A 144179-nucleotide genomic window follows, 5' to 3' on the forward strand; every position below is an offset into this window, starting at 1 on the left:
GAGAGAGGGCAAGAGAGAGGGAGAGAGAGAGGGTGAGAGAGAGAGAGAGGGTGAGAGAGAGAGAGAGAGAAAGAGGGCGAGAGAGAGAGAGGGTGAGAGAGAGAGAGAGAGAGAGAAAAAGAGGGTGAGGGTGAGAGAGAGAGAGAGGGCGAGAGAGAGAGAGAGAAAGAGGGCGAGAGAGAGAGAGAGGGGGCGAGAGAGAGAGAGGGGGCGAGAGAGAGAGAGAGGGAGAGAGAGAGAGTGAACGAGGGCGAGAGAGAGAGGGCAAGAGAGAGGGAGAGAGAGAGGGTGAGAGAGAGAGAGAGAGAGAGGGTGAGAGAGAGAGAGAGAGAGAGAGAGAGAGAAAGAGGGCGAGAGAGAGAGAGAGGGTGAGAGAGAGAGAGAGAGAAAAAGAGGGTGAGAGAGAGAGAGAGAGAAAAAGAGGGTGAGAGAGAGAGAGAGGGCGAGAGAGAGAGAGAGAGAGAAAGAGGGCGAGAGAGAGAGAGAGGGTGAGAGAGAGAGAGAGAGAGAGAGAGAGAAAGAGGGCGAGAGAGAGAGAGAGAGAGAGAGAGAGAGAGAAAAAGAGGGCGAGAGAGAGAGAGAGAGAGAGAGGGCGAGAGAGAGAGAGAGAGAGAGAGAGAGAGAAAAAGAGGGCGAGAGAGAGAGAGAGGGCGAGAGAGAGAGGGCGAGAGAGAGAGAGAGAGAGAGAGAGAGAGAGAGAGAGAGCTCGAGAGAGAGAGAGAGAGCGAGCGAGAGAGAGCGAGAGGAGGAGTGAAAGAGTGGTGTTTATCAGCCTTTCTCTGTCTGGGTCACTGTGTCACTCATTTAGCATGACACTCATCAACCCTGTCAACAACCCTCACAAACCCTCTGGGTGAAGTCTGCACTGAAAAGAGAGAAAAAAGGCCAAAAAAGCAGAAGCATTTTTTTGTTGCTCCCACGAGGCTGCAGTTTCACTTGTGACAGAAAACAGTAGTGCATGAACACAGTTTCTATTTCTGTCTCCGTTGTCTCCCTCTCTCTCCTCTTTTCTGTATTTCTTTTTATTTATTTGAAATTCTGTTTTTTTTTGTTTCTCTTATTTTTATTCTTTTTCTCTCTATTCTCCTTGTTTCTCCTAGTTTCTCTCTATTTCTTTGCTTCTCTTTGTTATTGTGTTTCTCTTGCTCTCTAGGTTTATCTTCCTAGTTCCACCACACACTCTTTCTTTCTCTCTATTCCTCTCTCTGCCCTTGTTTATCTTTGCTGTTTGTATGATCTCAGTTTGTGCGCTCTCTGGTTTGTAACTGACTCAGAGTGAGAGAGGTGACCATACCACAGGTCACTCACCCCTTTTCACAGAAGAACAACTTACAATTATATAACACATCCCGCCTAAGCCCTGTTGAAACTACTAATCCAGTATGAATCTGCAGTGTGTGTAGTTTTATGGTCTGACAGTAATAATTGTGGAGTGATTTTAATCCAGTATGAATCTGCAGTGTGTGTAGTTTTACGGTCTGACAGTAATAATTGTGGAGTGATTTTAATCCAGTATGAATCTGCAGTGTATGTAGTTTTACAGTCTGACTGTAATAATTGTGGAGTGATTTTAATCCAGTATGAATCTGCAGTGTGTAGTTTTACAGTCTGACTGTAATAATTGTGGAGTGATTTTAATCCAGTATGAATCTGCAGTCCCTCCCATCGACCCACCACCAATGGGAGGGGCAGTAGTAGGGGTTCGGTGCGTTGTGGATCGGGCAGTGTCCGAAGGCGTGGGCCTTGGCGTTCTGATCCTCGGTTGCTGAAACTGGCTTTTGGAACTTGGAACGTTACCTCACTGGCGGGGAAGGAGCCTGAGTTGGTGCGCAAGGTTGAGAGATACCGGCTAGATATAGTCGGGCTCACCTCAACACACAGCTTGGGCTCTGGGTCCAATCTCCTTGAGAGGGGCTGGACTTTATTCTTTTCTGGAGTTGCCCATGGTGATAGGCGGCGGGCAGGTGTGGGCTTTCTCATAGCCCCTCGACTCGGTGCCTGTATGTTGGGGTTTTCTCCGGTGGACGAGAGGGTAGCTTCCCTATGCCTTCGGGTTGGGGAACGGGTCCTGACTGTTGTCTGTGCTTATGCACCGAACAGCAGTTCAGAGTACCCAGCCTTCTTAGAGTCCTTGGGAAGGGTGCTTGAAAGTGCTCCTCCTGGAGACTCTATTGTCCTACTGGGGGACTTCAACGCTCACGTGGGCAATGACAGTGAGACCTGGAGGGGTGTGATTGGGAGGAATGGCCTCTCTGATCTGAACCCGAGTGGTGTTCAGTTTTTGGACTTCTGCGCAAACCACAGTTTGTCCATCACGAACACCATGTTTGAACACAAGGATGTCCATAAGTGCACATGGCACCAGGACACCCTAGGCCGCAGTTCAATGATTGACTTTGTAGTCGTGTCATCGGACTTGCGGCCATGTGTTTTGGACACTCGGGTAAAGAGAGGAGCTGAGCTGTCAACTGATCACCACCTGGTGGTGAGTTGGATCAGGTGGTGGGGGAAGATGCCTTTCAGACCAGGCAAGCCCAAACGTATAGTGAGGGTTTGCTGGGAACGTCTAGTAGAAGAACCTGTCAGATTGATCTTCAACTCACACCTCCGTCAGAACTTTGACCAGATATCGGGGGAGGTGGGGGACATTGACTCAGAATGGGCCATGTTCCGTTCCTCCATTTCTGAAGCGGCTGACTGAAGCTGTGGCCGTAAGGTAGTTGGTGCCTGTCGGTGCGGTAATCCTCGAACCCGGTGGTGGACACCCCAGGTGAGAGATGCCGTCAAGCTGAAGAAGAAGTCCTACCGGGCATGGTTGGCCTGTGGGACACCAGAGGCAGCTGGCAGGTATCAACAGGCCAAGCGATCTGCGGCTTCAGTTGTTGCCAAGGCAAAAACCTGTGTATGGGAGGAGTTTGGTGAGGCCTTGGAAAGTGACTTTAAGTCGGCTCCGAAAAGATTCTGGCAAACCGTCAGGCGACTCAGAAGGGGAAAGCAGTGTGCCACTAGCACTGTATATAGTGGAGATGGTGTGCTGCTGACTTCGCCTGAAGACGTCATTGGGCGGTGGAAGGAATACTTTGAGGACCTTCTCAATCCCACCGACACGTTCTCCAGTGAGGAGGCTGAGACTGGGGACATGGGAATAGGCTTGTCCATTACTGAGGCCGAAGTCGCTTAGGTAGTTAAGAAGCTCCTTGGTGGCAAGGCTCCAGGGGTGGATGAGATCCGCCCTGAGTTCCTCAAGGCTCTGGATGTTGTGGGGCTGTCTTGGCTGACACGCCTTTTCAACATTGCGTGGACATCGGGGGTGGTGCCACTGGATTGGCAGACTGGGGTGGTGGTGCCTCTTTTTAAAAAAGGGGACCGGAGGGTGTGTTCCAACTACAGGGGAATCACACTCCTCAGCCTCCCTGGCAAGGTCTATGCAGGGGTACCGGAGAAGAGAGTCCGGCTTATAGTCGAACCTTGGATCCAGGAGGAACAGTGCGGGTTCCGCCCTGGTCGTGGAACACTGGACCAACTCTTCACCCTCTCCAGGATTCTGGAGGGTTCATGGGAGTTTGCCCAACCAGTCCACATGTGCTTTGTGGATCTGGAGAAGGCATTCGACTGTGTTCCCCGGGGTATTCTGTGGGAGGTGCTTCGGGAGTACGGGGTACATGGCTCTTTGCTACGAGCCATTCAGGCCCTGTACAAACAAAGCTGGAGTTTGGTTCGCATAGCCGGCAGTAAGTCAGACTCGTTTCCAGTGAGAGTTGGACTCCGTTAGGGCTGCCCTTTGTCACCGATTCTATTCATAATTTTTATGGATAGAATTTCTAGGCGCAGTCAAGGGATGGAGGGTGTCCGGTTTGGTGACCTCAGGGTCATATCGCTGCTGTTTGCAGATGATGTGGTCCTATTGGGGACATCAGGCCGCGAACTTCAGCTTTCGCTGGATCGGTTTGCAGCCGAGTGTGAAGCGGCTGGGATGAGAATCAGTACCTCTAAATCCGAGACCATGGTTCTCAGGCGGAAAAGGGTGGAGAGCCCTCTCTGGGTCGGGGATAGGCTCTTGCCTCAAGTGGAGGAGTTCAAGTATCTCGGGGTCTTGTTCACGAGTGATGGTACAAGGGAGCGGGAGATTGACAGGCGGATTGGTGCTGGGTCAGCAGTGATGCGGGCTCTTTACCGGTCTGTTGTGGTAAAGAAAGAGCTGAGCCATAAGGCAAGGCTCTCGATTTACCGGTCGATCTACGTTCCCACCCTCACCTATGGTCATGAGCTTTGGGTAATGACCGAAAGAATAAGATCGCGAATACAAGCGGCCGAAATGAGTTTCCTCCGCAGGGTGTCTGGACTCTCCCTTAGAGATAGGGTGAGAAGTTCAGTCATCCGGGAGGGACTCGGAGTAGAGTCGCTGCTTCTTCACGTCGAGAGGAGCCAGCTGAGGTGGTTCGGGCATCTGGTTAGGATGCCTCCTGGACGCCTCCCTCGGGAGGTGTCACAGGCGAGTCCACCTGGGAGGAGACCCCGGGGAAGACCCAGGACACGCTGGCGCGACTATATCGCCCAGCTGGCCTGGGAGCGCCTCGGAATCCCCCTTGGAGAGCTGGTGGAAGTGGCTGGGGAAAGGGAGGTCTGGGCTTCATTGCTTAGGATGCTGCCCCCGCGACCCGAACCCCGGAGAAGCGGAAGATAATGGATGGATGGATGGATGGATGAATCTGCAGTGTGTAGTTTTACAGTCTGACTGTAATAATTGTGGAGTGATTTTAATCCAGTATGAATCTGCAGCGTGTGTAGTTTTACAGTCTGACTGTAATAATTGTGGAGTGATTTTAATCCAGTATGAATCTGCAGTGTGTGTAGTTTTACAGTCTGACTGTAATAATTGTGGAGTGATTTTAATCCAGTATGAATCTGCAGTGTGTAGTTTTACAGTCTGACGGTAATAATTGTGGAGTGATTTTAATCCAGTATGAATCTGCAGTGTGTGTAGTTTTACAGTCTGACTGTAATAATTGTGGAGTGATTTTAATCCAGTATGAATCTGCAGTGTGTAGTTTTACAGTCTGACGGTAATAATTGTGGAGTGATTTTAATCCAGTATGAATCTGCAGTGTGTAGTTTTACAGTCTGACGGTAATAATTGTGGAGTGATTTTAATCCAGTATGAATCTGCAGTGTGTGTAGTTTTACAGTCTGACTGTAATAATTGTGGAGTGATTTTAATCCAGTATGAATCTGCAGTGTGTGTAGTTTTACAGTCTGACGGTAATAATTGTGGAGTGATTTTAATCCAGTATGAATCTGCAATGTGTGTAGTTTTATTTTTATTTATTCATTTATTTTTTTTTGTATTAAACCTGCCAACACCCCCCTCCTCGGAGGACTAATTTTTCTTTATTACTTGTATAGGACATTTGTTTTAGTATATGCTGCCATCGTGTAGACGGAGGACAAAAATTTGCCAATATACAAGCAAACAAAAATTACAAGGGGCAAGAAAGGAGGGAAAAAATGGTAGAAATTGGGAGAGAAAAATAAATAAATAAAAAAGAAATAAAGAAACATACAGAACATGTAACACAAAAACAAGAAAAAAAGAAAACGCACATCCACATATACATACACACATTTCCACACACTCGTACATCCACACATACAGACGCCCACCCTGTGTGCCATATCTCAATTCGGACTTATTAATAAAAAGCCAGAAGCACGATGTCAGAATTTCCACAGACCTGATCAACAGGTTCAGAAGCTACAACAGGAAGGTTTCTCTTACAGCTGTGGAGAGATAAGAAACAACAACATCAACGCCAACTATGATAATATTATAACAATTACATATATATATATATATAACAATATAACAATATAACAATAATATAAGAATTGCTGATGCTGTAAAATTGCATCAGCACATCATAATATGCTGATCTGAAGGTGGTGATTCAGCTGCCTACATTTTGGAGTATTAGAATCATTTATAACATCACTTATAATAAAAATACAGTTTTGTCTTAAATTTGGCCTAATTTTAAACAATACACTTAAAAAGGTGTAATGATTTTATTGTCTGTATTCCATTACTATATATATATATATATATATATATAAATATATATATATATATATATATATATATATATATATATATATATATATATATGCATAGATACTTCCTCTAATTATGTTTGTGAATCCAATGTATTCATAAAAATAACCACAATAAATTCAACTCAACAATAATTAAAGTATATATACAGTTTCATGATGCATACCTTAAAGGGGAGTTTCATCAATGTTTCAAATTTTCGATATAATTAAAGATGTAGACTCATTCAGAGTGGCTTGATTTAAGTGATTTTAGTCAGAACTGTTCACAGTGATGGCGATAGGAACCACACGGCCACCTCTAAAAGCTCCTCACAGAAAATGATTGCATTAAATTACATTAAATGGTTATGAATACACTGCCTGATGTCTGAGATATTATTTTATAATAGGCTTGAGAAGGTTTTGGCCTAAAATGCATTGCTATATTTTATCATGCATGGCTGAGAGGTACAAAACAGTCCATAAAGTAAACATATTTTTTCAGATTTACCACAATTTTACTGCAATCAACATTGCATATAAAAGCTTGTGTAGGTTCACTGGTCGTTTTGGATAGTGAATAAAATGGCTATACTTGTGTTGTGGTCATTGAGACTCCTGGTTCCTATCACCACCACTGTAAAGACGTCTGTATGTTTCTCTAGAGCGGAGTATTTCAGATCAAACCGCTCAGAATGTCTTTGTTTACATCTCAGCTATTTAATTTTGAGAAATTTTGAAAAATGGACGGAGTTCCCCTTTAACTGCATTGAACCATGAGATGTGCACTCCTAATAAAGAGTTGTTTATTGTGATAATACTTTGCAGATTGTTAAAATGATGTATTATGAAGAGCTTTTAAACAGTCCTGTGAAGTGACCATTGTGGAATTAGCACCTGTAGTGGTCAGTAGAGAAGCATTCGACCACACAGTGCCCAGTTAAGGTTTTCTATTCCACCTTAAAATGGTGCAGCAGTTACACTCTGGCTCTTATTTGAACAAGAAGCTGACAACTTCATCCGTTCCAGCTAAAGGCGATACAGCAGAGAGCGTCTCGTACAAACTGGCCCAGGCTGATTTTCTGAAGCTTTCTGTAATCTCACTTCTTCTCAGGAAGACCTCTTTCTGCACTATGTCATATCATTAGTCAGCTGACCCAGGCTGATCACCACTGAACTGCTTCCTTAGTCAGATCACAAGACGCTGGTCCTTTTCAGGCAGGGCACTTGCATATTACAGTCTCAGCCTATCGAAGAGGCCGTGCTGTGTTTATAGAGCTTCACACCATCCAAACTTTCACTTCCTTCCTCTGTCTGTGCAGCCAGTGCGAGTAATAGAGAATGCAGGTCAATCTCTGTCACATCTTACACAAATAGAAAACCACCTCAACAGAAATGATGACCGATTATCTAAAGATACCGTCACTCACAGCAGCGTTTCACTTTATCTGAGATACTAAACACACCTGCCCTCCCTCACTCTGAGACATGGTGGTAGCGCCCCCTGCTGCGCATTTCACCAACCACGTCTGCGCCTTCCGGGTTACCTTTGGCACAGAAACTCGGTTGTTTGAACTTCTTCAGTGACTTCACTCAGTAAAGATGAAGAGTGTAGTACATTTCTAACAAGACACTGACTATTTAATGATTTTAATGAATTTTATTTAATGAGTTAACACAGGTTTCATTTTTAAACTGGGTGGCGTCACTCATGTTTATTTATGTCTTCATTTTGCCAAAAGCAGGCAACATTTTCCATCCAGGGTACCACTTTAAAATACAACTACCTTTATAAAGGGTGTATAAATAGTCAACCATTAATAAATAATGGTTGTTAGTTAATTAATCATTGATAAGTAGTTATAGCACAGTAATAAGAAGGGCAAACATGAGCTGTTACATCTGATGAATGTGAACATGTGATGAAGCTGACAGGCTGAATGCTGACTGATGAAGACAAAGTAAGATCAATAAACGTCAGCAAATGTAGTTTGACAGTAGAAATGAATCTGTTAGCCGAACGACAGGCCACTGTTGCCCTTTTTATTCTTGTGTTGTAAATGCTTATTAATGGTTTTATTCTCTTTAAGACCTAATGAATAACCATTAAGAAACTAATTTTAAGCTATCATGAACCATTTATAAGGGTAGTCTTATTTTAAAGTGGTACCCCATCCAGTGACATATACAATGGCCTCAAAAGGAACTGGACACCGCTTAGCCATAACTTGATTGACGTTACTTAGGTTACTTTATAAAATGTTCATCTTTTTATGTGATTTTTAAAAATATTTTATTATATTTTGTGGCGTGCTACATGTGTGCCCATAGAAGTCAGGTGTAGAGGTTTTGTTGGCTACTAACTTCTGCCTCCTGGGCATTGCAGGGCTGCCTGAGAGTAACATCAGAGGCTGCTGAGAAAGCCTCAAGATGGTTCTGGATTAAGAGGGGCACAGGCCGAGATTTGCTCAGCCCTGGTCGGATCGCCTTGGGGAAGGTGTCTGATAGTTGAAATTCAAACATGCAGTGACCCCAGGTACCATCACTGATGATGGGCATCGCATAGATACACTAAAAAAGCTGTTAAAAGCTGTTATTGTTATTTATCACTTTTCAGGTCTTCAAAGTTTTAAGAGTATTTATATTCATGCTATTTAAGACTAAGTTTCTGTTGTGAGTTTAAAACCTTGACATTTGACAACTGACAGTCATTAAAAGGCCTTAAAACTATTCTTGGGATCGGAGACTACATGTTTGTGTCGGTCAGGGCCTCGTGGAAATGATACTCAGATTTGAATCAGGTCAGTGTAGACACTTCCATTTAATCACTAGTAAACTTCAGTGAAGTTCTTAAAGCTACACTGAGTAAGTTGTGGGGATTTGGAGACCTCTCTGGTGGAAATGTGTAATTACGCGCAACATGCCAAAGAACATTTCGTAATGTGGGTTGTGCTTCGGGCCCCTTCCCCGAGTGGATGAAAATGATGATTGCAAATCAAAAGCGTATTCAGAGAGATCTCAAAGAGGAGCTGGTTTTCTCAGTGGTGTCACTGAGCTAGTCTTCACTGGCCGGATTGTGAGCTCAGAAGTGTACAAAGATATTTTCAATGCAAACTTGCAGAATAAACTGTTCGATCCAAAAGCGTCAGAAACTCACCAGCTGCTTTTTGAGACACTTTCTGCTTTTTTGAACACAGTCTTGGAATGTTTTGTTTAAAATAAGTGACACTTGGTTTGATATTTTGGTTCGTAACTTACTGAACTTCACAATTGTCTGAATACACGGTCAGCTACGTGGTTGGATAGTGTAGCAGGTAACACCTCTGCCTTCTACACTGTAGACTGGGGTTCAATCCCCTGTTTGGACAAGCACCCTACACTATACCAATAAGAGTCCTTGGGCCAGACTCCTAACACTCCTTGCGCCTACCTGTGTAAACTGAACAAACTGTAAGTCCCTCTGGATAAGAGCGTCAGCCAAGTGCCATAAATGTAAATGTAATACTTTTGGGGCCAGAACTCCCCAAAATATGTATTTGTGAGGCTTAAATATTAGTTTTCTTCTTCATTCCCTCTCCTCTCCTTTTTTTCTTCCTTTTTTGGAAACAATTGCTAGATATTTGGGCTATGGTGGGGGGATGGTTGTGGTGGGTTTGTGGGATTGGTGGATTTGTGTTTTCTGAGTTTGCTGTTGTATTGTTTTAAATGATTTAAAATGTAAAAATAAAATATAAAAAAATGGTGGTAATAATAATAATAATAATAATAATAATAATAATAATGATGATGATCATTTTATTCATAGAGCACATTTTATGCATGTAGCTGTTCAGTGCACTGTGCAATAAGCACTAAGTCTAGAAAATAAAAGGAGAAACGCACAGGCTAAAACATACTAATGAGAAGAATATTATATATATATATATATATATATATATATATATATATATATATATATATATATATATATATATATATATAATTATATAATTGTGTTTTTCTGTGTACTTCTGTATAAAAGTTAATCTATTGTGTTAAAAACCAAAAGAATTCCAGATTGTATAACTTAAGCCATTGAAACGAATGCACAGATATCATTACTGTTTGTTTCTTGAGATGTGGTGTTATTGTATGACAGAAAAGGCTGATCTCATTGTTAACAGACTGCTTGGTTGACATGTCTTCAGTGTGATTGACTCGTCTTTATATCAGGACCTCTCAGTGCAGTGAGGGTCATGTTAAAGGTTCTTGCACAAAGGCTTTAAATCACTTTATGCTGCATTTGAAAAAAAAAAATCAGTGAGACTGCGGCCACTGACCACAATCTACTTCTACTTTTCCACTAAAGCACATTTTCATCATTTGGCGTGTAGCAGAATCTGGCAGCAGTGTGTGTTTAACTTGCCCTGTGTATGTGTGTGTAGGATCTGGTGGACTGGAGGAAGCCTCTGGCCTGGCAGGTGGGTCATCTGGGGGAGAAATATGACGCATGGGTCCATCAGCCCGTGGACCGACCGATCCGACTGTTCGAGAGCGACTTCTTTGAGGCTAACACCAAAACTGCATGGTGTGTACACATACAGTGGTCTGTGTTCAGATGCAGAGGCTGTTAGAGTGACAGAGGAGATATGTGGTTGAATGTGGTGCATGTCATGACATTATAAAGCCCATTTACGGACTACAAGGATATTTGTTCCTGTATTTTAAAGTGATGCACTGAAATGAAAATTCCAGATCGAAACTGAAATTCAAGACGCACCCGGCTAAAAACCTACAGCAAAATCTGAAAGCACAAACATACTAAAACTACAAACTACAAGGTTATAAATTTGTACATGTTTACTATAAAAAGGTCTGCTTTAAAAAGGACAAAGCTGAATTGGCAATAAGTAAAAGTAGTTAAGAAAAATGAAAAAAACAAACGTTCTAAAGTTATTATGTAGGATACAGTATGTGCTACAAAATCTGATGACCTTGACAACAGAGAACGTATGGTAATTTAACCCTTGTGTGGTGTTCAGGCCTGTGAGATCCGTTTTCAAGGTGTACCGAAAGAAAAAATGATGTGATTTATTATTATTTCAACCTCAGATTCTTGGTCTTTGCTCATTTTCTGTGAAGAACATATAAAATAACCCATTTTCAGGGCCTTCACTCTGTTCACCCCCCACACATTTATATTGCACATGTGGTGTTGGGCTGAACCCACAGGGAGTAAAAGTGTGGAGATGCTGTCTACTTCACTCTGTTTTCCACCTACATGGCCTGCTGTTAGTGTGTGTGTGTGTGTATGTGAGGGTGGACAGCATGTACAGGCTGCTGACTGGCTACAGCTGCTAAAGGAGAACCCTACACTGGACACTTGTGATATTTTAAACATCTGTTGTTTTTACATAAACTGATATGGCTGTATTTATTCAGTGAAACCAATAATGCAGTGGGTCCACCAGACCACTGAGTACCACGCACATCAAGACCAAACAAGGGTTAAGGAAATGAATGCTGCTATTTTTTAGCTATACTTTTATTCTGTTTCTATTGTTTTGCTCTATTCTGTGTATTGAGTGAGATGTTATGTTTTCCAGTGGTATCTAACCTGTAGAAGTTCTTGAGCGTTATACCCTCTCGAGGTACTTGAGATGTGCAAAGAACAAGTAACTCATTGAACGTTCCTCATATAAACTGTTAAAAGCTCCACCCAAAAAAAATTTTCACTGTTGATCTGCTGCTGCTCCAACTGTTTGAACATGACTGTGTGAGTGGCACAGCAAAGTAAAATGAGCCAACAGCATTTAATCACTTTAATCAGATTATACTTCTCATTTCATTCTCGTTCAAATGTTTTGTTAAGGTTTAGATTTTTACACTTTGTCTTATTTAATCATTAGTTTTTTTCCTGACAAAATTGCTGACTAAACACTTTAGACCATTTTCAGCCAAAATGCTTTGATGGCCTAAATTGAAGTGTGTCACTAATTTAGCCCTTTTTGGAGCTGGATTAGTTAACTGACAAGATTAGACACAAGTGCTTAATCCTGTGGAAAACCATTACTTTTAGAGCTCTTTCAAGATTTTAATCCCTTTAATCCCTCACCAACATTTAACAGTGAAATAAGAGTATTTCTACAGTACTTATTGTTTAAATATAATAACTATGATGATTGTTCTAAATAAAAATGAATTACCGATTACAGAGAGGCATATTATAGTTCAAAAATAATCAGGCCTTCCCTGATAGTTCCCATCTGGCTTCATGCCAAACAGTTTGGCCAATCAAATCCCACATTATACAATCTTCTATGAGAAAACTAATCCAGCTCCAGTGGTGCCTTTGAGTTTTATGAGTTGGTTTTATTTATTTTAACTTCCCTCTCTGTCTTTCTTTGTGTGTTTTTTTGTGTTTGTGTGTGTGTGTGTGTGTGTGTGTGTGTGTGTGTGTGTGTGTGTGTGTGTGTGTGTGTAGGTACATGGTTCCTGCTGTGTGGATGCCGCTGGTTATTTATCTGAGCTGGTACTGCTACAGCTTGTTGGCACAAGGAAGCACCAGACTGTTTATAGCATCAGGTGCATTTACATTTACATTTACAGCATTTAGCAGACGCTCTTATCCAGATCAACTTACAAAAAGTGCTTCGTCTATCTAGAGAAAGTGTTTCTAGAGAAAGTGTCTTTGCTAGTTACCAATAGGTTAGAGAGAGAAGGCCAGTCCTGAGCTCAAATACTGCTAGAAACAAAAACCCACAAGCATCAAATATTGTGTATTTGACTGCGTGCATGTTACGCTACACGCTGTAGGAATCAGTATTACGTTTGTCCCAAGTCAAATATTGAACCACACGTGTGCATGCCGGCTGATGTCTGCCGCAAAGGGGACGACCGTGCCTGTTTGAAAGAGCTGATTGTACTCTGTGGCATATTAGTTATCTGTATAGTGGGACTGGCTTATTTGTTTTTAAATGAATAAATTAATCAATATAAAGTCATAGCAGGTGATCATTGCGGCTTCTGTAGCATAATAATGTTAATGTTGTTTTATTAAAGGCCACGTCCTAAAGCTGTGTTCCCTGTGTTGTGTCCAGATTACTCCATCCTGATCCATAAGTACAGCTTCCCCTTCATCTTCCTGGTGGGAGTGTTCATGTGGTCCTTTGTGGAGTACTGCATCCACCGTTTCCTCTTCCACATGCGTCCTCCCGCACACAACTATTACCTGATCACTCTGCACTTCCTGCTGCACGGACAGCACCACAAGGTGAGAGTTCTGCAAATTCAATCAGTGAGATGTTAACAGTCATTCAGAGGGATTTGGTGTGAAATGGTTCGTTGTAAAGAAATGAGGTGGTGATCGCAACCAGGGCTCTCAATGTGTGCAACACAAATATAGCCATTTTATTTACTGTCCAAAACAACCAGTGAACCTACTATTCGACTATTTAGCCTTAAAGCCCCCTGCATGTGCCATTCCCATGAAAATAAATGTAGGTCAAAATATCAAAACTGTTGGAAAACAATGCCTCAGACATGGTTCATAACCATTTAGTGTAATAACTTTATGAGAGGACGTTTGTAGAAGCATTAGAACACTTCAGACGTCTGGTTCCCATCACCACCACTGTAAAGAATTCCTATTTGGTACCATTCTCTAGAACCGAGCATTTCACATCAAGCCACTCTGAATGACTTTACATCTTAACCATTTAATTATGCAGAAATTAGAAATGAAAAAAATAAGTGAAGTTCCCCTTTAAGGCTCAGCTGTCTGAAACATTCAGACCGTAGACTTCAAACAATAATGTCTGTATTGAAGGAAATGCTTATGGAATGCGATTTTGATCCAAATGAAATTGACCTTGAAGAATCAGCAATGTGAAACAGAATTTGTTGTTTTTATCTGTGTTGAAATCTGCAAAATAATCAACAAAATTCTCTCTCTCTCTCTCTCTCTCTCTCTCTCTCTGTGTCTCTCTCTCTCTCTCTATCTCTGTGTCTCTCTGTCTCTGTCTCTCTCTCTCTGTGTCTCTCTCTCTCTCTCTCTCTCTCTCTCTGTGTCTCTCTGTCTCTCTCTCTCGCTCTGTGTCTCTTTTTCTCTGTCTCTCTCTCTCTCTGTGTCTCTGTCTCTCTCTCTGTGTCTCTGTCTCTCTCTCTCTCTCTCTCTGTCTCTCTCTCTCTGTGTCTGTGTGTCTCTGTCTCTCTCTCTCTCTCTCTCTCTCTGTCTCTCTCTCTCTCTCTCTCTCTCTCTCTGTGTGTCTGTCTCTGTCTCTCTGTCTCTCTCTCTCTCTCTGTGTCTCTCTCTCTCTCTCTCTGTGTCTCTCTCTCTCTCTCTCTCTCAGTCCCCTTTCGATGGCTCTCGTCTGGTTTTCCCTCCAGGCATCGCCTCCATCGTGATAGGAGCATTTTACCTGATTCTGAAGCAGCTGCTGCCGGAGGGTCTGGGTTTGTCTCTGTTTGTCGGGGGTCTGTGTGGGTATGTGATTTATGACATGATCCACTACTACCTCCACTACGGCTCCCCTCGCAAGGGCTCCTACCTGTACGGCCTCAAGGCCTACCACGTCAAACACCACTTCGAGCACCAAAGAGCAGGTATGTACTAAACTCTCTCTACTTAGTAATTCTGTGTAGATTTTGTCAGTTTGGGTTTCCAGTGCAGTCTTTCCTCCATAAGTGGTCTTAAAGCAGTAGTTTGATAAATTTACAACAGATTTACAAAATGTTCCCACTTACCTCAAATGTAGCTGACCAGCCAAGACAGCCGGGACACGTCTGAAACTTTCCTCAAACCATGTTGATTTGTTAAAGGGAATTTTTTTTGCATTAGTAAATGGATAAGATGTAAACAAAGTGATTCAGAGTGGTTTGATGTGAAATGCTCTGTTCTAGAGAAATTTACCCACTCAAATGTTTACAATAGCAGTGATAGGAACCAGGCATCTGAAGAGTCTAATGTGTATTACTGGATAGTAAATAAATGGCTGTATTTGTGTTGTAAACATGGCAACCCCTGGTTCCTGTCACCACCACTGTTAAGAAAAGTGAGGTGGTATGTTTCTCTGAATTGCACCATTTCACATTAAACCACTCTGAATGACTTTGTTTGATTGAATTTTAAAAACCAAATTTAAAAAGTGATGGTATTCCCCTTTAAGTCAACCCTAATACACTTGCTTGTGTGGTTTCTGACACTGTAAGGTACACTGTTAGCCATAAACATGGACAAAATTCAGGCTTCAAGACTGTGACGTAATGTTGTTCATGTTTATTGTTACATGCAACAGTGTGTCATAAACAGATTACATTAAAAATATCTTGAGCTGATCGACTACAATTGGGGTAAAGGAGGATAAAACTGTGGAAATTAGACACCTCCCACCGCACCACCTATCATATTCACCTAATGTCTTTATTGTTTCCCCCTTTTTCTGGTGCACTTTATTCACTAATGCTGTTTCTTTGCTCTCTCCAGGTTTTGGGATCACCACCACGTTCTGGGATTATCCCTTCAACACAGTTATCCCAAAGCAGACGTTTTGAAGCCCCGCCTTTTTTCACCAGTGTCTAAGCCCCGCCCCCAACCCCCCGCTGCACCACCGCTCCGGCTTTTACTCAGTGAGGGAGACCTCCCAGCGCCAGAAACGTCCCAAAATACTTATCATCATCATCATCATCGCTCATCTGCCAATATAGGAGAGGCATTTGAATATTGGAATTTATCTGCATATTTATATCTAATGAATCATGTTCTTTTAATAATGTTGGATAAAGTCTTTGTTAGAGGCATGGGAAGCCCCCTTCCAAACATCATGTACATAAAGGAAGAGCGATATAGGCAAGTGTGAGAGGGTGCGTGGATGTGAGGAGACAGGAAAGCAAGAAAGTGAGTGAGTGAGCGAGTTTTAGATGTAATTGTGAGCTAAAGCGAAGAAGAAGAGAGGAGGTGGGACCCTCCTGTGTCCGTTCAGTGGTCACCAAGGCCGCTGTCAGTGTAGAAGTGTACTCAGGAATGCCCCACTAATGCCCCAACACGACCTCACCATGCTTATATAAGGCTTGTCAGTGTTGCTGCTGTCAGAACCCAAAGTCTTCTGTCTTCTCCTGTCGGTTAGACTGCTGCTCCTCTAACGGACGACACTGACAAACTTTTGTTCTTGCATCATCTTTTCCTGCCATTTCTGTCAATTATTCTCAGAAACTTTAAGGAATACTCCTCCAGCGTTTTTCAACCTATTGTCTATCAGCTGCACCTGTCGCATGTGGTCAGTTAGAATTGACAATAGTTTTAATAAATTAACAGTGTTTTGTGGATTGGCAGACTTTCAGATTGACTGTACAATAAAGATGCAGCACTTTTGAGCTGCCATCGTCATGAAAAATACTATATAAATAACATAAATACCAAAAAAATGCTGGGGTACTCCTTTAAATTCATCAAAGCAAAATCACACTCTCTCTCTTTGTATTTCTCTGGGGAGTCTTTGTTTTTTGGTCTGTTAATGGACACCAATGTCCCTTCCATCCCTTTTTTACTTCATTTTGTAAGATAATGCCAACTTGTCCCAGCAATAGAACAATAGTCCTAGCCGGGGTGCAGCCACAGCCATTTGACTCCTTGCGTAACCCGTCATTAAAATATATTAGTGAGATGTTAAGCAGTGTTGCTTAAATAGAGATTAAAGGAGCGAAACAATGGCCCCCGGGCCTCCGAAACCGGGAAATGCAGGTGTGTTGTCATGGCGACAGAATCCGAACCCTCGAGGGCGTGACGCCGGGTGTTTGGGACTCTCCTTTTGGGAAGGTGTGGTTGCCTGGTTACCGTAGTTACCAGTTGGCGATTCGGGGTCACATAGGGCCGCGATGTTGTAGGCGTTGCCATGGCGACCCCATCCTGGGTTGACGATGATGGGTAGTGTCTGACCAGGCCATGGAGGAGAGCCCATGTAGTGCCATCAGCTGATCTCTCATCGGTTCACAATGGTGTCGGTTCATCCACCTCGTCCAGTGCTGTCTCTCTCTCTCTGTCTCAGGCTTTATTAATTAGTAAATGTGTTCTATGTCTTTTTTTATGTTTGTCTTTCTGGAGTCTAGTCCCTTTATTTTTAACATTTTTTTGAAGCAGAAGTCACTACATGTAAGAACTTGCCAATCTGGTCAAAAGGAAACTGAGGCCTCTTATACTAACTGCTGAATAAACCCATTTATTCCCATGGCATAATAAAAAAGTGATGCATTGGATTCACCTGATTAAAATGTGTGAATGACCTCAGCACAATTATTACATATAAATAAGAAAAAATGCAAAATTGTGTTTTGAGAAATTGATTCAATACATATTTAACTAAAAATGATTCAATGCATCATTTTATGAGGCCACAGTAATATTTAATATGTGCCTTAGAGCGCACTCCCTACCTCCCTGCTCCTTCCTACACTCGAATCATGTGACCGGTCAGTGGGATGCATCAATTAGGAGATGTATATGTCACGCCGAGGTTTTTGAACGTTGGGTCAGGCTTACAAATAAAGCATATAATCCAAAAAATCAAACATTTAGCAAAGTGTGACTGCGATAAGAAAGTAACATGATGTCCTTCCACCTCCTCCTTGGCCTGCGTCCCGCTGACCGGAGATTTCTTCCAGTTTTTGATTAAAGTACAAACAGTAAATATATTTACATTTGTTTACCTGTAAGCAAAGTTTTAAGATTTAATTCAGAGAAACAAAATCTTTAAAGGAAATAAAAAGCTAAAAAAAGATGCCTCTTATAAATATGAAAATCTGTTTACTACTATATATTTTTATGTTGCAATACATTTCTATGCAAATGCAAGTGCACTTGTAAATAAATGTGTGTATATTTCTGATGAAGGCTTCGTGTGTTTTACTGTGTGTTTCTCCAAAACACTTCAGTAGAGGGAATTAGCATTAGCATTTTTTCCAGTGCTGCTTGAAGCCCGTATAAACATTAGCTGTTGTTTGTGGTTTTGTTTTGAATTGATTATAACTTTGGCTTCAACGCACCACCATCCCTAGTCTAGAGTATTAATGGGATCATAAAGTGCATCTCAGCCCTTAGGACACTGCATTGGAGTGGACAGGCCAGGAGAGAGGAGCTAATCTCTGGCGCCCCCTAAAGGCTTCTGCTGGACACTGAGGTCACTGGTCATCTGCATTGAGCTGCCAGGTTATTAGCTCTGTTAATTAGCTCTGCTACACATGGAAAAAAAAGGGTTTTATTTTTTTTTCTTATTAAAAATGGTATTATTAATACAAATATTACATTTCTGTTGTATTTTGCATTTACTTTCCATTTTGGTGGGAAAGTGCGACAGAATTGCAGTCTGTAATACATGCATACACTGTGAGTAAACCTTTACATTGCCAAAGGACACATCCACATTCATCATCCAAGCATGGAAAAACACATGCAAAAATGTTTTTGAGCATATAGAAAGTATAAAAATAATCTTATCGATACAAACATCTGCTTGGAAGGTAAATGATGTGAAAATGAGAGAAAAGCTGAGGGAGTTGCCATAAAGCAACAATTTCATTCATCATTTTGAAATTAACACACGTTGTAACACGTTGTTGAGTACAAATAGTGAATTTTGCACAAATCTTAAGTTGCCAGGCCTCCCCATTAAAAAAATATTAAGAAGCATAACGTTTCACATAAAGGCCTCAGGAAAAAAGGCACTGTTACTGGGGCCGTTCCCCTCTTGTCTCTGGGGTGGGACCCTCAAGGGTTCATCTCAGTGCATTTAGTCTTTGAACAAAATTGTACCACAATCCATTGAAATGATATTTTCTAAACTGTACTGAATCCATACCCCCAGTCTCGCCTCCAGGCTGTTCTGTTTCAGAACATTAGGATAAGGAAAGTTATGAATATGTATTTTTCACCGGGAAAAATTAAAGGTTCTCAACTGGACCTTAACACCACTACTGCAACTTTGAGGGAACACTTACATTGTTTGTACCTTGATCAATGAAAAATGTACCTGCACAGAACTAACAGTGAAGAATGTGTTGAATGTGTTGTGGACCTATACAGCACCAAAAGGATTGTTCAATTGTAACAATATAAGAACCCTACCTGGTGCTATATAGAACCATTTTCTGAATGGGGTTCTGTGTAGAACCATATGTAACACATTCTCCATCAATCTGAAGAAGCATTTCACCATGCAGAGAAACATTTAAGCATGAAATGGCTCTGTAAAGAACTCATAGTTCGAATAAATGCCTTTACTACGCTGTACTAGCTGAAAGTTCTGTGAAGGTACATTTTTTGTTCCTCAAGGTACAAACAAAGTAAATGTTCCCTCAAAGGTACAACAGGTGTTTTAAGGTCCGTTTGCCTGCCCTAAATACGTTTTTCCCAGGTGAAAAGTACATATTTTATATGTTGATAACCGAATGTTTTAAAACAGAACAGTAAAGTAAAAGTCCTGGAGGCGAGACAGGGTGTGTGGAGTCAGTACAGCTTTGAACAGATCATTTAAATGGATTATAGTACAGTTAGGTTCCCTGACTAAAGGTATTGAGACGTACCTTTGGGGGTACCACCACAGTGACAGTTTACTACCTTTATTTCTGAGAGCTTTCGTCACTCTGGAGAACTACTTAACCATGGTAAAATTGTTCTTCAGTTTGACGGGGAATGGTTCCACATAGAACCAAACATGTTAACTGGTCAAGCTTGTAACAGTAGAAGAACCCTTGCTGGTGCTATATAGAACCACTGTCAAAGAGGTTCCATATACAACACATTCTCATTCAGTCTAAACGTCCATTTAAACATACAAAGTACCATTTGAGCGTGAAAACATTCTACAAAGAACTTATGGTTCTAAATAGAACCATTACTAAAGATCCCCTTAAGAACCATCTTTTTGACTGCATAAGTTTAAACTGGCTCTGGTTAGCTTAGCCGCTTAATTGCCTGCTGCACTGCTGCCCCCACGCACGCGCAGTCACACTCAAATTTTAAATTTAAAATTTAACGGAAAATTAACGGCTGCTGGAACCGGTGGTTAGCAGAGGAGCTACTCCTGAGTGAAAAACGGCTGTATATCTCATGCTTTCCTAATAGTTAGTCTCACTTTTAGTGCCTTGAGTCGTGTTAAACGTGACGTGTCGTCAATTGTAAGTCTGATAAATAAAAATGAGCGAGTGTAGCTCATATTTATTCATCTTAACCCCGAGTCAGTCAGGTTAGCTGGCTAGACTAACGTTAGCTCGCTAACACTGAGGTAAATTAAAGCTAAACGGTAAGTCGTTTTTTTTTTTATTTGTGTGTATGAAGCAGGGTGGTGTAATAGCAAGGTTATACCAAGTAATTCCCCAAAATGTTTAATTGTGGCTTAATGAAGTGTAGTTAGACTGTAGAGTAACATTTATGATAAAAATGTAAGTTGGGCTGCCTTTTCAGTAACAGATATGTTAAGATATCTAGCAAGCTTCTTAGGTTAAGCAACATCCATGGGTTCATAAACCAGCTGGATCTCTCTGTACCTCGAGGTAGGTAGGGTTAGTTCACTTGGACGAAACCTAAACAGAAGTGCATGAAACTACCTTAACCACATACATTTGAATAACGTTTGCTGCATGCGGATCAAGCGCTGAGCGGACTAAAGTTAGATCTTTGATGAGATAACCCAACATGGTGTCTCGATTCAGTGTCTCTGTGAAGACTGTAATCTGTAAATATGCTTAAATGTATTAATGCTTAAATGTATGGGAGCTTAAATGTATGAGAGCTTAATGTATGTATTTAATGCTTAAATGTATGGGAGCATTAAACATTCTAGAAGTACACTCTAGAAAAGGGAATGGTTTATTTAGAACCATGACGTCTGTAGTTATAGAGCAGTTTCATGCTGAAAGTTCTTAGCATGGTGAAATTGTCCTTCACATTGATGGAGAATGTGTTTTGTATGGTTCTGTGTAGCACCAAAGAGGGTTCTTCTGTTGTTATGATGTCAAGCTTAACAATAGAAGAACCCTTGTTGGTGCTATATAGAATAATTTTCAGAAAGGTCCTCTACTGAACCGAATACAACACAAACTCAATCAATCTGAAGACCTGTTTAGATATCATCTAATCAATCTGTTTAGATATCATGGTTCTGGGAATCACTGTTGAGATAATAAGTTAATGAACAGTAAATCCATTATCTGTAATAAAATCTGCATGTGTGGTTGTAATCTAAGTTTCTTGAGTCCTTTTGAAAAAGCCAAAATTACAATTAGGAATCCTAACTTACATCTTTGCAATGTTCATGTTGCTATTACAAATCACAATTTACTCATTTACAGCTTGCACATCACTTTTATTAATCACTGATTGGCAGAGCACATGATTATAATGCATGGTTTTTGACAGAAATAGCTAATTTTTTTGCTGGATGTATACAGCCTTGTTTGGTCTGTCGGGAGTTTTTCGTCGCAAATTAGAGATTCAGCCAATCATTGCATGACTTTTGCATTAAACGTGTCAATCATTGAAAAATCTTTTCACAATTATGGCATTTATTGTCCGTTATTTTGCTTTGGAGCCATAGATAATGCAAAGTTCATGTTTGGCAACAAATATTTCAGTTAAAACAAGGCAAAGTACTGGCAAAGGGTTGTGCAACATTTTCATGGACCAAAAACTAAGTTTTATTGCAGCCTGCCACAGCCCTTAAAATAAAGTGCTGCCACAAAGTTTGAGAAAAAGCTGCTGCAAAACAAAACGTTTTAGTCCGCAACAATCACAAAAAACCAAAACAAAACAAATTTATTGAGGAGAATGGACGGCCTTAAAATGAGAGATCCTTGGAAGAGAGCAAGGCAGTATTGTACATTTCTGTTCACTGTTATGAATGTTTATTTTTTAATAATATCTCACCCTTACATAGGACATCTGCTGACCTAAAATGCAACAACCATATCCAGCTCTACAGTGGAAATTCTGGCTGCACCAGTCAGCAATATGATGAAGGTTCGTACAGGAGCTTGAGTGTGAAGATGAGTGACTCAGCTGTAGCCTGGTCATTGACATCCGAAGAAACAGAATCCTGTTCAGTGTTGATGGAGCAGCAGTGGAAACTTCTGGCTTGTTTTAGCTTCCTGGCACTTCAGGCCTCTGAGAAATTGACCCAAAACACAAACACCAGCAGCATCCTGAAAAAAAGGCATCACTCTGAAGTGTGTGAAGAGCCATCATACACCAGTGAACGCATGCAAACTGTCCTGTTCGTCAGGTGCTGCATTGAAAGACTGTCCACCAGATTTAAGAGCAGTTTATGACCCCTAACGGTATAGTAAACACATATTAACCCTCATTACACACCCACATTCAGCAGCAAGCAGACTGTTCAGTAACATATCACTGGACTAATGCTGTTGTGCTTCACCTTTTCTACATTATTAATGTAAATGTTCATTTTTATCCTATAGTTATTATTTTGTCCATTGTTCATTATTTTATTGTGATTAAAATTATATATTGATATATATGAAATTATATATTGATATATATGAATACAAATATTAATTCAGAGAAGCCACAATACAATTACACTAAAATAAACACAGAATTTAATTATAATTACATTCTAATTTATCGCTACATTTAATGTAATGTATTAGTATACTATATTAATTTTATTTTATCATCCTTATAGAAATCAGGTAAAAGTTATAAAATGATCAATTGGGCTAAATTATATTTTAATTGTGTTGTATTTTATTATTATAGATTGTCGTATGTGAATTTGAGTGTCTGCTGTACTACTGTTTATTAGTTCACAGCTGCATAAATAAGCTCCCAGATGTTCCTATTAAAATGGCTTATAAAGAGCTGCTGCTGTGTTTTGCGGCGAAGTGGCAGGCAGTAGGACCCAGCAGGAGTTCTGTGGCCAGGACGCTGTCAGCAGAAAAAAAAATGAAAAAATGAAGCTGGCGCTCCCCACCCTTCAGCCAGGGAGGAGAAAACGCAGTGCATTCCTGCTGTGGGCCCTGCTGCCGTCTGCTTCCGCACGGAGATTGAGGGGAAAAGTGTGTTTATGTGTTTTTTGTGTGTGTGTTACGTGAGCGTAGGTGTGCAGTATTGTGTGTGTGTTTGTGAGGAGCTGATCTCATCCTTTGCTTTCAGAAAACAGTGGAGGAGGAGTAGTGTGGTCATCCAAAACACGAGCAAAACTCCAACAGGCGTGCACAGTCCCAGTAGGTAGAGTGCTGTTTCTCTCTCTTTCTTCTCTCTCTCTCTTTCTCTCTGTGTTATCGTCTTCCTGATTTCTTTTCGCCTTCGCTGAGGGTGATAAATGTGTTCTGTTGTGGGTGGTAAACATCTTCTGTAAACACTCACACAGACCATGCCCACCAACGAAACTCATAAAAGACCAGAAATGTGATACACTCCCACTAACGTGTGTTCTACAGAAGCTCTACTGTTTCTCATTCCTCCCTGATCTCCACGTTCCCTATTAAGTGTTATGTAAACTGATCTGAGAATCTCTCTTCAAACGCAAATGCTGCTCTGGGACAGTCTTGTTTTTCCACCCTTTCTCGCTTTGTAGACACATTTGCTTCTTTACACACACTAGAGGTAACGCTGAGTTTACTTAACCCATTCGTGCATGTACAGGAATTTTCACATCTTCTTTGTCAGAGTGGTTCTTAGAGATTCACTGAGCACAGGACTACTTCCTCATCGTAGTCCTTGGTCTTAAATGGGTTCATTCTAATATATACATCATTCAAAATGAATGCAGTGTACTCACCGGTCACTTCATTAGGTGCATATTCCTTGTGTCTGCACTCACTAAAAGTGGTGGTCCACTTACCATATAGGTTTGTAGTTCTACAATTACAGATTCTGTTTTTCTGCATAATTTGTTATCCCCTAAAACACACACACCCACCCACACCCAACCATATCAGTGCCATTCTGTGCTGAGAATCCATGCTATATATACATATCTACATATAATATGTTTAGTATTTTTGATAAGCATGGCTAATATTCAGTGTTATATAGAACTAAAACCTGGCCTGTCAGTAGTAGCATGTCCTAAATTAGGCTAAATCAATCAATTAGGCTAAATAAATTTATTTTTATGTTGCCAAAAATCCAGAAAGGCTAAGAAAAAACAAACAAATCAGTTGTAGATACAGTTAATAAAAAATACAATAAAGGAATAAGGATTACGGGTGATTTAAAAAAAAGGTTCAGAAAAAGTCAAATAAACTGTATCACATTGTAAAAAATGATTCAGTGTTATAACTTAAGAGTAATTAATCTCATTGCCTTTAACTTTTGAGTTCATTGAACTATAAATAAAAAGTTAACAGAATGAAAAACAGATTATTGCTTTTGTACAATGTAAAACAAAATATTTACATGATTCTATTATTATTGTTTTATTATTTTATCATTTATTATTATAATTTTTTCGAGCACTTTTCATACCAGTAGCAGGTTAAAGTGCTTTACAAAAAAGCCTTAATCTTCTCTTATTTCCTCTTTATTTATGCTGGCCTTCCACAGGGAGACCATGTCGTCTCCAAAGCCACAGGAGGGCATCTGTGGCCTGGCACAGGCGGTGGGGCCTGAGTCTTGGTCTAAGGTTAGCTGCCCCTGCTGCATTTCAGCCCAGGTAGAGCCACTGGTTCTGATCCAGCTGGCTGACAATGTCCAGCCCAACACCAAGCAGTGGCTCATGGCCATGATCTCAGCAAATCAGAAGTCTGGAGGTGAGAAGAATCTACAGCTGCAAAATAATAGGCATAATGTTCAGCTCAGCAATACTGACAGCAAAATCACTAGCAGTACTAATATTATATATAACATTGCATAATATCTGTTTCTTTGTTAACTGGTGCATGTAATAGGTAGATTAAAGTAATATTTTGGTGAAAACTAAATTTATACAATTTTACAGTTACCCTAAAGGTTGTCCACGAGCTGTGGCATGTTTGTAGGTGTAGTGTACGTCTGTTTGTAGGTCTCTGTGTGTTAAGTTATTGTCTTTAATTTTGCACTGGAGCTGCAAAGCTAAGGGAAGTTTAACCTGCTCCAGTTAGCTTTATCAGGGACACTCATGTTCCACCATTGGCATCAGCCAAACTGCATGTCTAATTATCATAGTCTTGCCTCACATGGTGTAGAGTTGTTAAGTAATCTCAAATAGACTTGCATATGTGTTTTCTGACATAGTGTAATCTGAAAAGTTTACAGACAAAATTCAAGCTTCAGGATGGCTGCTGCTACTGTTTTTACCTGTGCAGCCTACTTCCATAGACTCTTTAAACTCTTCCCTATTTGTGCTAGCGTGAGGAAGACATCACACATGTCTGTAAATCATTGGCTAGGAATGTCTGCCAAATGCCATAAATTAAAAGTGTAAAGTAACAGTGTAACAGTGTCACAGTTTAATACAGCGATATCACAAGCTATCACTCTGTACTTAGTTATGTTATGTATAAGTCTATTGTTCATAACCCTGAAATGCCTAATGTCTGGATCATATGCTGTTATTCTTTATCCCCCATAGTGACCATGACCTGGTGGCTGCTTCAGACTTTTATTACATGTTTCTGTAACTTCTGAAAATTAATTTACACTGAAAAAGATGTAACAATTTATATATAGTTATACTTATTACATTATATAATAGCAGTCTCTTGTCAGAGTTACATAATGTAGTTGAATTTTAGATGGTCTATCAGATAGGAAATGGAAGCTAATTGACATTTGTGCTTGTTAGGAGCAGGATTGTTGGCCCACCCTGGTGAGGATGCCTCTTGGGGCCGTATTGTGGTGGCGGCCCCTCGCTGCACCCTACTGAAGGCCACAGAGGACCTGGGTCTCTGCAAGGCTGATAAAGACGGAAACATGATCACTTTCTCCTTTAATGACCTTGACAACTTCAGCAGTGTTGGTGAGGAGGCTTATTTCGTGTTTAACTCACTTGTACGTTGTTGATTTGTATACAGCAGAACATAAGTGAATACTGTAGATGTTTATGTCGCACTGTAGATGTTAATGACGTCCATTGTTGAGCTGGCTTATGTTGCGTTTCTTCAGTTTTCCATTGTTTTGCAAATTTATGATATTAAATTTGCTACTTCCCATGTATGTGATATTGTTTCAGCATTTTTAGAAAAAAATGAAGTAAATAAGTTATTTAACTGGCTTTGATAACAAAGTTACTCTAATAAATATACTTTTCATTGTGGGGTGCAGTGATGGATTTTTAAACCTGGGGATTTTGTTATGCAGCAAAGCTGATAAGACTGAAAGGGGTGGAGCTGCTGCTAACTGTATTCTCTCTGCAGTGCTGTGATGGCCAGAATGGAGATGTTGGCACTGATACAGCAAACAGCCACAATAACTGGGCTTATACCACAACACGTGTTTTAGAATACAAATGATATCCACAGCATGTGGTGTAGATCAGTAAATAGAGAACTTCACTATGGGGTCAGAATGTTGATGGCAAATTCCCAGCTAATGGCTGGTTCCATGAGTTCGATTTAGTCATATAATTCCTAGATGCTCCCAAGGCTATACAAGAGTAGATTTGGATAAAAACATGACAAATAAGCCTTTCTGAGTAATGGTGCTAAGCCTGGTTTGGTCTGTTAACTTTTGTCCTAATGAATGCAGATATATTGAGCCGACAGTTTCTAAATGGGCGTATTATGTTTACTGCATATAATGAGATATCTAGTATATGTATGCATGTGTCTAGGGAAAAAGAACTCATAAATTAGGTTTACAGTATGAGACGTTTCCACTCCAGTAAACCAGCGTCATGTTCTGTTTATATTGTAAAACGTGGCTATTTGTGTGTTCTGTTTGTAGATGACATGCAGAAGTTTCTGACTCTGGCACAGCGACAGTACATAGTTAAATATCAGCTGGAGTCCATGAGAGCCGTGAGGGACCAACGCATCCCTGGAATAGCGGGAGACAAGGGCGTCCTCAAATCCAGACAGAACATCTGTGAGTTACAGTGTGTGTATGTGTGTTACAGCAGAAACAGAGAGCCAAGTGAGGCAAAGTATAGTATGGTCAGTATTGTCAGTATACTCCATATATCTATAGACACTAAGCTGCAAAAACAGCAAATTAATTCATTGCTTTTGTTATGTTATGATGAAAAATCAGACCACCTACCTAAATCCACCTATTCAGCTATATACATGTTATATACATGCTATTCAGGTCATATACATGTCATATACATATATCAGTCTTAAAGGCATAGTGACAGAAGAAGCCTGTTTAATACTAAGGGAAAAGAGGTAGAAATGATCACTGCTTTTGATACATAAATGACATAAGTAGACTTCTAGAGTAAACAAGTTAAATGCAAATAAATGATGGAAAACTGAATTCGCCTTACTGTTTGAATAGTACACTGTAGTATGTTCACTCTTGACTTTTTAAATGAGGCACAGTATAGAGCAGCCAATCAGAGCAGTTCCCTCAAGTATTTACAATTAGTAACAAATAACCTGTCATCAACTTTTCTCTCTCTATTTGTGTTTTTCTTTCTCCTGTCTATGTTCATCGTTAATTACTTTGGCAAAAATATGACTTCATGCCAGTAAATCCTTGCAGAATTGTAGCTTAGAAAAAGAGACAGGGTGTGTGTATATGTAACCGCTGTGAGTGGCCAGCAGGCATCGCTCTCTTCCTCCCTCTCTGTCTCTCTCTTTCTGAATTGCTTAGTCATCCTCTTTGAACCTAACATGCTGATCTCCCTTTCTGAGATTCAACTTAATATGGCTTTTTGAGCATGAACTGTAATTAACAACCATTCAAAAAGCAGCATATTTGTGTGTATTTTGTATGGTCAAGCTCAAACACTTGCACATCTTAATACTTCCCCTCTCTCTCTTTTCTCTCTTTCATTCTCACCTTTTCTCTATGCTGTAGTTCAAAAGCTGCAGAAAGTTAGGGTAATCTTGGATGTTTTCCCCCTACGTGATGAGAAGAAGCTACAAGCTCTTGGACGAGAGTGGTACTCTCAGAAACGCCTGTGGGGACAGCCTTTAGGTACACACTCTCATACACACACAGACAACCACAAGAGGTGAGTTATGTATAAATGCTATACATGCAAAGTCACGCCTTTCAGTGAACACTGCCGTTTTTAATGAACGTGTTTTTAGTTTTGTGAAAGAGGGGTTTAAGTGCCAGTAGAGAATTCAGAGAGAGGACAGCAACAGCACAGCAGCAGTTCACATTCATTATTTGGCCATCCCACAGCTGTGGCATTTTATTTTTGTGGGCCTGTCAGAACTTTGATCATGTTACTGAGTCCTGTTTTGTGAGCAGTGAAGTTGGCTTCATTTGCATATTTTCACTTCTTTATTTAGTAGCTTTTGAATGATGCAAAAACTTTGCTATGCATAAATGATCATTACATAACTTTCATATAGTTTTTGTTGATGTTCATGCTAATATATATGAACTATCATAACTGCTGGGAGAACTTTGCAACTGTCTACAAATTACTTAAGTGATTATAATTGGGGTCTCAATGTGCCTCTGTGGAGCCAGTATAACACAAAATGATGAGCAGTGTTTTTAGAATGGCCTTTGAAATGGCTTCGCTGAACTGATCTCACATTTTTCTCCACTCATGAGTTTTCGTGTCTGGAATACACTCTCATGCTCCACATTTACACACATTTAGTCAACACTTTGGCTCACATATTTAAACCCGCACACACACACAAATTTATATACCCACTGCACGCACACACATGCAAATACTGACAGAAAAACACACCTACACACACAAGGACATACACATTCTCTTCATAACATGAAAAGCAGCCATTAATGGACACCCCTCTTTTTCTGCTTATTCAAATCAGTCTGCATCTGAACACCCACTTCAGTTTAACGCCACTGGGCCAGTTTATGACACATTATGAATACTTTATGGAATTGTTAAATGAAAAACTTTATAGGATCATTTGATTGCAGCAAGAGTTCTCAGCATTTCAGGGTCACATGCTGTTGAATTAGATTGGATTGTCCTGCATTATACCAGTGTACTTTGACTTTGTATTTTTTACTGCCTGTCCTTCTCGCAGTTAGCTTCACTTCATATTTATATCAAATTGATATCATGCCTTCATTGTAGACTTGAATCAGTCAGATGAAATCCTCTTTTTACCCTTAGAAGTCTAGAGATATTCTTGTCATTTTGCCTAAAATTCAGTTACATTACACAATTATTTATATGTAATTATATAATTACATAATTAGTGACATTTTTAGTAATGAATATAATTACCTAATGAATTATAGTTATACATTAACAGATAAATAGTGAAATAAGGTGAATTAGCTAATTTTAGCTGTCAGGGTGTGGGGTGACTTCCATTGTGAGCTACAAGAGAGCTATAAACAAAATGTAAGGAGAGACATATAAACCTTTGCAGGAGGGCCTGGGATGCTCTCTTGCTGTCTTTTTAATTACCTATGCAAAAGATGACTGCTGCTTCTACTTTTTAAATCTGTGCAACATAGATTTGTCCACTTTTAAAACGGGTATCGGACCATGTCAGGACCACATAAGCCAGTTTGTGTGATTGCTTAGGTCTCTCTCTTTCTCTCCTCCTCAGACTCCATTCATACTTACTTCGGCGGCTCCGTCGCATTTTACTTCAGCTTCTTAGACTTCTACACGTGGGCTTTAGTTCCTCCTGCAGTTCTTGGCCTCTTCGTCACTTTCTTCCTCCCCAAATGGGGGTCTACTGATGGGAATAAAGGTGACCCCTTTGTTCCTGAGGCTATACCTCAATCTCCAGAAGCGGACAGTGACCAGCCGGTCAGTGGCCTGATGGTGCAGGCTATTTTCAGCATGATCTGGTCCACCGTGTTCATGGAGCTGTGGAAGCGACGCAGTGCAGCTCTCTCATACCGCTGGGGGTCCATTACACTGACTGAACGTTTCCAGGTAGATGTGGGCAATAAGATGATATGATTATCTGATGATATTACTCCCCCCACCCTTAAAGGTTTGCTGGAGATTGTGGGAGAAATCGAGTTGGTTGAATTTTACCATTAATATATGTATTAATGGACTAATTCCATAGTTACACAGGAGACACTTCTGAGAAGACATGGACCATTACCGGCCGAATGTTATTATGGTAAAGACGAATAGGCAAGAAATCTGTTTGGATTTAAAATATTCACAAGTGGAAAAAAAGAAAAAGTTGTGAAAGAGGATAATCCATTCTATCATACATCACATATTTTCTGCTCCCAGCAAAGCTTTCTGAAAAAGAATACCCCTCCCCCAAACACAACGCAGCAGCAGTTCATGGTCATTTGCTTGATCAGTCAATATTATCTATTTCTCTGACCCAACCAAATTACATCTGCAACATTTTCTAGAAGATATCTGAAATAGGAAATTATTTGTCCTGCTTGTCCATGTCACCACAAAATACAGAAGTAACTTTTGATCTTGTTTATTACTGCATACATTTTTTTTAGAAAAATGTAATGAACTATTTAGGGCTGGATAACATTAACTAACATTACCAGAACATTATGTAATATAGCCTGATGAATCACGTAGAGGGCTGAAAGGATAGTAACATTGTTGTAGTTCTTTTAAACAAATAAACAAAAAGCTACTTCTAAAGTAACTGTTTTTATTTTAGACGCTGCTCTGTATATTAACAAGACTGGCTGTCATGTTTGTCATTGTATTATGAAATTTAAAAACCTCATGAAATTATTGATCCCAGGGCAGCATTTACTCTCAGAGCACCTGTTCACACCTTGCATCAACATGTGTTTTTGGTGATTGGATCATGTTCAGATTACACTTGACCCTAATTAAAGCCTGGCATAAACACCTACAGGCCGTATTGTGAACGGATCATATCAACCCCTTCAGATCCACATTCGGAGGTGGTCGGAGACATCTTGACCACATTTAACACATTTAAACACAGCGTGCTTTTGTTATCTGTGCAGTTACGTGAGGTGAATTCTGCTGAGTGCTGGCTAGGGCGGTGAGTGTATAATTAAGCTCCCCAAACCAAGAGCCCTCTTCCACTCTGAGCTGATGAAAGTGTCTAAACCAAGCTTGTCGATTGTATCATAAAATGGAAAAAAGTAAACAAAAGTAAGGTGTACCATTTTTTACACAGGAGTAAAATCAGATCACATCTGGTCACAGTGGTGGAGTCATTTTAATGAAAAGTTTAAAAGGAATCCAGCCAAAGTGCATCCAGATAACGATCTGAACACAAAACATGTGAATGCAAGGTGTAAATAGGCTCCAAATGACATTAAGAATGTTGTAAAAAGCATTGAATTGAATTTATAGACACTTGCAGATACAATGATGCTGCTACTAGTCTTTCTTAGTTTTTTTAAAGGCTCTCAAGTCTTTGACAGTTAAGAAGTCTCTGCATAGTTATTATAATTTAAGTCTGTTGTATAAAACAATGATTACTTGTTGACTTGTCAAAATAATAAATGACTGATGTATTAGTGACTGCCTTAATTATGCGTTAAGATCGTGACCATACTAAGAGCATAACTGGTCCTGCTTAATTGGATGCCGTGCTGTATAATGTGTTAATAACATACATTGTGATTGTAGTGTTTGATAGTTATTGTGTACTGTGAACATGTCTTGTCATTAATATCATCACCATATTCCCCATTTCCATATTCAGGAGCCACGACCAGGTTTCCAGGGTGATCTAGGGATCAACCCTGTGACAGGCCGGTTGGAGCCCCTCTTTCCGGACTGGAAGAGGCAAGTGAGGGTGGGGCTGGTGTCGCTGCCAGTTGTACTGCTGTTCCTGGGCCTGGTAGTGCTCGGCATGCTGGGATTTTACTACTGTGAGGCAGTGATGAGCAGCTTCCATAAGGCCTCTGGCTCAATCATCACAGCGATACTGTCGTATCTGCCTTCCATTATTCACATCGTCTACACCAACATGCTGGGGAACATCTACAGGAATGTAGCACAGCGACTAACAGATTGGGGTGAGAGAGAGAGAAAGATCCTGTTGTTCACTCATTGCAGGCAAAATCTGACTTGCAGTTGCAATACTCTAGACAGTTCACTAAAAGGACTCGGTCTCAAAGTGCACTTTATAGTGCCAATCAATTTAGTTCAATACTACCTAGTATCTCTTTCTGTGTTGAATACCAAGTGTTGATATCTAATTAGTCGTCTTAATATCTGTGAGCCAATAAGCATGCTTGTTCCAAAATCTAGACTGCTTTTTTTAGCTGTTTAGGCTACAAGCACGTTATTAATGCCAGTGCATTCTGATTAAGTGGAATCGTTTTATTTGATTGTAAGAGGGAGTAAGGGAACAACAGAGAGAAAGGAAGAGACAAATTAATTCCCTAATAGGCCTTAATTTTTGTTATTTTGACAATGCATTGTTAATACTGTAATTATATATAGCCATACAAGCCATGTAGCTGTGCCTCTGTGATAGACAGACAGACAGACAGACAGATCGATCGAGGAGTCGAGAAGCAGAATTCCAAAACAGAGCAAAGGAGTAAGGCAGAAATCAAGGTCCTAAACGTATTACAGGTTATACACGAAAGGGAGATAACAAACATGTGGTAAAGGCTCGGTTTGTACAACAAGGTGACGATACTTCACAAAGTGTGGTTACAAAACAGGATGATTATATACAAGGAGAAGTGTGCATTATTACAAGAAATACAGCATTGAGTGGATCAGGTAGAGTCTGGAGTCATGTGATGAAGTGAGGGATTCTGGGGGCTGTAGTCTGAGACAGCTGCGTTGGCTGGAGTAAGGTGTGACAGATATATGGTAAAGCTCATTGATACCAGTAATGCTCATTGAATAGAGTGATCTGAACTGATAGACAGATAGAGACAGTAGAGGGTTTGGGTTCGATAAAAACTAGAGACTTGATTTGCTGTTGATTGGATAATTAGAGAGTCAGTGGCCAGTACTTTAGGCTGACAGCAGGGATAGTATGGCCAGAAGCGCCCCAGGAAAACAGAATGTTTTGTGTTTCTCATCTACATCCTCTCTTTCCCTCATTTCTCAGAGAACCATAGAGAGGAATCATCCTACCAGAATCATCACACCCTTAAAGTTCTAGTGGTGAGTTCTGTTGCCCACATTCATTTGTTTTGTCCTCTGTCTTTTCTGTTCTTCTATCCTTTCTGTGCTCCTCTCAGAATTCGCTCTTACTCTCTTGCGGTTCTCAGTGTCAAATAATTTTCTTTTTAGACAGACCAGATTGTTTCTGTGGTTATAAATAAAGACAAAATAATAAAGGAGATCATAGCATAAATGATTTTCTGTGGTAATTAATCATCAGCTAAAACCTCATAATTGCTACAGGTCATACTTTTAAAGTGACCTCCTCAGTCAGTAGTGCAGTATCATTGAAAATGAACAAATAAGAATAAGTGAACTAACTTTTCTTCTTCCTAACGTCCTGTTGAACATTTTCACCCCTACAAAATATATGGCACATTTGGATAATATTCCAGATAGAAAGAGAGGATTTGCAAGTGAAAGGCCTCTAAGCTATTTCAGCTACTGAGATGCTTCCCCTTATCTTGTCTGTGATCCTGTGATGTGTTTCTTCTCTCTCGCGCTCTCTCTCTTTCTCTCTCTCTCAGGTCTGTTAAGTGTAGTATATATAACCACAGCAGGTGTTATGCTCTTAAAGCATCAGGTGTACTTGTAATGCTGAAAAGTGCAAATCCCAAAGCAGCGTTAAGCATATGTTGAGCCATTTACAGAGCAAAATGAATTCATTTCTCTTTTTCTTTTTCTCCCCTGTAGTTCACCTTTTTCAATAACTTTGCTGTGCTGTTCCACATCGCCTTCTTCAAACAGGACCTGAACCTCCTACGCAAGGTAAGATGAGCCAAGTGCTTTGCATGCATATGACACATTTCCCTATGTGCATAACATTAACCCTTTAAAGCAATGGTTTGAATGGTTTGCACAGTATTATGTATAACAGGCACAATGTTGTCTTTTTCCAGAGAGCAAAGGGCTTTTTTATCAATAACGTTTTATCAATAATGTTTTATAGTGCATATTATAGTTCAACCTAAAAGTGCATTTTGAATGTTTGCCACAGTTGTAGTCATTAAACATAGATTTTGCTAATGTTTCATGTCCAGCATTGTGAATGTATTTATCATTCGTCAGTTTAATATTCATATATAATAGTTATTATTTGATAGCAAGCAAAATGGTTGAAGTGCAGTACTAGACCACTGCTTCATAATGACAGAACTTAATGATTATTGATATTACTCATTTATATAATCTATATACACGCATAATGAAATCCATGATTAGGGGTGTATACAGTTTCTTTCACCTCACAACAGTTGGTCCCAGTTCTGTAGGGCATGACTGTGTACATCATGAGATCTCAAATTTGACCTGGATTTGATTTGATTATTTTGGTGCAATTCAGAATCAATTATAAACATACTGAATTACTGAAAATTGATTGCTTATAACATTCAAAGTCAGTGCACTTGACTCTCCGCCTGGCGCATCGCAATTCACTGATGCTGTGAGAGTTTCAGCACTGCATTTTGTAATATTGTGTTTGTAATAAGATGTTAAAATTTGAAATCCCAATATTATTGATTTGTATATTCTATGCATATTTCTTTATTATGCCCCCTCATACACAGAGGCTGTCGTCGCTGCTGATTCTCTCTCAGGCAGTAAATCAGTTCACAGAAGTTTTCGTGCCATATATTGTGGATCGTTTCTACGGCTCAGCAGAGAAGGAGCTGAAGGAGGATGACCCAGAGGCTGATCATCTCCAGGCCGAGGGCAGCCTGCCCCCATTTCCTGTGAGCTCGTCACGTACACTGAGACCAGCCATGATTAGGGGTGTAGATCTCTTACCTCTGACGATGATTAGATACAGTTCTTTAGGGCATGACTGTACATCATGAAATCTCAAATTTAACCATGATTTGATGGGATTATTTTGGTACAACTCAGAATTATTAAAAAATATACTGAATTGCTTATAATTAATTGCTTATAATATTCCAAAATTCATGCTCGTGATTCTCCACCTGGTCCATCACAATTCACTAAAGCTGTGAGAGTGTCAGCACTGGATTTTGTAATATTGTAATTGTACTAAGATGTTTAAATTGGTCTCTGCCATTCTTTCCTTTATTTATTTTTCTTTGACCTCTGTCAATCTGTGTGTATGTGTGTATATTCAGGGTCTGTTTGCCGAGTATATCGAGCTGTTGGTGCAGTTTGGTTACCTGAGTTTGTTCTCATGTGTGTATCCGCTCACTGCTGTGCTGCTGCTTCTGAATAACATCACTGAGATCCGTGGAGATGCCTATAAAATCTGCCGCCTGTTCAGAAAGCCCTTCTCACCTCCTGAGAGTGGTATGGGGGTGTGGCAGGTGAGATGGGAAGGGGCCATATGTGTTCTTATATAACTTACAAGGTTGGACACTAGAAAAATCTACCCATGGATCCAGCAAAGGCTGCATACGTGTGAATACTTGATGACTCACCCTTTGTTCACATTAGCAGACAATAGAGCAATAGACAGGTAGTCATTTCTAAGTACATAGGTGAATTATAGCTGCGGGTTAGCAACAAGTGACAAGCAAAACAGTAACAGCATGACAAGCTAGTGAGATTTTTAAATGTGGTAAAGCCACAGTCTAAAAGATTGGCTCTTACAAATTCTAAGGACCCAATCGCAGAGACAATGGTCTGAGGTCCCCATCTCTGTTCTCTGAACTTTTTTGCTCCTACTGGAATTTTTTTTACATTTTCTTGTCAGTAGCTGGCCAGTGTACACTCCTACAAGTGACAACAAGGGCAGCCTCAAACAAGCCCTCAGTGGTTGCCAGTTAAAGTGTGCCACCAGAGGTGAGCTGCTGAGGCACAAGAGGGTCGTTTGAGAGAATCACTCCATTTACTTCTCAGAATTAAATGCACCCATCAGCCGATTTAGATTCCCATCAGGGCCCTGTTGTCTTCTAGAGGGAATAGACTTACTGTCTTTTGATCCACAGGCCTATCATTCACTTTTTAGCTTCACAATAAAGCTTAATGCTTTCCTATGTCCGTAAATAAAGCTATGAGAAAGACTGTATCGTAATGTTTGGCGTAGAAGCTCATTATAATACAATAATAGTAATAATAATAATAATACTTACTGCAAGGAGTAACTGATTTCGTTAAAATATGTTTGATGTCATGTTTTAAGCATGAAAAATTTTAATAATATACTGTGGTGCTGAATGGCAGATAATATTTTGTTAGCTTAAAACTCTGGTTGTTTACACCCCACACTGGGGATTTACATCATTATGGTGCCTGCACAGTGTCACACGTTACTGCTGTCCACTGTGCGAGAAGCCGGTCAGAAAGTGACACAACTAACTTCACCTGGTCCCTGCTGGAAACAGTTTCTATATGTTGTCAGTGGAACTCACCCACAAGTGACAAACATTACCAAAACAGGCGACATTAGCGACTTGTCATTTCCTGATGTGAACATATGGTTAATCTGTCTTTATATAGACTGTATAAAAATAATTAGGTCTATTGGTTGAATGATTTTAGTTTTGTTGGTTAGGCTAGTTAATCTTGATTGTGTGGCTCTGCATAAGTTCAGGACAGCTGTGTAGTCCTTCCACAGTTAAATCCAGCTGTAGCTAAGTGTGTGTATGTAAATTTTGCAGGCAGCTTTTGAGGTGTTGGGGTTTGTATCTGTTGTGTCAAACTGCTGGTTGCTGCTCCTGGCCCCTCGAGTTCAAGCCCTTACTGATGATGCTGGGCTCAGTCCAGCTACTGTGGTCATCTGCGCTGTTATGGTGGAGGTTAGAGCTCTCACGTGCATGCACACTCAAATTCACATATGCACACAACCATACACACATACACGGCACCCACAAGCAGCACCAGTGAAGTCATTACAGTCTATCATTGTTGTTTGCCAAAGGAGTTGAAAACTGTGACATTGTCCAAACACCTACATGACTTGGCAGGTCTACTGAGTTACACATAATGTGTGTATATATATATTATATATGTATATATATAATATATTCCGTGTGTATATATATATATATTCCATAATAGAGCATTTACAGCACCTACAATCCTTCATTATTCATTAACCACCAGAGAATTCAGATTAGAAAAATGCATTTCATTCAGTGAGGATTAAGATTATTAGTTGAAGTCATGCTATGCCATTAATAATGAGTAAAAAAGAGTGGGGATGAGTTAATTAATGTTGACGGCAGTAATGTTGATTGTTAATGTTAATGCCATGCCAGTGTTTTAACTTGTAAATGTGTTTGGCTTTCTCAGCATGTTCTGATCCTTCTGAAACTCATTTTGGCCTTTATGATTCCTGATGAACCGGACTGGGTCAGAATAAAGAGGGAACAGATTGAATATTGCTCCATGAAAGCTGTCAGCCAAAAGGTAAGCATTACCATGCTAATAATAACGTGTAGTGCTCATGTCACCAGTTTATATCTTCTATGAGTCTTTTCTATGGCTGATTAAGCTTTAGTTGAATGTCCTCTAAAGCCATCGTGTACGAACAAAGCCTGATATTCTCAGACTGTATGAAAATGCTCAGTCCATGCTACATGAAACGCAGCCTATACCAACAGCTCTGTCTACACACAATAATCAAACAAGAGAAAAAAGTTAAAAATAATACTGTGCACTGAAGCTAAAAACAGGTGATAATGTACATAAGTAGGCCAGCGCGGTGTCTCTACAGGCTGTTTTAGACAATTTAAAAATCAATGTTTTAACATTTATACCTCACAGCTTCTATTAGTCAAAACGAGTAAAGTCAGCATATATGTCTCAGGTTTGCTAGCCTCTTTGTCTCCACCCACGTTGAAGAAGTGGTTGTGGTTGTGTTTGTGCGTGTTTAAAAATGACAACAGTGTCAGCAACACTTGTCTGTGTGAGCACAACTTCATTCACTACCAAGCTTAGTTGTATGTTCATTAGAATGACAGTGTACACTTGACTTAAGTCACACAGTATCCGGTGGCATCAAATTCTGTCGGTGTGTTTTTATAAGGACGAACACAAGTAAATGAGCACAATTTCCCTGCTATCTTTCAGTACTGTCTACTTGACAATTATAAATGCTATAGGATTATTAGGTTCATTAGGTAGATTCAAGGTTAAGGTGTGTGTTATGACTAGAATTAGGGAAGGGTCAGCTGAGTTAATGGTTGGTTGGTCCATCTACAGACGATCTACAGTTAACAGTAAATAAAGTATTGCTAGAATGCCAACTTTTTCCCAGGACTGCTTGTTGGTGGCCTCCTGAAACTATTCATAGTCATGTACCAACACACTTAAAACTAAAACTTGTGTTTTAGAAAAGAATGTGTCCTGTTTATATGGATGCCTGGTTTTATGACTAATCGGACTGTATGTGAATAAATGTTCTCTTTTACAGTTTTATGCTTTTGTAGGGCTTTAAATTATTAATTTGTATAGGTTAAGTGAAATTTAGTTTAAAATATTTTTAAAATAAATATTTTAAGATAATATAAGTGTGAAATCCCTGCTACAAAAAAAATGCATTTACGTAAATTTATTCCGTTTCCATTCATTTCAGTTAGATTCATGATGGATTATGCATGATGTATTTCGTTCAAGTTTCAACATTAATTACATTTTATAATGGATTTAAAGCTTAACATTTATAAAGTGTACAGTATGTTTTTGTTAGAAGCTATTTGTTAGAAGCTGCAACGATGACTAAAAGTCAATCTGCATTTTTCTTCTAGAAAGTGGAAAAAACCAGTGTCTCTGAGCTTTGTCCCGCGAAATCCTGATTCCAGTTGTATGGAGAATGAGAATACAAACACAGAGGTGGTCGTGTTACTTGCCTGCGAAGCCATCGCATTCAACCACAGTTTACTTAGCTTGCTGTTGCACCACAAGGTGCAGCGTTTCAAAGGGTAGTGCCAATGGCCATAAGGCAGTATGGATCAACCTAAGAAATTGGACTCGATGTCTCCCTCTGGAGGATTACTGTGGTATAAGATTTACGAGATCAGGGGATCTTATTATTTATATTTAAGAAACTGAGCAAATACACTTCCTGACCACTTTATTAGGAACTCCTCTTTTGTAGCTCCACCTTGCAAAAAATCAACAAAAGATCATCAGTCCTGTGGTTAGAAACTAATGATGGTAGGTGGAGCTCATGAAGTGGTTGTTCAGTGAGTGGAAGATGTACAAGGTAAGGGTGTCTAATAGAGTGAGTTGGGAAGTGTAAACTAAGCTGGATACATGAGTTGGTGAGCTAAAAATACAGTGCAATTAAGGAAACCTGTGCTTACCATACTGCAGCATTTGCTTATATGAAGTTAGCTCATTAATGCATAAATCTTTGCATACGTCCACATCTTTGTTCAGCTGTGGTATTTTAACTTTCTTTTTCATTTTAAACCAAACTTGACTTTTATGAGGAAATGGTACATATGTAATAGGTAATTACACTGAACAATGAAGGCTTTTACCACCCAAGGGAAGACAAATTGCATCACTTATATGCTGTGCATTTATCAAGTATGACGAGTGTTTATATTCAACATTTCAAGATTTTATTGTACTGTATCTTCTAGCAACCAAAAAGTTTTGCTAACAGTAGTATCTGCCTTACGAAGCCTCAGTTAACATTATGCAGTTGTCTAGCATGTGTGATTCGTTGCCTTCACTAAATTATACATGCAATGCTGAAGGGTGCTTTAGAGTGCAGCTATTATAAGAAATGAAATCACACCAGGGTTGCAATGAGTCACTGTGCTATACAGCATTGTACTGATGATAAATAAAACCAAACACTTTTACAGCTTGGTTCGCCTGGTATGTTGTCAAAAAACACAATACACAAACATTCATTTGGTTTAATCCATTTTAATAAATAAATACAAAAATAAATTAATCTCATTGAGACAGAGTCATAGATTTAATAAGGGTCAATGGGACTATAGACATGTCCAGCTGTCATTCTCCCATGTGGAGTGGTTGCAACTGGTCAGTAAACAGGAGACTCAAGCTAAATGAGAAAATGAAAAATAAGAAAAGTGAGGGGTGAGTAAAGAATGGTGATCATGACTTGTACAGTCTTTCTGCTTGTTGTTTTTCATGTACAGTCAGATATTTGCAGCAGACCTACAGTCATAAAGCATCTACTGAGTTGTAGTACAGGATCAGGGTCACTCTTTAAACACATGGTTGGTTAGTGTAGTGGGTAACACCTTTGCCTTCTACACTGTAGACTGGGGTTCAATCCCCGACCAGGGCAAACACCCTACACTATACCAATAAGGGTCCTTGGGCAAGACTCCTAACACCACCTTGGCCTACCTGTGTAAAATGATCAAATTGTAAGTCGCTCCGAATAAGAGCATCAGAAAAATGCCGTAAAACATGATCATCTTTGGAAATTGAATAAAACATTACCCTTTGTTAAAAACAAAATGTTTGTTAGGATTTCTTTTTAAAGGAAATGTAAGTGAAAAAATGCTCTCTATGATGCACTCAACAATCAAGGTGGCTGATAGACAAATAACCATTGAATAACCACTTTTGGTTCCTTAAACAACTTGTCAATTGACAGTTTTGAAAGAATAATTTTTTTCGTAAATTAAATGTGAAGAACATTTTTTTAAAGCTTGAAGAACCTCCACTTTTAAAGCTAGCTATGGTGTTTTGAAAGTTTTGAGCACCAAGATGAAGATCTTAAATGCTTTACCTTTGGAGCACTTTTCTGTAACTTTTTAAGAGTGCAGATAGAGGGAAACCTGATCCTGAAGCACAACTCTTAGTCTTAAACATTACATGGCTGATGTCGCTGGTCAAGCTAAATATTTGTCCCGATCTTGGACGTGAACATTTATGGTTTGTTCATATAAATGAGCATTTACAGTGTATATTGTTAAGAGAATCTGAACCTTTCAGTTGCTGTTGGACATATTCAGTATTGACCCCTTACTGCAAGTTCTCCTCAAAGCACCTAGTACATTGTAGCATATTTGACTGCGCTGTTCATAGGCTGCTTCTGGGCCAGCTTATCTGTGGTTTATATGAAAGGCTATCAGTGTGCCACGAATGTGATCTGTTTGCACCTGTGTTTCAGCTGTGCCATATCAAATAGTAAACTCACAAGACTGATTTGATCACGCGTGAAAGGAATCTATATCCCTCATACTTCAGGAAAACGTAACCAGCCACGTACACGTCACTGAGAGTACCAGAGGACCAATAGCCACCACTAGTAAAGCTACCTGGACAATGTGGATTTGGGCTATTTAGAGGAATACTTGTGGCTGACATTGACCTACTGACCTGGTGGTTTTAGGCTCACGCAATATAGCAATTATCCACGACCAAAACACTGCTGTATTAAGAGAAAACTTGCACTAAGCTTAGCCTCATTAATTTAACACACAAAGTTCTGCAACTGTCAGACAAAATTAAGCTTTTGTGTATCTAAACATCTTTTCCACAATCTCACTTTCCTTTAGGGGAATGTTTTGTTCTCCCTTCACTGTAAGACAGCTCATGACAAGGAGGGGAAGAGCTTGTTTCATCAAACGGTATGTTAGGTCAAAACACCATGTCATGTTAATAGCATATACACACATAACACATGCTGAAAAGAATATATACACACTGTACATGACCAGACGTGTCCAAGAGCTTATACCAAGAGACTGCCTGTTCAACAGTCAAGATGCACCCAAACAATAAAATCAAGATTTATGTTCAAGATTATACAACCTAGCTGTCTCAGTCTCTCAAGTAGGTCCTCTTATGTAACAATACAATAAAATAAAATTCAAAATAAAAACAATGAATGATATGAAGTCTTGTCACCATGTTTCCAACATACCCTTAATAAGGCTCTGATATGATAAAAATCCCAAGAATATAAGTACTTAAAAAAAAAAATCCCCAAAAAAACATAGCTTCAGGAAGACCAGTCTTCTCCTGTCAGGTAATGTCCTTTTCACAGAAAGTCTCTCTATAACCTCTGTTCAAGTCCTTTTCCTTGGAAAAATGTATCACAGATATAATTCCAAGCCTTTCCCTGGTCAACCCAGCTAGTGTGGTGCTAATGCTACTCTAAGCTGTGCTAATGTAGCATGCTCCCATACAGCAAAATGCTTGGCCTACCTCTCATGCATCCTGGCCCCACTAAAACCCCACCAACACTGGCCAGTGGAACAGGCACAGTTGCCATAGGGCCAGTGGCATGCACCTTCACAAAGATCCTGCACTGAAGTATGTTCTCCGCAAACTGAACCAGACTTTCCTAAAGGTTTCCCAGCACCACCCTGATTGTTACTTGGTCTCTAATACATAGTTAAAAGGTAATTGTGATGCTGTGAAGTTTTAGGAAATCTAGCGCAGTTCCATACTTCCTCGCCAGATCCTTTAGAAAAAGCTTTGTCTGGGTTTTTTAGCACTATTAAAGAAATAGTTCAGCCATCCCATTCTACAGTATACATTATACTCATAGTGATAAACTAGTATCTCAGTTCACAGTGTGTTGATTTCGCCGTGCTACCGATTCTAGTCAAGTTGGCTTATGCAAAAATGTAATATATTCAAAACGTATTCTATTCATATTTTGGAATATATTAAAACATATCGCAGTATTTTCCTTTTTCCATGGGAGCCTTTGATCAAACTATTTCTTTAACGTCTGCACTACATGTGCCATCTTTTTAGGTGAAGCTCTGCTCTTACAGTGTAAAACAACAAGCGATTGTATTAAACAGGGGGCTCTTACTCTGGCAAGACATACTCTAATTCTAATAAAGGTCACTGAGATAGCACACAACACAGCAAGTGGCATCAGAAGATACAGGTGTTTATATACACAGCAGCGCTGGGGGATTAACCACCACACAGCAAAGCAGCAGGGAATGCTGGGTCAGGGGTGGGGCGAGCTACGGGTGTATATCAAGTAGATTGGGCGCTTTCTGTGTGTAGCCAGGGCATCTCTGAGGTCACAGTAAGAGAGGAGGACACATGCCGTGTCTTTAAAAAACTACTGGTGGTTCAGAGGGGAGGACGAATGAGAAGAACTTGATCCACAAGCTGATTTGATGCTGGCGAAGGTTTGGACGGCTTTCACACCATTTGGGAATGGGCCGATTTGGGAAAGGGTGAGGTTTTCAAATTCCCTCTCATTCTCTCTTTCAGAATGTCTGTTTCTATAGCACGTGACAACAGTTATACTGAGCAAAGGGAAGCAGTTTTTCTTTGGAGGTGGGTTGAATGTTGAAGGACAGGGCTTTCTCGCAGAGTGGGAACTGCAACAGGCGGTCTCGCAGGTTGACGTTCTTGTTTTTGATGTCTGTGCCAGCTTCCCTGGATACTCGCTGGCCTCGCTGAGGTTTGGTCTGGGTCTCCTCCATCTTCTCACCCTCCCCACCCGTCCTGCGCATCTCCACCCCATCTGGACCCAGGTCCACACAGTGGTTCTTGGGTAGGGATCTTGGTGAGCTACAAGGGGCAGAGATCACACCTTTGTCCAGCAGCTTTGGCTTTGAAGGGGTGTTGTTGTTATCCTCTAGAGTGTCCTTGGAGGGCTCACGCTGACCCAAGCAACATTGCACGGCGCCAAGGCTAGGTGCTAGTACGTCTAACTTCTGAAGATTCTGGTCATTGTCAGCTCCAGCTCTGTCTGAAACCTTGCTAAGCTGGTCAGTAGCATTCCCCCAGTCTTCCTTCTTTTTCTTTGTTGGCTCACTTTGGTTAGTGTCCTCAGTCTCTGGCTTCTCCTCGTCTTCTCTGGGCGGTTTGCTGGTGTTCTCCACTCTGTGCTGCTCTGTGGCTTTGCTGATGCTAGTTGCTAAATCTTGGGAGGTCTTTTCTGTGCCACTTTCCGCATCCTCCTCTTGACGCTCCCCCTCTTCTGCCAGGATTCCACACTTCCCCCTTATTTTCAGCCGCCGCAGGCCCCCATGGGTCTTTAATTCCAGACAATCTCTGTGAGATTGTGAGGATGGTTCTGCTGACACTACTAAGTTGGGTTTGCTAGGTTGCAGAGCAAGTGGAACTTCGCCATGCCCTTCTTCTTCCTCTTCTTCTTCCTCACAGATTTGTTGTAGGGCTCCAAGGCTTTTCACAGCTGGCGCTGGGTCTGGAGCTACAGACCGGAGGCTGAGTCCCACAGAGGGGCTTGGACTGCCAAAATCGGCAAATGAGCCATCCTGGCGGGTGGATTTGGGAGCCAGCAGGTCCCCAGACTCACACACTCCACGACGAGGGAACCCTGGAGACAGGGAGCCTAGCACAGTCACAGGAGCCAAAGTAGCACCTCTAAGAGGATCTGCCTGCGGGCTCCGGCCTTCCACCAGGTCCAGTGGCTCAGATAAGGGCCTCCTGTTGTGGGGAAAAACAAAAACCAAGTTCAAATCATGTAGAACTCAAAATGCTTTACTTTTAGAACATTTTATATAACTTTCTTTTAAATGTAGACAGAGAGAAACCTGATCCTTAAGCACAAATCTTAATTTAAAACACTATATGGCTGAATAGCATCTTACCACGTCAAACTAAATGTTTGTCCAGACCTTGGGCATGAATGTTTATGAGCTAATCATAAGTATGAGCATCTACAGTGTATCTTGGTAACAGTCTAAACCTTTCAGTTGCTGTTTGTGGACAGCCAGATCTCTGCAAGTTCAACACATCTCACATCCATCAACTTAATGGAATAGTTTAGTGATGGATTTAAAGAATTTCTCCATTTTCTTAAGATAAAAAAAAGACACAAGCATACATTTTAGGCTTCTACTGTTGTTTAAAGCTATGTGATGTATGCTTGTTCATGTTTACAGATACAGTGCAGAACTATATAAGCAAGTCAATATGAGATTGCATAACAATTCGACACAGACAAGGTGTCCACATAATTTTGGCCATATAGTGTACACTAAACACCAGTGTAAATTAATGAAGCAGACTTTAGACACCAAACATGTTTCGGCTGATCCGTGTCGGGGGGGGAACTGTGAACTTGGTTTGTCACCAAAATATTCCTTCGATTTTCACGCCTTTATGAAGATGGCTTGTTATCACTGCATAACTTTGTCTCATGTAGTAATGTGCTGTGATGGTGAAATGTAAAATGCTGAAGTGAAACAGGGAACTGCAAATGAAGCTAAAAGCATATGTGTTTGTGTTTGGCTCTCACTGGGCGTGTCTTTGCTCCGGAGTGAGGCCGTTCTGCTCCTGCTTGTCTCGTAGGATGCGTTCTCCCAGCAGGTAGTACGTGGCTGTGATGTGGTTATATCTGTCAGCCTCCAGCGCTCTGACACACACGAAGAAACCATTACACACATGAAGCACAAACGCAGCCGCCGTTCGGTTATTTCTTCACTTAATATATAAAGAAATACGAAACAAAGTGAGGCTGAATAAATAAGTGCTAGAAGCTATTATTAGCCAGAGTTTTATGTGTTAAAATAAATTGAAATGTTCAAAGGCGTTACTGAAAAGTGCTTAGAAACAGAAGCCTTATTTTATGCATATCGCATAGTCGGAGCAAAAACCTCGTATCTCCATTTTTAAGTTTTTTTTGTCAATTTTCAGTTTTTGACATAAATTGAAAATGCCTGTTAACCTTGACATTGTCTGTAAATTTCATGATGAATGGACCGAAAGAAATGTCCCAAAAGTACTTGGGAAAAAAGTCTGGTTCCATTGACTTACATTAAAAGTAAATTATGTTTTTTCCTTCTCCTGGAAAGTTACCATTTTGGAGATACGAGATTTTGTTCCAACAGCAGCGATAAATATTTTAAAAATTTTCAATAATCAATATTTTCAATATTTTATTTAAAATATACATAACATTTTGATTTATTTAATTTATCACATATTTATACATTTTATTGGCAACTTTTAAGGCATTTTAACTTTATCCCTTAAACTCTGGGCTTATTCGGTTATTAAACAAGTCTTATTATATGATAACTATTATGACTTCAGTAACATCTATAAAGTATTCAGTAACTATGAATTCAAGATATATTCATTTCATATATCACAGAACATCCTTTAGTATATTTAACTTCTATATCTCTATATCATTAATCACGCTCACTCTTGGATGGTGTCTCTGTCGGCGATGTTGCCGCTGGTCATGGCCTGCAGGATCAGTTCGTGTTCGTGGGGGGACAGGCTGCGATGGGAGGTCAGTGGGGCTGCGCTGTGGCCGGAGGGCGAGGGGTCAACACCTTGCAGCCATGGGTGGGCTTCAATATCAACCAGACTCGCCCGCTTAGAGGGGTCCCTCTGCAACATCCTAGAGATAAGACTGAGAAAGAGAGAGAAAGTTTCATTTTTTTCTACAATAATGATTATTAATATTAGGCATTCCTTCCATTGATTTGGCAACAGATGTTACAGTTTGTGCTCATAAGGCATGTTAAACCTTAATCTGTGAGAGAGAGAGAGAGAGAGAGAGAGAGAGAAGACAAAGAAAGCTGAGGAGAAGGAAAAAAAAGTGGGAAAGTGGTAGGGAAGGACAAAGAGATGGAAAGAGGGCAGAAATTAGAAGATTGCAAGAAGAGGTAGGGAGAGAGTGAAATAGTGAGAAAAAGGGGTCATAAAGTAATGGATAGACGAGAGAAAGAAGAGAAAGGGATGTAGACAGAGAAAGAGGGCAAACAAGACGGAGCGAATGTTATTTCTACTTATCAGAGCAGAACGAGTAAATCATAAATGAAAAAAAAAATCCCATCTTCTCAAAAATGCTTTCTCTCTCTCTTCCCCTCCCTCCTCCTCCCTTCCGTGTCTCTTCCATTTCATTTCTCCCCCTCAGTCACTTTTTCACGCTTTCTCCGTCTCTCTCTCTCGCTGTGCTGATAAATATCCACAGCCTGGTTGACAGCTAGATGCTGCTATTTGCATATGCGCATCTGGCTGTGATAAGAGAACCAATGAAACAAAAGTGCTTATCTCACTACTCATTAATATTCATGAGCACCTGCACCGCACAGTGAAGCGAATGGAAGGAACGTGAAAGGCTGAGTGCAGTGCATTTACATGTACTGCACCACAATCATTTATTTACTCCGTTTGAGTGCTTTATTACATTGCGGCACTAGCTTGCCCAACACTGGCATGCAAACAGCACGGCCAGCAGAGGGGGCCAAACCACTCTTGCTTCTTCTCGCGTAACTGTATGCATGTGTGCAGTGGACCTAGTGGCTAATCTAGTATAATTAGACCAGATGTTCCCTTCCCCTCGCCTGTCCTAAATTTGGGGCCACGCTCTGGGCCTTTTCCCCCTCTGATAGCCAATTAGTACTCATCTGAACTCAGCTAGGCTTTCTGGCAGGAAAATACACATCGCACTTCACCAGTGGCTCTTTCGTGTAGAGTCTCTCACACTTTGATTTGGGACGTTGCAACATCTACCACAACAATGCAAACACAAAAATAGAACCAGGTTTGTTCTATTTTGTTCTATTTGGACTTAGAAGCATCTACCTTAGAGCTGTACAGTAGATTTGTGTGCATGCACAATATATCTGCCTTCCTCTTATCCTGTTCACATGCAGATTGCTTTGGTTGAATGGCCAGTTTCTGACCACAGGGCCGCTGTTTTTATTTGGCTGGTGGTTCATTCATGATTGTGTGGTGCTGGTACGAGTGTGTCCAACACAGCGGTGTTGCAGGAGTTTTTACGCATGTCGGTGTCACCGCTAGGTTGAGAGTGGACCACCACCAAAAAAATCCGCTGATGAAGGACTAGATAATGACTAACACAAACTGTGCATCAACAGAGATGAGCTACACTCTAACTGTTCACCAGCAAGGTGGAGCTACAAGGGAGGGGTTTCTAATAAAGGGGCCAGGGTTAGAATACAGCTTGGCCACTAAGGTGTTCTGAACAGCCCTGTATCATCCACTATATTGCACGGTAAATATGAATATAGTACATATGTCACTTTTAATTGGTAGTAAAGTTCTGCTATTTACTACTATTTACCCAAAGAATAATCATAGGCAGGTGTTCGTATGTTATGGATTGCAGTATTCTCAAGTGTAACGTTACGGGACGGCGGGGAGGCGGACCCAAGCGCAGAACGGAATACGCAGTTGCTGTTGCCACTAATGAGGCGCCCGGACTGAGGTTTGAACCGTTGCTGTTATGGTCGACGGTCTGCGGCGCTATTAGAGTGTGCGAATGGCGATGGTCAAGGCACCTTGAGGAAGGAGGGAAAAGGAGCAGAAGTGAAGGACAAACAAAGGGGACGCCACGGATGGCACGCTCAAACAAAGGCTGAGTAGAAAGGTGAAACAAACAAAGACGCTGCCAACATAATTATGACGGTTGGCAGACTTTCCTTTCCTTTTTGCTCCTTTAGCAAACTCCTTTGGTGTGGCTTGGATTTTTGTGTGTTTTTTTGTTGTGACTAATTTGGGGGCAATTACTCCCTTTTTGTTTTTTTTTGAGGCAAGTTCTTTTCTCGGCCCTCCTTTATTTTTCTTTTTGGTTTTGGGGCAGTTTCTTTTCTTTTCTTTTCCTTTTCTTTCCTAAGACTAAGTATCATACTGGTCACCCCTCTACAAAGGTGTGACAAACATTGGCGTTTGCCAGCACCTTCTATACGGGGGCTTAAAGGTGCGTCAAGTTAGTCTAATTGATCGACGGCACCTCGCCGCCATCACCCTCTACCGGCAGCAGGCGGTGCATGCTGGACCCTTACATAACGTGCTTATTCTGGAAATTCATTTACTTTAAAGAGATGAAAACAAAGAAAAAAGAGGAAGGAGGGAGAGAGAGAGAGAGAGAGAGAGAGAGAGAGAGAGAGAAAGGCAGAAACAGTCCCACTTGTGCATCGGCATTCCCCCAGGAGAGAAGTGTTCTAGCTGGACATGAAACATTTTCCCATTAAAGGAGTTTTTGATCGGGGTAAAGATCATGTGACCTTGTCGCTATGTTTGGCTGTGCGGTTCAGACCAAATATCACACACTCACACATGCACTTGAGCCCAGATGTGCGCCGCACAATCGTTTGATTCAGACCCAAGCCTCCCTCTGAGATCTGCGCTTCAGGGTGTTCTCTCCACAAATAACCCTGCCATCCTGCCATAAACCCCTCAAACTGTATAAATACCTCCAACACCACAACCTCATATGATCCCCATATTGAGTCTTTGAAAACTGGATCCATGGCTAACTGAACCAACTCTGGGTTTGACCCAAAGGTCAGCTGAATCAAGTAATTCAGGGCTCAGCTCGGCCTCCCTTAAACTGAGCCTGAAGGAATAATTTACAGTTTAATTCTTACTTAAAATGTACCTTATCAGTCAAGACATGCTTGTTGTGTTAAGTTTCCTTCTTTCTCTTCGCACTGGAGCTGTGAGGCTAATGTCAGTAACACGTAATGAAAGCTTTGACCCCACATCAGCACACTTGCCTTAAGCTGTGTGGAGCTGTTAAGTAACCTCAAATAGATTTGCTTATGTGGTTTATGACATTATAACATACTGTTAAGCACTTTTTGTCCATTTTTAAAGATAACAGCATGTCATGCAGTATCAGAAACCACATGATTATGTCCAAGCTTCCATTACACTGTGTAAATATACAGCTGTGTGCATACATTTAAACACCCCTGGTCAAATTACATGTTTAGATAATTAAGTAAAAACACCACACCCTCTACAAGGAAAAACTTAAACGTGTTGTCGTCCTGCAAATGTTGTTATATGTGATAGATCCCTGTTCTTTAAATAAAACAGGGGGGTCACTCACACCTGATTGCCGGCCCATTGATTTGACTCTGATTTCACCTTCAAATTATCTGCTAATTACAAAGGTTCGTATACTTTTTCCACTCACAGAAATGTAATATTGGATTATTTTCTTCAATAAATAAATGTCCATCTAATATTTGTTTAATTGGTTGCATAATTTTATATATATATATATATATATATATATATATATATATATATATATATATATATATATACACTTACCGGCCACATTATTAAGTACAGACCGAGCATCAGAACGGGGAAGAAAGGGGATTTAAGGGGCTTTGAACGTGGCGTGGTTGTTGGTTCCAGACGGGCTGGTCTGAGTATTTCAGAAACTGCTGATCTGCTGGGATTTTCACACACAACCATCTCTAGGGTTTACAGAGAACGGTCCGAAAAAGAGGAAATATCCAGTGAGCGGTCAGTTGTGTGGACGAAAATGCCTTGTTGATGTGAGAGGTCAGAGGAGAATGGGCAGACTGGTTCCAGATGATAGAAAGGCAACAGGAACTCAAATAACCAACCAGAATCTCTTAGGAACGTTTCCAACACCTTGTTGAAAGTGTGCCACAAAGAATTAAGGCAGTTCTGAAGGTAAACGGGGTCCAACCTTTCACTATTTACCTAATAAAGTGGCCGGCAAGTGTATATCGCTGTTGTCGGAATAAAACCTTGTAACTTTACAGGAGAAGAAAAAAAAATACTTTAATTTTAATGTAAGTCAGTGGAACCAGACTTTATTAGCCTTATTTATATATAAACAAATTGAAAGAAGCATGTCATAACTTTTGCACAGACCCATTTTATATGTATATGTTACTCCAGCGAGTAAGAAGTAATTGTGCATTAAAATGTGCAGAAGTGTGTTCTCTGAAGAAGGTGTGTTCACTTATTTTCAGAAAATCAGTACAGTGTCATTTGACCAGGGTTTTTTGAGTTTTTGACATAATTTGAAAATGCCTGTTGATCTTTACATTGTGTGTAAATTTCATGAAGAAAAGATCAAAAGAAAAGGTCCAAAATAACTTGGGGAAAAAAAGTCTGGTTCCACTGACAGTAAAAGTAAAGTAGGTTTTTTCCTTTTCCTGTACAGTTACCATTTTGGAGATACAAGGTTCAAAGGATCAATAGAAGGGGTGTTCCTTTAAGTAAATGGTGAAGAATACAGCTCTGAGTCTGCCAATCGGCTTCTGCCCTCATTCAACTCCTTTTGTAAGTTATTTCGTAAGTCACCCCCAATTAAATGCAGTAAAGTAGCTGAACTCAATGGTAAAATCCTGTTGAAAATGCTTTTGAACCAAATAGAAAGGCCGCCTTGACCTGAAAGCGTTTTAGTTCAAGCCACAACATCAATGGAGCCAAAACTAGGTGTTCCAAGAAGACCTGGAACCCGTTTTGTTATGACGAGGCTTTTAGCTAAGTCGCCTCTAATAACCTTTAGCTCGTCTCTTCACCGCTTCTGACTGGCCGATGCCTCCGCCTTTCTGCGAGACGTGTTCTGTAATTGGCTGGCACAGATGTAAACAGCTGGAGTACAGAATGTTCAGATTCAGCCTGTCCTGCCTGCTCAAGGCTGATAAGTGGGTGCAAAGTTTAGCGTGAGGGTGACGGAGAGACAGCTCGTTGAGAAACTGCATCCTGCAGGGCAAACTGCTAGCCAAGCTGCATTCCACTCTGAGGCACTGACTAACTCTGCACACTTCACTTACTAAAGCACTTTCAGCCACGGTGCCAAAAGAGGATCACTGCAGCTCTCCAGCCCAGACCGGAATAAATGTACGTTAAATGTACCGTGGGATGGAGTTTGTTTTCAACGTGCTATGAGTGGCGAGAATTCTGAGGGAAAAAATCCAAATATATTGTTTACTTATACTATCTATTTTAAAGCCTTAAAAAGCCCCTGACAGTGTCAGTGTCCATAAATGTACAGCAAACGCAGCATTTGTTCGGCATGTACGGCAATTATGTGGAGCTTTGTACTGGGATATGGGTGGTGGTGGCACTAGGATCATTGTGAATTGTATGCTCGGTTGGTATGTATGGTGGTATATATTTTGGGATGTAGATATGTTGTGTGGTTTATATGCATTGGGGTACATGTGTTGTATGATATTTGCTAGGTTACTTTTATAATGGGAGATGTATGTTGGTTGTATAAATATATATCAAACCCAGGCAAGGAGGGCCCACAGTCCAAAGACATGCAGTCAGGCCAACTGGACATGTTACATTGCCCCTGGGTGTGAGTGTGTGAGCGATTGTGTATGTTTGTCTGTCTGTCTGTCTGCCCTGTGATGGACTGGTGACCTGTCCAGGGTCTATCCTGCCTTCCAGAAGAAATGGTCCAAAATGGCTTGGAAATAATTCTGGTTCCATTGACTTACATTAAAATTAAAGTAGGTTTTGTCCCTCTCCTGTAAAGTTACAGTTTTGGAGATACGAGGTTTTGATTCGACAGTGATATTTATGTGTGTGTGTGTGTGTGTGTGTGTGTGTGTGTGTGTATATAACACATGCTGGGTTAGTCTTGGACTGGATGATGTATGTTGTCCTGGTTTTATATTGGGATATACAGTATATATACTGGGTTAGTTTTATTTATGTTGGGTCGGTTGTATTCTGAGTATATAGCTTACAAGCTACACTGTATGTGGAGGTAAACTCTGCATTAACCCAGCTGAATTTAACGTCTCGCCAGTGATTAATTCAGTTCCCTTCAATTCTTGAACTTGCATGCCTTTCCACATTGGTGTGTGCTACTGTGCTTTCTATCAACTTTCTATTATCTACCTTTATTGTGATTTCATACAAGTGCGTGAACTCAATTAGATCGTTCGGATCAGCAAGCACATATCATTGTTTGGTTTAATTAGAGTTACGACTGATTAAGCGTGACTGATGCGGGACACAGTCCTGTTCATGAGTTTTCTGGTGTGGGTTCTTTGCATATCAAATAGACACGATAACAGCACTGAGAAATCATAATATTAACAGAGAAGTGTGGATTAAATGGCAAAAACACACTTTCGGCTTTAAAGGGTAAAGCCATGCGGGTGTTTGAACAGGTGTATGAATATCCTCCTCACTCTTTACACTCTTCAGAGACGTGGTCTGGGACGGTGTAGCGGCAGTCCATGATCATGATCAGCGTCTCGCTGTCGTTGGCCTCCTGAAACGGTGGGTGGCCACACACCAGCATGTAGAGGATCACTCCCAGGGACCAAATATCTGAAACACACATATCACATTTTATCAGACTGGACAATGATTCAGCTCTAATTTACCATAAATCTGTCAGAGCTGCTCTGTGCGTCATTAGTAAGACTGAGTGAAGAGTGGGCTGGAACAGCGGAAGGAGCCCAGCTGTGGCTGTCCTTACATAACACGCACACATCCAGTAATAAAAATGATAAAAAACTAATAATCAAACTAGACTTAATTTTCCCCAAGTGTACGTTCGAAAATAGACTCTGAGCACCAAACCAGCCCACTGTAAGACTGATTCGAACCCTACAGGCTGAGTATGTGTGACTGACGTCCTTCTCTGGGTCTCTGAGGCTTTTCTTCCTGCCCCTCCTCTACAGGCTTCCTCTGGGCACCCAGAGATCTCTGGAAACCCTTTTAGAACATCCTGAACTCAGAACAGAGTGAATGGGTCTCAGTGAGAGAGAGAGAGAGAGAGAGAGAGAGACTGGGCTTCTCTCAGAGTCAGTGGGTTTTTTGTGGTGGTTTTCCGTTCCAAAGTGGCCGTCCAAGAAAAAAAAAACACTTCCTCCATTCTTGTGTCCTTTTTTTCACAATTCTGCAGTTTTTTGTTTGTGATTAGCTTTTCTCCTCCAGGATCCCACATTGTTGGGACACCATGCGCTGCTTTCCACAAGAGTAACTCTCCAAAAACTAAAAATACACATGTATTAATACATAAACAAAAAATACAAACGCATTTGAAAATGTTTGAAAGTAGCGAAACAATTATTGCTTAATGTGCTTAATACGTATCTTAGTATTTGAAACGTATCTCACGTATAAAAAACACATGGCCATTGTCATCATAGATGGAAAAATACATTGACTTATATTGACTGGTGGTGTACTGTTGGAAAAAATGTGATCTATATAATTATATAAGTTTATAATGACTTTTTTTAGACAAGATATTTAGGGTCTTTCAAGCGTATGAGGGAAATGGTGCGTGGACGGATCTGCATATGTTGCCATGGTCGTCCCTAAATAAGCCTCGATACATCAGTCCAATCCAGACGCTGCCTAAAGCTAACAAAGCGGGCTTAGGACTCCAAGGAACCAAGGAAAAGTAGTTAACTATCTCCAATGTTAGCTAACACTAGATAACTAATTAGCTGTGTCAGTGACTGCTTGTGATAATCAAGTTGGCGCCAGTGCTGAGGCGTTCCCTAAAGAACCTTCCTAGAACCTTTTCATAATGTAAAGGTTCTAGGAAGAGGCCTTACACATATAAAGAAGCTTCACGTTATGTGGAAGTTCTTTATAACTTGGAAAGGTTCTTTAAAATCACACATCTCGTTTATAAACATGCGGCCTCAACCGTTCTTCAGAAACTTCTTCCTAAAACCCACTCCCGCAGTCTTTACGAAGATTCTGACATCATGCATGTTTTCTTATTTGGGATTTGTTCTTAGGTAAGAATAGAATCTACACACACTCAGGAGCACAAAGGTGAGAACAGTTCTGCGTGGACTTTTTCTTCGGAACTTTCTCGAAAACAAAGATAAAACTTAGGAAGATCACCAAGTGAATAAGGCTCACGGTTCTTTAGGGAACTAAAAAGGTTTCTCTAGCGCTCTTTGTGGCATTTGTGTTCTTTAACATGTGCATGGGTTTTAGGGGTGGGGCTTAGCGGAACACTGAAAGCAGGAGGGTGGAGCTTCATAAAGGGGAATTCATCATCACCGTTACATACAAAACCTCAGAAGACGTGTAGGTTCACTGGTGTTTTTGGCTAGTAATTAAAATGTGTTTGTGTTAGACATCGCAACCCCTGGTTCCTCTCACCACCTTTATGAAGAATTTCGGTCAGCAGATTTCTCTACGTTTCACATTACACCACTCTGGCTTGGTTTGCACCTGAATGACTGAATAATCTAGAAAAAATTAAAAAAATATGGATTTGCCTTTAAGCCATTAACTGTGATGTGATGTGATTCAGGAATTTAACCAGCAGTGCATTAACTGTTCGGTTACATCACGCTACTGTAATGTGTTACTTTGCACTGAGAGGGACATGAAAACGCACAACAACAGAAATACACACTAGCTAAACAGACAAGGGTGAGAGGTGGAGATAACCGGTGCGTTTTGGGTAAAACAGATCAACTCTCACCCGTTTCTCACACTCAGCAGCAGATATGTGTGTGAAAGTGGAAGAGCACAGGGGTGTGTGTGTGTGTGTGTGTGTGTGTGTGCATGCTTATAGGAGTCATCAGAGCAGTGTAAGAGTGTGTGTGTGTATAGAGTGGAATCAGGGGAGTGTATCTGTGTATTTGTGTGCGCTGAGGGACGCTACTGTCCCAACAGTGGCTTCAACTGAACTAACAATAAGTCTGTTCTTCTCTTCACTGAACTTTCTGTTCTTACTGAGAGAACACACACACACACAGTGTGCACACGTGTCTGCTCACAGAAACACACAACTCCACCCTGCTGTTATGTAACCGATCAATCGGTCATTGACATTATTCTGCTCTATCCTTCACTTCAGAGTTGCATGATGAATGGACCAAAACAACTGACCTACAGTGACTTTGTCAAAAAAAGTCTGGTTCCATTAACTTACATTAAAAGTAAAGTTTTTTATATATACAGCAATATATATATAATGTATAAAATGCAGAATCCCCATCAGATGCAATATATGTATCAGGGATATTGCATCTTCAGGAACTCCAGATTTGGGAGCTCCTGCTTTTTTTTCAGTTATTTTCCATCTCCTCATAAATCTCTCCTGAAAAATGAATAACTTTCACTGGAAATTTAGTATATATGTTCTACTGATGTTGTCTAAAAATAAATAATTGCGTGTCTAACTCTGGATGCTTCCAGTTTGTTCTGTTTCAGGTCACTGTGGCCACACTCGTTTGTTAGATCAGTCTGTTTATCTTTTGCTGTCTCTCTTCCCCTGCTTTCTACACCCTTCTGTCACTCGCGCTTTCAATTCCAATCACTCTTTCTGTTCCTATCTTTTATTCTCCATCTTTTCTCTCTCCCTTTATCTGTTTCTCCTGTCTCTCCTTCTGACAACACTCACAGCAGTACCCCCTCTCTCTCTCTCTCTCTCTCTCTCTCGCTCTTTTTCTATCTCTCTGTATCCTGCTTTGTAAAATATGGCAGCAGATGGTGTTTGTCTCTAAAGTAGATTTCCGCTCCGTCGTTCAGAGGAAATACTCTGAATGTGCAGCTCATAATCACAATCTCTTTCTCTCTCTCTACTCAGTCACTCACTGGGTGACATCTGTGTTCGTTAACACTGTGTGGTGACAACACAGCTGATGCAGCCAATCCCCATCGCTCATTACATCACTTAGTGAATCGCAGCTCAGCTCCCATCAGTCTGATCCAGGATCAGGTCCCTGTAAAGACCTCACACTGAGGAATGGTGTCTAAAAGCTGACCTGTGGACAGCGCAGGCTAATACTGTCGGCCGTGTGTCACTCAGCTTATCAAACACAGGCACAGTACATACTCAGTGGCTTAGAGGCCTGCAGTTGTGTAATAAATGGAAAACTTGCTCAATCAATCTATAAACACAACCTGCCCCCACAAGCCCTACCAAGCACACCAAGTGGCCACTTTATTAGAAACCCAGACCTTCAGCTTCCACAAAATGGCCACTTTATTAGAAACACCTACATTCTGCTTCTACTCACTGGCCACTTTATTAGAAACCCCTACCGTCTGCTTCCACAAAATGGCCACTTTATTAGAAACACCTACATTCTGCTTCTACTCACTGGCCACTTTATTAGAAACCCCTACCGTCTGCTTCCACTCACTGGCCACTTTATTAGAAACACCTATCTGATGAATCTTTAATTTAATGGTTCGAAATCTGTATTTTATGTATCTTCACATTAGAACTAAGTAGAACAGCAGGTCCTTATCTACAACACACACACAGCAGACTCACAAGGGCTAGAGCGTGTGTGTGTGAGTTATATAATGTGACAGTTGTGTGTGAATGGGAACATCTCCAGACTTGAGGGCCTGTTTCTGTTCTCAGTGTGTCACACGCACTGGCTTTCTTTCCCCTCCGTGTCCTCAGTGTGTGTCAGATTCAACACATGACTGAGCTTCTTAACACACGTCCTGTTATAACACACAGATTAGTGATGCTCCAAAAATCACACATACACACACACACAGATCACAAAATTACACTTATAAAACATCAACACAGTCTGTGTCATGCTGTCTGTTTATGTCCTGTCCAGCAGGCTCCTTTCTACGCATTACAACTGTACTTTCAGTGGACAAAACTGCTCTGTTAAACTGTTCCATTAATAAAACCACTCCCAACATACATCGGTGAGGCATAAAATTATGACCACCTCCTTGTTTCTACACTTATTGTCCATTTTATCAGCTCCACTTACTGTATAGCTGCACTCTGTAGTTCTACAGTTACAGACTGTAGTCCATCTGTTTCTCCGATACTCTGTTACCCTGTTCTTCAGTGGGCAGGACCCCCATGGACCCTCACAGAGCAGGTACTGTCTGGGTGGAGGGTCATTCTCAGCACTGCAACACTGATGTGGTGATGGTGTGTTAGTGTGTGTGGTGCTGGTCTGAGTGGATCAGACACAGCAGTGCTGCTGGAGTTTTTAAATACCTCAGTGTCGCTGCTGGACTGAGAATAGTCCACCAATCAAAAATATCCAGCCAGCAGCGTCCTGTGGGCAGCGTCCTGTGGGCAGCGTCCTGTGACCACTGATGAAGGACTAGAGGATGACCAACACAAACTGTGCAGCAGCAGATGAGCTGTCGTCTCTGACTTTACATCTACAAGGTGGACCAACAAGGTAGGAGTGTCTAATAGAGTGGACAGTGAGTGGACACAGTGTTTAAAAACTCCAGCCGCACTGCTGTGTCTGATCCACTCACACCAGCATAACACACACTAACACACCACCACCACATCAGTGATACTGCCGTGCTGAGAATGATCCACCACCCAAATGTTACCTGCTCTGTGAGGGTCCATGGGGGTCCTGACCACTGAAGAACAGGGTAACAGAGTATCAGAGAAACAGATGGACTACAGTCTGTAACTGTAACTGTAACAAAGTGCAGCTATACAGTAAGTGGAGCTGATCAAATGGACAATGAGCGCAGAAACAAGGAGGTGGTCATAATGTTATGCCTGATCGGTGTAAATACACAACAAAAAGCTTTAGGGTCACCTGGGAGAAGTAGATTTAAAGGCATTAATTTGAGCAGTAAGAGTTTATTTGCTCAGAAAAGAACTCTAAAAACACTGGCCATATCATCACAGGTTCGATTTCTGGCTAGGAGTCCAGGAAAGCACAATTTTCTCTCTCTCTCTCTCTCTCTCTCTGTCTCTCTCTCTCTCTCTCTCTCTCTCTCTCTCTCTCTCTCTCTCTCTCTCTCTCTCTCTCTCTCTCTCTCTCTCTCTCTCTCTCTCTCTCTCTCTCTCTCTCTCTCTCTCTCTCTCTCTCTCTCTCTCTCTCTCTCTCTCTCTCTCTCTCTCTCTGGGTAGGTAGGATAGTCATCCTCTCTTGCCATTACTCAGCGCATCGCTAAATAACGTGAGTGTCTGTATCGACAGGTTCAAGTCTGCACTTTTTAGGAGCTCATTTGCCAAAAATGTTGAATACCATAAAAAAATGCTGACTGTTGTGAGTTATTCTTAACACAGCGCATTCTCAATCCTAAATCCAATTTGTCACAAACACTCTTATTGTCCATTGTCCAGGCTTTGCAAGTTCACATTTTACAGCAAAAACGGACAAATGCCAGCACTGTTCTCCAGCAGAACCCGATAAATCTGTTCAACCAATCACCACACAGTATTCGAATCAGGTGACACAACACTGCCCTGGACAGTTTTTCGTATCTCATATAGCTCTGAAAAACAAATTCGCCTCATGTATTTATGCTATTAATGCTTTTATATTTATTTTATGTTACACACTATACTCAAAAACAAAGACACTGCCATAATGTTGATCTGTATTTATTCCAATGGCAGTCTTATCACAAGCAAAAATGTGTATTTATGTTTGTCCTGATCTAATAGTGTCTTCAAAAATAGACTATTCACATTTATTTATATGTATTCTGTTATTTGGTGCTTTCACAAGCCAAAGCAAACCGTAATTGTATTTATTCTAATGTTACAGGGTGTTTTTCCAAGAGAAGCCACACACTAATGTCCTTGGCTCGTCTTTGACTTCCTCAGTTTTGTATATATAAACTCAGTGTCCTTCTTTGGAACAGCTCTGAAACGTCTCTGTTTGCTAATTCTCGTGCCGTTTCGCTGGTCATTTTGTCGCTCAGTGACGTGTCCAAAAATAACTGCCCACCCAAAGGGGCAGCCTGCGCTGTTGCTAAAAATAAAAGGAGAACATTTTAGATTAAGGCTACATAAATACGGCTGCTGGGGTGGAAACAGTGAGCCAGCCGACTTCGCTAAGCACTGTCCCAAACGCTCACACCCAAACAGCGGCGTGTCCTCACCTTTCCCTCCTCTCACACACACACACACCTGGAGATGTGCGGTCACTGTCTGAGCACGACAGAACATCCGTCTGTACATAAACAGAGCGTGCGTGTTATTGAGTCAGCCTGTCTCAGCTTATCTCTTCTCCAGAACATCTCTTCCTCTCAGCGACTCAGCCCTGACTCTCTCTCACACGCACACATGCACGTAATATAGGCCGCTCAAATCACAGAACGCAATACATAAAACTTATTATAATACCTTTCTAACAGTCTCGGTCATTTCTGACATATGTTTGTATTTGGCATGATGTATTTATTCATTTTTCTCTGCTTTGGGTTTTAGATCAGGGGTCGGCAACATGCGGCTCTTTCACTGCCCTGTTGTGGCTTCACAGCTGAATTAGATCAGTAGGTAAAAATAAAATAATCCTCCTTTACAGTAAAATAAAGCTCTGCTGATCCTTCAACACTGTTTTACAGTAAATGGTCTTAAACGCTGGAGTTAATGTAGAACTGCTGATTCACCCTTTAACCCTAAGGATTGGTGTGCAGACTGTTGGTCACCATAGCAATGCAGACAACAGTCTCACCTAGCTAGTAGCTAATGACACGGCAAAGAGAAAAAATTAAGATTAACCGATAATTTGGAGACAAATGGACTTATTTGCATTTAGAATCACTCCAACTGCCACACACTAAAAAGTGGCGAAGCTGAAGTGAACTTCACATTCGGCAGCTTCTCGTTCACATTTTCCCATTACACCTTAAATGGTGCAACAGTTACATTCTGTTGTTTCATTTAAGGTGCAACGGAAACATTAGAACAAGAAGCTGCCGAATGAAGCGACTTCAGCCTCGTAAAAATATTCACAAGAAACTCTTCTACTTTTGCAGAAAAAGTTTCCTGCTGGAGATGCGAGAAAAGCAGCTATAGCTGAGCTGCATCCTAAAGCAGGGCAGAGTTAGTCTGCATTTTCATATTATATTTTAAATTGATTTAGCAAGTTCTAATTTGAGAGGGTTCCCGATTTCACCAAACCTAACAAATGGACAGTCATTTAGCAACTTTCACAATACTAATGTGAAGCTGGACGAGCTTTACAGAACAAATCCAGTTCAACCTAATGAGAAACCGTAGTATATATATAAGTATATAGTGTATATAAAAGCATATATATATATATATATATTTAAATATTGAAAGTATTCATTATATAATATTTCAAGGTTCACTCCAACTGCTTTTGGTGTTGAGGTTTTTCAGCTGTTGAGTTTGACACCTCTGGTCTTGGCTGATAGCAAGAGGACAGTTTATGTATCTAAGCTGTAGAAGTTACTGATGTGATCTGACCTCATTGCTGTTATCATTAATGACCAGTTTGTAGGGCATGAGTCTAATGATAAGGAAGCCAGACAGAAAAGTGTAAGGCAACATTAAGAGCCAGGAGTCTTTGGCTGGGTGACAGGCCTACTTAACATTAGCGCCAACTTACTCCACTTGGCAGTGGATTTCATTTCATCATTAAACACACGCATGTACTCAGCTGAAAAAATATAATAAAGCCAAATGGCAAATGATCACAGCTGATAGTTAACACATCTTAGCAAAGGATAGCATTACTTCAGATAATGTAGCTCACAGATCAGCAGTGCAGAAGGAGAAAACATACAATGGGGAGCAAACAAGGGCAAAAATAACGTTGGTGGTACGGTTGGGTGATGCGTCAAAACTATAACGACTTGATACGTCAAGGTCCAGTAGTGACATTTAATCAAAAACTAAGAATATAAGGACTTTTATTCTGAATTTGACAAAGTGCATTAAATCAAATTATACAGGACTGATTGTGCTGTCTTTGTAATGAGACAGCTGAGGCAGCTGGTCATTGACTAAACCACAATATGCTCAGAAAAGCATTATGTGACATTTTCTGACATAATTTATCACAATTTGATTACACTGCTAAGTTACATTAATAAAGAGGCACCACTTTTTAACTAGCAATGCGCATATATAGGAAATTTTTTAATATACATATTTGCCAATGCCGATACATAACCAATATATCGCTGTTGTCGGAAGAAAACCTCGTATCTCCAAAATGGTAACTTTACAGGAGAAGTAAAAAACCTACTTTACTTTTAATGTAAGTCAATGGAACCAGACGTCTTTCCAAGTCATTTTGGGTCAGTTTTTTTGGTCTATTCATCATGAAATTCACACACAATGTAAAGGACAACAGACATTTTCCAATTCTAATAAAACTGAAAAATGGCAAAAAACGGAGATACAAGGTTTTGTTCCGATAACAGCGATATATTTATAAATACAGTAACTGGCATTACATCTAGAAAGAACAACGTAACAGAGAAATGTAGAAAACTTGTTTGTACAGTTTTACAAGTGCTGTAAAATAAATATAATGATTAAAATGCAAATATTTTAGTGCAGTACATTGTTAGAAATAAAGGTTCTCTGCAGGTACATTTTCATTCATCAAGGTACAAACACTGTAAATGTTCCCTCAAAGGTTCTACAGTGGTTTTAAGGTCTGATTGTGAACCTTAAATCAGTTTCTCCAGGTGAAAAGTTGGTATTTGTTCCTTTTCATAACCGAATGTTTCAAAACAGAGCAGTAGAATAAAAGCCTGGAGGCGAGGCGGGGTGTGGAGTCAGTACATCATAGAACAGATCATTTCAGTGAATTATGGTTCAGTTATGTTCCCTGAGTAAAGGTGCTGAGATGGAACCTTGAGGGTACCACCCCAGTGGCAAGAGGGGGCTGCCCCAGCGATGGTTTAGCACCTTTATTTCTGAGAGTGTGGCTTTAGCATCACCATGGACAGTACAATAAATACATGACCATATATAAATACCTGTTAAATCTAACATCTATCCAATGCTGATATTTCCTTTAAGCAAATATCTGTGGATATCGATATAGTTCTGACACCATCGTGCAACCCTCACATCGTATTAACGTAGCGTTTTCACTGAGGAACACCTGAAAGTGATTTTGTTCCTGTCTTTTACTGTGTTCTGTGAAACGTGTCATTCATTTATATGTGTTGGCACAAACGGTGACTGAGCTTCGGTGAGTGGATTAAAGAGATCACCTGACCACATTACTGTGTCTGCCTCTGGAGCGGCGAGTGACCTGACGAATGTCCCTCACACGCATTGACCTGTAACCATTCACACGTGCTCCAGCTCCATAACAGAGCTCAGCTTTTCCACAACCTGAGACAGTGTTTACACATCTAAACACTCTCCTCTTTCACTCGCTCCTTCTCTCCTTTCTCTCTCTCTGTCAGTTGCTTTTTCTTCCTCCGTTTCCCTCTCTTTCTCTCTCTCTCTCTCTCTCTCTCTCGCCCTTCCTTTGTTCAGAGTATTAATAGTGAGTTTGTCCTCCTTTGCTGCAGTAACAGCCTCTGCTCTTCTGGGAAGGCTTTATACTGGATGGTGGAACGTTGCTGTGCGTATTTGATCATTAGTGAGGTCAGGTACTGATGTTGGATGGTCAGTTCTGGACACTCCAACTCATCCCAAAGGTACTGGATGGAGATCCATCACTCCAGAGAATGCACTTTTAAGGCACAATCGAGTTTATGTACATTTAAAACTCTAAATAATACCCCACTGATCACGAGTTCACACAAATTCAGCGTGTCCTGTTCGGTTCAGCAGCAGCTTAAAAGTTGAGTTGTTTGTGATCCCTAATCATTTAGTGCAGAGGTCACCAACAGGCAGGCCGCAGACCCAGACGCTGTCCACTGTGGACCTGGACCGACAACTGATAAACTAAGGGGAATTATCTAATGATGATGGGGTGACCCTATTTTCATCGCCGTAACTTTTCTAGCCTTTACGATTCCAATAACTGCATGCGTTGTAAATATCACACGTGACGCTACTCAACCAATCAGATCTGAGTATTACGATGAGCACTGAGACTCGAGTGAGTGCCTCCACACAGGGGAGGGACGAGACGAGACAAGGCAGTTGGAGACGAAAGTGAGCTAGATCTTACATGCCGTTCTCTAAAAAGAGAAAACTGACAGTAAATGTTGTTGAAATATGACTGAATTTACTTTTTTTGATTTGACATTAGGATGGACTGAGTAATAATGCAAGTTAGACATTATGATGTTCCAGACCTTTGTTAAGGAAATTTCCTTTAACTGGACCTTATTGAATTTTAATTAAATACCCCTGGTTTAGTATATTTCAGTCGCCTAAAAAAACTTAGGATCAAAGTCAGGTTCAGAATATGATGTAGGCCTGTGGTCACTTTCTTCTTCAGAATCTGACCGACATACATCTGTTTATTTTTCTATGTGCTAAAGTAGCTTTGAAATTTAGTAACAGTTAGCTGCACTGCAAAACAGGTCATTTCTTAGCAGCCAGAGTTCAGTGAAATGAGTTACAGTCAAAAATCAAAATACGTCTAACTTTTTTCCATCATTTGAAAATGCCAGTCCCTGTGTGAAGATTTCTTAATGAATGGACCAACAGGAATGGCCTCAAAATTACAAATTAAACTCGTTACATTAACGTACATTAAAAGTTAATTGAACGGCTATGAGTGGTGCAGCCGTCTAAGTGTTGGCTGACCAGTGACATTGTGTGAGTGGCAGTTAAAAAGGATGTGGTGGCGCTTCACAGGTCTGCGAGGGAGCCTGTATTTCCCTTCACCCTCCTAGTGTTGGTGGTTTCGTGTGATGGGTGGAGTCCTGAATAATTGGGTGGAGTTGTAAAAGACCAAATTGGGAGTTCTGTTTTTGAGATATGATTATGTCTCTGTATGTTCTCAGAACTACTGCAAGGTGGAGGTCATTAAAAAAGCTGCTCCAGGTCAGTGTGTATCAGAGCTTTAGAGCAGCTTGAGTTTCCCCCAGACTCTCCCTGCTGCCCCACTTTACTGCTCATATGCAAGGGCAAGGTGAGACCATCCTGCAGGTCACATAGCATCAGCGGGCCGGGACACGTGCCAAAACACTTATCTGCTGCACACCCATGTGTGTGTGTGTGTGTGTGTGTGTGTGTGTTTGTGTGTGCTGACCCACTTTGAAGGGCTCTAATCCGCCTCATAGAGTCCCACTGTGAGGTCTACCGATACACTGTCACATGTCGCTCTGAGCAGAACAGACGAAAAAACTGTGATATTAATAACAGAAGAGCACAAACACACAATGGAGCACACACTGACCTGGAATCAGAGAGAGAGATGGAGAGGGTGAGAGAGATGAAGGGAGAAGTGGAGAGAGAGATGGAAGATGGAAAAAGAGGCAGAGATGGAGACAGAGAATTCAGAGAGTTAAGAGAAAGAAAGAAAGAAAGAAAGAAAGAAAAGAAAAAAATGCCAAAAGAAGAATAAAGAGATTGTGTGAACAGTAGAAAGAGAAAGAGAGAGGGAGAGCCAGAAAAGAGGCAGAGATATGAGGGAAAAAGAGAGAAAAAAAAGAGATGTTGAAAGCGGATGGTGGAGAGAGAGAGAGAGAGAGAGAGAGAGAGAGAGAGAGAGAGAGAGAGAGAGTCCCAGATATTCCTCCTCATCCTCCTTTCTGAGTCAGTGTGTTAAGCACAAGTGGCCCTTCCCTTTGTCTGCCCTTCATTTCTCTCTCTCTCTCTCTCGCTCTCTTCCTCTCTCTCTCTCTCTTTCTCTCACTCTGTCTCTCTCTCTCTGTTTCTTTCTTTACCTCTCTCTGTCTGTCCCCCTAGTAGTCTGGCTAGACTGGACCAGATTACTGATGAACAGAACTAAGAGTCTCCTCCATGTTGGATCCTCAGTGCTGCTAAGCCCTTTCAAAAGTCACTGCAGTCAGCGCAGCAGCTCTACAGGTCAAGGTCACAAATTCAAGTGTCAAAGTTCTTTGAAGTTGAACTTTGCTGGTCTAGCAGGTCAGAAGTGCTCAGTCAGTGTATATTCCGTATATAACGGTGTAGCATCCAGCCGCCTGCTGACCTCCTCGTCCAGACGTGCAGGGCTCATGTGATACCGGTTCAGATGTTGTGTTTGTAGGTCATGTTTGGGTCTGAAGCTCCAGCTCCATCTGTCCACAGATGTGTCCATTCAAAGAGAAAAATCACCGCCAGACCGAACACGCGCGATTAAAACCACAACAGGACCACCAGGACGGACAGAAGGATAGAGAACGATAAGGTGGAGAGATATCAAGAGAAAAAGAGAATAGAGAGAGTCAAGAGATTTATGAAAATGTGGGAATAGATAGATAGATAGATAGATAGATAGATAGATAGATAGATAGATAGATAGATAGATAGATAGAGAGGAAGAGAGAGAGATAGACACACAGACAGACAGACAGATAGATAGATAGATAGATAGATAGATAGATAGATAGATAGATCTGAGTGAATGAGTGAGTGAGTGAGTGAGTGAGCGAGTGAGTGAGTGAGTGAGTGAGTGAGTGAACCCAGTGTCCCTGTGACTCAGAGGCAGTGTTTGTGTTTCAGTCAGTAGGATTTAATCTGAGTCTGGATTAGAGTCTCTGCCACATCACAGATTACTGTCCCAGCTGCTGAATGACCAAAACACACGCCCACAAACCAACTCAATGCAGCAGGAATCCAGGAATAGTGATTGTGGAGTTGCAAGAGAGGATTTACTGAACTAGTAAACAATAATCAGTCAAGCTGGGGTGAAACGGCTGTCATTTAGATTATGAATCATATCAGATTCTATATGCACTGTTCTACTACTTTGCCTTAATCTGACTGTGTATGCTTTTGCAGACGAGACAAATGGCTAAATGCAGATGTGAGCAGTATTATTTAGCTTTGGCTGTGTCTGTTGGCAGAGCTGCTGATCTGCCATTTCTCAAAAGTGATGAGTTGAGTGTGAAACTGTCAGGATTTGCTTTTTTCACTGTCCTGTTAGTGCAGCAGTTCTTGAATATGAGTGTCTTTGTGTAATCTTTGAAACAAAACCAACATACAGTACTGTCGAAAAGCCTCAAAAGCTTAATATAACACAATGTTTTAGTTATTCCTTGTGTCACTCTTCACCATCATTCCAGTGGCCACTCTTTCCAGGAGACTCACTTTCAGCTCCTCAAAGAACCTGCAGACACGCCTCCAAAGCTCAGTCTTAGAAGCTGGTTGATCCTTTTCTGAAGTGATCAAACCCATTCAGTGGTGCTGAGGTCTGGACTCTGGGGTGGTCAGTCCATCGTTCAGCTTCTTTGTTTGATGTGTCCGTCTCCTTTTCTCAGTGAGGTTCTTCTTGATCAGCTACACGTCCTTTCAGACCCACAGCACTGAATGGTCTTCTCACAGTGGAAGGCTGGACTGAAACTCCTGTGGATGTTTTCAGATCTGAAGCAGCTTGATGTTCTCCTCCCTCTCAGAGATGAAAGTTTTAAGTGCTGTTTATCTGGTGGGGGGCAGTTTTGGTGTCTACCAGGTCTTCCAGGTGGTTGTTAGGAGACACATTTTCTCTGTAACTTTTGGCCGTTTTTCAAAACTTCAGTTTTGAAAACTGCTGTTTTTCATTTATTTTCCTTTGACTTCCTTACTTTCTTACTGTACATTTTATAGACCTATACTATATGCTTATATACAATATAACAGTTTTTTCTGTGTAAATGTCTATAAGGTCTTCCCAGATGGTCTGTAGTCTCTCTAAGGTGGTTACAGATGTTCAGATTGATAAAGTACAAAAGATTTAAATTAAATTGACATAACTGCACCCAAATATTTGAACTTATTAGTTATTAATTATGTTTTAATTGTGCCACATGTTTACATTCAATGTAATGCACAATCCACATGTACAGACTTTGTTACTTAATATATTTAATTTTGACATATTTTCAATTTGTAACTCAAACAACTATCTTGGCTCATTTTTGTTGAGTGTAGATCAGGTTAGAATTTATCCACATGTACACGTAAACTTACCCACAGCCGGTGCGTCATACTCCTCCCCCAGCAGTATCTCTGGAGCTGAATAAGCGAGCGATCCGCAGCTGGTCATCAGCATGGTGCCGGGCTGGAAGTGGTTACTGAAGCCGAAATCAGTCAGTTTGACAGTTCCTTGCTGTCTGAAGAACACCACGTTCTCCGGCTTCAGGTCCCTGTGGACCACATGGAGACGGTGGCAGTACGTGATGGCCCGGACGATCTGGGCAAAGTGGATCTTGGCCGTTTCCTCGGCAACGCCACCCTCGTGCCGCAGGATGTAGTCGTACATGTCACCGCCGTCGCCCAGCTCCAGGATCAGGTAGAGTTTGGAGTGAGTGTCGATCACCTCGTACAGTCGCACCACATTGGGGTGCTGCACCAACTTCATGCAGCGAACTTCCTGCAGCAGGTGACCCATCGCCAGCGCGTCCAGCTTCGTCTTATCGATCACTTTTACAGCCACCAGCTGGCCAGTGAAAACGTGCCGTGCCAGTTTGACCACAGCGAAGTGACCTTTGCCCAGCGTCCGGTCCAGATCGTACAGGCCGGCTATCTTCCCCTCGTAGCCGCTCTTGGTAGCGGCCATTTCGTATCTGTGTGGGTGTGTGCAGGCCAGGGGTCTGTGAGCGCAGGACACTGGAGACCTAGTGGGTCATCACCTGGAGATAGGACAGAGAAAACACTACATGAAGTATCTTCACAGACCTCTTAATTAGTGAATACATATACCTTGTATAATCTCCATAGAAAAACATTGACCAATAGAATGGGACACTCTGGAGCAGCTGCACAAGAGTCTGAGGTCACCATATTCAATGCCACGTGTGGGCTAGAGGGGTATAAAGCCTAGTTCTGTGATCCAGAACTGACTATCCAACATCAGTATCTGACCTCACTAATGCTCAATCAAATCCTCACAGCAATGTTCAACATCTAATGTAAAGCCTTCCCAGAAAGGTAGAGGCTGTTGCTGCAGCACAAAGCTCTGGACAGCTGCAAAAACTCAGACGCTAAGAAGAGTGCTTAAGGCAGTTAATGCGGTGCAGTTAAGTCAGATATACAGATATAATATATAACAGATATAAATCGATCTCTTAATCATTTAATTTAAAATAAACACAAACAGCATATATAACAGATAAATAAGCAGTACTGGAATATGAAAAAAACAAAACAATGCACCAAGTATTTTAAAAAGCCCCAAAACAGCCAGAGAATTTTGGCCAAACAATGAGTGAACCCATTATTGAATACTGATTATAATCTATTCAAACAGATTTATGCACTGATGGATACACTGATGCACTCAGTTCCTCACTCCCGAATTTATACATTAGCTTCACTGAAGATATGGAATAATTTACAAATCGATACGGAATACTTTACAGTAGAAGCTAAATAATTTATAGTAAATACTGAATACTTTACAGTAGATACTAATTCATTTGTAGTAAATACTAAATAATTTACAGTAGATACTGAATAATTTCTGGTAGACACTGAATAGTTTGCAGTAGATATGAATACTCCTTAGAATTAGCTGAATTTTACAGTAGATACTGAATACTTTCTAGTCGATAGTGAATAATCTGTAGCCTGAGATAAGTTTAGTTTGAGGGGTTAATTTACTGAGGTTCACTGACAATAAAAGCCCCTCTGACTGACCTCAGTTAACTAGTCTTATGATGCTCTGCCTGAGGACCTCAGAATGACTTACTCTCCCATCTGTGTGTGTGTGTGTGTGTGTGTGTGTGTGTGAAGGCTCTGTTCTTGTTAACATTAAAATTTTGTTTTACAAGCGTTCAAACATGCTTGGGTGTGTTGTGTGTGAATGCTGGTTGACACCAGTTTGTGTATGTGTGCATGTGTGTGTGTGTGTGTGTGTGTGTGTGTGTGTGTGAAGGCTCTGTTCTTGTTAACATTAAAATTTTGTTTTACAAGCATTCAAACATGCTTGGGTGTGTTGTGTGTGAATGCTGGTTCACACCAGTTTGTGTATGTGTGCATGTGTGTGTGTGTGTGTGTGTGTGTTAAGGCTCTGTTCTTGTTAACATTAAAATTTTGTTTTACAAGCATTCAAACATGCTTGGGTGTGTTGTGTGTGAATGCTGGTTCACACCAGTTTGTGTATGTGTGCATGTGAGGGAGTGTGTGTGTGTGTGTGTGTGTGTGTACTGTGTGCAAACTGGTTATACAAGGTTCCTAAAGACTTTCTCATTAAAATGTATCTGACAGTATCTGCCTTGTTTAAATGTCTCTAATTAATAATCAAATATTCATGTAGGAACGGAGGAGCAGACGAGTGAGTAAACTTTACTGCAAGACTAGACACACAGACACACACACCCTTCCTGTTTCTTGCAAACTGTCAGTGAGGTGGGGAGGGTGTGTGTGAGAGAGAGGGAGTGAGTGAGAAATCGACTGTGATCTCCGTATAGCTGTGCATATGGAAACTGACTATGCTGCAACATGATGACCAAATCCAAATATAACTCAAATATCGCTGTTGTCACAACAAAACTTTGTACCTCCAAAACTGTAACTTTACAGGAGAACTAAAAAACCTACTTTACTTTTAATGTAAGTCAGTGGAACCAGACTTTTTCCCAAGTTATTTGGGGTCGAGTAACAGGTATTTTCGAATTATGTCAAGAACTAAAAAAACAATAAAAATGGAAATACAAGGTTTTCTTCCGACAGCAGCGATATGTTGTAATATGTGTGAACAGGGCCCAACACTTTTGGATTTTGTTCAATTTTGAAAGTATTCGAGCACGATTAATGATTTTTATACCAGCAACTGACACATCTCTGCTCCAAATGGAAATGTAAACTTTGTTTCACATACAGTCATATGTAAACGTTTGAACACCCATGGTCAAATAACACGCTTTGTTGATTTTCCAAGTGAAAATGAATGAATGAGTTAATACATCTTCTACAGGCAATATGCTTAAATATGACTTTTTTTTTGCTAATTTTAGTGAACAATTTCTATTTATCTGCTGAGTTTATCATATTAGAAAAAATAAAACATAAAAAACAGATGCCTTAACTTTTGCACAGGCCACTTTTTTGTTATATTTTTTCCCACCAGGTTAAATTCAGTAAATAAACAGTAATTGTGCATTAAACCGTGCAGAAGAGTGTTCTCTGTGGAGACTTATTTTCACTTAGAAAATCAACAAAACATTATTTGAACGTCATTTGAAGGGGTGCCCAAACTTCCGTATAATGTTGTATCTACTGTATATGAACAATTCAGCTTGACTGGAAATGTTACAACTTACCCAACAGGTGGGCTTAACTGTAACCGACAGAAGGGCAAGTTGTATTAGTCTGGTAAATTAATGCAAAACACTTTTAGTAAACTGATGGAGCCATTTAATTCTAATTCAGCACAATCTATTTCAACACAAGTTGTTTGGACCAAAATAGGTTTCCACCTTGTGAATACCTGTAAATACACAAAAAGAGGAGTTTTAACTTAAATACGTTTATGTCTGGCCTGCCTTCAAATTTTGAGCTATCTGAATTTCATCTAATAATTTGGCAGTGTAAATGAACAGATTTCTGTTCTGTTAACTTATTTTTCTAAATTCTACTAACTCAAAATTTTAAGGCAGCAAAGATGCACATATTTTAAGTTAAAACTATATTTTTTTAAGAGTTTCAATAGATAAAAATACATGCCACGAAATAAATATGATTATCAAGAAGCTCTCAAATGTGGCAAGTTTTGAATCCAAAAATTGAACAGCTCTGAATGTGTAAGTGTGTATGAGTATGAGTTATTTCATTGTTTATCTGGGGTCTTAGTAATCCTTTACGTGGCCAGGACCCGCCGACAGGACCAAAGTTTCATTATACACTTCTATAACCTAAGAACAGCTCAGCTAGTTTGCACTGAGGTCCCTGCAGTTACTGAATAACAAGCTGTAGTATGTAATAAGCCTGGGATTTTGTTGGGGTTAAACTCACCCTCCATGTGGAGGCTGAGCATTTGCTTGGCTAGCTCTCACTGAGAGAGCTGCTTGTATCAACTTGAGCTTGAACCTCTTCTGAACTGCGTCCATGCCACATTCGGGCCAGAGATGAAGATAATATTTAGACCTGCGCCAGTTCCAAGCCAGATGTAATGCTGTTCTTTGCTCATTTGGGCTGGTTTTTGATATGTTTTGGCACAGATCTGTAAAACAGATTAGTTTTGGTATTGAGCCATTGTGCTAAATGACACTGGGCCAGCTCTGCTTTGCAGATCCGGACTGGATGCTGCGCCACGTTTGGCTGTAATCAGGCCCAGTGTGCATTTGTTGTCGGGGTCATTTCAAAATGGTGCAATTTTACAGCCACCAGGATTGACACTGGGTTTTTAGGAGTGGATCCTGTGACATACACACAATCCAGTAATTGAAATACTGAATTTAAGATGAAAAAAGTTACTTTTATAGTACAAAAATACCTTCAGGGTAAATCTCAGGGTCTCTTTTGGGGCAAATTCATGTTACATTTTACCCTGTGTTAGTTCGTCTCCGGCTCTGCACTGCTGCAGTATATCAGAGTGTGGTATGAGTGAGTTAGCAGTGTTTGTGAACGTGGATGGAATAGGTTTGGCTGCTAATCCGTCTCATTATTAGAGCGAAGGCAAGCAGGTTTGGAGATGGATCTCTCTGACATGTGCGTGCATGAAGCTTCTCTGAAACCTAAAAGCTCAAACAGAAACTCAGCCAGTACAGCAGATGATCTCACCCCATTACTGAATTTAGTTTGACCAAAATCTCCACATTCTCGGCTATTCTAACACATCAAACTGAGTCTTTATGATCACAGCAGGGCTGTCGCAACCCATTATATGAGTAATCAGTTAATCTTGCTATTATTTTGATGATTATTCCAGTAACAGAATATAGAAATAGACACAATAGAGATGAACTTAACTGGACAATAACAAACCATAACGATTCCAAAGTACCTTACGAGTCAGGAAGCCTTTAAAACACTAAAAAAGGTTTTTTTTTGCCCAAACTGTTGCATAATTAAATCGACAAAATGTAAACAAAGTCATTCAGATTTGTTTGTAGTTTGGTGTTTAATGGTCTGTTCTAGAGTCAGAATTGTTCACAGTGGTGGTGATAGGAACCAGACGTCCACCTCTAAAAGCTCCCTCACAGAAAGTTCCTACATGAAATGGCTATGAATTCACTGCCTGATGACTGAGACGCTGTTTTATGATAGTTCTGATAGATTTTAGCCTAAAATGTCCTAAACAGTTCCTAAGAAAACTTATTTTTTGCAGATTTATCACTATTTTACCCTCAATATTACATAAACTCAGAAGAATCAGGTAGGTATACTGATGGTTTAGGATAGTAAATAGAACGGCTATATTTGTGTTGTAGTCATGGCAACCCCTTGTTCCTACGTAATTGTAATCCAATAATGGGTGTGTTATATTCTGCCACACACCATTTAAAAAAAAAAACAAAACAACAACAACAACAATAATAATAATAATAATCCATCCATCCATCCATCCATTATCTTCCGCTTCTCTGGGGTTCGGGTCGTAGGGGCAGCATCCTAAGCAATGAGGCCCAGACCTCCCTTTCCCCAGCCACTATAATAATAATAATAATAATAATAAGAAGAAGAAGAAGAAGAAGAAGAAGAAGAAGAATTTTCAAAAATTTTTAATAAAGTTCAATAAAAATGTTTGCTCTTCCAGAGTGTAACAGACAGTCCAGACAGTTTGTATTGAAGTCTCTGTAGTTACTGAATAAAAAGCCTGGAATGTTAAGCGGTTAATTTTTACGTTTTAAATGAGAGCTCAAATGAGTGGTCTTAGATCACAGCTGGTTCTTCAGCCCTAGATCACAGCTGGTTCTGCGAAACCACAGAGCGAAAGAGCAAAACGGACTTCTCTCACGGAGAAAGGCTGAACTGATTATTCACATGAATAGGTTGTTGCTATTTTGGAACAGCTATGTTCCGATTCATGCTCAACGCCCATCTGAACTGAGTTTGGCTCACATTCTCCAAACGTTTCCACTGTATTTGTCTCCTTTGGTTACCTAACAAACTCGCTGTGTTACTGTAACCCCACACAGTGACGTTTCTATGCAGGCCTTACAATGGCAGGCATTTCCGCCACAAGCCTGTACAAAGCGCTGATCATCACCTCAGGAATGTAATCCCAACATGGAGCGGCTGCAGGCCCTTCAGGAATGTAGGAATGACATAAGAAACGAGCTCAGCTTCAGCATTGACATCACTGATCTCCAGCACACAGCCATGACCACAAACACAGTCTGTGAAGTTATGCTTTATCATAAACACTGAGCTGTTAACCACTTAAAGGGTCTGTATGAGGGTCCACACTTCAGCTCCTCACTCTCAGTGTAACAGGACTTGCACAGCAGTTTCATAGTCAACATGGAAAAATTTATAGTAAATAAAAAATAGTAGCTACAGACTAATTCATATTCAGATACCGATACATTCACAGTAGATACTAAATAATTTTCAGCAATTGCTAAATAATTTACAGAAATTATGTAATAATTTGTAGTAGTTACTTAATAATTTATAACAAATACAGACTAATTCATATTCAGATACCGATACATTCACAGTAGATACTAAATAATTTATAGTAGATACTAAATAATTTATAGTAGATACTAAATAATTTTCAGCAATTGCTAAATGATTTACAGAAATTATGTAATAATTTGTAGTAGTTACTTAATAATTTATAACAAATACTGACTAAGTCAGAGTAATTAAAGAATAATTCATATGATTTTTTGAATAATGCCTAGTAGATACTGAATGCATATAATTAATAGTAGTTACCAAGTAATTTGTAGTAATACTGAATAATTTTGAGTACTTATGGAAAAATGTATAGCAGTTATTAATAACATAGTGAATACTGACTAATTCAGAGTAGAAAACAAATAATTCATAGTATTTACTTAATAATTCAAAGCAGTGTCTGAATAGTAAGTCATATAATTAATAACTGAATGAAGTTTAGCCAGAAAGAAACTCAAATGTAGTGATATATTTGAGTAAAACATTTTTCAGTGATATATTCTTGTTAAAGTGATGATTATAGTGAGATATATATTTGTTTTACTCTATCTTGTTGGAGATGTGTTTTAGTCTATAAACTAGACTTTAAATTAGTCCATAAACTTTAGTCTAGGGTATAAGCCACATAATCCAGCCTATCTGACATTTCCACACAGTTTGAGGCGAGTTTGAGGCTCAGTGCTAACTGGTGGGCTATACGCTTCCGTTTTTTGATAGCATTAGCCTCATTGCAGCTTCACTGCAAGCTTCAGACAGCAAGACAAGCAAGAACAGTCGTTGTCCATAACTGTGTCTGCGTGTTCTCTGCTGAAAAGCTCCTGCTCTACAGTTTCACTGCGTCGGCAGCTCAATATCGGCAGTACTGATTGTCCTCTGTGGCTGCAACAACTGCAAAGGACGAAGAGGCCTGAATGACCTGCAATAAACAATGTGCTGCCTTAAAGAGGGACCACTGTTCTGCTTTCTAAGTAGCTAGTCAGAGCAAACAATGCTCCACATGGGCTGTTCTCAGTCTAGACTTAATATTGACATTCTGCTATAACATGTAAACGGAATCACATAATAAGATTAAGTGGCCCTTATTAGTCTCACAACGGAGAAATTTCATTTAAGCCACCCGTGAAGTGAAGTCGGTTCTGGGGATCAAACCGGCGACATTCAGGTCACAGGGCCAGTTCCCTAACCTCCAGCCCACGACTGTCTCCATAATATAATTCATTTCATAGATACTTAAAGATCTACACTTACAACTGATTTTAATGCGTCTGCTTTAAATGTTTTATTAAGTTATGAGTGATAAATAATGTAAATGAAATGACAACATGCTTTTGTTATTATTAATGATTGACTTTTGTGACTTCTAACAGTTGAAGAACAAAATGAAAGTTTCAGTATCTTGATAGTTCAGTTGGTGGATTCTGGAAGAGAAGAGAAGAGAAGAGAAGAGAAGAGAAGAGAAGAGAAGAGAAGAGAAGTGAAGAGAAGAAAAGAGAAGAGAAGAGAAGAGAAGAGAAGAGAAGAGAAGCGAAGAGGAGAGAAGAGGAGAGAAGAGAAGAGAAGAGAAGAGGAGAGAAGAGGAGAGAAGAGAAGAGAAAAAAGAAAACAGAAAAAAGAGGATACAAAACAAGAAAAGAACAGAAAAAAGAAGACAAAAGAAGCTAAGATAAAAGAACAGCAGAGGATGAAAAAGATAAGAGAAAGAAGAGGAAATATTGGAAGAGAAGAGTAGAGAAGAGAAGAGAAGAGAAGAGAAGAGAAGAGAAGAGAAGAGAATGATAGATTGTTTTGGCACTTAGCAGCTGAGGGGTCGGATGACAGTAGCGTGTACCAAATGGTGTGGATCAATACTGGTAATGGAATATCATAATTAGTGTGAGTGAGCACACGTGTGTGTGTGTGTGTGTGTGTGTGTGTGTGTGTGTGTGTGTGTGTGTGTGTGTGTGTGTGTGTGTGTGGAATAGTTAATAAGTGGTATAGGGAGTGTGTTCAGCGCGGAGAAAGACTGATGCCATGTTTTAAAGTGATGCACTTGGTCTCTACTGGGGCTGCACAATGTTCGATAAAGCTGTTGGATATCACAGTCACAGTTTATTTATTTATTTCTTTATTTATTTTGTGTTGTAAATATGAAGCCAAGCAAATAGGTAAACATCCAAAATTACAAATTAGAAAAATGCAATTCATTATTGTACAAAAAAAATAGAATAATTGAAATACTAAGAACTGCAAGCACATTTAAGTGCACTGTAAAAAAAACAAAAAAAACAACAGCATTTATAGAACAACTTTGTCTATACGGGTCTACAAAAATGAGTAAGTATTTTTCTTTCAATATCGGGCTACAAATGTGAATAAAATACATATTTACTTTCTTAAAAAGCTCCAAATTATGATGCATCACTACTGCTTTATATATTTAACGCAAACGCTGAGTGAGAATAGTCATCAAGTTTACAGAGTTTTTACAGACTTTAAAACACTGGAGTGTTTTAAAACTGGTTGTATAGCCAAATGGTTAAGCTCCTACACCGGGAGGATTCAGTGCAGCGAAGCACTTGTTAGGCTTCTAACACTACGTTCCTCCAATGTAATTGCATCACTCAGGCACCACATGCGAAGAAATTTGATCTATTCTGTCATTGCAGATCTTCACAATGTGTTCACATTAAAAAATAAGATTTATTGCGCAGCCCTGGACTCTAATGGGAGTCTGCACTCACTCAGCGCACTGCTTCTCTGCAGAAATCAATGCCACTAATTATTGACCTGATGCTTAGCCCCTGACGAAGTGGGCGTCTATGTCCCACTGACCACTGGTGTGTCTCTACACAACGCAGACACATATAGTCATTGTCCTTCAGACAAATTTCAATCATACATTTCCCTCCCACCACACACACACACACACACACACACTCATACAGACATGCAGTTACAGTATGTGAAGCACTGAGCACTTTAAATGGACAAAGAATGGACAGAATGGTCTCTTTCATCTGATGTACAGCAGACAGTGTTACTATTAAGACATTCTGCATCATTTAGTAGTTGGACAGTAGGACTCAAAAGGAGGAATGCAAAAAGACAAAAGAAAGGAACAAAGATACATACGCTTACTGGCCACTTGCACTTCCACTAACTGGCCACTTTATTAGAAACACCCACCTTGTACTTCCACTCACTGGCCACTTTATTAAAACCCTTACCCTGTGCGTCAATTCACTGGCCACTTTATTAGAAGCACCCACCTTGGACTTTTACTAACTGGCTACTTTATTAGAAACACCCACCTTGTACCTCCACTCACTGGCCACTTTATTAAAACCCTTACCCTGTGCGTCAATTCACTGGCCACTTTATTAGAAGCACCCACCTTGGACTTTTACTAACTGGCTACTTTATTAGAAACACCCACCTTGTACCTCCACTAACTGGCCACTTTATTATAAACACCCACCTTGCACTTCCACTAACCGGACTATTTATTGGTTAGTACATTCTGTGCAGATCTGTGTGGGTTTAGAGAGTAATTTATAAGTAGAGTAATAAGTAGTGTATTAGTCCCATTACAAAATAAAGTAATCAGTCATTTGTAATAGATTACTTTTTTAAATAACTATGCCAACACTGGTGTGTGTGTGTGTGTGTCTGAGTGTGGAGGAAGGGTAAGGCTGTTCCTTCCACTGCGCTCTCAGAGTCTGAGTATTTCCTACAGGGAAAAGAGTGCACACTCTGCTTCCTACTGATAACACGCACAGACACACACTCTAGCCATCCGCTTTCACCTTTCAGAGTTATACAATGTCTCGCACAGACACATACACACATGCACAGACACACATGCACAGACACAGACACACATGCACAGACACACTTGTCCTCCTTGGCCCAAAAACACATTTACGCTGAGTTGCCACTTTATATGTTCACTGTACAGTCTGCAGTCAACCTGTTGCTGCAAAGTTTATCAGCCCCTCCCTCTAACCTATTTATCATTAGAAAGGGACTAACAGCTAGTCTGTAACTGTACACCAGAAAGGTGATGCTACAAGGTCAGTGTTTCTACTAAAGTGGCCAGTGAGTGGAAGTATAAGGGATGTGTTTCTACTAAAGTGGCCAGTGAGTGGAAGTATAAGGGATGTGTTTCTACTAAAGTGGCCAGTGAGAAGAAGTATAAGGGATGTGTTTCTACTAAAGTGGCCAGTGAGAGGAAGTATAAGGGATGTGTTTCTACTAAAGTGGCCAGTGAGAAGAAGTATAAGGGATGTGTTTCTACTAAAGTGGCCAGTGAGAAGAAGTATAAGGGATGTGTTTCTACTAAAGTGGCCAGTGAGAGGAAGTATAAGGGATGTGTTTCTACTAAAGTGGCCAGTGAGAGGAAGTATAAGGGATGTGTTTCTACTAAAGTGGCCAGTGAGAAGAAGTATAAGGGATGTGTTTCTACTAAAGTGGCCAGTTAGTGGAAGTACAAGGTAGGTGTTTCTAATAAAATGGCTATTTAGTGCCAGCATAAGATGGACATTTCTAACAAAGTGGCAACTTATTGAACAACCACAAACAAAGGTGCACAAAGTTTCGCTCATATGCACAAAGACAAAACCAAAAAATGCACAAATTCATTAAGAGACCCTTCTTAGTCCCACAATGGGGAAATTTCACCTCTGCATTTAACCCATCCATGAAGTGAAACACCACATACACACTAGTGAGCACACACACACACTAGGGGGCAGTGAACACACTTGCCCGGAGCGGTCGGCAGCCCAATCCACAGCGCCAGTTGGGGGTTAGATGTCTTGCTCAAGGACCGTCATGTGCTGTCGGCTCCGGGGATCGAACCGGCGACCTTCAGGTCACAAGGCTGGATCCCTAACCTCCAGCCCACGACTGCCCCATGCACAACACACACAAGCATACGCAGACAGAAATGCACAAAGATGCAGACGCACACAGGGGCCAACAAGAGGACTGCGCTGCTCTGTGACAGGAGGAATCAGGAGGGAGGATGAGTCATACTGAGAGGAGAGAGAGCAGAGTGTGAAAGAGAGATAGAAGGGTGAGGGAGAGAGAAGGGGGGGGGGGGGGTTCCTACATAGAAATGATCTCATCCTCAATGTTCCTATCCCCATACAATATTCATGATGGTGAGGTCAGTGTGGTAACGGTGGGAGCAGTGCCGTTCAGATTGTGCGTATTCAGATATAAAGCATTTGCTCTATCGAGCCAATGAGTCCTGACAAATTTGTGGCCAGAATAACAGAAACATGTTTATTGTATATACTGTATTATTGTTTATTGCAAACATTTTTGTCCTTTTCTAACATAATTTGAAAATATCAGCTGCTCTTTGTATTGTATCCTAATTTTATGAGGAAACTAACCACGAGAAATGCTCCAAACTTACTTTGAATGAAGTGTTGTTACATTAACTTATGCTGAAAGTAAAGAATGTTCTTTCCCTCTTCAGTAAAGTTACTCTTTCGGACAGGTTTATGTTCCAGCTGTGATGGTATCCATTGCAATAACTTTCATGGCATTTGGCCGATGTTCTCATCCAGAGCAACTTACAGTTTAAACCATGTTACATAGGTGAGTGAATGTAGCATTAGGAGTCTTGCCCAAGGACTACTGGTATAACATGGCTTACTTGAACCTGAGCCTGCCATGTGGAGGACAGCCGTGTTACCTACTACACTATCCAACCATCTGTGTACAATTTGCAAGCATGCTCCAGCACCCAAAAGATAGGCCTGCTGTTAAAAAAAATAAGAAAATATTCATGAATTTATCAATAAGTTTAAATTAATAAGAACACTGGGCCTCATTCATCCATATCTTCCTACGTTTTTTTTTTATTTGTTCTTGATAAAGGACCTAAGAAAAAGCCTACGTCAGATTCATGAATGTCAGAATCTTCGTAAAAACTGCGTAAGTGGGTTTTTAAAAAGAAATTTCTTCTTAAGAATGGTTGATGAATAAGGCACAATGTCGTCGTGGTGTTCGTGGTGGTCCTGCCTGCTAAGCTGTCCCTCCTAAAGTCAACCTATCAAGGTTATGGGTTTAATTACTGCAGTGAGAGCTTCTCAACATATTTGGCACCTCAGTTTATTTAAGACTTTATTTCATAGAGTGATGTTAGCAAACTTTAGCCAGTTAACCAGCATGTCGAAAGGAACACAGCATGTTGCATAGCTAAAAAACAGCTTCCATTACTTGTTAGCTATACTAGTCTCGCTGCAATGAAGCAATTTTGGACATAATTTGAAAATAGCTGTTGGCGTTTACATTGACATTGTGTGTAAATTTCACAATAAATGGACCAAAAGAAATGTCATGGAAAGACGTCTGGTTCCATTTACTTACATTAAAAGTAAAGTAGGTTTTTTCCTTCTCCTTTAAAGTTAACATTTTGGTCATAAAAGGTTTTGTTCCTTATATATACGTGTATAGGATCTAGGCAGAGAATATATATATATATATATATATATATATATAAAGGGCATATATCCTACATTTTTCTTGTGCTTCAACTTCACAGGCTGATTTTATTACTGGGTCTTTAAGACAGATATATGTAAATGACCTCCTCTCTGATTGGCTGCCCTGTATTGTGCCTCTTTGAGCCTGAGCTACAACACTCCTTATAGCTTCAGCTTGAATGGGCCGAGCTAAACTGCTATAGGCTGAGTAGGCAGATGTTTTAATGCACTGGCTTTTGTGACATCACAAAAACAGTGAATTCAAAATGGGCTGTTTTTTTTTACACCTTATTTTCTGTTTTCATTATATATGACCTCAAAGTCTTCTAATTTAAAAAAAGCCAGAACAAATGGGCTTTCCATGGTAAGGGGCCTTTAATAAGTCTTCTTTAACCTTAAAAAGGAGGGTCTTAAACTGTGACACTATGGTGCTAGCTGTGGAAATTGCGGCTGCTTTGCTGTGTACAGATCTGCACTGTGAAAGTCGGAGGCACTCAGGAGGCTGAAGAGCTTTTTCTTCCTAAACGGTTCCATACAGAGACACTCTCTGATCTTTAGTGCCTTTTTCTGTCACTCCCACTTCACTCTCCCTGCTATTTTGGGCTGTGACGGAGGGAAGCTGCAGCGAGAGCAGTGCGCAGACACGCAGTAGTCCTTGGGCCTCTCCTGTGACGGAGAGGAGAGGATGTGTGTGAGGGACGCTGCTGAAAAGACACTGCGTCCTGTGCTGCACCGAGTCCTACACATACGCACATGGTGCTGAGCGCAGTGTTTGTTCGGCTGCTGCAGCAGCGCATGGAGTGCAGTCTGTCCTGCAGCTTCCACACATTCACATCTACTGAAGCACTGATCAGGATCTGCAATGAAATACTCGTCTACAGCACCACTCTATCACTCTATCCCTCTCTCTCTCTCTCTCTCTCTCTCTCTCTCTCTCACACACACACACACACACACACACACACACACACACACACACACACACACACACACACACACACTCTCTCTATCTCTCTCTCTCTCTCTCTCTCTCTCTCTCTCTGGTGAGTCACTGTAAGCTCAGGCCACTGGCTGCCCCCTGGGAGCCAAAGAATCTACTGGCCTCCTTATCAATGCATGCGTGTGAGGGAGAGAAAGAACAAAAGAAAAACAAGAGAGAGAAAGAAAGAGAGGGACGGAGGAGAAATGAAAGGTAGAAATAGGGACAAAAGGAAATGAAGAAGGATAAAAGAATGAGAGAGAGAGAGAGAGAGAGAGAGAGAAGTTGTCTTTTAGATAATAGTCATTAACAGCACTCAAACTAACACATGGAGTACAATCGAATCAAAACCATCACCACATCACTCCATTAATATCATCACCATCATCATAATCTTCATCTCAATCTCAGTTGCCATCATTTCCATTACTATTTCACTGTCATCAGCATCATAACCAACATCATCCTCATCATCATCACTGTGATCATCACACATTATCACATGATCACCACCATTTTCATGTTATCACATGAAATCACTATCATTACTTCACCATAAACACTCATCACCATAACTACCAGTCATTATTGCCATCACTATCACAATTATCGCCATCACAACTGCAATCACTATCACTACTCCACTACAAACACTCATCACCATAACTACCAGTCATTACTGCCATCACTATCAGTTATCGCCATCACAACTGCAATCACTATCACTACTCCACTATAAACTCTCATCACTTTAACTACAACAGTCATTACTGCCATCACTATCACAATTATCGCCATCACAACTGCAATCACTATCACTACTTCACCATAAACACTCATCACCATAGCTACCAGTCATTATTGCCATCACTATCAGTTATCGCCATCACAACTGCAATCACTATCACTACTCCACTATAAACTCTCATCACCATAACTACCAGTCATTATTGCCATCACTATCACAATTATCGCCATCACAACTGCAATCACTATCACTACTTCACTATAAATACTCATCACCATAACTACCAGTCATTACTGCCATCACTATCAGTTATCGCCATCACAACTGCAATCACTATCACTACTTCACTATAAATACTCATCACCATAACTACCAGTCATTACTGCCATCACTATCAGTTATCGCCATCACAACTGCAATCACTATCACTACTCCACTATAAACTCTCATCACTTTAACTACAACAGTCATTACTGCCATCACTATCACAATTATCGCCATCACAACTGCAATCACTATCACTACTTCACCATAAACACTCATCACCATAGCTACCAGTCATTATTGCCATCACTATCAGTTATCGCCATCACAACTGCAATCACTATCACTACTCCACTATAAACTCTCATCACCATAACTACCAGTCATTATTGCCATCACTATCACAATTATCGCCATCACAACTGCAATCACTATCACTACTTCACTATAAATTCTCATCACCATAACTACCAGTCATTACTGCCATCACTATCAGTTATCGCCATCACAACTGCAATCACTATCACTACTTCACTATAAATACTCATCACCATAACTACCAGTCATTACTGCCATCACTATCAGTTATTGCCATCACAACTGCAATCACTATCAGTACTCCACTATAAATACTCATCACTGTAACTATCACAACCTTTACTGCTGTTACCATCATGTTTATCATCATTACAATCACAACCACTGCTGTCATGTCACAATCATCACAACCATCACTGCCATCACAATCATCACCACCATCACTATTAGATTAATCAATCATCACAACCATCACCACCACAATCTTCGTCATCACAACCAATCATCATAATCACAATAATCACATCACCACAATAATCATCACATCACCACCAATATCCTCATCACCATAATCATCACATCATCACAATCATCATCCAAACCACAACAATAAGCACCGTCACCTCATCACTGAACTATCATCAGCAAGTTATCACTCCACTGCCATCAGCACCAGTATCAGCGCTATCGCCATCACCTCTGTCTTCAGCGCAGAAGGTGTGGAGTCCGGCGTTGATCTCGGAGCAGCGCAGCTGATATAGTGCGTGCGAGAGCGCGAGGCGCTGCAGTACCGGAGCATCAGCGGGAAAACAGTGAAGACGGAGCGGACTTACCGGAGAGAGAGTGGCCGGGGTGTCCGCGCGCTGCTGGAGCTCTTCTGTGCGACTCGAGAATTCCTCGCGCGGATACGAGTTTAGCGACACCCGCTGAAAACTGAACAGCCGACGCGCAGACGCGAGCTAGTGTATGTGCGCGAGTCCCTCTGCAGTTTCAGCTCGAGAGAGTCTGGCCCTCCTCTGACGTCAGCGCATTCCAGCTCAGCCGCGCGCTTAGAGAGAGAGAGAGAGAGAGAGAGAGAGAGAGAGAGAGAGAGAGATGTTTATGAAAGAAAAAAGGAGATTATGCAACAGGACTAAAGTTAAACAGAGGACGGGAATAGGAATAAGAGAGAGAGAATAAGAGAGAGAGAGAGATAGAGAGAGAGAGAGAGTGAGAGAATAAAAGAGAGAGAGAGAGAATAAGAGAGAGAGAGAGACAGAGAATAAGAGAGAGAGAATAACACAGAGAGCGAATAAGAGAGAGAGAGAAAATAAAAGAGAGCGAATAAAAGAAAGAGAATAAGAGAGAGAAAGAGAGAATAAGAGAGAGAGCGAGAGAGAGAGAATAAGAAAGAGAGAGAGAATAAGAGAGAGAAAATATAAGAATAAGACTAACACGATCCAAAAAAACCCACCATGAAAATCGGGCACAGAACAACGTGTACCCTGCCCGGGATAGGGTCACCAGGACCTACCCCTGGAGCCAGGCCTGGGGGTAGTGTCCCCCAGCGAGCGCCTGGTGGCCAGGCAGCCCACGTAAGCTGGCCAGGTTCAGCCTGAAGAGGCAATGTGGAGGGACCATGTGGGCCCACCACCCGCAAGGTCCAGCATGGGGAAGCGGTGCAGGACTGCACAGGCAGTGGGAGATGGCTAGATATAGTTGAACTAGATATAGTTGGCCGCACTTTCACCCACAGTGTCAGCTCTGGAACCAAACTCCTTGATAGGGGTTGGTCCCTCTCCTACTCAGGGGTTGCACAGGGTGAGAGGCGCCGGGCGGGAGTGGGGATACTCACGAGTCCCCGGCTGGCAGTTAGAGTTTGTCCCGGTGGACGAGAGGGTCGCCTTAATGCGAATTAAAATCACAGAGAGGAAAACTCTGACTGTTGTGTGTGCTTATGCACCAAACAACAGGTTAGAGTATTTGGCCTTCTTGGAGCAGGTGGGTGGGGTTCTGGAAAGGGTCCCGCCTACAGACTCCATAGTCTTACTAGGGGACTTCAATGCTCATGTTGGCAATGACTGGGAGACCTGGAGAGGCGTGATTGGGAAGAATGGCCTGCCCGATCTAAACCCGAATGGTGAATTGTTATTGGACTTCTATGCCAGGCATGGATTGTCCATAACACCAAGTTCGAACACAAGGATGTTCATAAGTGTACATGGTACCAGAGCTCCTTGGGTCAGAGGTCAATGATCGACTTTGTTGTCGTTTCATCTGACTTGGGACCGTATGTTCTGGACACTTGGGTAAAGAGAGGTGCTGAGCTGTCAACTGATCACCATCTGGTGGTGAGTTGGATCAGATGGCAAGGAAAACTGATGGTCAGACCTGGTAGGCCCAAGCGAATTGTGAGGATGTGCTGGGAATTTCAACTCCCACCTCCGGGAGAGCTTTTCTCATGTCCCGGGGGAGGTAGGGGACATGGAGTCTGAATGGCCCCTTATCAAAACCTCTATTGTGGAAGCTGCCAGGCACAGCTGTGGCCAAAAACCTGTCGGTGCCTGTCGGGGTGGTAACCCAAGAACCCCCTGGTGGACACCAGTGGTGAGGGAGGCTGTCAAGCCGAAGAAAGAGACCTTAAGGGACTGGATGGCCTGAAGGACTCCCGACTCAGCAGAGAGGTACCGACAGGTGAAAAAGGTGACAGCCGCAACGGTGGCAGAAACAAAATCCAGGGCATGGGAGGAGTTAGGTGAAGCCATGGAAAAAGACTTTTGGCCGGCATTCAAGGAAGTTCTGAACAACTGTTTGGTGACTTTTTAAAAAATGGGAGTGTGTGCCAACTATCGGGGTATCACACTGCTCAGCCTCACTGGGAAAGTCTATGCTAAGGTGCTGGAAAGGAGATTCCGACCAACAGTTGAACCTCAGATTGAGGAGGAACAATGCAGATTCCGTCCCAGCCGTGAAACAATGGACCAGCTTTTCACCCTCTCTCGGATTGTTGAGGGGGCATGGGAGTTTGCCAACCCAGTCTACATGTGTTTTGTGGATTTGGAGAAGGCTTACGACTGGGTTCCCCAAGATATGTTGTGGGAGGTCCTCCGGGAGTATGGGGTCCTGGGGCTACTAGTCCGGGTCATTCGATCTCTGTAATCTCAGAGTGAGAGCTGTGTTCATATACTTGGTATTAAGTCGGACCCTTTCAGTATTAGCGTTGGTCTCGAGCAGGGTTGTGCCCTGTTTCCACTCCTGTTTGTGATATTCATGGACAGGGTGTCAAGACGTAGCCAAGGTCAGGAGGGCATTATGTGTGGAGGCCAGAGGATGGCATCTCTGCTGTTTGCAGACGATGTTGTTCTTTTGGCTGAATCACATGGTTGCCTCCAGCACTCGCTGGAGCGGTTGGTATGTGGAGTGTGAAGCAGTTGGTATGTGGATCAGCGCCTCCAAATCTGAGTCCATGGTCTTAGCCCAGAAAAGGATGGCATGCCCACTCCAGGTAAGGGGAAAGGACTTGCCCTAGGTGGAGGAGTTTAAGTATCTCGAGGTCTTGTTCACGAGTGATGGGAAGAGGGATTGAGATTGGCTGCAGGCTGGGACAGGCGGCAGCAGTAATGCAGTCATTGTACCGGACTGTAGTGGTGAAGAGGGAGCTGAGCCATAAGGCAAAGCTCTCTGTTCACCGGTCGGTCTACATCCCGACCCTCACCTATGGTCATGAGCTGTGGGTAATGACCAAAAGAATGAGATTGCGAATACAAGCGGCAGAAATGAGCCTCTTCGCAGGGTGGTGGGCTACACACTATTTGATAGGGTAAGGAGTTGGCCCATCCAGGAGGAGCTCGGAGCCGCTACTCCTCCGCATTGAGAGGAGCCAGCCGAGGTGTTTGGGCATCTGATCAGGGAGCGGCTTCGGGTCCCTGGGAATGAGTTGGAGGAAGTTGCAGGGGACAGGGTCATCTGGGATTCTCTGCTCTCCCAACTGCTACCGTGACCCTATCTGGATTAAGCGGTGAACGACAATGATGAAGATGAATAAGAGAATAAAAGAGAATAAGAGAGAGAATAAGACAGCGAGAATATGAGAGAGAAAATAAGAGAGGGAGACAGAATAAGTGAGAGAGAGAATAAGAGAGAGAGAAACAGAATAAGAGAGAAACAGAGAATAAGAGAGAGAGAGAATAAGAGAGAGAGTGAAAATAAGAGAGAGAATAAGAGAGACAGAATAAGTAAGAGAGAGAGACAGAGAATAAGAGAGAGAGAGACAGAGAGAATAAGAGAGAGAGAATAAGACAGAGCAAATAGAGAGAGAGAGAAAATAAGAGAGACAGCGAATAAGAGAGAGAAAGAGAATTAGAAAGAGAGAATAAGAGAGAATAAGAGAGAGAGAGAATAAGAGAGGAACATCATTCCATCATTCTTTCTGTTGTTTAACTTAAATAAATGTCAGAAAGAGCTTAAGATGATGATGATGATGATGATAATCTGCCCAAAACAGTCCACTGTTTTTTTTCTCAGAACACTTTATTTCTGGTTCGTGTTGGTGTTTGTGTCTCTTCCCAACCCAAACCAGCAAATGTTGTGTTTTGGATGCTGGTGATCAGCACAAACTGGATTAGACCAGCAGGGAATGCAAGCTGGCCTGTGCTGCTTTTTCCAACATGGATGGACCCCATGGGCCATAAAACCGCGTCCACTTTCGGCTTTTAAAGGGTTTTATACAACTGCACGCCTAAAAATAGTTTGGTGACATCACTTCCTTGGTTATTGTGTGTATTATGAATGAGTATTGAATATGTTCACAGAAGACAACTGCTCTGTAAAGTCTAGCTCGAAGGATGTACTAGCTTCAGTTACCTTCACCTGCAAAAAAGGACGAGTGGAAAATGATGATACACAGCCCACAAACACACAGCACACTATACCCACAACATTCAGACAAGTGCAGAGCAGTAAATGAGTCTGTTCTGTTTCTTTTCAGAAGATTTCTCACCAGAAGATTTGATATCAACCCTTGGGCGGTGTTGGGGTCTGGGGGACCCATTTTCCTGCAGGGAGTAAAAGTGTGGAGGTGCTGTGTCCTTCACTCTGTTCTCCTCCTACATGGCCTGCTGTTATTGTGTGTGTGTCTGTGTGTGTATGTGTTTGTATATATGTGTGTGTGTGTGTTTGTGTGTATGTGTGGACAACATGGACAGGCTGCTGACTGGCTACAGCTGCTAAAGGAGAACCCTGCGCTGGACAATTGTGATATTTTAAACTTCTGGTATTTCTACATAAATTGTGGCTGTATTGATGTAAAAAACAATAATGTGATGGGTCCAACAGACCACTGAGTACCAAACACATCAACACCACACAATGCTTAAGGTATATTAGGTATTAACAGCAGAACAGCTGAAGAATATCTCTGCATTAGTCACACTATAAATCTGCAGTTTTCATTGTCCTGCATAAGACCCTCAGTCAAACAACAACTGAAAATCCTTTGTTTTATGCTGGCTGACTGGAAAACCATAAACAACAAATAAACAGAGTGTGCTAGGTAATTCTATACTCAGAGCAGCTTAGTGCTGCACACTGAGTTATCGTAAATCAGCAGATAACTGGCGAGGTTGACTGGTGTGTGCAGCAACATTTAGCCAAGCAACTAACCTAGCTGTTAGCAAGCTGGCTAACTTGTCTACCTTTAATAGAAAAATAACAAAGTAAAGATAAATCTAATACAGTCTTGTGTGTCATCCAGTCTCTCTTTTATGTGTTTAATTATAACCATTTATAACCGTTTGTGTTTAGACGTGGGTAGCGCTGTCGCCTCACAGCAAGTAGGGCCTGGGTTCGATTCCCTGGCCGGGCAACCACGGTCCTCTCTGTGTGGAGTTTGCATGTTCTCCTCGTGTCTGCGTGGGTTTCCTTCGGGTTCTCCGGTTTCCCCCCACAGTCCAAAGACATGGAGTCAGGCTGTTTGGATATGGTAAATTGCCCCTGGGTGTGAGTGAATGTGTATGTCTGTCTGCCCTGTGATGGACTGGCGACCTGTCCAGGGTGTATCCTGCCTTCCACCCAATGACCGCTGGGATAGGCTCCAGCACCCTCCAGGAACCAGAAGGCCAGAAGGAGAAGTGGCTTAGAAGACTATGTGTGTGTGTGTGTGTGTGTGTGTGTGTGTGTGTGTGTGTGTGTGTGTGTGTTTAGATGCAGATAAATTTAGGATCGACTGCTATATGAAGCCTTGACCCTTCAGAGGTTAGTGTAGCTGAATCAGTAGCGCTTTAGTCAGAGGAAGCAAATTTGTGTCAAAATTCACCGAAGATGAAATGGACCAGCATTTAATGCTACATTTATTTGCTCTGGAAACCAGTGAGGACAAATTCCACTGAAATGAATTCAGTTTCTTGAGCAAAATTTCACTGACAAACTGCAATTGTGACTGGGCCTTTACTGCTACACGTAAGGGTTCTTTAGTAAAGACCATGGTTCTATGTAGAACTATGAACACTTGAAGGACCATATGTGTGGTGAGATGATTCTTCAGATTGATTCTGCTATTGTGACGATGTCAGGCTTGTAACAATAGAAGAACCATTTTTGGTTCTATGTAGAACCCTGTACAAAACCTTCTCAATCAATCTGAAGAACCATCTCACCATGCAAAGAAACATTTAAGCATAAACACTCCCCTTAAATGTTCTTCAGCAAAGACATTGATTCTAGAATGAACGATGCACACCCAAAGAACCATGCACATGCTAAAATGGTTCTTCGCACCGTGACATGTTCTTCACATTGAAAGGGAATGGTGCTGTAGGTGGTTCTATGTAGGACTTTTTTGAAGAAAGTTCCATATAGCACCAAAAAGTTTCTTCTACTGTTACAAGCTTGACATCATAATAATAGAAGGACCCTTTTTGGTACTACATAGAACCCTTTTCAAAAAGGTTCTATACTGAACCATCTACAGCACCATTCTCCTTCAGTCTCAGACCCATTTCATGATGCAAAGAACCATTTAATCATGCATAGGGCTCTTTGAGTGTTCCTAGTTCTTTCTAGAAGCATTTTCTCTTCACCCTTGAAGAACCATCTGTTTTAAGAGTGTAGATTAGAGTTTCTGTGCCGCATGGACGTCTTAAGGGGATCATTTTTGCACCACATCTTATTGTAGAAGCACACGTTCCCCCCATTTGAGAGAAAAAACAAGCAAACAAAGTGATTTCAAAACTGAGCAAAATCTCTTTGATGGAAAAATGTTGAAATATGTTGAACTATTTCTTTAAAATAGGCCAACATGCTTCCCTCACACCCCATTCTAAAGCAGTTCTCATTACAGGCTGACAGAGAGACAGAGAGAGAGAGAGAGAGAGACAGAGAGAGAGACAGAGAGAGAGAGAGAGAGAGAGAGAAACAGAGAGAGAGAGACAGAGAGAGAGAGACAGACAGACAGACAGACAGACAGACAGTAGGATAAATGCAGACTGAGGGTTGGGGGCTTTATGTGGGGTAAAAGTCTTGGTCACTGATTTTACCAGTGCGGAACAGAACATTCATGACGTTCTGGATCACGAGGAAGAGTTGATCAGGATTCTGAACACACACTCCGCTCCCTCCTGCACTCTGAGGAGCTGAACACACACACACACACACACACACACACACACACACACACACACACACACACACACACACACACACACACACACAGACTCACTTGTGGTGACTGGCAGGCCGCGCTTGAGCCAAAGAGAGAGAGAGAGATGACATCAGAATTCATCAGGAGAGAAAGAGAGAGAGAGACAGAGAGAGCGAGGGAGAGAGAGAGAGAGAGAGAGAGAGACAGAGAGAGAGAGAGAGCGAGGGAGAGAGAGAGAGAGACAGAGAGAGACAGAGAGAGAGAGCGAGGGAGAGAGAGAGAGAGACAGAGAGAGACAGAGAGAGAGAGCGAGGGAGAGAGAGAGAGAGAGAGAGAGAGAGAGAGAGAGAGAGACAGAGAGAGACAGAGAGAGAGAGCGAGTGAGAGAGAGAGAGAGAGAGAGAGAGAGAGAGAGAGAGAGAGAAAGACTGTGTGCTTTTTGTCGTTTCTGACTCTGAGACATTGAAACAAGCTAACAAACCGCTGCACAGCCACACAAAAGAACTAAAGGAGAACAAATGTCTGACCTCACAAAGATGCACTTCAATCAGGATTCTATATCAAAAGATTCAGCGCATCATGAAATCACAAATGTCACCACAATTTGATTCAGTTCAATTATTTCAATCAAGCTGTTATTAAAATGATTCTGAATACATAAATGTGACTGGAGGAAGTATTTACACAGGGGAGGAATACAGACAATGAAAATAATATTTAAAACTATTTATTTATTGTGTATGTATGTGTGTGTGTGTGTATGTATGTGTGTGTATGTGTGTATGTATGTGTGTGTATGTATGTGTGTTAATGTATGTATATATGTATGTGTGTGTGTGTATGTGTGTGTGTATGTATGTGTGTGTGTGTGTATGTATGTGTGTGTACGTACAGTATGTATGTGTGTGTATGTGTGTATGTATGTGTGTGTATGTACAGTATGTATGTATGTATGTATGCATGTGTGTATGTACAGTGTGTATGTATGTATGTGTGTTTATGTATGTATGTGTATGTACAGTGTGTATGTATGTATGTGTATGTACAGTATGTATGTATGTATGTATGTATATGTATGTATGTGTGTTTATGTATGCATGTGTATGTATGTTTGAATGTACATATGTATGTGTATGTATGTATGTGTATATGTATGTACTATATATATATGTACACACTGCATGTGTGTATGTACAGTATGCATGTATGTATGTACATATGTATGTATATGTGTGTATGTGTATGTATATGTGTATGTATGTAAGTATGTGTTTGAATATACATGTATGTATGTATGTATGTATGTGTATGTGTGTCTGTATGTATGTGTGTGTATGTATGTATGTATGTATGTATTTATGTGTGTGTAAATACTATCTGGACAACAGCTGTCCTGTTGTCAGAAACTGACCAATGGTGAGTGGTGTAGAGGGAGCCGATTGTGCAGCAGCAGATGGACTACAATCTGTAACTGAGCACCAACATCTGGCATGTCAAAGCACTGTAGAGATGAGCATTTAGTCCCATCTAATGCTCTGAATTCAGTTCATGAAGGGTTTGTTGATTAGCTGATGAGCTGAATCACGTGAGTTTAATGTGGAAGTTTGCAGTGTTTTGGCCCACGAGAACTGGAGTCTGACACATGACTTACATAGTGGAGCTATGAGGTAGATGTTTCTAATAAAGAGGCCAGTTAGTGGAAGCAGAAGGTATTTATTTCTAATGAAGTGGGCAGTGAGTGGAGGCAGAAGGTAGGTGTTTCTGATAAAGTGGCCAGTGAGTGAAAGCAGAAGGTAGGTGTTTCTACTAAAGTGGCCAGGGAGTGAAAGCACAAGGCAGGTGTTTCTAATAAAGTGGCCAGTGAGTGAAAGCACAAGGTAGGTGTTTCTAATAAAGTGGCCAGTGAGTGAAAGCACAAGGTAGGTGTTTCTAATAAAGTGGCCAGTGAGTGAAAGCAGAAGGTAGGTGTTTCTAATAAAGTGGCCAGTGAGTGAAAGCAGAAGGTAGGTGTTTCTAATAAAGTGGCCAGTGAGTGAAAGCAGAAGGTAGGTGTTTCTACTAAAGTGGCCAGGGAGTGAAAGCACAAGGCAGGTGTTTCTAATAAAGTGCTGAGCCCAACTGAGGTACAAAAGTAAAAATCTGAAAAAATGGAGATACATGTTTTTCTTTGGACATGGATGATGTTTTTCTTCTTCTTCTTCTTATCGTTTATTGTTATTGTTGCTGTAAAGCTGATCTGTAGAGTTCTCCGATCTCCATGTTTCAGTCTGTTATTGTCACTTCAGTCTGTATTCCGGTCCACATGAGCACAGTCTTTCCCAGTTAAAGACAGACAGGGAAAGGCTTTCTCCCTCAGGGAGGCCAGTGACGTTAGTGGCCGAGAATATGGGAGTTACTATGGGAACCACTTCCGCAACCAGCTGAGTCAGAGTGCGCAGGTTAGAGCTCATCATCACAGAGTGATCAGGAGGAGAGGAGCTGGACTTCATCAACAGCTGACGCACACTTTCATCTCTCAGTCATAACTGACTGCTGTTTATAGATGGGAGATAATAGATAACAGATGAGGGCTAATAGAACTTCAACACTTCAAATAGTATAGAATAGAATAGATGTGCACCTGCACACTTAGAACTAAATAGAATTTGAACACACACACACACACACACCTCTAAAATAGGTGTGTACAAGTACATAGAATAGAATTTATTCTCAAGGCAAAGAGTAGAACAGATGTGCACACAGACTAGAATAGACCTGAGTTCATGCACATTTACAGTTGGGTAGGGTAGAATAGAATAGAACAGGTTTACACATAATACTAAATAGAATAGAATAGAATAGAATAGAATAGAATAGAATAGAATAGAGTCTGTGCACAAACATTTAGAGCCAAATAGAATAGATTATTGATAATAATAGATATTGTGCAAACACAATAGAATACAAAAGAACTGAGTCTGTTCACACTGAGCAAATAGAATGGAATAGAGCAGATTGTGTGTCCAAGCCTATAATATGAGGATGGAATGAAACTAAAAATAAATACAAGGCACTAATCTGTATGCACATATAATAGAATATATATCAAAATGTATGTGTGGTGATAGTAAAGTGATAAATAGGTCTACAGTACTGATAAAACAGCAGCAGACTAACGTTAATACAAAATTCTGTAATAACGTAAATACAGCGGCGTTTTCCGGCAGACGCAGCTACGATACCAGCAGGGCAGAGTCTGTGGTTGTAAACGATACCAGCGTCACTGCAGCACCGTTTCTGATTCCTGGTCTGGAGCCCAAAACTCACAGGGTTGCCACCACATGGGCTCCTGCAGTCCACTTACTACCATCTGCTTAGGCCTGTGTGTAAATTCCAGGCCTCTATCACCTTCACGGTGTGCCAGCAGCCCTGACGGCAGGTTTATTAGAGCCTTACGATACGTCACAGTGTCACAGTCACTGCTGGGAAATATCTGTGTCTGGTTGTGCTTTTTAAAATGACTGAAGAAATGTGTGAGAGGTAAAACAAACAAGGAATGTCTGAGGCAGTTTGCAGGCTTACAGGCCTTGGAGGCCACTGGTTTTCCGTAACTGCTCTCCTGACCAGACGAGTGGTGTAATAGCACCACCTTGTGGACCAACTGGGTACAACTATTACTTAGGAAGGCAGTAAATCTGGCTGTTTCTAATTCTTGCTCTACCAGCTAAATTGTGTGTATCACTTAAAGACACTTTAATGTCTAACTAGTAGATATAGTCATTTTATTCTATTCTATTCTACACAGCACCAAAAAGGGTGCTTCTATTTCTACAGGATTGGCATTGTAATACTAAAAGAAACCAAGAGCTCTTTTCAAAAGATTCTATCTAGAACCATCTACAGCACACTCTCCATCAACCTGAAGAACATTTTCATGCTGCAAAGCACCTTTTAATCATGCAAGGGCTCCTTTGACTGTTTATGGGCTCTACACAATTTCTTTACTGAAGAACCCTTGAAGAACCATCATTTTTAATTGAATAAAGCCTTAAAAATAAAATACACTTTGTAGCAAGTTGCCTACAGGTCAGAAAAGCCCAACAGGGTAAACAAACAAGGTCCCTACGTAGTGCACTGAGAGTCCACTGGAGAGCCGATTGGAACACGGCCCGCAGCGCAGGGGGCGGGGCTTACGGGAGCAGCGCTGATCTCGGAAGGGCACGTAACCTACGCGTGGAGAGCGGGGAGCTGGTCGTGGTCGGTGGTTAGAGGACAGTAGGGAGGTTTCCAGCTGTGTACCGATGGCCTGCGCTCTGGTCAGATCAGCCCTGCGGAGAAAACCTCCTCTACAGCCCGCAGGAGCGGACAGGAGGCGCTACAGCCTCAGGGTAAGAGTTAATACTGAGAGTTAGAGACCCAGAGAAGATCAGAGCAGCTGTTGTTGTTGTTGTTGTTGTTGTTGTTGTTTTGCAGTACTGTCTCTTTCCTTTTAGCAGTAATGCAAGAGGAGAAGCACTAAAGCAGGCTTTCTCAACCACTGGCCCGAGGACCACAAGTGGGCCGCGAAGCACACCTTGGTGGTCCTTGGACCCATACTGAGGGGGGGCGTTGGTCACCGCAGTAAAGTTGGCTGTATATATAGAATCCACCTGCATATATAGAACATTAGTGCATATAACTGTAATAACTGATCAAGTATAGGAATAACAGCACATTAATATGAACCTTTCCGATTTGTGAAAACTTGGGTGATCCACCACCCAAGGAATAACTGCTCTCTGGTGGTCCTGTTCGGGGGTCCTGGCTATTGAAGTTCAGGGCGAAAAGGGATAACAAAGTATGAAGAGAAACAGATGGACTGCAGGTTGAAACTGTAGGACTAAGGAGATGAAAACAGGCTAGAATTGTTTGTCGGTCATTGATTAAGAAGCTGTTGCTCAAAGAAAGCTGAAAAATGTGGTTTTAAGTTTGGAGCACAATTTAGAATAAATACACTAATGATCACGCAGTGCGCAGTTTGGTGTGTTTGAGTGATTTGTGCAGCTCTACTTTCATTTTACATTTATGGCATTTGGCTGACGCTCTTATCCAGAGCAACTTATAATTTGGTCATTTTACACAGGTAGGCCAAGGTGGTGTTAGGAGTCTTGCCCAAGGACTCTTATTGGTATAGTGTAGGGTGTTTGCCCTGGTCGGGGATTGAACCCCAGTCTACAGCATAGAAGGCAGAGGTGTTGCCCACTACACCAACCAACCACATTTTCATCGCCTGTGTATGTTACTCTGTCAGCGTGTGGGTAAATGATAGAAATATCCGGTTTTGTTTAGCATGGTAACGGAAATGGAAACAGACCCGTGTAAAACAAGAACGTATCTCAATCCGTTTGGGAATACTTTCCCGAATCAAGTAATATGTACGAGGGAATCTGCAAGGTTGCTGATAATGTTTGTGTGTGGAGTTAAACTGCAACGTCAGACAGTCTTCCGACCAAACACACTGAGCTCCGTTGGAGAAGTTTTTCACAAATCGAGTTTTGCTTAATTAAGCACATTTTCATGGATTTTGAAGTCATTTGTGTTGAAAGTCACCTGCTGAGGTCAAAAACTTACTTTCACTTTGGGGGGCAGTCGTGGGCTGGAGGTTAGGGAACTGGCCCTGTGACCAGAAGGTTGCCAGTTCAATCCCCAGAGCCGACAGTCCATGACTGAGGTGTCCTTGAGCAAGACACCTAACCCCCAACTGCTCCCCGGGCGCTGTGGATAGGGCTGCCCACTGCTCTGGGCAAGTGTGCTCAATGCTCACCTGGGTGTCTGTGTGGTGTTTCATTTCATGGATGGGTTAAATGCAGAGGTGGAATTTCCCCGTTTGTGTGATTAAAAAAGTATCACTTAAACTTTCCGTCTGCACGGGCTGCGGACAGGCGACATAAGAGCTGTGAGATGTTTCGCAGATCGGCCTGGTCAGTCTGAGCCTGGCTTCATTCATCTGAGAGCTCGACTTTTGAAGTTCTAGGTGTAGAAAATTAAACCCCTATGTGTAACACTGGTGGATTTTGGCGTGGAGCATGAACGTATCAGACATCACAAATCAGGACAGTTTGTGGAGGCACGTTCCTGCATTCCGGAGTAACAGCCAATAGAAATCCGAATCGTTAAGCGCAAGCCAACTTTACTGCGGTGCAGTGGTCCGCAGTGGGCCTGTGATGGTACTTTGTCATAAAAGTCAGTGAAAACATAATTGACTTAACAATAAAAGACATTTTCAGACAGTTAACAACATTAAAACCAGCCCCACAGTAACAGTGCACCAACACAGCTTCTTCGTTTTTTTCACCCTTTGCCTCTAGAGACGCCTGACCAGTCAGTTGTCCTCACAGAAATCACTATGGTGAGGTTGAGAACCCCTGCACTAAACGTCAAGGGTCAGAGTGCCATTAGAGAGAGTCCACACCTTTTTGTACCTGGTGTTAGGAATCGGCTTCTATGTGTTTCTCAAGCTTGTGTACCTTTAGAGTTCATTATTAACGCTGTGCATTACTTGTTTCTGTTGGATGCGCCCAGTCCTGGGCCTGGAGATCACCACCCTCCAAAGTTTAGCCCCATCTCTGTAATCTAGCACTGAAGACTTCAGGAGCATCTGAACACTAGAGAACATTATTTGAATATTATGTCTTGGAGCTGAACTTTCCAGGGTGGTAGCGCTCCAGTATCAGGTATGAGCCCCCCTGATATAAACAGTCACTGAAGTTCGATCTCAAATAAGTTACTAAATTAAAGTTGTATTAACACTGTATTTATACTATATCACTGCATTTATACTATAACACTGTATTTATACTATATCACTGCATTTATACTATAACACTGCATTTATACTATAACACTGTATTTATACTATATCACTGTATTTATACTATAACACTGCATTTATACTATAACACTGCATTTATACTATAACACTGTATTTATACTATAACACTGTATTTATACTATATCACTGCATTTATACTATAACACTGCATTTATACTATAACACTGCATTTATACTATAACACTGTATTTATACTATATCACTGCATTTATACTATAACACTGCATTTATACTATAACACTGCATTTATACTATATCACTGTATTTATACTATATCACTGTATTTATACTATAACACTGCATTTATACTATATCACTGTATTTATACTATATCACTGTATTTATACTATAACACTGCATTTATACTATAACACTGCATTTATACTATAACACTGTATTTATACTATATCACTGCATTTATACTATAACACTGCATTTATACTATAACACTGCATTTATACTATATCACTGTATTTATACTATATCACTGTATTTATACTATATCACTGCATTTATACTATGAAATATGTACCATCACAGTAAGTGCCATGATGAAGAATAAGGGACATCACTGAAGCCTTTAGAAGGGCTGGTCATTTGTCTCTGTATTTGATAGGATGGGTCTGTCGAACCTGTCCACCTGTCACAAAATAGAGAAAGTGGTTGTGATGCTTTTTCAGTATTTACAGTAATATTGTGTAAATAACTGTTACAAATCTGGTGTCACGTGGCAGCAAGTTTAGCCTGAGATATTCCACCTGTCAGTCACAAGTTTTATATATATATATATATATATATATATGTATATGTGTGTGTGTGTGTGTGTGTGTGTGTATATGTGTATATATATATATATATATATATATATATACATTTTTTGGCACAAATATATAAAAATGTGGAAATCTGTTTTTGATTAAGAGCAGTACGTAATCAAAACTCAGCATGAAAATAATTCAGATTAGCCTGTCTATTTGGCAGCCATCCCCTGGAATGACAGACAAACGCTAACTGAACATCTGCACAGACCATGAAACAGACAGATTTACACCATTTATAGAGAAAGCCTGTAAACAACATCTGCAGTGAGTGCAGAGCAGCTGCATAACCTACTGATTAAACATCAGCCCACTGTGACGTCATCGTTTTTACTTTCTTCTTAAATGATTTATTTCTGTAAACTTGGTATTTAAAAAATCATTCTACTCCTAGTTTTTCATAGCCTGCTTCTTGTGTGTCAGGCTCCAGTCCTTGTGTTGATCAGTCCATGGTCATCCTACAGCGAATTCACCGTATAGTAAAGGCTGTGTAGTGAATAGTGAATGAGTTAATAAGTAAACCGTTCTGAGCCATCCAGTCAGCTACTCTTACTGTGCGCTTCATACAGTTTCTCTGCACTGGTTGTTGTTGTTTACAGGCTCTCTGCCATTGATCTGAATCCTTTAAAAAGTCTGTTTGGGTTCCATCCACTTAGTGTTTTAGAAGTTCTCATGATTTGTAACATATATTTAGAAGAGTGGGGCATGATGTAATTCATCACAGTAACGTTAACAGACCATCGTACTGCCCACCTCCAGTTACCAGCTCACCCGAGACCGGATATTCAGGGTTGTTGATTGTTTTATTGTTTGTTGAAAAATATTGGATCGTGCTCCCGAGTGGCGCAGCCGTCTAAGCGTTGGCTCTGTCATCAGGAGATCGCGAGTTCGATCCCTGGTGCTGGTACAGCCGTCCATAACCGGGAATCCAAGAGAGCACAGTTGGCCTCGCTCTCTCTGGGTGGGTAGGATGGCCCCCCTTCTCCCCCCATCACTCAACGCAATGCTAGTCAGCGCAGGTGTCTGTTAGATGACATAACGGTTGGTGCTTTCCTCCGAGCGCGTCCGGCTGTCCCGTGACGTTGCGTGAGCGGCAGTTTGAAAGAAAGCGGTGGCTGGTTTCACAGGTCTCGGAGGAAGCCTGCGCTGCCTTCACCCTCCTAGCGGTGGGATTGGGGGAGTCCTAACTAGTGGGTGGAGTTGGACACGACTAAATTGGGGGGGAAATCTGTTAAAAATTTTAAAAATAAATAAAAGAAAAGAAAACATTGGATCGTAAGGCTGAAACTGTGATTTGCTGCTTTTCTCTGTTTTCCCTGCAGAGTGGAACCCTCGAGCGGGCGATTGCAGCGTTCCGCTCGGTCAGCGGGGATGAAGGTGTGAGCCTGGGTGAAGCGGTCAGGGAACAGCACGGGAGGGACGAGTCTGTGCACAAGTGAGACTTCTCACTCAGTCCTGCTCCTGCAGACCTCTGAAGTCATTCTGTTGTCAGAGTCATGCGCATATTGGGAACCTTTGTTCATTTTCTCTATGAGAAAAATGAACAGTGTTCTCAAAAACTGCCGCCGTTGCGTCCTGTGGAAAACAAAAAAGCTCCCAAGCTGACACTTTGCGCTTGTTCTCATCAGTGGCACTGGATCCTCTGAAGTATGAAGTCATTGAGGTGCTGAAATATGAATTACGCTACATACATGCTTCAAGCAAGCTAACACTCCTTCAGACTGTAAAGATGTCAAGTCAAGTTAAAGTGTATTTATATATAGCAGGTGTTGTCACAAAGCAGCTTTACAGAAAAAAAATAATAAATCCAGATTCGAGCCCTTATGAGTGTTGCCAGTGGCCACAGTGGCAAGGAAAAACTCCCTAAGGCCAGGAGGAAGAAACCTTGAGAGGAACCAAGACTCAGAAGAGGAACCCATCCATCTCTGGTCCACACTGGACAGCAAACAACGTTAGAATAAAATATTTCAATGTAAAAATGGGGGAAAACTGGTGGAGCAGTGGTTGATTAGTGTGAGTTAATGCAGCAGCAGCAGCTGGAGGGTCAGTTCATGCAGGTGAGGTTTGCATTGCTTTGTATAGCATGAAGCTCTATGTTGGTTAAAATGGTGCAGATCAGCCAACGGAGTTGTAGCTCTGGTGACTCAAGCAGCTGTGGTGGTTTACTTTAGACAAACGCCTCTCAGGGGCTCGAATAGAGGGAGAGAGAGGGAGAGAAAAGTCCGTTTATGCAGAGGTATTAGTGAGTTAATAGTGCAAATAACTGATATGAGCAAAATGCCTGTGCAATCAGAAAAGTTTTGAGTCTAGTTTTAAATCTAGAGAATGTGTCCGAATCCTGAACAGAGGTCGGGAGATGATTCCACGATTTTGGGGCCACGTAGGAAAATGCTCGACCACCTGCTGCGTTTTTTCTAATTCTAGGAGCCGCCAGCAGGCCGTTATTTTGTGTGCGTTCGTATGACTGAATTAGTTCACTAAGAAACTGTGAGGCCATGTAATGATTTTTACGTTAAGAGAAGGATCTTACACTCCACACGAAATTTAACAGGTAGCCAGTGTAATGACGACAGGGTTGGGGATATATGGTCAAATGTTTTGGTCCTTGTAAGGACTCTAGCAGCTGCATTTTGGACCAGTTGGAGCTTATTTAGTAACTTATTGGAGCATCGGCTAAAAGGGTGTTACAGTAGTGATGCCACATGAAAGTAAGTCTGCTATTAATCTTCAGCGCTTTTATATAAAATAACACCAGCTACTCAAACTGAAGCCACCTACAGCCACAACAAAGCCTCTAAACTATCACATTTGACAAAGCTTGCTGGTTTGTTTGGGGTATTTTGGTGAGGTTGCTGGTCTTATGTTGTCATTTTAGTCATATTTCATCTCCTTAACAACTTTATAATTCAGAGGATCCGGCGATGTTTAGGGGAAAAATGTACATGTGGCAAAACGCTTTCTTTGTTCGACAGCTGCAGTTTTAGAAAACACCATTTTCCCCACAGAGAAAACCAGCTTAGACCTGGAGGTACTGATATGGGCATGACGTTGACCAGAAAGTGGTGCACGACTTCAGAGGTCCGTCTGAGAGGTCAGTTTTGCAGCAATGACTGTAGTTGTACACAATTACGTGAACAGCGAGTTGTTCTGTCGTGTCAGGTGTCGCCCCCCGGATGTCGTGGTGTTCCCCCGCTGTGTGGAAGAGGTCAGTGCTCTGGCCAAAATCTGCCACCAATACCAATTACCCATCATCCCCTTTGGCACAGGAACAGGCCTAGAGGGAGGAGTGGGGGCTCTGAAAGTGAGTGAGAGTTCTGTCTTGTACTGTCCAGTGCTGCACCTGAGTCAACTCCTCATCTGACCTCTCCGGCCCTTTATCGGCTGAATTGGAGGAGTAACAGGAAAAAAACAAAACGTGCTGACCAAAGAAGCGTCCGGTCTTGTCTGTAAATGGCCAGTGTGGCTAGATGGAAGTTTTCATTACAGACAAGCTGGAGCTCAACAGATTCCACCTGTGTAATCAGGTGTTCTCAGTCTTCAAACAGCTCATCAGTTGCTTTGGCTTTGTTTGAAATGAAAATATACAGCCACTCTGGCCCTTTGTGAATAAGATCGTACACCCTTGGTTCACTGTCTGTGTTGCTGTAACACAGGAGGCGACTAGGCTGGAAAGTGAGTAGCAGAGCTTAAGTAGAACACGCAAGTCCATGATAAGAAAACAGAACAGGGAAATATAGACAATGCAAGACAAAGGGGTATAAATTCACTAGGGGGAACAAGAAACACCTGGGTCTAATGAGAGAACAGGGGCTACAGAGTACAGACGTAGACCAGGGAGGAGATATAGACCAAAACAACAACATAAGCACATGGCACAAGAAAACAAAAGCACATGGTTTAGAGAAACAGTAACGAAGTTTAAAACATGAAAATTATTAGTAATTATTAAGTTGAAAAATAACTGCTATGTTTGGTCATAGAGCTGGTTTATGACATACAGGAGGGGGCGCCATTTGTTTTTGCTCTATATATTTTTTTGAATATTTGAGCAAGAATGGTTTACATTCTATACACCTCAGCTATAAATAAAAATCAGCAATCCAGTCAAAAGAGTGCAAATGTTGCACCTTAACTGCAAATAACGGAGAGGCTAGAAAAATCTCGTTAAACAGTACGAACACGGTCAACTTAATACATGCAGAGAGTCGATGCATAAGAAGCTTATAAAATGAACTGTTTTGAATTTCTATGAGGAGTTTTCTCATTGTTTACTTGTGGAGGCTGTACTTTAGACTGAATAGCTGTCATATAACTGAAAATTAGGGCTGGGCAACATGACAGTACACATCATTTTTGCGATCAATTATGTCACAATACACTACAATATGCTTTTCTGAACATATTGTGGATATCAGCAGTAATTGTAGAGTACTGACCAACTTTAGTTTAATTAGTTTAATTAGTCCTGTTTAACTGTATTGTAGATTAAGATCAAGAGACCCTTATTAGTCCCACAGTGATGAAATTTTGCCTCCCATGAAATTTTAACCCATCCGTGAACTGAAACACCACTTGCACACTAGTGAACACACACACTAGGGGCAGTGGGCACACTTGCCCGGAGTGGTGGGCAGCCCTATCCACAGCGCCCAGGGAGCAATTGGGAGTACTGTCGGCTCTGGGGATCGAACTTGCGACCCTAACCTTCACCCCACGGGCCTATTTAGTGCCAAATATTGAATAAATATACTGTATACACAGTTTTTGGTAGTACTTTTTTTAAAACTATCACTACTTGTTCTTTTTTTCTGTTCAGATATCTGAAAAAAAAACAAATATTGTGACGTTATGTATTATGAAAATTTCTTGAAGTATCGCAATATTGTATTTTTACTATATCACCCACCTCTATTCATGGCACAGCTCAGTAATGCTGTAAAAAATACTTTCATTGTCCAAAAAAATGTTCTTTATTGTCAGTCTGGATAAATATCTGTCTCTGCTGTGGAAATTTACAGAATAGGTTGCTGTGGAAATAAGAGGAGACCAAAAGCATGTTCTGCTAGAACCCATTTAACTAGATAAAACCGTTAGACCGTGTCTCACACTCCCATACTGCCAGTGCTGGAGCAAATCACGTGGTTAGTGGAGATGACCTATTGGAAATAACGTTTTGCCAACGAGTAGATTAAATCTTTGTCTTTGGCTACAACCTAAATGACCCACACCCTATACACTGTGTACATGCACACAGATTTGTCCGGGATATTACGTGTGTTTATAATCATAAATACAAACAGATGATAAGTCACTCTGAGACTATTAGATTAGATTTTATTTCTATTAGATTTTAGACGTGTAGAGTCAGTCATATTTGATAACATAGCCTGATTTGATACGAAGCTGAAAGAGAGATGATCATTAGCTGCAGGTGAAGTGAATCCGTGTGTGTTTGTCTCTGAGGGCGGAGTGTGTTTCAGCCTGAGGAACATGGACGAGGTGCTGGACCTTCACCAGGAGGACTTTGATGTGACCGTGGAGCCGGGCGTCACCCGAAAAGCTCTGAACTCCTACCTGAGGGGCACGGGGCTGTGGTTTCCCATAGGTGAGTTCCACTACACCACTGAAAGGCTTTATACACAGAGACTTAGCCCATACAGGTTCTCCGTCCAGCACCTTTTAAGCCTTGGTCAAGGATTAAGCTACATCTGGAGAAATATCCTGAAAAGATGCAATTGGCTCAAAGTGCATGAAAGTAGAGGTCTGCACTCCTGTGGGTTCAATATCTTGTGGCGCAGGTGCAATTTTCAGTGTTGCGTGCAGGAGCAGCCCACTGCAGGCCGGAGCAGGCCAAAGCACGCATGACCACACAGACCTCTGCAAGACAGCTCTTGGTTTCAGGAACTCCAGCCTTGCAAATCATTCGTCTTGTTTATCCTCCCACAAGCTAGTCAGGACTCACCAGATGCATTTTTGCATATATAATTAAATGTGGATATTAGGATCGGGTGATTGGGGCAGTCGTGGGCTGGAGGTTAGGAAAACGGCCCTGTGACCAGAAGGTTGCCGGTTCGATCCCCAGCACCGACAGTCCATGACTGAGGTGTCCTTGAGCAAGACACCTAACCCCCAGTTGCTCCCCGGGCGCTGTGGATATGGCTGCCCACTTCTCCGGGCAAGTGTCCTCACTGCCCCCTAGTGTGTGTGTATTCACTAATGTGTATGTAGTGCTTCACTTCACGGATGGGTTAAATGCGGAGGTGGGGTTAAAAAAGTATCACTTAACAGTAGTCAAGTCAAGTCTCCTTTAAGTGCTGCACATTAATATCGATTAAAAGAACAACTACTAACTATTCAACACTACACAGCACATTGATCAAGGCAAATAAATAACCTTTTGAATAAACAACAAATTGAATAAAATAAAAAAACAAAAAAACAAAATGGAACAAAACAGAAGAGCTACACCGGCAAGACAGAACAGATACTGTGCATAATTATTAAAAAGACTCAAAAGCCTGAGAGAATAGATGGGTTTTATGATTTGACTCAAAACACCTCTATTGTGGGGAACTCCATTATTAAAAGGTAGGTAGTTGTAGGTAGTTTGACCAGAGGAGGATGGGTCCCCCCTGGTGAGCCTGGTTCCTCCCAAGGTTTCTTCCTCAGTTCTGAGGGAGTTTTTCCTTGCCACTGTTGCCTCTGGCTTGCCCACCAGGGGGTTTCTGTACATTCTTACAGTCCTGTTGAAATTCGGTAAAGCTGCTTTGTGACAACATCCATTGTAAAAAGCGCTATACAAATAAATTTGATTTGATTTGATGATTTGATTAAAAGAGGAAGATGGTCACATGATATTGGGGCAGCTACAGAAAAGCTCTCAGAATCTCATCTGAGACTGTGGAATGGCTAAGAGCAATTGATCGTAGATATAAGGTATCCTGCGGAGTTGACAGTTTTCCACCTGGTTGTCCACCTGGACAAGCCCCCTACACTATACCAATAAGAGTCCTTGGGCAAGACTCCTAACACCACCTTCACCTACCTGTGTAAAATGATCAAATTGTAAGTCGCTCTGGATAAGAGCGTCAGCCAAATGCCGTAAATGTGAAAAAGCCTAACATTTTGATGGTACTTTAGTCCGTGTTTATAGATGACGGTGTTTCACAGTGTCAGAAACCACATGAGCAAGTCAGCTTCATAGGAAAGTGAGGAAAGTCTGATGTTTTAGGATTGTGGTTAGCACAGCGCTAATGTGTGTAGTGCAAGCTCCTGTCACTTCCATTGCATTTAGGTGCAGGAGTTAAATGGACAGAGATGTGTGTGCTTTAAATTGATCACGCTGTGATGCGATCACTGTGAGCGGATCAGGGCAAGTGTGTATCGACACGACTGGTGTGTGTTTTCAGACCCGGGCGCTGATGCATCTCTCTGTGGGATGGCGGCCACCAGCGCGTCCGGCACCAACGCTGTCCGCTACGGCACCATGCGGGAGAACGTCCTGAATCTGGAGGTGGTGCTGGCGGACGGCAGCGTCTTCCACACTGCAGGCAGGGGGCGCCGACCAAGGTACATCACCATGGCAACACACCAATGAACTTCAACCTGTTCAGATGATAAAGAGACGTATCTCAGCGCCGACGTCTGCAGAGTGATGAATATAGTAATACTGTCCTCAGAGTGGGGAGCGGAGGTGATGCACTGACCTCGGTTAAAGTAGTGCAGGTTGGATTTTAATGGGCTTTATAATTTCCCTACAAATATATGGTGGTCATTTTATGTATTGTGTGATCTGTGTTGCCCCCTAAACTTTAACTGTATTCCATTTCACTAGTTAACTACCGTCATCTATAGTATAGTATCGGGCATACATGAAAAAATTTATGTATGTAATATTTAATATTGATTTTAATAACTAAAAAATAAAATCATCAATAATTAATAATAATTATAGTGAATATAATAAGTCATTTAAAATTATACATCATTTAAATTATACATTTTGATATTCAGTTTGAAAGTGGAAGCCATCTAGTTCTGCCAATTTTTCAAAATTTCTACATACTTCAGACGTCTTTACAGTGGTGGTAATAGGAACCAGGCGTCGCCATGACTACAACACAGATATAGCCATTTTATTTACTATCCTAAACCACCAGTGAACCTACACGAGTCTTCTGAGCTTTTGTAAGTCGTTCTGATGATGATAAATAAAGGGATGAATCTGGAAAAAGTTTCTTTTGCCTCACAGTACAGCATATTTATACCATTTCATGTAAGAACTTTCTGTGAGGGAGCTTTTAGAGGCACCACCACTGTGAACAGTTCTCACTCTAATTGACTCTCTGCTATTTACTTTAACTGTTGACCCATTTGGTTACCTTACCCATTTAATTATGCAGTCATTTTGAATTATTAGTGGTGTAAAGAACAGCCCTCCTCTCTCCCCGTCTGTAGGAAGACTTCCGCAGGTTATAACCTGACCAATCTGTTTGTGGGTTCGGAGGGAACTCTGGGTATTCTGACGAAGGCGACTCTACGGCTGTATGGAATCCCGGAGAGCATGGTATCCGCCGTGTGCTCCTTCCCCTCCGTCCAGGCTGCGGTGGACAGTACCGTTCAGATTCTGCAGACAGGAGTGCCCATCGCCCGCATTGGTGAGCAGCAGGGGGCGCTAGAGCTTGAATAATCAGCACCAAGATTAGGCTGAATAGCTACTAGGGATGTTTCAGAATACAAATACTTTCTTAAGAGTAGAAAAATAATGGATTTGATCCAAATGTTGAATAAATAATTTATGATAGTCTTATAATAATGAACCAATACTCTAATGTAAATACACACACTATATTGGGACACCCTCCATAATTATTGAGTTCAGGTGTTTCAGCAGACCACATAAACTCACCGATTGGGCTACTGAGCGCTGAAGTGTACAGAGTTTATCCTCTGTTGAATCAATCACTAAAGAGTTCCAAATTGCCTCTGAAAGCGACAACAGCAAAAGAACTGCAAGTAAGGAGCTTCACGAAATGGGTTTTCGTGGCTGAGCAGCAACACACAAGATCAGAATGCGCAATGGCAAGTGTCGGATGGAGTAGTGTAAATCACGCGGCTACTGGACTCTCACCACTTCTCTATGTGTCAGTCTAACGGACGAGTCTTGGTTTGGCGAATGCCAGGAGAACGTTACCTGACTGACTGCACTGTGCCAGCTGTACAGTTTGGTGGAGGAGGGATAATGATATGGAGCCGTTTTTCAGGAGTTGGCCTAGACGCCTTAGTTCCAGTGAAGGGAAATCTTAATGCTTCAGCACCAAGACGTTCTGGACAAATTTGAGGGAACAGTTTGGGGAGAAACCTTTTCTGTTTCTGCATGACTGAGCCTCGAGCCCATCAAACAACTTTTGGATGAACTTTTGGATGAATGGACAAAAATTCCCACAGACACTCTCCAACATCTTGTAGAAAGCTTCTCAGAAGAGTGGAAGCTTAATAAAAGCTCATGTGCTATGTACACTGCTCAAAAAAATAAAGGGAACACTCAAATAACACATCCTAGATCTGAATGAATGAAATATTCTCATTGAATACTTTGTTCTGTACAAAGTTGAATGTGCTGACAACAAAATCACACAAACATCATCAATGGAAATCAAATGTATTAACCAGTGGAGGCCTGGATTTGGAGTCACACACAAAATGAAAGTGGAAAAACACACGACAGGCTGATCCAACTTTGATGTGATGTCCTTAAAACAAGTCAAAATGAGGCTCAGTATTGTGTGTGGCCTCCACGTGCCTGTATGACCTCCCTACAACGCCTGGGCAGCTCCTGATGAGGTGGCGGATGGTCTCCTGAGGGATCTCCTCCCAGACCTGGACTAAAGCATCCGCAGATCTTCTTGCCACAGCTCGCATTGATGTGCCATCCTGGATGAGCTGCACTACCTGAGCCACTTGTGTGGGTTGTAGAGTCCGTCTCCTGCTACCACGAGTGTGAAAGCACCACCAACATTCATAAGTGACCAAAACATCAGCCAGAAAGCAGAAAGGTACTGAGAAGTGGTCTGTGGTCCCACCTGCAGAACCACTCCTTTGAGTGAGTCTTGCTAATTGCCAGTAATTTCCACCTGTTGTCTTTTTCCATTTACACAACAGCTGTGAAATTGATTGTCAGTGTTGCTTCCTAAGTGGACAGTTTGATTTCACAGAAGTTTGATTTACTTGGAGTTATATTGTGTTGTTTAAGTGTTCCCTTTATTTTTTTGAGCAGTGTGTGTATATATATATATATATCGCTGCTGTCAGAACATAACCTTGTATCTCCAAAATGGTAACTTTGCAGGAGAAGGAAAAAAACATCCCCTATTTTTAATGTAAGTCAATGGAACCAGACCATCTTTCCAAGTAATATGGAACCAATTCTTTTGATCCATTCATCATAAAATTTGCACAGAATGTAAAGAGCAACAGGCACTTTTAAATTATGTCTAAAACTGAAAAACACAAGATTGAAGAAAAAACACAAAATACAAGGTTTTGTTCCAACAGCAGGGAGGTGTGTGTGTGTGTGTGTGTGTGTGTGTGTGTGTATATATATATATATATATATATATATATATATATATATATATATATATATATACACACACACACAACCTAACAGGGGTTGTAATCAGTAACTATACCCCATACTTCAGTTGAAGCCGCACCTACTTCTGAAACACAAATAATTTTGTCTGTTGAACAGAAACAAGTAGCAGAGTCTCTGAATAATCCTATAGGCTACATTTATAATTTATACAAAGTGTCTTACACTCACTCACTGTAGCATCGCTGCGGTAACACAGGGATTACTGTCTTTCTCAGGAGCTCAGTGCCAAGAGCCTTAAGCTGGGATTAAATCCATGATCTCTTCAGTCATGGTCAGGTTCTCTGACCACCTTCGCCGTGACGACATGGACGTTAGCAATGCCAAGAAATCCAACTCCTCCCAAAACTGCGGATGCACTGATGTGGGCAGATTTATATATTCAGTATTTTTGTACACATCTGCTGATTCAGAGATATAAGTATTTATAAACTGTAGAAATCAGGCCTAAATCCAGTAATTCTGCATTAGTGTTACCAAAAAAAAAAATCAGGTTTACAAATAGACAAAAAGAAAAGAAAGAAAAGAAAATTCAGGAGAAATTCAGCCAAAAACCAAATTAACCAAAATATAATAATTATATATAATTTTATTCATGCTAATCATAATACCGACAATGCAATAGTTGATATATTAGAAAAGACAACTGAGAGAACTAGAGTACTAGTTTAATTTGAAATAACTGAAATAAAATTATTATTTAATATATTTAATATATGTATTAACAAAAATGAAAATACTTCATAGTTTCACAATTGCATCTAAAGTCAAATTCCAGAGTGACTCCATTATAACGATGGAAAAAAACTCATTTTGTTTATTCTGTAGTTAACCGGAAGAAACTCTTTTGACCCTATTTAATCTGCCTTTTTTTTGGCCAGGACGGCCACCCTTTTTGTCTTTCATTTGAAAGCTGAAAGAGCCACGTTCCACCGTTTTCAGGTAAAGTTTTTGGTGCATCGTTAAATTCAATGAAATGCAGACGTAGCACAGCAGCCCAGCATCACTTAAACATTCGGTCTTACTATCACTGAAATGTCAGCATCTGCTGACACTGATATGACTCGGGTATTATTCTGCATCTCTACCCAAAAAATGTGGTTCCTCATCTTTAACTCAGATAGTAAGAAAATCAGCGTTTTGTATTGTAAGAGTAGATGTTTTATTAATGGGGTTCTGCTTTAATCGATCAGCCGGCAGGTTTGAGTAATGCGCTGCAGGTGTGCGACTTTTCTAGGAGCAGTAGAAAGTCCAACGCAGTCAGGGGAATTGAAGAAAAATGCAAGTTTGCAGTTTCTCACGTTAATGTACAGCAATGCACAGCACAGTGCAGTTTACAGCAGACCATCCAGCCCAGAGTTTCTCTCTGCAGCTCAACCTGAACTCAAAATAAACTTCATTTCAAATTAAGCTCAATTATATTAATCATATCATTAAACAGACTCGTCTGATTTTCATGTAATCTTCCGTCTGAATGTAACGACTTTGCACCGTCTTTAAAGCGTCCTCTGGTTTTTGATCCCACTGCTATGCATCAACGAGCAGGCAACAATAATATTAACCAGTTATATCATGTTTCACCTTCCCCTCCCACCACGCCCACCTACCCTGGAGAGAAAACTCTCCGGACCCTCCCTGATGCCATAATCACTCAGTTACATCACAGCATGGAAGGAGAGTTATGATTGTCCAGTCATGTTTACTTGGGAACCTACAGCTCTTTGGTTTCGCCTTGAATAGTCTTAGACCCTGAGCTCTGGTTTATCCTGCATGTAAACACAGTCACTAAAGTAGCTTCCTTTTATTTGAGAAATAGCATCCAGGACCCCACAATTGACCTCTTGGTCCCTCTAAATGTCTCAAAAATCAAAATTTTGGGGGTCCCTGAAAATAAATTTATTATGACGTTCTGCTGTCCTTTAGGGAATAATAGATAAATACGAAGACAGGGAAAGCTCATTCAGTAGCTGCTTCACCCACTTCTGTCTTTAATCTTAATTAACCAGAGATGCAGCACTGCTCTGCCTCAGGGTGGCACTTGATGGAGATTTTGAATAAATATTCCCTTAATCACTTATCAGATAGATTAGATGTTGTAATCAATAACCAATTAGGAAGTATTGGCTGACAGAGAATATTGATTCTCTCACAAATGGTCGGCCTTAGTCTGTCTGCATAGGAGATTCTAGACACTGGAAAGCCGCTGGGTTCACGGAGAGGCCTGTATGTACCTACTGACCCAGTGAAGTAAGGGGCAAGTTGACCTTGAAAGGTAGAGCAGGCTGGTAAAAACCTGTTGAAACCATTTTTTGAGGTGAGCGCAACATGCGATGGCCAAATTGTCGGACGTAGAGATGCACCTATTAGAGAATGAGCTTATATCAAAATTTGAGCAGTAAGATGGAGAGATATCAAACTACCCCAGATAAACGATATATAAACTGTTGTTTGGAACACTGTATTTGTGCAGTTGGGTCTCTCGAGACGAATAAAGAAGCCTTTTTCCCTCTTCCACAAACTCAGCCTCTGAAGACTCTTTCCTTTTTGACCTTTTTAAAGACTTAAAACTGTTATTAGTGTAAGTGTTTAGTCAGTATTGAAAGATTTCTTTTTATTCATAATATTATGTTGGAGGCCTTGAGTTGAAGGGGACAGTCTGTGATCCCGACACACTGTAGCAGTTTACTTCACCCAGTTGGTTCTTCATGGCCTAGCAACTGCAACTATGGCCAGGAAACCTCTGAAAAACTTTACGGTATCCCACAGCATATTTGTGTTTCTGAAAACTCGTCCAGTTTCTCCACAGTTTAGTGGAACGAGTTCTTACTAATCTCTCAAACCAAAGACAGAAGAGGAGATGAGTAAGATCTCGGTTAGTGTGTGAAGGGTGCAGCACCAAGCTAGGACAGAGCATTTTCAGAAGAAGGATTATTAAATCAGCACTGGTATGGTGAATGAGTTAGTAGCCAGCCAGTGTTGCAGAAGTACCCCCAAATCCCGGGGGGGGATTTCAAACAGTGGCTGTAGTGCTGTAGTTCAGAGCAAGCTAATGAAAAGCGTCTCCATTGGTTCAGAAGGCTTTCTGGTCCAGCTTCTTCCTTGCAGATGTTGCAAATACTTCATTATAGAATAGCATACAGATCAAGCTTCATAGGTCAGTATAATGATCTCTTAATGCTGCTGTCCTGTGTTTCAGAGTTTCTGGATGATGTGATGATTGGAGCCTGTAATCGTTTCAACTCGCTGTCCTATCCGGTGACACCCACCCTGTTTCTGGAGTTCCACGGCAGCTCCAAGAGCTTAGAGGAGCAGGTGTCCATCACAGGTGTGTGTGTGTGCTGGTGCTGCATATTTATTGTACTGTAGCTTTAAAGTGGACTGAAATGAGTAAAGCTGCATGCCAGCTTATTTTGTATCAGAGATTCCACAGATCCATAAAACGTCTTGGAGTAGGTTTTGGAAATGTAAGATCAATAAATGCTTCATTTTTAATTGGGTTAGGCATTAAATTCTAAGAATTCTATCCAAAATATCCCTCCAACCATAAATATCCAGCCCACAGCAGAACTGGGGTCAGAGAATGACCGCTGATGAAGGGCTAGAGGGCGGCTAACACACTGGAAAGACAGTGTAAGCAAGAGAGAGAGCAGTGGATCTTGATAGGGGAACAGAAGATGGCCAGTGACCAGGATATTTAAGTATGTTTAAATAAAATAATAAAATAAGCAATGAGAGATCAACAGTAAGCAGAGTAAAACCCCTGCGATAAAATCCCTGTAATGTGCGACCTTGAGTGGCTTATTGCTTTCACAACGTGGCAGACAGCATAAAATACGATAAAATCCAAACGTTTCAATAAATAATTTGTATTCATATTGGTAATGATTAACCATTATTCTACCATGAAATGTAGTTTATTTACAAGGTCGTTGTTGCTAAGCAACTGCTGAAGGAGCATCCCATGAACTTGAACTTTTCTCATATAATTAATAACACGGTTTAATGCTTTATCAATAGTTTCTGTTTAACAAATTACCACCATGCTAATTTCCATTAGCACACCTGTGCCATTTCCAGCCTTATTTAACATCAAACTAACAGCATTCATACATCCGTCCCCACACACACACTATGTAGGAAGGAGGGAGAAGTTTGAGATTCAGCCTGGGTTTGATGCTAGTTGTGTCAGAACTTACACAAACATTAGAATTCATTGAGGCTGTTCAGCTTAGTTCTAGTGAAGAAACCTTTGAACAGAACTGGGTTCTTCAGCAGTTCACTCGGTGGTCCATTTGACCAGCATTACAGTCAGATATTCTTCCTTTTGTCAGGTCTTCATAGAAGTGCTTATATTGAGTGTTTTACAACTTTGAACTTGGCTCAGCCAAAACATTTAAAGACCAGAATTATTTGAAAATAAACGTTCATACGTGGCATGTTTACGCTTGTGCGCTGGAAAAGTTAACGCTTTAAAAGGCATAAAAAAAGCATTTTATAAAATTGAAAAGTGTGTCTGTTCAGAGGAGATCACGAGGGAGAACGGCGGAGGAGACTTCGCCTGGGCGGAGGACGAGGAGATGCGGGCGCGGCTGTGGAAGGCTCGGCATGACGCCTGGTACGCTGCACAGGCGCTGCGGCCGGGCTGCAAGGTGCGAACAGGAACAACAGCAGCGCTGCTCATGAAAAGCTAAAAATAACGTTATTACATCACCACTGTTACATTATTTTATCACCTTTAGGAATAGTACGGTTACCAGCTAATCATTTTGATAAGCATCTACGGTCATCATCTTTTCTCAGTATATTAGCAGTACTGTGATAACACTCAGAAACCTGCTCATTCTGCTCACTGACGTCAGGACAGTTTAGGGCAGAGGTCACTAATAGGCGGACCTTGGCTTGAGTCCGGACCCAGACGTTGTCCTATGTGGACCTGGACCTATAACCGTTAAACTATGTAAAATGAGTTAATTTCGATGGGGTGGTCCTATTTTAAATGGCCCGTTTTACCTTTTCTAGCATTTATAGTAAACTCACAGACCAAGGGAAACTCATGGACCAATCGCATGCGTCACACATGATGCTACTCAGCCAATCAGATTTGTGCATTATGCTTTGAGCTTTGAGACTCAAGTGAGTGATGCACAGACCGGGGAGGGATGAAGCGAGAAATAGCAGTTGGAGAAGAAAGTGAGCCAGATTATTTTACATGTCCGGCTCAAAAAAGAGAAAACTGACAATGAGTATTGTTGAAATTTGACTGAACTGGACAGCTTATGTCAGTGATAGCAAGATGCTGTAGTTTTTCTGAGTAAAAAAGAAGGCGGTTCACAAGCTCTGTGTTATTGAGCTTCCAAATTTAAAAATTTACAACAATGTTTTTCGACAATGTAGGCCGTCATTAAAATTACAGCTTTATAATATAGTATAGTATACACTCTTCAAAAAAGAGGGTTCTTCAGGGGTTCTTTAGTAAAGACAATGGTCCTGTATAGAACCATGCACAATCAAAAACCATGTGCATGCTTACAGGGTGGTGAAATGGTTCCTCAGATTGATGGAGAATGTGCTGTATATAAGTCTGTGTAGAACCTTTTTGAAAGGGTTCTAAATAGCACCAAAAAGGGTTGTGATATTGTTAAGATGTCAAGCTTGTCACACTACAGGAACCCTTTTTTAGGTGCTAGAAGCATGACCTGTGCTACCCTGAGTGCAGGAAGGACGCTGGAGGGAGGGCTGAAAGTTGCAGCAGCCGTTTTAACTTTATTTTCACACCAAAAAAAACCCCAACTCGAATCAAAAGCTTCACTGGCTTCTCAGTCGTTTGCTCAGAAGCTTTTTAGCGCCTCAGTCTTTTCAGTTGCTCTTCCCTCTCCCTCCCTCTCTGTTCCCTCTTTGCTCTTTTTTCACTCCTCAGCTCGGCTACTGGGATCAAACATAAGGCAAAGTCTGTCGCCTCGCTGCGGAACAGGAGGCGGAGCCCAGAGGTTTGGGACTCGTGCAACATCCCTACAGGTGACATGAGCTCATGTTGTGGATTAACAAGTGACTCTTTTAGCACTGAGTCAAGTTACTGGAGGCTCCACTTTCACTACACTAGGTGTGAGTGTTTGCGATCTTCACAAACAGGAGAAAATTCTGATTGGTGATGTTTCCCCTGTTGTGCCCCCCATTCCCCCTTAAACTCTCTCCTCAGTTTGTAGGTGGGGATGCACTCTTTTTCTCTATCTGCGCACATGTGGAACGACTCAGTGGATGTAAGAGGGTCGCTGGCTCTTTAGCTGTTTGACATGTCAGGAGAATACCTGCCTCTTGTGGCTGTTGTTGTTCTCCTGCTCCCTCTCACGGCTGACAGCCTCCTCCCACTGTCGGGCACTGCCTCCCTGCCCTCTCTGGCGGGCCTTCTTTATTGCCCATGGGTCAGGCAACTGGTACAGTGATATATAGACACATTATTATTACAGATTTATATAAAACACATTCTCTATCTGAAGACCCATTTCACCATCTAAAGAACCCTTTAAGCATGCAAATGGTTTTGAGTACTCATGGTTCTATACAGAACCGTTGTCTTTACTAAAGAACCCTTGCGTGAAGCCTTTGGTGAAAATGTGCTGGTTACAGTGGCTTCACCAGCCCAGAAACCGTCTACAGCTGAATGGACCTGCAGCTCTTCTCTCTCCCTGTCGTTCTGCAGGCGTACTCCACGGACGTCTGTGTGCCCCTGTCTTGCCTGCCTCAGATCATAGTGGAGACCAAAGAGGACCTGATGAGGAACCACCTCACAGGTACAGACTCATTATTTCAGTTCTGCCCTATAAGAGCAAATTCACCCAGATTCACTAATCGTGTGAATACATGGTAGACTTGGGCTAGAAGGTCAGTTAGAGGTTTAAATCTCTGACCAATGATTAGATTTGATTATTATTCTCGAATCTCATAATTAGTGTTATGATTCTATTATTTTGATCATTTAAAAATGGCTTGAATTTTATTTCAGCCAGAAAGGGCATGTTTAATTGAATATTATTGTAACTGAATGAGATGGCACGATACCGATATGAAAACTTTGTGAGTCGGCTGATACACGTTAACTGTTGTGTGGTGTTGATGTGTGTGTTACTCAGGGGTCTGGTGGACATGCCACATTTATTGTTTTTCTAAATTAATACAGCCATAACAATTTATGTAAAAATACGAGATATTCAAAATATCACAAGTGTCCGGCGTAGGGTTCTCCTTTAGCAGCTGTAGCCAGTCAGCAGCCTGTCCATGCTGTCTACCCTCTCACACACACACACACACACACACACACACACACACACACACACACACACACATATATATACAAACAAAAACAGGCAGCAGGCCATGTAGGAGGAGAACAGAGTGAAGGACACAGCACCTCCACACTGTTACTCCCCGCGGGTTCAGCCCAACACCACATGTGTAATATAAATGTGTGGTGGGTCAACATAGTGCCTTTGATGGACTGGCAAACTGTCCAGGGTGTGTCCTGCCTTTTAACCGATGACCACTGGGATAGGCTCCAGCACCCACCCATTCAGTCGCTCTGTTAACCCCACAGGAAGAACAACACAGCTAACAACATTACACCGTGCGAGTGCTGTTTCAGGATAGATCTGGTACAGGATTAGATACCGCTCTTACTTTTTTCGCACTGATATCCCATCCAGCATTTTCTGCTGATATCAGTGTGATACTGACACCTGGCATCAGATCCGATCTAATAATGGAAATATTACAATATCGATACAGTTAAATCTCCGCCTTCAGATCAGTGCGTTATTGTGTTATTACACCCCAACTGTCAGCGTATTTTTAGGGATCTTAGTGTGACACTGTTACTTTTGGTGGGATGGTTTGTAACAGTGATGTTGTTTTGTTGAGGTCCCATCGCTGGCCATGTAGGAGACGGAAACTTCCACTGTATTATGGTTCTGGACCCTGACGACCCGGATGAAGTGCAGAGAGTTCACGAGTTCACCGAAAGGCTGGCCAGGTCTGGACCTCCCTCCTTATCTCTCTCTCTTTCTCCATCTTTCATTGGTCACATTAGCTCAAAGCTCTTCTATTCAGCCTTTTCAGGTGTAGCTTTAATGTGTTTAATATGTTTCTTTTCTGAGATCACCAGAAATCAGATTCCAGAACTCCTGGCTGACCATGTCAGGTTAGCCGAATACTCCCAGGCTTGAATGTTCATTAGTTTCGAGGGTAGAGGGGCTTTTTGCGTGAGGTCATTTGATCTGTCATCGCAGCTCTTAAGAATGTGTTCATTGCAGAAACTCATACTGCGATGATGGTTAGGATATCATGCAGCACTGAAAAGGACATGTGAATTTTTTAGGGATTATTCTTTGGTTTATGGTGTGCTTTAACCACCTAAAGCAAAAAATAGAGAGACCAGAGAAAATTTGGCCCTTGATGTGTCTCCACATGGGCGTATTAAACCTTTCAAACTTTGGTATTTACTACTGATATCACTGCACTAATATCAAAATTACACACTATTAGTCTATAGCTTTAAATTAATACAATAAAAATGGAAATATCGGCATCAAGCCTACTTGTTAAATGCATATTGCTTAACTGAGATGGTCACTCAGGGCCTTTTGGTATTTGGTATTATTTTTTTATGCATTGCTGGACTATAAGATTTTCAGCAATCTCTCTCTCTGTGTTTATATAGAAGGGCGCTGGCCATGGATGGTACCTGCACAGGTGAGCATGGTGTGGGTTTGGGGAAGCGGACCCTGCTGAGGGAGGAGCTGGGACCGCAGGCTATGGAGGTCATGCAGCGCCTGAAGGCCACACTGGACCCCAAAAACCTCATGAACCCGGGGAAGGTCCTGTAGAGGCCGAGGAGACACCAGCAGAGAGTCCAGTGATGCTTTCTTGCTGCACTGTAGATTAGGGACGGGTGATATGATGATACAGCATTATTATAGTAAATTATGCCACAGTCAGGTTCTCTGAGCGCATCTGAAGTATTGTACTTAAAGAACACTGAACAACTGTGGGTTTCGTCCCCCAGGTAGAATAACTGGTTTTGACAGCTTTGAATCCTGATTGTGCCCAAAAAAGTCAGATGACGCCTTCTTAAACGTTTCGTGCTTAAATGTAAGCAGGACACAGATTTATGCAATCGACTGAGCCGAACCAAGCTGACAACTCTGACTCGGCAAAAAGGTTCATCCAAACTAAACGTGGAAAAGGGTTTTCTATTATGTCAGTTTTGAAATAATGAAAACCCTTTTCCACGTTCAGTTTGGATGAATATTTTTGCAGAGTCAGGGTTGTTAAAGCAGGAGATGGTCTCTGGTTGAAATATGAATATCTTTCTAATGCTCAACATTGCTGCGATGGACTGGCGACCTTCCACCCGGTGACCGCTAGGATAGGCTCCAGCTCCCCCCTGCGACCCAGAAGGAGAAGCGGCTTAGAAGGTGTGTGTGTGTGTGTGTGTGTGTGTGTGTGCCCAACGTGGCATCTGTTTGTAGAGCAAGTCCCAATCTCATTTCACCCCTCGCCCCTACCACTTAACCCTTAGCCCTCTGTTTTGTGCGTCCACGTCTGGGGTAGGGTGCCCTGGTTTTCTGTTGAGATAGGAGGGTAAGGCGAAGTGTTTGGGCTACATGGCCCTACAAATACAGTGTATGAGAAAAAAAGAAAAGATGGCTGCACAAGCGACCAAAGAAACCCCCAAATGTGAGAATTTGTCTCAGTCGCTAGCTAAAGGTCCCGTTCCACCTTAAATGAGGCAGCAGTTCTAACGCCTGAGGCACCAGAATGTACTTGCTGCTGCTACTTTAAGGTGGAAAGGGAAAATTTGAACAAGAAGCTGGTGAATAGCTGACATCAGCTTCATAACACTGTAGAATTAGGGGTGGGCGATAATAAATAATTGCCCCCCTCTTTGAAGATGTATGACCCCCTAAATGTAACTAAAGCCCAGCAGTGAGGAGCTGAACTTTCCCCTCCTCTGCCGTCCCTGCAGACGGGCAGGGTCACCTACAGAGCAGCGCTAGTAGCTGTTAATGAAGTGATGCTCTTTTTATTTGAGGGTCTGATTTCATAGAGGAAGATTTCTACCACTACCTCTTATAACTCTGTTCTAAAGGGCAAAGTGACATTCAAAGACAAGGGGTAGGGGTAAAAATAAGAAATGGGATTGGGCCCAAGTCTTGAGGGAAAAGCTGCCCCCTTGTTGTCAAGACCTGCCCAAACACAGAATTCAGAACGGTCTGTGAAAACACGTTTTTGTGTTTACTGAGCCAAACACTTCAAGGTTTTTGTCAGACTTTATCAATGATCAATGATAAAATGTGTTTTTGAAATGTTAATTTGACCTTCAGTTTTGAGTATTTTGGTCTCTCCCTATTCAGAGAGAGGAGTCAGGTCTTGGCTGGAAATTGGCTGGAGCTATGGCTGGAAATAACTGTCTAGTGGTGTTGCAAAGGTGGCTGCTGAGTAAACAAACTTTCCTATAAGGACTTTTGCTAAGAGTTGTGCAGCTCGGCATATTCAACTGCCAAAACTAGCTGTTTCTCCGTTAATGACTAGGAGGGTCAATACGTGTGAATACTGAACAGTAGCTGTGATGATATACAGCAAGATTTTTAACATGTGGGCACAGTGGATGTTGCTCCATTGAGAACAATGAAAGGAGGTGCCCTTGAGACAGTTTGTGAAGGCATCGCCTGAACGGACCCTAAGAATGCAATAGGAATGTGACTGGCTCTATTTAACTGAATGCAGTGATGCACAGTGTCACTATAAAAGTTATTGTTTTCATAGTTTTTGAAACTATTTTTCGCATTTTTAAAAATCATGTATCGTAAAAAACGTCTTCATCATATTTCCCACCCCGGACTGCAAGGCTTTCATCCGCCAGATGCTGAATTGAGGCTCAGCAGGAGGTCGGTAGTATCTACTGCCATCGTGATGTAAGCTTTTCAGAAATGCATGTGGTGCCTTCATGCGTACACTCAGAGTTGCTCTCAGTCAGGTTTCATCTCAGTCCTTCCAGGAGATGAGATTGAGATTGTATTTCATATTCATGTGTTTCTGATCTGTGAATCTGGCTCCTCGCTCAATCAGCTCAGTTGAATTAGAACTGAAAAAGCACAGTGATGACTGAGCAGCTTAGCTTTCAGAGACATGAAGCTTACTGAGCTGTGTATGATCAGAGAGGGTGTAGAGAGGAGAATTACCATTACCTCCAGGTTTCTCAAACACAAGAGGGCGCTCCTGAGCGAGTCCAAAATGAATTGGTTAATATGGAGCATTTGAGTAAAATCAGTTTTTAAATGCTTAAACATTTTAAATATAAAGGACTGCAATCATTTCCTGGACACACACATACACATTTTCTAAGCCGCTTCTCCCTCAGGGTTGCATGGGGGGGTGCTGTAGCCTATCCCAGCGGTCATCGGGCGGAAGGCAGGATACACCACTGCATTCCTTGCTTTGCATTGCGCTTGGTGATGTAAGGTTTGGTGATGCAGCTGCTCGGCCATGGAAACCCATTCCATGAAGCTCTCTACGCTGTTCTTGAGCTGATCTGAAGGCCACATGAAGTTTGGAGGTCTGTAGCGATTGACTCTGCAGAAAGTCGGTGACCTCTGCGCACCTCAGCATCCGCCGACCCCGCTCTGTCATTTTACGTGGCCGACCACTTCGTGGCTGAGTTGCTGTCGTTCCCAATCGCTTCCACTTTGTTATAATCCCACTGACAGTGGACTGTGGAATATTTAGTAGTGAGGAAATTTCACGACTGGACTTGTTGCTCAGGTGGCGTCCGATCACGGCACCACGCTGGAACTCACTGAGCTCCTGAGAGCGACCCATTCTTTCACTAATGTCTGTAGAAGCGGTCTGCAGGCCTAGGGGCTCGGCTTTATACACCTGTGGCCATGGAAGTGACCGGAACATCTGAATTCAGTGATTTGGATGGGTGAGTGAAAACCTTTGGAAATACAGAGTGAACAAGATGAGAACTTTCCTCAGCCAAGAATGTGGCGTTAACTCTGCTGCCGTCCTTTGGGGAATTTTATGAAGTTCTGAATACACTCCATATGCTGTACAACTCATCATGGCCTTCAAGAAGTGATGGATATTAAGTGTAATCAGAGACACTGATGTAGCTGTGGTGAACCTCCTAACCTGCAGAATAACCGTTCAGGAGGATCATGTGTATAAAACTCAGCGGTGGAAAGCTGGAGTCGAATCACAGCAGCTTTTTAGTGCCACATTTAAAGTGATGGTTTGTTGAAGGTGCATTACTCTGGGTACAAATCCTCTTTATTCTGTATGTTTGAGTTGAGTTTTAATTTTTTGTGTTGGATACAAGTATTAATGATTTTCTGATTTAATCTAGATTCAGTTTTTTAAAAAATGAATACTATATTCAATCAACTGTACCTCACAATTGTAGTTATTTGTTTGTAATTACCTCAAGTGACACATTGACTGCACATTTGAATAATGTATAACCCACAGTGGACTGTGTTGTGCTGTGCTGGGTGTCTGCAGGCAGCTTCAGTTTAAATTTAATAGACTTTTTAATGACACTTCAGATGTAATTTAAGCAAACGTGTTTAATACTGTGTAGCTCACACTCACATCACTCTGTCTGTCTGTATGTATGTTAGCTCTACAGCAGGTAGTGTTAGTGTAACGCATGCCCTTGTGTTGCAACCCCATATTATTCAGTGTGTGTGATGTGATGCGAGTCGTATGGAAGGTCAGTCCTGCCCAGTGGAGGAGAAAAAATGTCCTCGTTTTCAGTTTTTGGCAGCAGTGTGTCAATTTTTTACCTTTTCCCCCCCAAAATAATTATTTTCTCAAAATAATGGCTTATTATGTCAAAATAATGACATTTCTTGAAATAATGAGTGTGTTCGCATGCACTCAGTAATCTGATTTCTACTTATCAGATTAATGTAATGTAATGTACACAGCACACTCAGATTTCTTAGACTGGAGTGAGGTCTAGAAGTCTCATTAAACAATCTAATAAAGAGGCTGGATTTTAGCTCAGTAGTCCGATTTCTCAGTGCTGTGAACTCTTTCTCTGATTTCTTTCGGATTTCTCAGTCTGAGCATGTGCGAAAACAGACTGCGGTACCGGAAATCAAATACATGCTTGAGGAAATGAAGGATTTAAATATGCTTCATCTTCTAGATGATGTATGTTCATATTTTCAGGCAAAGGGACTCGATGTTTAAAAACAAAGCTGCATCATGAAGTTTGAGGTTTTACATTACGTTTCAGTCGTGTCGGTGGTTGGTTAGTGTAGTGCTTAACACCTTTGCCTTTCACACTGTAGACTGGGGTTCAATCCCCCACCAGGGCAAGCGCCCTACACTATACCAATAAGAGTCCTTGGGCAAGACTCCTAACACCACCTTCGCCTTCCTGTGTAAAATGATCGAATTGTAAGTCGCTCTGGATAAGAGCGTCAGCCAAATGCCATAAATGTAAATGTCGTCTTCTGATTACTGTCTGACTCATGTAGACCTGGAGCTTCCCATTATCTGATCACTGAATTGAATTACATCAGATTCCAGATAAAATCAGATTTTCTGCGGTTATTGAATATTAACTGCATGTAAACGCGCTTGTTCATCTTCACATCAACATTATGAGAAACGCCTTTATTCCGACTCTTCTCGAAACACTGCAGTAATAATGACATATTTCCTCTAAACAGTTACTTGTGAAATCGAGCCATTATTTAAAGATAAAAACTGAAAAAATAAATCTATTTTTGTCTTCCTGCGACTTTTGCATGTGAGCTCCATCATGTGATTTTACTGTGATATAAAATCAATAAATAATTCACTACTTACCTCCAACTGTCTGGATTAGGAAGCTTGTCCCTTCAGCTGGTCAGGTGTCCAGCATCATTGTATTAAAAGGTGAAACTGCGTGTCATATTTTGTCTTTTTTAATCATATATATCATTATCATTATTACTCAGCCCACAGACTGCACATCAAATTCATCAGACAATTAAGTTTGTACATCCTAAAAACAGGCATCCGTTCACATCCTTGGAAAAGAAAAAAGAAAATGAAACATAAAAAAACCTAACAAAATGGAGGAGAGCAGAAAGTGAGCGGTGTTCAGAGCGCTGAGCCCCGCTCACGCTTTCTGCTTCCTGAGGCAGAGTCGCTGTCCGTCGTTTTGATGGATGGTGTTTGTTTACCCTCCTTTTTTTCCAGGCATGAAACAGAGACAACCCTCAGAAAAAAGCTCTATTTCTATCTAACAAAAGAGGATCATTCGTCAAATTGATTTTTTCCGCCACTCATGGTTTTTTTTTCTGTTTTACATTTCTCACAACATGGTTCTTCTAACAGTGGATGTTCTTTATACAGCAGAGGCATCCTGGAGATTAAATAGAAGATGTGAGCTTTCTCACAGGTTTTAGAAAGAAAAGTAAAGGAAGCTCGTAGCTCGTAATAGTTTCACACCGGTCTGCCTGTCAGTCCATCCGTCCGTCTGTTTTGTGGGTTTTTTTTTTGTTGTTGTTTGTTTGTTTTTTGTTTTTTTTTACATCCACTTGTGAAGCAACGGTAGCTTTCCAGACACGGCCTGGCCAGTCTCGAACAGAAACGTGGGGACGTGAGCCGAAGCTCTGGCTACACGCACATATACGAAGTAAACGCACTCAAGGCCTTTACAAGGTAACTGTTTTGATTATGGTCAGCACTTTGTAATGACCGCACGCTTTCAGATGAGAAGAAAAGAAGCCTATGAGTGCTTACTTTTTTGACTCGAGGAGATATTAGACATCTACTGTAAACTGTAAACATTTGAAAAACACAACTCTGTCCTCCATCTTCCCAATCACACACACACACACACACACACAAAACACACACCTCCCCATTCCGAAACACACACACACTGACTGAAATGTTCACACACAAAAAAGTGCAAACTTACATTCATCCCAAAGAACAGGTACGATTCTACACCTAACTCCGCCCCCACGCCGTCTCTCAAATAAGGACAACATGAAGCACAAAGCCACGCCCGTCTAATTAGCATATTCACGCCAGTGGAGCTGATGGCCATCGGCCTGGTCGGTCTGTGCGGTCCCGTTTCCGTCACCGTTGGCCTACAGCCCTTCATCCGTTCACAGGGAACTCCTCCTCTTCCTCCTCTCCGACAGAAAGACCAGACGAACGCGGGGATGTGTGTCGGGCCGAGCCCAGCTCCAGGGCCGGGGGGACAGAGAGCGTCTAGGGGGCTAAAATCCAGCGCTGGTTGAAATGAGGGGCAGTTGGCGATTCTCTAGCTAGTGTGGCAGCAGGGGTGGGGGGGGTTCTTGGACTCGTGTGGACGTGATGGTGTCGGCTCGATGCCGTTGTTTTCTTTTTATTTGGTTCAGTTTCGCAATCTCCACAGGTTTGATCAAATCGATAAATAGCTTGATTGTTTTATTTGGTTAATTCAGTGTCCAGATAGCCAGGTTTAGGTCCATAAAGTGCCCTGAGGAAGAGAGAGAGAGAGAATAAATGGAAGCTGTGGTCATGCAGGGCTAGAGGTGTCTGCTGGTGTCTCAGTATAAATGGTAAGTGACTGTTCTCAGTGTTCCTGACTGTGACTGATCTGCATCCAGACAGAGCTGTGGACCGGAATCATTTCCATCGCTGAAGTATCCTAAACCTAGGATATTTTATATTGTTGAGCAAACAACAACAAAAATAGGTTTTGCTGTGGTTTATTCCGGAACATCCAGAACACACTTTCATTTTACTGCACAGTTACTGTTTATTTACTGAATTTAACTTACTGGAAAAACTGAACATAAAATGTGGCCTGTGCAAAAGTTATGGCACATTTGATCTTGTATTTTCTTTTATTTTTATCTTTAATCTTTTATTTTCCCTTGTGTTGGAAACTCAGCAAATAATAGAAGTTGTGCCCCAAAATTAGCATAAAAGGTCATATTTAAGGGTCTCTGTAAGGATGTATTCACTAATTTTCACTTAAAAAATCAAGAAACAATCAAACATGGAAACGTGGACCAGCAATATGCACATTTTTGGATATGACTGGATAAAAAAATAGGTTTTCTAAGTAAACAACACATTCTTTACAGGAAACATACACAGGGTGTTTTTCAGCTAATTTTAGTGCACAATCTTTGCTATTTATTTGCTTAGTTTAAACTAAAAAAATTATATATTTTATTTTCTTTCTTCAATTTCTTCAAATAAACGGTAACTGTGCATTAAAATGTACAGGAACGTGTTCCCTGTACACCGCTGGGATAGGCTCCATCAACCCCCACGACCCTGAGGGAGAAGCGGCTTAGGAAATGTGTGTGTTTGTGTGTGTGTTTGTGTGTTCTCTGTAGAGGATGTGTTCACTTGTTTTTTAGAAATGAACAAAACATGGAATTTGACCAGGGTGATGAATTTTGACCAGGGTGATGAATTTTGACCAGCTGATGGTGAGCAGGACCAGGTGTTCCGGGGTGTTTTGATGGCCGTTACGACTGAAACATTCTAGGGTTGCAGCAAAGTTAGATTTAATCATTTTAAATGTACATTTTCTACATTTGTCATGGAATTTGGGAAATATTCAACTTTATTTTATTTTGACAGACAGTGTGATTTACCACACTACCCACTGATTTACCATCTTTGTTTGAAATATTAAAGTGATACACAATCAGACGCTTCTGTCTCCACATTCTCTGCAGTTTGTGTGGCGCGATCACTCAAAAACGATGATTTATTATTTTTTATTCCAAACACTTGACCTCCGCTGACCCCGTCATTTTATGTGACCGACCACTTCGTGGCTGAGTTGCTGTCGTTCCCAATCACTTCCACTTTGTTATAATCCCACTGACAGTTGACTGTGGAATATTTAGTAGTGAGGAAATTTCACGACTGGACTTGCTGCACAGGTGGCGTCCGATCACGGCACCACGCTGGAATTCACTGAGCTCCTGAGAGCGACCCATTCTTTCACTAATGTCTGTAGAAGCAGTCTGCAGGCCGAGGGGCTCGGCTTTATACACCTGTGGCCATGGAAGTGATTGGAACACCTGAATTCAATGATTTGGATGGATGAGTGAAAACTATTGGCAATAGTGCGTGTACATATATGATTTAATAACTTTAAGTAAAGGAATACTAAGATGAACAGTGATATCTGTATACTGGGATAACCACACCCATCCATACTACCAACAAACAGTGCATGTAAATGAGCGTGCGAGCCTTACCTTTCTCAGCAGTAGTAATAGTGAATGGAGGTCAGTCTGAAGGATGCTCTGGGCAGGAGCGGTTGATCTCGAACCACGAGTCTATACAGCTACACACAGACAAACACATTTGTCGCTATTTCTAAAAAGATGAGCAGGCGTGTTAAACTCACTCACTGGTAAAACAGTGGAATTTGTCATATCCCACAAATATACTCATCACATTATTCGACTAATATTCTCTCCATCAAGAACTCTTGTAAAATAAAACTTAACTTTTAGTATTTTGACATCAGCTACACATCTGCAGAAAAGACTGTTTGTTGACATTGGAATATGCAGCCAGTTTCACCACAATTACAGACTGTAGTCCATCTGTTTCTCTGATACTCTGTTACCCTGTTCTTCAGTGGTCAGGACCCCTATGGACCCTCACAGAGCAGGTACTATTTGGGTGATGGATCATTCTCAGCACTGCAGTAACACTGACATGATGATGATTTATTAGTGTGTGTTGCGCTGGTGTGAGTGGATCAGACACAGCAGTGCTGCTGGAGTTTTTAAACACTGTGTCCACTCACTGTCCACTGTATTAGATGCTCCTACCTTGTCGGTCCACCTTGTAGATGTAAAGTCAGAGACGACAGCTCATCTGCTGCTGCACAGTTTGTGATGGTCATCCTCTCGTCCTTCATCAATGGTCACAGGACGCTGCCCACAGGACGCTGCCCACAGGACGCTGTTGGCTAGATATTTTTGGTTGGTGGACTATTCTCAGTCCAGCAGCGACACTGAGGTGTTTAAAGACTCCAGCAGCACTGCTGTGTCTGATCTACTCAGACCAGCACAACACACACTAACACACCACCACCACGTCAGTGTTACTGCAGTGTTGAGAATGACCCACCACCCAAATGTTACCTGTTCTGTGGGGGTCCATGGGGGTCCTGACCACTGAAGAACAGGGTAACAGAGTATCAGAGAAACAGATGGACTACAGTCTGTAACTGTAGAACTACAGAGAGCAGCTATACAGTAAGTGGAGCTGATAAAGTGGACAATGAGCGCAGAAACAAGGAGGTGGTCAGAACGTTATGCCTGATTGGTGTATATCACAGAGTACCAGAAGCAAATTAGCTTCAGTTCTCTATGTAAGTGAAGGGAAACAGCTGACCTGAGATCTGCACTTCTACTCTGTTTTTTTTTTAAATAATCATAGAATTCACTGACTGTCAATCACTGACTGTTTATTTCTCTGGCCCATCACATTCGTGTTTATGTCAGGCATCTATGGAAACAGTAATGCTGAGTCACTGACATTGTCTGATTTGAAATGAAAGCCCAAAGGCAGCTATGAATGTACGGAAAACAGCTCTAAGAGACACAAAGTGATCCTAAAATAGACAGGAGAGAGGAGGCATTGTACAAGGTCCATTTCCCCCAAAACAGGCCATGCTGGGGTACGAGTGAAGCTCCGTCTCTCCAGTCAGCAGAGCGAGGACTAAAGGACTCGATTCTGACTCAGTTTGGCCTGATTTTGGTAAAAACGTTTTCTGGGAGCAGTTTTTACAGTCTGACAATAACTGTAGAGTGATTTTAATCCAGTATGAATCTACAGTGTGTAGTTTTACAGTCTGACTGTAATAATTGTGGAGTGATTTTAATCCAGTATGAATCTGCAGTGTGTGTAGTTTTACAGTCTGACTGTAATAATTGTGGAGTGATTTTAATCCAGTATGAATCTGCAGTGTGTAGTTTTACAGTCTGACTGTAATAATTGTGGAGTGATTTTAATCCAGTATGAATCTGCAGTGTGTAGTTTTACAGTCTGACTGTAATAATTGTGGAGTGATTTTAATCCAGTATGAATCTGCAGTGTGTAGTTTTACAGTCTGACTGTAATAATTGTGGAGTGATTTTAATCCAGTATGAATCTGCAGTGTGTAGTTTTACAGTCTGACTGTAATAATTGTGGAGTGATTTTAATCCAGTATGAATCTGCAGTGTGTAGTTTTACAGTCTGACTGTAATAATTGTGGAGTGATTTTAATCCAGTATGAATCTGCAGTGTGTAGTTTTACAGTCTGACTGTAATAATTGTGGAGTGATTTTAATCCAGTATGAATCTGCAGTGTGTAGTTTTACAGTCTGACTGTAATAATTGTGGAGTGATTTTAATCCAGTATGAATCTGCAGCATGTAGTTTTACAGTCTGACGGTAATAATTGTGGAGTGATTTTAATCCAGTATGAATCTGCAGTGTGTGTAGTTTTACAGTCTGACTGTAATAATTGTGGAGTGATTTTAATCCAGTATGAATCTGCAGTGTGTAGTTTTACAGTCTGACTGTAATAATTGTGGAGCGATTTTAATCCAGTATGAATCTACAGTGTGTGTAGTTTTACAGTCTGACTGTAATAATTGTGGAGCGATTGTAGTGTGTGTAGTTTTTAGTCTGAAAATTTGGCCAAACAAATGAGATCTCAGTAAAATCAGTCCAGCTCCAAAAGGGCTGGACTGTTCATTCAATGAGTAAATGAACAGTAATCCCCTATTAACTGATTTAGCCCTGAAGATGTGACAGTATGAGAGAATGCTGAATGTCATATGAGAAAGCGAATCTGTCTTGCCCACCTTTTGTGATAGATACAGAGGCACGGCAGTCTGGCGATGGTGTCTCCCTGCTGCAGCTCTTCCAGACAAATCACACACTCTCCCGCGTCTCTCGACAGCACGTCGTCTACACAGACAAACACGAGAGAAATAACACGTTCTGTCAGCTGCAGTAATAGCAGGCTTGTTTACACTGAACAGAACTACCTGTCTCAGAACACGATGGGTCGGCCTGTACTGTTAATTTATTTATCGGTTCCGTGGAGCACACTGAAATCAATTTGTTGATTTTAGTATCAATATTCATGTGCCAGGGTAGGATATGGGGTTAATCTTCATCTCTCGGCGAGACTCGCACAGAATGACTACAGCACACTTTCCTGCATTTCGCTTTCACAGATGCAATTTGCGATAAAGGGCGGCGGCAGGCCTGGCTTATTGCTGCCCTGGCCGCTCACTGCACAAGGCCAAATCAGATCGATTTCTCACGGTCATAACCTTACAGGAAACCTGTGTGTTGAGTCCAAGTTCATGATTAAAAGATCGAAGCGATGTGAGGAACAAAACATCACTTACCCCCAGTTTTATTACAGAAGTGTGCTTAAAAGTTGCTCAGCATTCACAAAAAAAAGGCCTTAAATTCTGCGACCTCTACTGACAGTGTGCAGACTGGGATTCGGCTATGTTTAAAGAAAAGTCTAAACATTTTAATAGCTATAAGAATAATTGACGTGGTCATCTCTAGGCTGACTAAACTCATACACGGCCCTGAAAACACTAAAACTGGTCTGGCTGTGGACCATTAGAAAAACCACAGTGCCATTTTAAGCATGTCTCACATATTTGGTGACTCTTGATAAACTAGTACAGGGCTAATGAGCTCATTTCATACTCAGCTATGATGTGTAAGAACCCTGACTTGATATTCTCTCATTTTAATCGCATCCGCTCTGATAGTTTAAGTGCCGTAAGTGTTCAACAATGGCCCACAGCGCTCTAAATGAAATACTGCTGAAACGCATTGTGTCCATTAGGGAGACAAAAACGGCCCAGTTTATCAGAGTCCTTAGCGATGAAGCCTCCAAATGACAATAGCTGTGGAATGACCATATTTTCAGGTTTTGAAACTATTCTCAGTCCTCGGGTCAATATTCCATGAAATGTACGATATTGTATGTTGAGCTGATGGGAAATACCACACAGGTTCGTTTAACCCAGAAACATGTAAATGTTATTCCAAAACAAGAGGCTAAATTAAATGTCCTTGTGCAAAATATTGATTTTAAGATTAAGTGAGCCTTATTAGTCCCACAACAGGGAACTTTCACCTCCGCATTTAACCCATCCATGCAGTGAAACACCACATACACACTAGTGAACACACACAGTAGGGGGCAGTGAGCACACTTGCCCAGAGTGGTGGGCAGCCCAATCCGCAGCACCTGGGGAGCAGTGCAGGGTTAGGTGTTCAAGGACACCTCAGTCATGTACTGCAGGCTCTGGGGATCAAACCATCGACCTTCCGGTCAAAGGGTCGGTTCCCTAACCTCCAGTCCATGACTGCCCCAAACAGATCTTATGAAACTATAAACAATACAAAACCCTAAACTCTCATTTAAAATTTCACACAATGTTTCAATAATAAACACAAAAACGATGTTCAAAAAATGGCAAACAAGCGACCCCTAGAGCAGAGAGAGGGCCACATCATAGGGGTGGGAAAAAGAATTGATTCTTAGATGGACAGTATTTCCAAAAGTATTCGCTCGTCTGCCTTCACACGCATATAAACTTGAGTGAGATCCCATTCTTAATCCATAGGGGTTTAACATGATGTCGGCCCACCCTTTGCAGTTATAACAGCTTCAACTCTCCTGGGAAGGCTTTCCACAAGGGTTAGGAGTGTGTTTATGGGAATTTTTGACCGTTCTTCCTGAAGTGCATTTGTGAGGTCAGACACTGATGTTGGACGAGAAGGCCTGGCTCACAGTCTCCGCTCTAATCCATCCCAAAGGTGTTCTATGGGGTTGAGGTCAGGACTCTGTGCAGGCCAGTCAAGTTCTTCCACACCAAACTGGCTCATCCATGTCTTTATGGACCTGCTTTGTGCACTGGTGCGCAGTCATGTTGGAACAGGAAGGGGCCGTCCCCAAACTGTTCCCAAAAAGTTGGGAGCATGAAATTGTCCAAAATCTCTTGGTTTTGCGTTGCGCTTGGTGATGTAAGGCTTGGATGCAGCTGCTCGGCCATGGAAACCCATTCCATGAAGCTCTCTATGCTGTTCTTGAGCTGATCTGAAGGCCACATGAAGTTTGGAGGTCTGTAGTGATTGACTCTGTAGAAAGTTGGTGACCTCTGTGCACTATGCCCCTCAGCATCCGCTGACCCCGCTCTGTCATTTTACGTGGCCGACCACTTCATGGCTGAGTTGCTGTCTTTCCCAATCGCTTCCACTTTGTTATAATCCCACTGACAGTTGACTGTGGAATATTTAGTAGTGAGGAAATTTCACGACTGGACTTGCTGCACAGGTGGCGTCCGATCACGGCACCACGCTGGAACTCACTGAGCTCCTGAGAGCGACCCATTCTTTCACTAATGTCTGTAGAAGCAGTCTGCAGGCCTAGGGGCTCGGCTTTATACACCTGTGGCCATGGAAGTGACTGGAACACCTGAATTCAATGATTTGGATGGGTGAGTGAAAACTTTTGGAAATACAAAGTACATACAGAGTGAACAAGATGAGAACTTTCCTCAGCCAAGAATGTGGCGTTAACTCTGCTGCCGTGCTTTGGGGAATTTTATGAAGTTCTGAATACACTCCATATGCTGTACAACTCATCATGGCCTTCAAGAAGTGATAGATATTAATTAATATTAATATTTGTGTCTCTTTTGAAAGATTCTACATGGATGGACAAAATAATTTTTTACAAAATTGGAAGTTTCTGTTGAAAATAAACTCAGCCTGTATCATACACATTTATTAAATTGTTCATCATATAAGCCACATATCCTCTTAGGTTGCAAGGGGTGCTGGAGCCTATCCCAGTGGTCATGGGACAGAAGGCAGGAAACACCCTGGACAGGTCACCAGTTCATCACAGAGAACAGACACACAAACCTGACTGCACGTCTTTGGACTGTGGGAAGAAACCCACTCAGACACGGGGAGAACATGCAGACTCCACACAGAAAGGACCCTGGTCACCTGGCCGGGGAATCGAACCCAGGCAGGCCCTTTTGGAGTGGGGCGACGGCGTTGAGATTAAGGTTCATGCTCATCTAACGCTCTGCATTCAGTCCATGATGGCCTTGATAATTAGCTGATGAGCTGAATCAGGTGTGTTTAATGAGGCAGTGAGGCAGTTTTGGCCCGCAAGGACCAGAGCCTGACACATGTGGTGTAGGCCATACCCAGCTTCAACTAATATAAAGCTACTTACGAAGATGGACAAATATGAGGAAAACATGACGAAGCAGAGATGATCATATTTTATTGTTATTGTGATTAATTATGGTATTATGATCAACATAATGCTTTTTTGAGCATATTTATGCTTAAAAATACTGCAATACTGAAAAACGGCATAGTTTATTAAATAGAGAGCAAGATTAGTGCATTTCCTCTGTGTCAAAATATTGCGTACTGTGTAAAAGTTCCTAAGTATTGTGATCTATCTTTGCCATATTGACCAACCCTTACAACACAGGCTACAGAAATCAAACATCGGGATCCTTAAAGCATCATTTATCCTTTCTTGGGGTCCCTAAAGATTCCCATCTCTTTCATATCAGCGTACATTTCCATACACTGTTTCAGTTCCTTGATACTGTATTGAAATCATTACACCCTTAAATTCAGCTTTACTTTACTCAAAGATGACTTCACTTTATTAAACAATGTGAAAAACACCATCATAAGCTCCATGTACTTCTGTTTTTCTGAAATGAGGTAGGGCAGGAAAATATTTCCCACCTGTCTTTGCTGAATCAATTCACACCAGCGCAAATCTACACAGCACACCCAGCAGCCCATTAACTCTGAAATGCCCACTGGTGCAGGTTAATTAAAACACGCAGTGCATTTCACACAGGCCTGAAATGAGGCTGTGCTGACAGCAGGGGGCAGCGCTGAGTGAAATCATGGGAAATAATGTCACCTGCATGTGTTTGTGAGCTGTTTTCACTGTCGTGGTTGGAGCTACTATGTATAGTACTTTGCAAATGTACCTTTCATTTATTTAATTTCAGGTCCTTCAAATACCAGTTATTCATTTTTCAGCATCAGAAAAAAACAGAAAAAGCCCCAACAACTAAATATAACATCTAATTTGTTCAGTGTTCAGTGAGTCATCCTTTACCATCATTCCAGCTTCCATTCTTTTCAGGAGACTCACTTTCAGCTCCTCAAAGAACCTGCAGACACACCTCCAAAGTTCAGTCTTAGAAGCTGGTTGATGATTTTCTGAAGTAATCGAACCCATTCAGTGGTGTTGAGGTCTGGACTCTGGGGTGGTCAGCTTCTTTGTTTGATGTGTTGCGTCTCCTTTTCTCAGTGATCAGCTACACATCCTTTCAGACCCATAGCGCTGAGTGGTCTTCTCACAGTGGAAGGATGGACAGAAACACCTGTGGATGTTTTCAGATCTGAAGCAGCTTGATGTTCTCCTCTCTCTCAGAGATCAAAGCTTTCAGTGCTGTTTATCTGATGGGGGCAGTTTTGGTGTCGACCAGCTCTTCCAGGTGGTTGTTAGAGCCCCATTTGCTCTGTAGCTTTTAATAAATTTATTAATAAATAAACTCCGGTTATGTAAACGCTTGTTTTTTTCATTTATTTTACTTTCACTTTCTCCTTCCTTACACAAGTGATATGTCTGAGGAGATTAGATACAAGATACATCTCCTGAAATTTGAATAACTTGTGTTTAACATTCATTTTGATTGGTATTGACTTGAGATATGAGCTTAGAGTGAAGTGCAGGGTTTGACTTGCAAGTCTAAACGTGTCTACAAGCTGCATAAAAACACATACACAGTGCAGATGTATGTCCTACTAATGGCTGAGTTTCCAGTAAACATTTACTTCGTGTGAGCTGACAGGAAACCCACCAGAATAACACACCACCCCACATTCTCTCTATAGAACACCACTTCCCTTGGAAACACCTGTGTGGCCGTGAGTGTTTGTGTGCATATGTGAAGATCAAGGGAAGGTGAGAAAACAAAGGTGCCACCAGACTAACATACACTACATGACTTAATGCATTGAGTATATAAGATAACATAACACAACTGCTTAAGTAGCAGTGTGGGTAACACTTTATTTGAATGGCCCACTGTAGATGTTTTGTAGATGCTTAGTATAGCTTAACAGAAGTAACTTTCAACCAAATAAATGCAAATGAACTTGAAGTTGAGTGTAGAAGATTCTATTAAATCTATTCCCAACCCTTTCAGAAAAAAATAATCCACCTGGGAATCCACAACATCTAATGTCCATTACCATCTTGGCTGTAAATGTCTTAGTATGTGTTAATGTGCTAGTATAGACTAAAAATGTAAACAAAAACACAGACTTACACTATCTTTCCAAAAGTATTCACTCACCCATCCAGATCATTGTATAATTCGAGCCCCTCGGCCTGCAGACTGCTTCTACAGACATTAGTGAAGGAATGGGTCGCTCTCAGGAGCTCAGTGAATTCCAGCGTGGTGCCGTGATCGGATGCCACCTGTGCAGCAAGTCCAGTCGTGAAATTTCCTCACTACTAAATATTCCACAGTCCACTGTCAGTGGGATTATAACAAAGTGGAAGCGATTGGGAACGACAGCAACTCAGCCATGAAGTGGTCGGCCACGTAAAATGACAGCGGGGTCAGCGGATGCTGAGGGGCATAGTGCCCAGAGGTCACCAACTTTCTGCAGAGTCCATCACTACAGACCTCCAAAGTTCATGTGGCCTTCAGATCAGCTCAAGAACAGCGTAGAGACCTTCATGGAATGGGTTTCCATGGCCAAGCAGCTGCATCCAAGCCTCACATCACCAAACGCAATGCAAAGCGTGGAATGCAGTGGAGTAAAGCGCCGCCACTGGACTCTAGAGCAGTGGAGACGTGTTCTCTGGAGTGACCAATCACACTTCTCCATCTGGCAATCCGATGGACGAGTGTGGGTTTGGCAGTTGCCAGGAGACGGTACTTGTCTGACTGCATTGTGTCAAGTGTAAAGTTTGGTGGAGGGGGGATCATGGTGTGTGGTTGTTTTTCAGGAGTTGGGCTTGGCTCCTTAGTTTCAGTGAAAGGAACTCTTAAAGCTTCAGCGCCAAGAGATTTTGGACAATTTCACGCTCCCAACTTTGTGGGAACAGTTTGGGGACGGCCCCTTCCTGTTCCAACATGACTGCGCACCAGTGCACAAAGCAGGTCCATAAAGACATGGATGAGCCAGTTTGGTGTGGAAGAACTTGACCGGCCTGCACAGAGTCCTGACCTCAACCCCATAGAACACCTTTAGGATGAATTAGAGCGGAGACTGACCTCACAAATGTGCTTCTGGAAGAACGGTCAAAAATTCCCATAAACACACTCCTAAACCTTGTGGAACGCATTCCCAAAAGAGTTTCTTGTAAAATGTTGATGTTAGATGTTTTATGAGGCTGGTGTCACTTCTCACTCAAATTTTACTGCCCCACCTTAAACGGTGCCTGAGGCACCAGAAAGGACTGCTGACCAATTAAGGTGGAACAGGAAAATCTGAATGAGAAGCTGACTCAGCCTCGCAACTCTTCAGTGTTTGAGTTTCTCCTTACAGATTAAACATGTCAGGAAACCAGCTGGAGTGATTATAAATGTGAATAAGTCCATTATCGACTTTTTTCTCGTTGCCGCTTCATTAGCTACTAGCTAGACAAGACTGTTGTCTGTGTTGCTATAGTGACCAGCACTCTGCACTGATCTTCAGGCTTAAAGGGTGAGTTAGCAGTACATTAACTCCAGAGTTGAAGACCATTTACTGTTAAACTGTGCTGAACGATCAGCAGAGCTTTATTTTACTGTAAAGGAGGATTATTTTATTATTACCTACTAATCTAATTCAGCTGTGGAGCCACAACAGGACAGCAAAAGAACTGCATGCGGTTCTGGAGCCATATGTTACGTGTGGAGACTCCTGCCCTAAATCTAACCCTAATCTTAACCTCAAGACAAAACCCACACTTCCTTCTAAACCTAACCCCAACCATGTTGTTGATAATCAACTCAACATCACCAGAAAGTCTGTTAATGATTTAACTATCTGTAGATCATCATGCCCACTATAAGGGTAGGAATGTGTACAAGCACTGTATGCATGTATAAAGGATAAAGTAGACATATATGTACAAATAAATACATATAAATACAAATATGTATATTTGCACATTGCCCTGCGATGGACTGGCGACCTGTCCAGGGTGTATCCTGCCTTCCGCCCGAAGACCGCTGGGATAGGCTCCAGCACCCCCCCGCAACCCTGACGGAGAAGCGGCTTGGAAAATGGATGGATGGATGGATATTTGCACATATATAGCAGTGATGGATGGAAGGAAACACTGACATCGTGGCATTAGTGCAACATGTTTAGGCACATAAAGAAAACAGCAATAACAATCCAATGTCTGTCAGTGCCTAATATCATACTGACATTCGGCAGAGCCTCTTAAAACGTCCCTAACACAGCTGCACTCGAATCCACAGCACATGGTTTTTTGTTATAACCTAATAAAGAAGAAAAGGTACTTCGATATCATCTGCTTTGCTTTTGTCTCAGACGCTGTTACCTCCTCGAGGCTGTGGAAGAGCAGAGCTGCAGCTTTCTCGTTCATCATAAAGAGAGAGCTGCGGGACACTGGAGGTCAGAGGGGAAGAAGATGGACAGGAAGAGATGGGTTGGACTTGAATAAGGGTGGCTGGCTGTTATGACAGTATGAAAAATGGTGCCACGATATGTACAAGTATATCATATACTGTCAGCACTTTTGCATTGTCATGCTTACCAAATAGCTCGGCAGTGAGTGGCACAGCAGCAGCAGCAGGATTCTGCTGGGGCAGCTGGTTCACACTATAATGATTATATCTTTGATCATATCTGTTAGATGAATAAAGGTTATTAGTAGTAGTAGTAATATTATAGCATACATCATATTATAGATACAGCGATCAGGCATAACATTGTTTCTACACTCATTGTCCACTTACTGTATAGCTGGTCTCTGTAGTTCTACAGTTACAGACTGGAGTCCATCTGTTTCTCTGATACTCTGTTACCCTGTTCTTCAGTGGTCAGGACCCCCATGGACCCTCACAGTGCAGGTACTATTTGGGTGGTGGATCATTCTGTGACCACTGGTGAAGGACTAGAGGATGATCCATCACAAACTGTGCAGCAGCAGATGAGCTGTCGTCTCTGACTTTACATCTACAAGGTGGACTGACGAGGTAGGAGTGTCTAATAGAGTGGACAGTGAGTGGACACAGTGTTTAAAAACTCCTGCAGCACTGCTGTCTGATCCACTCGTACCAGCACAACACACACTAACACACCACCACCACCACGTCAGTGTTGAACATGATCCACCACCCAAATAGTATCTGCTCTGTGGGGGTCCATGGGGGTCCTGACCACTGAAGAACAGGGTAAAAAAAGCATGCAGAGAAACAGATGGACTACAGTCTGTAACTGTAGAACTACAAAGTGAAACTATGTGGTCGGTGGAGCTGATTAAATGGACAGTGAGTGTAGAAACAAGGATGTGGACTTAATGAAGTGGCCAGTCGGTGTATGGATCTTTACTGGAAAGACCTCTTTCGGTATCAAAGTATTATTTTGGCATATCACCCACCCTTACTTGAGTATGGAGATGGACAGATTAAAGGAGGTATGGACGGAGGGAGGATATGAGCTTGGAAAAGAAGACCGAGAAGGATGGAGTGAGGAGTGAGTGTATGTGTACAAATAGAGGGCTGGAAGGAAGGACGTCAGATGGAAGACATATGCTCCACATGCAAATCAGATTAGTGAAGCATCAACGTCCCGCTGCCCTCCAAAATCGGCAGGCCTACCCCCAACTCGCCCCAGCAGCCATTCATATCAGCTACTCGCACCTGCCCCTTAAACGCAACATGCACAGAGACGAGCCCCCCAAACTCCCCAGCAGGAAAGCATAAAAAAGGAAAACGAGACCTGAACAGTGAGATTACATATTTCAAACTTGAGCAACACCAGAAATATGTTTATTTTTGTTTTGAAAATGGACAAAATTAGTCTAAAAACGTCAGCCCTATTTACGCCAAGCATGTTTTTTCAGAGAGAAAAAAACAGATGCAGCGGCGGACCCTTCACACTAAATCTGACAGTTTTGCTTTTTAACGCTCTGGGAACTCGAGAACAAGACGGAAGAAGGAAAATTGACTCCTCAAGTAGCAGCGATGATTAATGAATCTTTTTTTTTAACCCTTGCGTGGTGTTCAGGTCTGTGGGATGCATTTTCAATGTTTACCAAAAAGAAAGAATTAGGCGATTTATTATTATTTCAACCTCAGATTCTTGTCCTTTGCTCATTTTCTGTGAAGATCATATAAAATAATGCTGTAGGCTGTAGACTGCGGTTCAATCCCCATCTGAGTAAACACCCTACACTATACCAATAAAAGTCCTTGGGCAAGACTCCTAACACGGCCTTCGCCCACCTGTGTAAAACGATCAAACTGTAAGTTGCACAGGATAAGAGCGTCAACCAAATGTAATAAATGTAAATGTAAATGAACACCCCCAACACATTTATATCACACGTGGTGTTGGGCTGAGCTCACGGGGAATACAAGTGGGGAGGTTTTGTGTCCTTCACTGTTTTACTCCTACATGGTCCTGCAGTTAGTGTGTATGTGTTTGTATATATATATATATATATATATATATATATATATATATGTGTGTGTGTGTGTGTGTGTGTGTGTGTGTGTGTGTGTGGACAACATGAATAGGCTGCTGACTGGCTACAGCTGCTACGCTGGACACTTGTGGTATTGTTATGGCTTTATTGATTTAATAAACAATGTGGTGGGTCCACCAGACCACCGAGTAACAAACACATCAACACCACACAAGGGTTAAACTAGAAGACTGAGACTAGAAGGTTCACACACTGCCTACAGTCTGTTTTACAGAAAGACCACATGTAAACAGCTACTGCATGTTGCAGTCACAGTCATTCTCAGCCTTTCAGCTTTGATTCTCCATTCATTTACTGAAACTCTGCTTTTTTATAGCCATTTATAGCCAACAAAGCTCTGATTGGTCAACCTGATGTTTACTTTGAAGGTAAAAAATGTCTAGAAATAAGTTTTAATAAAACTAAGGCGAGTTTTTATAAAAGCAAGTATATAATAGTTTGAATCTCTTTTTCTTTCAAGTCACGATCACAACCTGTCCAAAATATCCTATTTTGATGGCGAAATTCCAGTTGACAGCCATATAAAACTGAGAAAAAAAAGAACTTTATTTCATTTATTTATTTGTTATTTAGTCATTTGTACATATTTAAGGACAATTTCCTCATCTAACGTCTACCGCTTTGTAGTAAAGTAAGTAAACCTTATCTATATAGCACTTTTCTAAGACAAAGCTACAAAGTGCTTCACAATAAATAATCAAATCAATAAGTTAAATAATATAAAGTAAAAAAACACACAGTTAAACACTTTATCTCTGATCACAACTCAGAAAAGCTAGAGAATCAAAGTGAGTCTTTAGGCGCTTCTTAAAAGAGGATGTGGACTCTGATATCGAGGGGGAGACAAAAAAACTTAGAAAACAGGGACAACGGCGTTTGTGAAAAGTGCTCTACAAATAAATTTGAACTGAACTGAATGTTTACTTCTGTAGTGGCTTGTCCTGAGTATTTGATCCACTTTGAGTCTAGTGGTCCAAGGCCTGCCAGGGCCCCTGACGGTCAAAGACCACCTGGAACTGCCTCCTCCCCTCGCGCCACCCCTGATTCAGTAATCCACCCCCAACAGCCCCCCCCCAACACACACACACACACACACACACACACACACAAATAGCTGAGCCTGTTATCCTCTTAGGAGACTGTGACTTCAACAACTTAGCAGTGTGTTCTGGGTTAGGAGAACAGGTGTGTGTGTGTGTGTGTGTGTGTGTGTGTGTGCGTTATCCCCCTCTGACTCAGTTACAGTGTGAGCTTCTTCCCCTGGATACGAGTCCATGGCCCTTGTTATGCTTCAGCACTGCTGACTCTATTAAACCCTACACAGTAATAAACAGCAGGGCTGAATTCAGCCAGGCTGAGAGGAAACAGTCATTTCTGAAAGGGTCTTTATCTTATTTATCTCCTCTATTTCATTTACTTTCCCTTGAGGTCCACTTCTAATGTTTATGTACCGAAAACAGCCACAATTAATTTTTACAGCCCCTATTTACAGTGGAAAAAAGCCGCCTTCCATTCAGATGACTTATCACGTTGTCTTGCTTAATCATTTATTAAGCTCAATGAACGTGAAATTCAACAGGTTGTTGTTGCTGCTGTGCCTTTAATACATACATACATACGTACATATATACATACATATGTACATACATACATCATCTAAACCGCTTATTCTTCAGGGTCGCAGGCGGCGCTGGAGCCTATCCCAGCTGTAACTTGGGCAGAAGGCAGGGTACACCCTGGACAGGCCTCCAGTCCATCACAGGGCAGACAGACACGTAGGGGTCATGTAGCACGTCCTTTTGGCCTGACTGCATGTCTTTGGACTGTGGCAGGAAACCCACGCAGACACAGGGAGAACATGCAAACTCCACACAGAGAGGACCCTGGTAGCCCGGCCGGGAACTGAACCCAGGCCCTTCTTGCTGTGAGGCAACAGCGCTACCCACCACGCCACCTAACCCTCATCCTGGCCCTAATTCTAACCCTAATCTTAACCTTAACCCAAAACCTAATCCCAATTCTAACCCTAGCCCTAATCCTACCCCTAACCTTAACCTTAACCCAAAACCTGGCCCTCACCCTAACCTTAACTTCAGCCCTAATCCTAACCCTAATCTTAACCTCAACCTTAACCCAAAAACCTGACCCTCACCCTAACCTTAACTTCAGCCCTAATCCTAATCCTAACCCTAATCTTAACCTCAACCTAAAACCTAATACTAACCCTCACTCTGCGCCTAATCCTAACCCTAATCTTAACTTCAATCTAAAACCTGATACTAACCCTCACTCTGGGCCTAATCCTAACCCTAACCTTAACCTCAAGCCAAAACCTAACCTTAACCTCAACCCAAAATCAAAACCTAATCCTAACCCTTACTCTTGGCCCAATCCTATCCCTAACCTTAAACCTATACCCAAAACCTAATACTAACCCTCACTCTGGGCCTAATCCTAACCTTAACCTCAACCCAAAACCTAATCTAAACCCTCACTCTGGGCCTAATCCTAACCTTAACCTCAACCCAAAACTTAATCCTAACGCTCATATATTTCTGATATGATACTGAGAGTCCGTCGAGTGTTTGATTCATCTAAAAAGAACCACTCACAATGAAACGTCACCAACGCATGAAGAAACAGAGGCTGAACTGTGTGAAGAACCGAGGGAGACACTGTTCGCTGCAGGTACCATGGACAGTTGTTCTACCAGCTTGTCTCCTGACTTAAGGAACACTTGAGAGCCGAGTGCTGCTCCGATTTATGTCACTTGATATTTACATTTCATTTTCTTGCTGTTTACAAAAGATCAGATTTGTGTTCACACGGCTCTGAAAGCATCATATCTGAGTCACATTAGGGTGAAAAATCAGATCGGTGCACCTTCAACCTGGGGATGTGAACGTAGGCTTAGATGTTTACTGCTCCACGTATGTTCCTTTATTTCCATAAGGACACAGCAAGGCCCACCGGCGGCGAGCAGCGAGTAGCGTTAGACCACAAACAGAGCTTTTCAGATGCTTTCATCTACAAAAGTAAGTAAAGTAACAGTGGCTCAATGCAGAATAACTAATGTGAAGCTGGTGTTTCACTGCAGCACATCAGTAAAACACAACCGCTGAAACTGAAGCACCTGTGTTAGAGCAGCGCCGCCGTCGATCACGCGGGAGAAAGAGCTGCCAGGTTAACCAAAATAAACACGAGGCATAAAGACTGGTGGCAGCTCTATTTCAGAGCGTACAAACTTGAACTGGACTTACTGCGCACATGCTGTGAAAAGCCCATGCGAGCTGACCGGTGCGCTGTGTCTTTTTTCAGACACGACTCTGCATGATATTTTAATACCTGGAGTTAAATTTAGCCTCTGGTCAGGGAGAAGGGAGGAGGGAGGAGGAGGGGGGGGTGCAGTGTAGGGCACAGAAAGTGATTTTGCTGTTAAGTTCATTTCATTTTAGCGCTGTGGAAAGCAGGCAGATGCTGGACTAACCCTAATCTTTACACTTAAACTAAACATATAAACATAGAGGTGAACCGCACTGACAGAGTGACCCTAGCCATGTTTACCTGTAGCCTAACAATCCGTAATAGCTGAATCGGAATAGAATGCGTCCGTGTAAACACCTCAGCTGGAATAGTCTAGTCCGATTGAGGTCATTCAAAATACAGTTTCTATCCGACGGAACAAGGTGGTTAATCCTGTAGAAGAATAATATCCGCCTGTATCCGATTACATTCCCTATCGGAACGTGTAACTCCGTTCTGCATGTGCGTCTCGTCATAGTGAGAGTTTGTGCCGTTTAACACGGCGGAGAAGAAACTGGTCTGCAGAGGAGGCGAAGTTCATGCTCTGATCTTTAAAAGACGGCGGTGGGACGGACGTCCAGCTTATGTGTCTCAGAGCACGACGTCTTCCTCTCGGCCTTCTTTAATAAGGACGAGTGAAGGACGTTTTCCTGAGTCTGACGTCATTTTCAAGCAATTAAAAACACAAGCACTCCTCACTGCTGCTCATCTCACTCTGAATGGACTCGCATGATGCTGGTTGTCATGGTAACGTCTACACTAAGTGTAAACACAGGCACTGACTGGAAGTGTTTTAAAGTAGGTGTTTCTACAAAGGTGGCCAGTGGGTGTGTCTGTGTAAGTACTGTGTTTATACATGTACATATATTTACAGAATAGAATAGAATATTCATTTACATTTAATTCCCATTTTCATTTGTATCTTTTTAGGTGGAAGTTAACGTGAATTTCCCCCATTAATGTGAAGATGTAGGGCAGGTTATCTTTGTTTGTGTCTGGGTGTGATGATGCTCTGTGAGATGTCCTCTGAGGACGGCTCTGTTTCTGCCTGTTCTGAAGCACCAGCGCATGTTTAGACCTGCTTCGTTCCCTCAACATGATCAATACAGCCTGCGGTGTCTCACACACACACACACACACACACACACACACACACACACACACACACAAAACAAAGGTTTTCCACTGACCTGTCTATTACTGTACCCAAACTCGGCTGTGCTTAAGTGAGCTGAGTGAAACCCTTTGACTCGTTTTGTTTTTCAGGTCAAGGCTGCACTTTGAATAAACAAACAAACCAACCAAAAAAGCACTTCCTCACAGGGAGCACAAGAGTGTCTACATATAATAATAAATGCCTCACATGTATTACACATATGTATACCTATATGTAAAAATATTCCTATATGTATTTATGTAGTACCAGTATGTATCAATTTGTAAAACACACACACACACACACACACACACACACACACACATATATAAGTACCTATATGAGATAAGATCACATATGTATAACACATATGTAAGAACCTATGTAATAAACTGTCCCATATATATTATATTTCAATTAACTGTCAGTGAGGCATGTAAATTCCAGGCACAGTGCTGTACGAGGACAAGCAGAGCTGCTGTGTGTGTGTGTGTGTGTGTGTGTGTGTGTGTGTGTGTGTTTCAGTCGCTGAGAGACAGACAGACGTGAGACAGACGTGAAGGCTCTGTGGATCTGAGTCAGTAGTGCAGATTTAAACCACAGGAGAACGAGTCAGAGACTTGAATGCTGAACATTGTGGGGAAAAACTGCTCACCCAGCTTCACCTCCTTCAGGAAACCTGCTCGAGCTCTCACCCGCGATCTCCTTCATCCCCTCTTCTCTCGGCCTGTCTCGCTCTGTCTTCCTCTCTCTCTTTTGGTCTGTCTCTCTCGGCCTGTCTCTCTCTCTCTCTCTTGCTCTCTCTTTCTCTGCCTGTCTTTCTATCTCGATCTCTTTCTCTCTCTCTTTTTCTCCCAGCCTGTCTCACTCTCTCTTGGCCTGTTTCTCTCTCGGCCTGTCTCGTTCTCTCTCTCTCTCTCTGCCTGTCTCGCTCTCTCT

General features: G+C 41.6%; 5 protein-coding genes across 7 annotated transcripts in view; 3 read left to right on the forward strand and 2 right to left on the reverse strand.

Annotated features, from left to right (window-relative positions):
* fa2h (fatty acid 2-hydroxylase) overlaps positions 1-17952 on the forward strand; it is a 67210-nt gene extending 49258 nt beyond the window's left edge. Inside the window, exons 3-7 of the mRNA XM_037540775.1 lie at positions 10515-10657; positions 12554-12654; positions 13170-13342; positions 14421-14673; positions 15554-17952. Coding sequence (XP_037396672.1) covers positions 10515-10657; positions 12554-12654; positions 13170-13342; positions 14421-14673; positions 15554-15621 — 738 coding nt within the window. The 3' untranslated portion in view covers positions 15622-17952. The remainder of the gene's footprint in view (positions 1-10514; positions 10658-12553; positions 12655-13169; positions 13343-14420; positions 14674-15553) is intronic.
* A 5062-nt stretch (positions 17953-23014) lies between these two features.
* ano10b (anoctamin 10b) lies at positions 23015-40000 on the forward strand. Of its 3 annotated transcripts, none has more exons than XM_017685872.2 (15): positions 23015-23133; positions 23231-23305; positions 24626-24831; positions 25845-26018; positions 26945-27085; positions 28025-28144; positions 29728-30062; positions 31807-32122; positions 33178-33233; positions 33927-34001; positions 34802-34966; positions 35354-35545; positions 36842-36979; positions 37476-37592; positions 38933-40000. In XM_017685872.2, exons 3-15 carry the CDS (start codon positions 24633-24635, stop codon positions 38978-38980), a joined length of 2076 nt encoding a protein of 691 aa, XP_017541361.1. In that variant the 5' UTR covers positions 23015-23133; positions 23231-23305; positions 24626-24632; the 3' UTR covers positions 38981-40000. The 3 variants fall into 3 exon arrangements, with proteins under 3 accessions (XP_017541361.1, XP_037396184.1, XP_017541360.1); XM_037540287.1 differs by having other exon boundaries at positions 23231-23301; positions 24615-24831; XM_017685871.2 differs by having other exon boundaries at positions 23231-23301.
* A 51-nt stretch (positions 40001-40051) lies between these two features.
* Positions 40052-83985, reverse strand: snrkb (SNF related kinase b). The gene is made up of 6 exons (XM_017685870.2): positions 83815-83985; positions 67594-68255; positions 53039-53180; positions 46279-46491; positions 45367-45483; positions 40052-44552 (listed from the first exon to the last, which is right to left on the reverse strand). The coding sequence occupies exons 2-6, from the start codon at positions 68180-68182 to the stop codon at positions 43379-43381; spliced, it is 2235 nt and encodes a 744-aa protein (XP_017541359.1). The 5' UTR covers positions 68183-68255; positions 83815-83985; the 3' UTR covers positions 40052-43378.
* A 10799-nt stretch (positions 83986-94784) lies between these two features.
* ldhd (lactate dehydrogenase D) lies at positions 94785-120135 on the forward strand. The gene is made up of 11 exons (XM_017685873.2): positions 94785-94966; positions 99590-99702; positions 101427-101568; positions 103731-103872; positions 105677-105836; positions 106725-106924; positions 112118-112246; positions 113443-113570; positions 115619-115709; positions 116833-116944; positions 117632-120135. Exons 1-11 carry the CDS (start codon positions 94880-94882, stop codon positions 117795-117797), a joined length of 1470 nt encoding a protein of 489 aa, XP_017541362.1. The 5' UTR covers positions 94785-94879; the 3' UTR covers positions 117798-120135.
* A 3293-nt stretch (positions 120136-123428) lies between these two features.
* Positions 123429-144179, reverse strand: part of znrf1 (zinc and ring finger 1) — a 71036-nt gene continuing 50285 nt past the window's right edge. Inside the window, exons 3-5 of the mRNA XM_037540555.1 lie at positions 128811-128916; positions 126198-126286; positions 123429-124447 (exon numbers count right to left, since the gene is read on the reverse strand). Coding sequence (XP_037396452.1) covers positions 126229-126286; positions 128811-128916 — 164 coding nt within the window. The 3' untranslated portion in view covers positions 123429-124447; positions 126198-126228. The remainder of the gene's footprint in view (positions 124448-126197; positions 126287-128810; positions 128917-144179) is intronic.

This window comes from Pygocentrus nattereri, chromosome 8, assembly GCF_015220715.1.
Source record: "Pygocentrus nattereri isolate fPygNat1 chromosome 8, fPygNat1.pri, whole genome shotgun sequence".
Taxonomy (NCBI): domain Eukaryota; kingdom Metazoa; phylum Chordata; class Actinopteri; order Characiformes; family Serrasalmidae; genus Pygocentrus; species Pygocentrus nattereri.

Bases quoted from the DNA above. Each gene is read 5' to 3' on its own strand.
- ano10b (XM_017685872.2), top strand. From the start codon at position 24,633: ATGTCGTCTCCAAAGCCACAGGAGGGCATCTGTGGCCTGGCACAGGCG. The intron at 28,145-29,727 runs GTACACACTCTC...TCTCCTCCTCAG, and splicing joins CCTGTGGGGACAGCCTTTAG to ACTCCATTCATACTTACTTC. The intron at 30,063-31,806 runs GTAGATGTGGGC...TTCCATATTCAG, and splicing joins CACTGACTGAACGTTTCCAG to GAGCCACGACCAGGTTTCCA.
- snrkb (XM_017685870.2), bottom strand. From the start codon at position 68,182: ATGGCCGCTACCAAGAGCGGCTACGAGGGGAAGATAGCCGGCCTGTAC. The intron at 46,492-53,038 runs GTGAGGAGGATA...TCTCTTTCTCAG, and splicing joins GTCTCTGAAGAGTGTAAAGA to TCTTATCTCTAGGATGTTGC. The intron at 44,553-45,366 runs GTGAGAGCCAAA...TCCCCACAACAG, and splicing joins CCGGAGCAAAGACACGCCCA to GAGGCCCTTATCTGAGCCAC.
- ldhd (XM_017685873.2), top strand. From the start codon at position 94,880: ATGGCCTGCGCTCTGGTCAGATCAGCCCTGCGGAGAAAACCTCCTCTA. The intron at 94,967-99,589 runs GTAAGAGTTAAT...TTTTCCCTGCAG, and splicing joins GGAGGCGCTACAGCCTCAGG to AGTGGAACCCTCGAGCGGGC. The intron at 105,837-106,724 runs GTACATCACCAT...CCCCGTCTGTAG, and splicing joins GGCAGGGGGCGCCGACCAAG to GAAGACTTCCGCAGGTTATA.